The 141,128-nt window shown below is 38.0% G+C and overlaps 6 protein-coding genes across 9 annotated transcripts; 1 reads left to right on the forward strand and 5 right to left on the reverse strand.

Annotated features, from left to right (window-relative positions):
• Nucleotides 1-12,654: 12,654 nt before the first annotated feature.
• Nucleotides 12,655-56,984, forward strand: LOC106067317 (uncharacterized). 3 transcript variants are annotated; one of them, XM_013226486.2, is made up of 14 exons: nt 12,655-12,794; nt 36,332-36,555; nt 40,800-41,050; nt 41,683-41,771; nt 43,046-43,135; nt 43,597-43,687; nt 45,280-45,423; nt 45,802-45,937; nt 46,114-46,220; nt 46,932-47,079; nt 47,646-49,534; nt 49,907-50,029; nt 50,235-50,428; nt 50,760-56,984. In XM_013226486.2, exons 2-14 carry the CDS (start codon nt 36,371-36,373, stop codon nt 51,708-51,710), a joined length of 4,398 nt encoding a protein of 1,465 aa, XP_013081940.2. In that variant the 5' UTR covers nt 12,655-12,794; nt 36,332-36,370; the 3' UTR covers nt 51,711-56,984. The 3 variants fall into 3 exon arrangements, with proteins under 3 accessions (XP_013081940.2, XP_013081941.2, XP_055893845.1); XM_013226487.2 differs by lacking the exon at nt 12,655-12,794 and adding an exon at nt 13,833-14,816; XM_056037870.1 differs by lacking the exon at nt 12,655-12,794 and adding an exon at nt 23,030-23,403.
• Nucleotides 56,985-63,718: 6,734 nt separating this feature from the next.
• Nucleotides 63,719-83,495, reverse strand: LOC106067337 (uncharacterized). Its single transcript, XM_056037232.1, has 7 exons — nt 81,945-83,495; nt 67,713-68,890; nt 66,669-66,824; nt 65,972-66,104; nt 65,426-65,620; nt 64,662-64,777; nt 63,719-64,092 (listed from the first exon to the last, which is right to left on the reverse strand). The coding sequence occupies exons 1-7, from the start codon at nt 83,182-83,184 to the stop codon at nt 63,955-63,957; spliced, it is 3,156 nt and encodes a 1,051-aa protein (XP_055893207.1). The 5' UTR covers nt 83,185-83,495; the 3' UTR covers nt 63,719-63,954.
• An 8,936-nt stretch (nt 83,496-92,431) lies between these two features.
• Nucleotides 92,432-108,458, reverse strand: LOC129927797 (mucin-12-like). Of its 2 annotated transcripts, XM_056039107.1 has the most exons (4): nt 108,243-108,384; nt 103,030-103,121; nt 102,806-102,876; nt 92,432-99,753 (listed from the first exon to the last, which is right to left on the reverse strand). In XM_056039107.1, the coding sequence occupies exons 3-4, from the start codon at nt 102,870-102,872 to the stop codon at nt 95,093-95,095; spliced, it is 4,728 nt and encodes a 1,575-aa protein (XP_055895082.1). In that variant the 5' UTR covers nt 102,873-102,876; nt 103,030-103,121; nt 108,243-108,384; the 3' UTR covers nt 92,432-95,092. The 2 variants fall into 2 exon arrangements, with proteins under 2 accessions (XP_055895082.1, XP_055895081.1); XM_056039106.1 differs by lacking the exon at nt 103,030-103,121 and having other exon boundaries at nt 108,243-108,458.
• A 5,765-nt stretch (nt 108,459-114,223) lies between these two features.
• On the reverse strand, nt 114,224-115,243 carry LOC129927827 (cysteinyl leukotriene receptor 1-like). The gene has a single exon (XM_056039352.1). It carries the CDS (start codon nt 115,241-115,243, stop codon nt 114,224-114,226), a length of 1,020 nt encoding a protein of 339 aa, XP_055895327.1.
• An 8,451-nt stretch (nt 115,244-123,694) lies between these two features.
• On the reverse strand, nt 123,695-127,043 carry LOC106067338 (platelet-activating factor receptor-like). Its single transcript, XM_013226508.2, has 2 exons — nt 126,795-127,043; nt 123,695-125,428 (listed from the first exon to the last, which is right to left on the reverse strand). Exon 2 carries the CDS (start codon nt 125,389-125,391, stop codon nt 124,339-124,341), a length of 1,053 nt encoding a protein of 350 aa, XP_013081962.2. The 5' UTR covers nt 125,392-125,428; nt 126,795-127,043; the 3' UTR covers nt 123,695-124,338.
• A 6,876-nt stretch (nt 127,044-133,919) lies between these two features.
• LOC106067339 (G-protein coupled receptor 15-like) lies at nt 133,920-134,927 on the reverse strand. The gene has a single exon (XM_013226509.2). It carries the CDS (start codon nt 134,925-134,927, stop codon nt 133,920-133,922), a length of 1,008 nt encoding a protein of 335 aa, XP_013081963.2.
• Between the last annotated feature and the right edge of the window lie 6,201 nt (nt 134,928-141,128).

The raw sequence follows: 141,128 nt of genomic DNA on the forward strand, positions 1-141,128 counted from the left end.
CAAAATCACTAAATTTAGAAAGCCTCCAGGATAGAAGAATTAAAAGTAAAAGTAGCAATTATACATAAAACACCATAATCTTCACAACCAAATAAAATACTCAGAAAGACACAAAGATAAAGGCACACTCCTTGTACAAATGCTCCTTCTCCCCTAGTGCTATTAGAGCATGTAATGGGTTGTCTGAGCCAGCCAGAAAAAGCAATAACTTGGCAGAATTTAAATCATTGGTTAACATGCATGACTAGATTGACCTAGGAACACGCGTAGGACGTAATCATCTTCTTTTTTGAAGTAACGTCTGTATTTTGTAAGATAAGATAGAACATCGCCTACCAGTGGGCTTCCACATCACGTTCTAGTGAACAAGCATCAGACTTATACAACTGGTCAGAATGTCTCGATCAATCACGCACTCTCTTCGCCCACCACCTTTATTTCGCCCTTGGTGCTAGATGTATATTAATTTCATACCTGGACGCTCCCTAACGCTCCTCCAAACCACTCCCACCAGTCCACCACTGCCTCACCTTTCCTGACGTGGACAGTGCCGGAGACCCACTGTAAAAAAACAGAACGTGAGACTCCCAGTCTGGTTCTGATCAAAGACCTCGATATCTGGATAATGATTGCCTGGAGAGATAAGACACGCGGGCAGAACGAGACAATCTTATCGCTAACCTGTCGTGTTCCTTTGCCTACTCTCTGAACAGGAGTCTCTACGTACAGCTAAATGAGATGACGGTTTGTGTTCACTGTTCAAACAGGATCTACTCAAAAGCATATATAACAAGACCAGCTGATGTATAGTAGTTATAGTATAAAATAGTCCGATTTTCAACTTATCGTTGACGCTTACAATTTTATTGAACGATATCAGAGAATGCACACATAACAACAATAATATCAATAATAACCAAAACCACTATGTACATAATTTACAACATTAAAAATTAAAATAAAAAATGGACAAAGTATGAACATTTCAGCCTGGGGATCAAGTGACTTAATAAGTTCATTAAATAAAAATATACCTTGTTATTATATCAGCCGACAGGAAAGTGACAATTGCCTCGAAGAAACATTCGAGGCCCTAAACATTTCTAAGAAGATTCTCGTTACTTTTCAGAGGATGGTACTACTGCAGACCTGCCACATCACCAGACATTTCCTCAGTGGACAATAAGGCACTACAATGAATTTTGTTTCTCTCTAATGAAGTACGACCCTGGCAGTGCCAGAAAATGAATATTAGTTTATTTCTTAAATACAAATAATAATAATATTAAACGACAAATTACCTTTTAAAAAATAGGTATAAATATCAAAATACTTTTAAATTATGTAGGCTCTATTTATCATAATCAAAACACCCGATTAAAACAAAATATATATATAGGCCTATAGATAATGAAGATGAAAGACATTATTACTAAAATAGAATCCCACTATTCTGAAGCTGACGTTGCTTATCAGTTATCATTCTATTCATTTCTTGTAGTTCTTCATTATTGCACGGAGTCTTTCTAGTGAGTTTTGCACAATTAAGATCTCTTCCTTAACAGTCCAGCTAATTATTTTACAAGGGAATGTGGACATCTTTCTATAGATTATAGTGGACAATTCTATAGGAAAAGACGTTTTTTGTGTGAGTGTGTGAATGTTGTTATGCAGACTTCATGTCGGAAAGAATACCAGGACAGCAAACAGATGGCAGCTGAAACAGCAACAACCTGTCTGATATGACTAGACTATGTCGATTTTTTTAAGCTATTAAAATATTTTTAATCTAGTAACTAGGTCTACTATTTTATATTTGTATATTTCAAAATATTCTGGGAACCTATATAGGGTGCAGCCAGTATTTTTTTTTCGGGGTGTGGGGTGGGTGTGGGCTCTCCCCCCCCCCTTATCATATATGTCCATGGAAGCGACACTTCATGCTTATCAGCAGTGAAACAAGCGTTGAAACCGAGCTAAACCTTCTAGTCAACATAAGATGGTGCTCACAAGTTTCAAGAACATCTAATTATATATTCACTTCTTATTGGATAGAAAGAAATATTTGAACAGAGAGCGGCGGTAATACCCCATCTCCCCCCCCCCGGTGTTTTAAAGCTGTGTGACGTAATGTGTCAAAAAACAAATTTTTTTTTAACGTCATTCAGAATTTTTTTTTAAAGACGTAAACCAAAGTAAATTTTAAACTGATTTGAACTAATTCTGAACATTTATAGGCGGTCAAACCAGAGATTTCACAGTATGGCCAATTAGCTAGTGATTTTTTTCCTCCTAAAATATAAGTCAACATAAGCTGTTCAATTTCTTGGCAAATCGTAAGAGCCGTTTTCGAAATACAAGATATTTTCCTTCTCAAAGTCCCCAACCCCCCATGGGAAAAGTGCATGCTAATAGTAGGGATGTGAAATGATTTTTTTGTTCAACGAATCTAAAATAGCATCTACAGACCTCTTAATGAGTCTCTGCGGTGGACTCTACCTTTTCCATTCGTGAGGACGTCAGCGATGGAGGATCTCCTTATTTAATATTCTGTTCGCTTTGAAGTAAATCAAATTATATCCAAGCTGTGAAAATGACTTGATCGCCAGCTCGCTTAGAGTTGAGAGTAATGCAACAATTTGACACAAGGTTTGTATTTGGGGATTTTCATGAGAAACTAAACAATGTCAAGGACGCTCAATTGAGCTTCAATGTTGCCAACTAAATGATGAACAAAAGTGATAAACTAACGGAAGACCTTAGAAAATTGGATTATGCAGTGCTAAAAAGTGCAAAAATATTATCATACAGCTTTTAACCAAATAGTTGATCCACACTTCCTTTATTCTCTACACCGGATACACCAACAAGCGAGCTATTTATAGTTTTTTTTTCCGCCATAGATGAAAAACTCAACTTGCAATTAAAATTTCAATTCCTACTTTTAAGTTCAAATAGTACAGTAAACGAAACAATCATTGAAAATTAAAGAGAAAACACAAAATGGCCAGTATTGGTATCGAACCCACGACAAGCCAGGCACGGTATTCGCGCTTTTAGCACGACACAATGTGCAAAATTTTAGCTAGAAATAATAAATTTAGCGTGCCCCCCAACACCCCGGAACCGCCAGTGGTCTACTCAATGTATACTATATATCAAGCCTTTACCCAAGCACCCAATCGTCACTAGTTACTATCACACGGTTAGAAATCTTCATTAGATTCTTTAAGAAAAGATAATTTTTTTCTTCATTTGGCAATCTTTGTGTCAGAAAAGGTTCCAAGTAGACTCAAATTTCGTTACATCTTTATATTTCCAGAAGGCCTCTAATCAAGTCAAAGGCTCAGGGAGACATTATTATTCTTCATCTCTGAACCTGGATCTCTGTCAACTAGTAGACCAAAGGGTCTTGACGATATAGAAATAAGACAAATCTGTTACTAAATAGTTTTTTTTTTTTTTTTAAAGGAATGTTTCCTTTCCAGACTTTGCGATCCGATGTTGTAAAGGTCATCTTTTTCCTGTGACCAACGTTACCGATGATGTCATGTGGCATTCACAACCACTAACTTCAGGTACTTATGAGAGCTGGGAGGACTCAGAAATTAAAAATCCCAGTCTTCACCAGGGTTGAAACCGGAAACTCCGATTTTGGAAGCAAAGCACTTGACCACTCAGCCACCTCGCCTCTACATGATCTGTGTGCACAAAGTGATTCATTAGGAGGTCATCTGTAGGGTGCGTTCTTAATATAAGCGTACGAATACAGCATTGGCTACTTAGGCCTTATTTTAAGCTTACGAATACAGCAATTGCTACTTAGGCCTTATTGTAAGCGTACGAATTCAGCAGTGGCTACTTAGGCCTTAATGTAAGCGTACGAATACAGCAGAGGGTATGTAGGTCTTATTGTAAGCGTCTGTAGCATGCCAATAAAACGCGGCTGCAAATAGAGTGATGATTTTTTAATGTGTTGGGGGGAAAATGCGATAGAATGAGAAGAAAGCGAGAGAGGAGAAAGAAGCTGAAGAGTGGGGGTGGGGGATGGGGGGTGGAGACTTGACAACTGTGTCAGTCCATCCACACAAACTATTTGTTACAGGAAAGATTCTAATAAATAAATAAAAATTTATTTTGTATTAGTAACCATAGCTATAGCATTTAAAAAGGAACTATATTCCATCTACGTTGTTTTTGTTTTTTTTTAGCCTTGTGCCGTTTTTCCAATTAGAGTCATGGAATCCCTTAAGTTTGAGAAGCACTGATTTCATTCTAGCGTCCAAGATATAGATTTAAACTTGTTTGGAAAGTGCAAGCCCAGTGTCAATAAAAGCAAGTGTGTCAGTCTGTCAGAACTTCCCTTTTGACAGTCTGTAGAGCAGGGGTTCTCAACCTGTGGGTCGCGACCCCCTTTTGGGTCGATTGACGATTTGCCAGGGGTCGCCAAAGACCATTGAAAAAATGGATTGTTATTGTCTACACTTTAATTGATGTGTGTGTGCGGGGGGGGGGGTCGTGGCTAAGTGGGGGATTGTAAAAAGGGGTCGCCGAGCATAAAAGGTTGAGAACCGCTGCTGTAGAGCGTAGTTCTAGATCTAGATTCTGTCAGTGGCTCTCGAATTGAACAGAGACACCTTGAACTCGTTCTCAGCTGCGCATTATAGAGTGGGCGAAAAAAAAAGTCATGCCGTCAACAGTCACTACCACTACAAGGGAAGAGTCCACCCCAACAGCAACCCTACGAGCACTCCTGTTACCCCCGCCCTGTTTTCTTAAAGCTTGTAACTTGGATCTCTATGGCCAATGCCCGCATCTGAGGCTCACGCTCGCACTGGCCTATTTTTTTTTTCTCTTTTCGGTTAAGTTCTGGCGGTGTGGTGTCAAAATGTTCCCGGTTTTGTAAAATAGTTACCCATAATCGTCATATGCACTATGAGGCCTTGAAGTACCGTATCAGTTAGAAATATATCTCCCATTAAAATCTATGTTAATAGTAAATCAGGGGCCACTAGCTGCTGTGTTTTAAGAGGCGTTTCTAAAATCATTCGACTTGTTAAATAACATTACAAAGTACCAATTTTCTTTTCATTCAGTATATCTATAGTATGTGTACCATATCTATTTCTTTAGATATGAATGATATATAATGCTTTCTTATTTGATGAATGAATTTGAACCATAATTGCCTAAGTTTAATGGGCGCTTGTACTTGCAACCAGTGGCGTTTCGGGGGCCCCTGAATTTGTTTTACATTCGACATCAAGACATAAGATATTTCAATATTTAATGTAAAAAAAAACAACTTTGAACACGCATTTGCACCCCCCCCCTCAAGTGGGAGCCCGGGTGGGTGATTTTCAAATTCTCCCCCCTCCCACTGCTACCCACTGCTTGCAAAAGGAACTTTTGCTATTTTCCAAAAGCGTGTACTTTTTTTCCTTAATTAAACCAAAGAATACGTTTTGCCTACACATACAAATTAACATTTATTTAACAACATACAATGGGAGTATGTGCATCGGTATGTATATGTCATCGTGCAATGTAATACGTAAATAACATTTAATACAAACTCCGTCTTTAATGTTGAACTTGAATGATTAATTTTGGAAGATCTAAAGGAGTCAGACACAGTCTAGGCACAGTGGAACTACTTTAAAAACCTGTGATTACTTTACAAGATCAAGCAATTTATTCAAATTCAACTATGCAGAATTCCAGAAGAAAACTTTAAAGACTAGATATTGACAAACAGAAATCCGAGAAACCGAAACAAATAGAATAACCCATCATAAAGAGCTTTTTTTAAAAAAAACTTGATCCCTGGTCAAAATCATCATGGACAGACTTCGGCATTACTATGAAAGCAAGTGATTCCAGGCAAGATTAAAACATGTCTTGGCTAGTGGTCTCTGTGCTCATATAGGCTAGTGGTCTCTGTGCTCATATAGGCTAGTGGTCTCTGTGCTCATATAGGCTAGTGGTCTCTGTGCTCATATAGGCTAGTGGTCTCTGTGCTCATATAGGCTAGTGGTCTCTGTGCTCATATAGGCTAGTGGTCTCTGTGCTCATATAGGCTAGTGGTCTCTGTGCTCATATAGGCTAGTGGTCTCTGTGCTCATATAGGCTAGTGGTCTCTGTGCTCATATAGGCTAGTGGTCTCTGTGCTCATATAGGCTAGGGTTGTGAAAGTTGGACACTGAATGTTATAGGCTGAAAGCAAAATTCAAACTTTTGAGAGTAAATGCTACAGACAATTGCTGGGTATTAGATACCAGGAGAAGAAGACAAATAAGGTAGTACTTCACACCCCGACACTCTGCCTGGCAAAAAGGAAGAACTCTTCAATGCTGTCAAGAGACGAATTCTGAGCTGGTTTGGTCCTATTGTAAGACATGACTCACTGTCTAAAGTCCTCCTTAATGCACAGTGGAGGGAGCATGACAACATAAAAGACAGGACTATCTCTCAACATTCTTCTAAAATCAGCTCCTGAAAGGAAAGAGTGGGAGGCTTTTGTTTACACGAACTGTCACAGCACCCCAACGACGAAGGTCAAGGGACAGATGATGATGATGAAGTGCTTCCTAACACGATAAAAACTACAATTCTTTGCCGCGAATGTAGAAAATTATGTGACATTAAATAATTTCGTCAACCAGAAACTTGATAGATATATAGAGAGAAACCGCAAACATAGAGCTGCTAAAATGTGATGTCAATGTTACAAGTGAACCTCGCTCATTCCTTTTGATATTTTTGATTCCTTAATATCTATATATATAATTCTCTTCATGGCTCAACAGTTTGGATATTTTTACAATTTCAGGAGATTTCCAGGAACTCCTGGTAAATCAGGAGGCCGAGGGAAATCTGTTATTAGTTATAAAATGGTTTTATTTAATAATTTATACACCTAGAATTAGCGCGGGTCCTATGAAAGTGCGGGACCCACAGCGGTCGCATAGGTTGCAGTGGCCTAAGGCCGGCCCTGCAAAATAGAGGCGTATGCTACGCCGTGGGTCGACAAGTAGTAATGATCTCAGTTTAGTCACAGTGTTATCTCGTGTTACCATTTTGAACGCTAAAGTTTGGCTGGCGACTGGCTGATCTGCAACCCTACAATCTTATACAGAGGAAAAGTACTATTCGTAGTCTCTGTGCCACAGCTAACCTCTAGAACAGTGTTTCCCAAACTGTGTTCCGCGGAACCCTGAATAGGTGTTTCACGAACTACTGGAATAATTCACTAGTTGGCCAACATGTCCCAAAAAAAAAAAAGCAAAGTGTTCCGCTAAATTCTCAGAATGTGCAAGCGTTCCGTTAAGGAAAAAGGTTGGGAACCACTACTATAGAAAATGAAGCTTCGAAAAAGTCCATTAGGAATCGGAGCGCCAACGGAAAGACTAAGCTCTTGACCTTCTGAAGGTTCCACCATTCAGGTCTACGTTCCACCCTTACCCCGGATGTGATTGAAGCTCGACTGAGGCTGTGTTCGCTTCTCCTTATTGCCTAGAAGCTCTACTTACAGACGTTTCCACCGAGGCGCCACGTAGAGGCCATCGGAACTAGAATCCTTGGAAAAAAAAATGAATAGGAAAGATTGTCAACGCCAAGAGCACTGAAAAGAGGGCTAGTGGAGTTGTCAAGGACTTTTCGAACTCAAACCAGAAAATTTCAAGACAGATTTGGAGTACTTAAGAAAAAGGGAAGAATGAGCGTGACAAAGACAAAGTTGGCAGACGTTGGTCATCCACGTGCTGCAAGATGCAGTTATGTCCTGGTCATATCTAAATGATGTTGCTAAAATTTGAGATAACTGGACACCGTCAATGAAAAAAAAAAGTGAGAAATAGTGAGAATCACGTTCCCTCTCTCACACAAATACAAACATCGAAATATTAAAACGAACATGATACACTATCTAATCATCTTTCTTTTTTTTTTTTTTAGTGATATTAAATTTTTAGCATTTTACATTTTTGTAGAACAATAATTAATATAGAAGAAAGAAATATTTCCTGAATAAGACAACGTTATTTCTTATTTGAATAATTATTGAACATTTTTTTTTTAGATTTTCACACAAAAAAATTGTAAATCTATTATTTATAGCTTTTAATTTTAGTAATTTATCGATTATTTTGTGTTCTTCCTCGTTCTCGCGTGTCCTTGAAAACGGCTCAACGTGCCGCATGGTGAAGGCGCTTCACAAGCTGCCTACCCTTAGTTTAGACTCCACCGGTAGATCGATCCATGCATTGAAAATAAACTGAATGATTTAAGCTTGTTAATAATCGGCCATTTCATCTCATCGATACTGCGTTATAGCATTATTTGTCCAATTCTACTATTAGCTCACACACGTTACTTTTTCCTTATGTGGCCAAAAGAGGATAAAAGAGTGGAACTTTGGCGAAAGCAAAAAATAAATAAATAATAATAATAATAATTTCAAGCTGAAATTGTGTAAATAGTAGGGTGTCTGGAGAGCTAATAACGCGAATGCCGTGGGTTCGATCCCCGTACCTGCCATTCTTTAAAATATCTACATTACTATTCTTACTCATAATGTATACTTTTTATTTATACACTTCTCTACAATACATAGGTTTAGGGATATGAGACATACAATAATAATAATAATAAGTCTTGTCTTCAAATCCGAAGATTAATGAAAAATGTTGTATCTTCTGTGGCTACGCAGACCCAGCTGTGACCTACATATTTTGCCATTTATAGCGCAGGCATAACCATTGACCGCCGGTGGTCGATTTAGATTTTCTTTTCGGCTTCTACGTAGCCATACAATAAGCTTACGTTTAAAAGCTCTTGGTTCTTGGGAGCTCTGGTGGTTGACCGCGAATCCTCAGTTTGAAGATCTAACCTTTGAGAGTTTCAAAGAATAACTTTATAAAGTTAAGGATAGTTAAGGGTGATGGTCGCTGTGTTAAAGAAAGAAGCAAGTCAATCTAACATTGCCTAATCCTTTTAGAATTTGAAGGGGAGACTTTGTTTCTAGCAAGGTCCGGGTGTGCAGAGAGCTACTAGGCTAAACAAGTCTTGCAATGTTTTCACAGTTTTTGCCAAGTAAAACAACTTTGCGCCACGAAACCAATATAAGAAGCCAATTAAAAAAAAATGCTTAGAGATACGGGAGGGAGAGGGCCCAGCGCTATCTGTAAAGACAAAAAAAAAAAAAAGGAAGAGACAATGATTTCATCACAGAAATGGTATAAGTCACAGTCACTGGTTGTACTTGGCCTTCATCACTCGAGTGTGAAGCGTGAAAAAAGCGCAAGTATTAAATTACCCCATCCTTTTTTTTTAAAGTATCTTTTACAGTACAAGACCCCAGCGACTGCATCTTAAAAACAAATGGTTGTTGCTTTGTGTAGGCTCAGAGACAATGCTGCTCTTGTGCCTAAATGATGTATTTTTGAAACTTAGAATGAAGGCCACAGCCTGACGTCCGAAACACTGCTGATGTAATACGCGCTCTGGACTTTTATCCACATGCTACCGGGTGCTAACTTTGCCTGCTGCCTCCTTCGCCGTCCTGCGGGAGGTTTCGGCTAGGATGTTTTCATCTGCAATTCTGAAGGAACATCGGAAACATGTATAACAAAAGGAAAGACCTCGCTGAATGAAGCTCACACCGCTGATAAGACCGTGACCTAGGTGCAGAAAAGAACCGCAAGCTACAACGGCGGAATTTTAACGGAACATCTCAGTAATAATGGGGCCTCTTGTCACTAACCACATAGTAATAGCGGAGATAGCCACAGTGAGCAACTTAATTCACTGGAATGTGTAGAAATCAAACGAAAATATTGAAAGGCGACACATTGAACACTTGAATTTCACTTACTTTGAACACATTCATGTGTGCGACGTAGTCCTATACTATAAACAAAACACAAGTACTAAGATCTAAAAGGATACAATTGTACGTATTGAAGAAAAAAATACTTAATTGACTTATAATTAAACTTTGACAGCCTTAAAAATTCTGATGGCTTTATGTCGCAAACTAACAACCACACGCTTCCGGAAGCGTTATTTCAAGATTGCTATTTTTAGTTCTGGAAATGTCCATTATAAACGAACCAGTGCTTTTTTTTCTTCTGTGACGGTACGGCGTACCGGCAAATTTTTTAATGTGGGAAAAAATTATACATTGTCTTGTATTTTAACGTTTATTATTAATTTAGGCAATCCATCACTGAGTACCGGCAACTATTTTTTTTTTTTTACAAAAAAAAAAATAAAATAAATAAAACACTGAAACGAACAATGGTTGTGTCAATGAAGTCATGTGTGTGACAATATCGTCTAATGGTCACAAAACAGACCGGACGGGAATCAAGGGAGACAATATCAACCTTGTTATTTATTTAAATGAAACGTTTTCTGGATGGGAGCGGGCATGGAAAGTTACACAAGTAGTGGATATTTTCATATATGAATGGATTGCGCTAATAGCTAGTTATTTGGTGTATCCGGTGAAAAGAATATCGGAATCGTAGATTAGCTAGAAAGTAGACAATTTTTTTTACACATTTTAGCTTTGTCAAACATCATATATTATCTGTACCAAAAATTCATTACAAAGCCTCTATTCAACTAGTAACTTCGTGGAAACTTCCTGAAACCTTCACGGTGGAACATGGACACGGATCTCGAAAAAGAATCTAACGACTTTCCAAGAAATTGGACAGTTGCTGTATATTGTTGGCAAAAGATTACTAGCTCCTTGGCCACAATGAGTAAACTCTAGTTTGACCGTTACAAATTTTCAAAGTAAAAAAAAAAAAGAAACAAATTTAAATTAGGCTAGAGAAACAAAAATGTTCCATTGTTTTTTAATGTAGCGTCATTAGTTAGTAAGAGAACAAAAATAACTCTGTAAGGATTAGGATTTATTAAAAGAAATTTTTATAAATCAAATAAGAACATAAAACTAAAATGTTACTTAACCTTGGTTAGGCCAATAATAGAATATGCATCCTCCGTTTGGGACCCCTCAACTCAAGAAAACATTAAGAAACTGGAACAGACACAAAATAGAGCAGTGAGATTCATAACAAACGAATATTCACATTTGACTAGAGTAACACCTTTAGTAAAATCACTAAATTTAGAAAGCCTTCTGGACAGAAGGCTCAAAAGTAAAGTAGCAATCATACATAAAACACTGAACCATAATCTTCAAATACAAAAACAAAATTTAATAAAATACTCTGAAAGACACAAAGATAAAGGCACATTCCTCGTCCCATATGCTAGGACAAATTTGTACAAATACTCCTTCTTCCCTAGTGCTATTAGAGCATGGAATGGGTTGCCTGAGCTAGCCAGGAAAACCAGTGACTTGGCAGAATTTAAGTCATTGGTTAATATGCATGACTAAATGCATGACGCGTAGGACGTAATCATCTTCTTTTTTGAAGTAACGTCTGTATCATATAAGAAGATAAGATATTGGAGGTATTGTCTTTTTAAAAAAAAAGTATTTTAAATGTTTTTCTTGTTTTTAAATTTGAGTTGGCAACATGAAATGTTTAGAATACTCCTGAACGTTGTTTAGACTCGAATGTTTATCGTGAGAGAATCCTTCAACACAAAGTAATTTATGAAACACTAGTTGAATCTAGTTCTATACATATTTTAATTATTTTTTACTAGAAATACAGACTCGTTTTATAACAAAAAGAAATTGCTTAAACTCTAGTGGATCGAACACTGTAACTTTCTTACACAGTATAATGAATTAGATATAGTAGTTGATCGAGATTGGGGGGGGGGGAGTAGAGAAGAGGGCGTGATATCATTCATTGAAAATCGAATGGTTATGTTTGTGGCCGAAAGGTAAGGAAATTGGCTTCCGAACAGAAGGGTGTTGCATACGAAATCATGGAAACCCCTGAAACCACCCAACTCTAATGGGTAGCTGACATATGCTGGGGAACCATTGACGGTTGATCGTTGTGCTGGTCACTCTCGATAACGGTCGGTCGGTCATAGAAACATGATCGCAAGGTCTGAAAGGGTTGTTTATCTTTATGGGAATAGAAGCTGAGCCTGACAGCCCGGTTCTAATTATTATTAGAGCAGCAAGGGAAACTCAAAGAAAATCATCCAATCAGTTTAGCACCGAAACTGGTAAACTCCACAATCTCGGTTTGAGAGAGCCGAGCGCTTCTTCTACTCCACCAATCAACGGGATAGATAAGCCTCTAATGCGCCTACGCTCCTTAATTTAGTACAAATGTCTCATAATATGTTCACCAGATCCATTAGATCTAAATTGGGTCAAATCTTAAATGGTTTTGCCATGGTTTATTAATAGAACAAGTTCTCAGTTTTATAAGCACAGAATTGTATGGTTTCGAATATCTACTTTTTATTACTGAGAATAGATGCAAGAAATAACAAAATAGAATTTAAAAAAAAAACCAAGCTTAACTGTTTATTTCTAGCAGTAATAACGTTTTTATTTAGGTCTACCAACCACTGCTTTATTAAACCATATTAAACTTAGTAGACTGACATTTTCCGAGCAGAAAAATTTACCGGGAGTTAAATTCTAGACAGCACTATTCTTTTGCACCGCCAGCCCATGCGCAATGCAAAAACCTTGACACACATAAGAGGAGCCACGAATGATGGCGGGCCGAAAGACAGCGCTGACCGCACGTCGCGGCATCCAGGTCAGCGAGACGCGGGGTTAGCAATACGTTCACGTTTTCAACTCGGAATTTTTTTTTGTACTAATCTAGCTCACTCAGGTAATAACACTTTGATATTTCTTTGAATACTATTGCTCATTTTACTAACAAGCGAATCAGAAGTCACAAGTCTTATTCATTAATAACTTAAAAGTAGTCAACTATTCGTAGTCTAGACTCTCCTTTCTGTTACACATGTTAGCTAGTCTAGTTTAACCCCTGAACCGAAGCGCGTCTGTTAAGTGTGTTACTTCGATAAATGTATGACGAGAAGTGAATGACGTAGTCATAGGGCATAGCCTTATTTAGCCTATTTATTCCCCGAACTTTTGAAGCGCTTAGGCTTAAGTAAAAATGGGTCTGACTGATCTAGAACATAGAATCTATTATCTAGATCTAGCTAGTCACTACTATGTCTAGATCTAGTAGAGTCTAGAATCTAGATCTAGAATTTATTAGAATAGATCTGAGTACTGATCTAGACTCTAGAGTAGACTAGTTGTAATCTAGAATATCTAGATCTCTAGACTAGATTGACTAGACTTAGACGTCACTAGTCTAGACTCTAGAATCTAGATGTCTAAAAATAGTCTAGATCTAGATCTAGATTTAGATATAAATCTAGTACCCTATAACTATTCTATATATAGAATATAGATCTAGATCTAGATTCTATATATTGTATTATTGTATAGACAGTATAGATTACTAGACTAGAGTAGATCTAGATGTAGATCTATATAATCTAGATCTAGATATCTAATTCTAATCTATTAATAAACTATTATCTAGACTCTAGTCTTAATTATAATAAAGTATAATTATAGATCTAGATCTAGAGTCTAGTATATAATACAACACTCTATTTTATTGTCTAGATCTATAGTCTATAGACTATAGAACTCTAGACTACAGATCTTTATACTGAATTATAGATTAGATCTAAGTCTATATTTATGTCTAGATTTAGTTTAGATATAGATCTAGACTAGATTATTAAACTAGAATTTAGAATCTAGATTAGATTTAGACTTAGACTAGATCAATATTCAAGATCTAGATAGTAGATCTAGATAAGTTCTAGATGTAGAGCTTGATATGTAGATCTAGAATATGCAGTATTTGTAAAAAAAAAGTTTAAACACACATTAATTCTAGTGTGTTATGTGTGAACACATTATCATTATGTAGGCCTACTAGCACTGAATCGTTTCACCCCATTGACCTGACTTGGTCCTTGACCGGGACAGTTTTTTTTCCCCTCGGAGTAGTCTACTATACAAGTTACAGCTGAACGGGGCAAGATATGCTTGACATGGATAAGAAATCAAGGCGTGTGTAGTCATAGTGTTTCGTATACTTCGATGTGAATGTAGATCTACTGTAATAAACCTTTCTGCACTCATATTTGGGTTCGCGGTAATTGCTACTGGACCTAGATTTAGATGTACTTAAAACTCAGTACTACAAGATGTACTACTTCTAGCGGTGGAGTAGCCCATTTATTAACTGGCTGACGCCTGTCTAGAAATGTGTGCCCAGAAAACACCTGCTCCTGTGAAGCTCTGCTTGGCCTTGTCTGGATAGGAACATTTCACGCTGCTGTGTAGGAGTTCACTGTCGAGTTTTTAACCAGTGCTTTAGACTTGGACTAGATCTAGATGTACTTGTCTAGTCTGTTTCAATCTTCTCTGGTTTACACACATTTACTAATCCTCTAATGCTGTGCCGTTTATTAGTTTAAAGAGTAATACATTTAGAAATTCTTCGTTGCTTTTTGTTACTTTTGGAAATCTAATGAGATTTAGATTATAGATCGATGAACGGTGTAAAAAATTCAGGTTGAGAATTGGATTAATCTTCTAGTTACGACATAACTCTAGTCATTGGTGACATGAACTGACAGGATTATTATCCAATTATAATCTAGTAATTATTGTCATAGAATGATACATTTACAAATTAATATTATTCAATAACCAAGTTATTCATAAATTCAAGGAGTGGTTTAAAATTTACACATTTTCTTGGAATTGATTATCTGCAACAATAGAATAAACAATACAATTTTTGATTTACAAGGTAAGCTCTCTTTGCAATCCACCTGTTCATTCATTCATTTTCATTGTTCTCCTGAAATACTTATAAATAATAGATATTCCTTATCCCAATCCTAGCCAGTTGATTTAATGATATGCTAACTTGACAAGCTTTGTATAGTCAAATAATTTTAGCATTGAATTATTGCTTCTTAGAGATTGTTATGTTGAGTCAGTCATCATTATTTGTTTTTAATCTTCTTAACACCGGCAACTTAATATGAAAATGTCCATAATAGAATATATATTTGATAACTAACATGCTTTCACAAACCTCCAACAGTGAGTGTGTGGTATGCCAAAGAATAATGTAAAGTAGTCATAATAAATCTGTATGCCAAAACTAAATTATTTCAGAAGGTTTTAAGTCTGGTATATTTCACAGAGGCTGGTTATGTCAGGGGTTGGTAATGGAGAACACTGTACAATGTTAAACTAGTCAGGATCCCCGACTTTCCCCCCCCCCCCTCCCGTTTGCTTTGATTATTTGGCCTATGGATCTGTTAGTTGTGGGAATAAAACATGTTCCCCAATTAGCTGTCATGATTGATGCAGTAATAACTAAGTTTGTAACCTTTTAGCAATTCATGAGGTTTGATTTGTGAAGTTTTGATCATTACATTATAAGTTTGGCCTATAATTAATTAGTGGTGGGAATAAACTATACTCTTAAATTAGCTGGAATACTGAATGCAGTTATAACTGAAGTCAAAGTTAAACATTAAAAGAAAGTTCATGAGATTTAGATTGTAAAATTTGGTGAATTAAAAGTTTGGCCTATAGTTCAACTAGTGGTGGGGATAAAATACCTCCTAAATTAGCAGGAACACTGAATACAGTAATACCTGAAGTAAAGTTTAACAGTGAGACCTTCTAGCAATTCATGAGTCCAGGCCTTGTAGCTGTTACTGAACATTTTATACTTGGAAGCTAAACAAAAAAAATCAACATAGACAGAATTAGGTTAGGCTAAAGTTAGATTAAGTTAAAAAAATAATAATTTTGAAATTCTTTAATAAATATGATACATGTTTTCCTTGAGGTTTGAACAGACTGAATTTCCATTTGTTTGACAAAAAAAAATCTTGATACAATACTTTTGTATTCTAAGTAAGCTAGAGCACAAAATAGGATTTTTTAAATTTTTTTTTACTATTACTGGTTCAGAATGTCTGCTACAAACAATTAATATCAATTTTTTTTATTCCACTAGAAATATAATTACTTCTTTTATTTATATTTTTAGATAGTAGATTTATTCTTAAAAGTTTTTTTTAATTGTAACATTATTGTTGTTTAGTTTCAAATCTATAAGGTATTTAAACTGCTAGCATAATTTTTTTTTGTCTAAATTCAAATGATTTCAATATTGCAATTTCTAGCCAGTTTGTTTAAAACATTTTATAATGAAGAGGTGTGTCTTTAATTTCATACAATTAGATTGGGTCATAATGGCAGGTCATGACACAGTTGAGCTGGTCTTCCTGTGTTTTTTGACAGATACTTTTGGTGAAGAAATATGTTCTTTCTATGGTATATTTTCAAGTAGAGTTACATAGGTTATGTTCAACATATTAACAATTGAACATTTTTAAGTTATTATTGTAATGAGTATCCAGATAACAACCTTTACAAATAAAAAGCCATTTTAGTTTCCCAGCAGTGTCACCTTGAACATTGCCAAACTCAGTGGCTAGTTAATTTCATTTTCATTTCATGTTATTCATTTCAATGCATAGCAGGTTAGTGTTGTTTCTATTCCCTGATATTCAATCAGGATTGAATTCAAGTTCATTTCACTGTCTTCCTCAAAATGTCTATGTTTGTGTATAAATCAAAATGCGTACCTGACGTCTATGTTTTTTTCCTTGTTCTTATTTCTTTCTTGTTCTCATATCCTTCTTGTATACGTGTAGAAGGTTATAATAAATGACATTCTTATAAATTATATTTAAAAACAATGAGTTAACTAATATGAATAAGATGAAGACATATTTATTATTCCATATGCTAGGATTAATTCGTACAAGAGCTCCTTCTTCCCTAGTGCCATTAGAGCGTGCAATGGGTTGTCAGCCAGAAAAACCAATGACTAGGCAGAGTTTTAAGTCACTGGTTAGCATGCATGACTAGATTGACACAGAAACTATGTAGGACGTATAAAGTCGCCACCATCAAATCTCATCAGTCAAGCTTCGTGTATCTTTTTAAACAATGGTGGTCAAAGCGACCGAAAGAGATCGATACTTTTCCCTACATTTCTATCGATACCATGATGAAAATGTAATTTGGGGTAAATGATAATTAATAAATGTCTTAGAATTTGAATTTTCTTGCCAAAGGAAGGAAGGGGGTTGTTAAGTTTTGGTTACGGGAAAGGGGTAAAAAAAAGATATTTTTGGCGTTGCGTAATATCCGAAAGTTACCTATGTAATGGTATTGGAATATTATGCAGCATGTTGGTATTATTTCTATCACGTGACCACATCCTAGCTTGATGCTCTCTGGGAGAGAAAAAAATTGGAAGAGCCTCGCTGTGATTAGGGGAATTAGGAACCAACATGCAGCTGTGTTATGCTAGGGTGGGGCGTTTAATTAGGTGGGGGAACTGTGAACATGACTGGTGCTTTCTCTCAAATCTCAGCTTTCACAAAGCGTGGACAGTGTCCATATAAAACATGTATTTTGGTTCAATGAGTCATTCCTATATTCTTTTAGATACAAAGTTAAAATAAACACAGAGATGCTCTTTAAAAAAATGGTCTAAAAATCTCAGACGCTGATTCCTGGCGTACATTTCCAAAATCCTGACGTCATCTCCCACTGTGACTTAGGATAAAATTGTGAAACGAGCCCGACCTAACGAGTGCGTCATATAGCCTTGTAGTTATTCTTTTTTTTTTTAAATCAGACAATGTTCTGTTGATATAGCTGAATGACATCCTGGTTCAAAGCAGTGTACTTGGAATTAGCTGGTTGTACAGGGCGTGTGCGCGGGCTGGGGGGGGGGTACAAGCTAGGCAACTCACCTTATTATTCATTTTGGAGCCCCCTTCCCTCCTCCTCCTCACAAATACGTACTAGCTTTACCTAGATCTCAAGTTTGTTTACTATTGATTCGTTCCTGTTTTAAAGTTGTTTCTTTTTTTTTTTTTTTCAAACACATCTTAAGTGTAAATGTTGGTATCCTATGCAAGTTCAGTCGTGCTCTGTGAAATTCCTTTATTTTATTTTATTTGTTTTTCGTTTCCATTCTAATGTTTGTATCCCGTTACAAGATAAATATTGAATTATTGAAAAGACAAACCTCCATTTCCAACCTGCACCAAGCTTCAATGTTTCTTCTCACGTGTTTATCCGATACACAACGACGTGTTAGCGAGCTAAATGTTCAATGTTTGCCTTTTCAAAGCATGCCAATAGTTAATGCTGTACAATGATTGACAGTGTCATTTATCTTTTTACTTTCCTAGAAAGTCAGAAGAAAGCCCTGAATCTATTTTTGCAACTGGTTTCCCCGTAGACAGGGATCAGCACACATTCACTGTTCATTTTATATCTTCATTTAGTATGTAGACCGTACTTTGCAATGATTGCAATGATTTACTCTACGTGTTGCTTTTCGTCCTTAATGTTACGCCTTCTTGAAAACATTCAGACGTGACTAATCGAAGAGGCCACCAAAGAATAACTCTCCAAGCATAGTACTGTCTGCATTGCACGTGGTGCTGGGATGCAAGAGAAGCGGATCTCCAGCCACCCCATCCGCCTCGCTCTTCCTGGACGGGTCCGTATTCCGATTGGAGACTTTTTAAACCGTAGTTGTGATACACGGTGGAATACCAAGAGTATTTAGATGTACCCGACCTCTGTGGGTAGCTCTAGGAGCCTAGTCCTTTGATTCAGTGAGCTTCAAGTTGACAGCTGTGTTTTGGTCGAAGTCTGTTTATTTACTGTTTCTTTCGGGTTTAAGTTACCTAAACACAAAACTATACAATTTCCTATACATGTTGACTAAATGTTTCAAAATAGACCCGAACAGATTTGTTTCCCTGTTCACTCTAATTGCTTTATTCTACATCCACCTTCTATCCCTTTCATCTCTGGACAGTAAAGATTTAGATTTTTAGTGAACTAAAGCCAAACGTATTTTGACATTCACGGGAAATCTTTTGTTGGCCTTACGTTGCTATCTAGTCTTTTGTGGAAGAAAAAGTTTTTTATCGGGCCGTTTTTAACATTTCATTTATTCTATATTTTATGGGTTTTTTTTTTTTTGTTTTTTTTTTACTGTGTACTTGGCTAGCGAAATGGCCCATGTAGTTTATCCCTCTAACAGATTTGAGTATCTTTGCAATGTTTGCACGCGATGTGAAAGTCTTTCTGGTTGCTGTTATCTCCTCAGTCTAGACGTGACATGAACAAGTCACAATGTCATCATGTGATTCACTTCTTGTCGTGTCTCTGCGTATTTCTCTTGAAGGTCTTGTTGTAATCAAAGCAGTGTTCCCTTCTTGTTGCCTGGCTTTCTGCTTGCTACATTGACCACATTTGTTTGACCGAAACACACACAGCTGAAAACGTATAGGGCGGAATGGGGAGAGCCCCCACGAGTTAGCCCCCCCCCCCCCCCATTTTCATTAGGAAGTAATATTGATAAGACTTTGGTTGCTGTGTAGGAATCGTTGGAGAAATCTTTAAACCCGAACTTTTTATTTCCAGAAACCATTTTAACACGTTTTCATTAGTCAATTGTGACTTTTGCTTAAACATATTTTATCATACACGTTTGATATACGCTGGTTGAATAAAACAGCTTTTAAAGGGTAAGAAATTTTCTTTCTGGGGGAAAAAAACCTTTGATTATTATTATGATGATTTCATTTTATTACTATTTAATGCCTTAATTCTATTCTGTTCTTTCCTCCACTCCGTTTAAAAAGACAACGACTTATTTAAATGTTGTAAATCTTTGCAGTATGTAGACTGTGCCTCTCTTTCCATGTCTTTTATCTCATTCAGTTTTTCGTTCCGTCTGTCACTCCTATCCCCCATGAATGGCGACACTTGAATAGGGTCAGAATGACGCTAGCGACTGCGCGCTGGCAGAAGATGAAACGTGACCCCCCTCCTCCCCACTGGCTTTATTCGCCATTTAAAAAAAAAAGAGGAATCTGGTCGGCTGGACCAGGAAAGTCATTTAATATCGAACAGAACTGTATTCGTACTGTTTTATGGTATTTCTTTACAAGTGTGGTCGCTCTGGTGTTTGTGTTTGTATGTCAGTATCATTACCTTACGCCATTGGATATTATTAGATTATATGCAGACTAAGCTGTAGAATAGAGTAAAAAATACTCCCGTTTCGTGTGTCCACTAGTCTTCCCATCGATCAACAGCTATTAGATACACACTCTCTGTTTCTTTATTGCATTGTCTTGTGGGCGGACTCGTTTTGTAATTATCGGACACCCGTCAAGAGTTGAACCATGCCCCCGCATTCTTGTTTTGGCAACTGGTGGAACAGTTCTCAGACTAATTAGAGATCTATATATTTACATGGTTAGTGTGATTATCATATACTTAGAGTGCTAGTTCTTGGACACCGTAGGCATGTTCGTGGCCTCTATGTACGGGCCTTGTGGTTACTTTGACAAAGCTTTAGTATTATCTTTTCTATGTTGATTACATCTGTCATATGTAAGCCTTGTTCTTGTTTAGGACGAGGCATTTGCTCGCTTGATCGCATCTGCTATTTAATTCAAATTACTTGTGTACAGCTCAGCTTTCTTGCTCATACCTCTTCGGTCCAATCTCTTATTCTTGTTTGGTATATTTGCTGATAGACAACTTAACCGCTGTAGGCGTATTATATCTTAAAACTTAAAAATAAAAAACGCGAATTACTTCTTTTGTGGACAATATTAAATATTTCTTTTATTAAAATATAGACAAAATCATCTTGTGATGAAATGCAATAAATATAGTAGACTATTATAATATAAAATGGTATTTTAACACATTCTAACTCACTACAATAATACATCTTTTCAGTCTCACGTTCTTAATCGTCTGTTCTAAGACCGCTGACGACAATGCCACATATCTTGCATCATTCACAACCAATAGCTAAGCTCTTCCCACCGTCACTATAGAAACACGCACACACACACTCCATAACAAGAAAAGAAAAAAGAAAAAGGGGGGGGGTCGTCCTTCTTTTGGGCGTTAAGCAATCACAACTCAGCTAGAGCCGGTATTCAAAGTCGAGCGCCCTTCACAGATAACCAAGCGGAATTAGCCATCCAGCCATATAAACCTCGTCATTACTCACTAGAAGATGTGCTTCAATATTGAGTGGAAGTGTTGTTGGATGTGATAGAGAGATGCCATACTATTGGCCTCGTATTTACTTCAGACCTGCTTATTGCTATCTTGGACTTGTTAATGTGGGTTGCCCCAATCTGGACCTTGCTCTTGCCTAAAACGTGGTATTTTTCTATTCCACTTAGACTTTTTTGTTTGTTCAGCGTTTACCTGCCTGGGCATATTGTTTTCAGTTCTCCATTGAAATAGTTAGCTAATGTCTTGCACCTTCCACGCAGTCCTTGAAGTGCGCTAGGTGTACATATGTCTGCGTGTGTATGTGATAGAGTGGCGTTCAGTTAGCAGGCGGACCTCCAGATGCAGTTTGAAGGGGCATGCGTTGTCTTCTTTTCTCGTTTTTTTTTAACGAGTGCATTCAATATTCCTACAAGTGGTTGGGAGGTTGTTGGGGATGGGGGGATCACTAAGAACACAGTCGACTTTTGTTTTCCATCCATTGCTGGTCGATCAATGCTGCAGAGGAGGGGGGGGGTGGAATGTCTATATTATGATGGTGCTGGCTTACACTGCCTCGCCCCCCCCCCCTCTCCCTCCACACAGACAAGTAGAGCCTTAGAATGAGTGTACCGATGAAACCTTTCGTTAACGATCGAGGTCGCCTATATCAAACTGCAAAGCTTATTTCTAAGTGAACCTTCGGTCTGCGCTGGAAAGTAGATCTGTTCAGAAGTGAACGGTGGTTTGATCAAACTGAACGACGCCATCAGTCTATTGAGAAGTTTGCCAGTTTGGTATTTAGACTGTCAGCAACACTTGGGTAGTCTTGGCCTTCTTAGTTCACGCTCTGTTAACAGTACAGCTTGGCACTAACCTTCGCATGACACAGAGAACGCGGTGTCAGTATTACATTTGAACATAGCAACATGTTTGGGCCACAAGAATTATTGCTAACGAAATCTTTGAAAGCGGTATCTTTTTAAAGTGACGGCCAAGAATTTTCTTACAAATGTTCTGTTGATGTTTAACACGGCGTTCCCGCTTTCCCGATGGTCCATTTAAATACAAGCTTTTACATGAACATCAACAGTTAATGTCTTAACTATTTCCAAGAAGTTGCCTTCTGGTCAACTTTTCTATGAAGACATCGGAACTTTGTCGACTTTCCTTTGCTGAGCTTAAGTCGGCTTAGAGTCAAAGTATCACCTCAATCAGAAACAAGTGACAAAAACGTATCAATAAAAAGGCTTTCTTTTAATACAATATTTTGCACTCTGGGTGGGTCAGCAATAAAAGTTTTTCCTTATTTGTAGCATTGAGATCATTTGTATACTATTCTCTCGTCCCGTTAGGGGCTTTGTATCTTACAGACTCAGTCCATTATGAAAAAACAATCACTTAGATGTTAATTGTCATTCTTTTGGAGTATACATTTAGCCATACTTGTTTGATTCGAATGGCCGCTAAAGTAAAAACGTCTCTGAGCCTGTCTGAGGATACATACACAGCGCTTTATAAAAGTCGCGATACTGTAGAGAACTCCAGAATTATAATAATAAAAAAAAAACACTACTACTTTAGTCAACGTTCTAATAAATGGTTTTAAAACCTGACTTTGTTCAGCGTTCTATTCAATGCTTTTAACGCTCTTTCTGCTGACATAAGTTGGCGCTTTATTTCAAAGTACACTCAGCGCCACTTCACAACTGGACACAAGACTGTTCCATTTGTTAGCACACTGGCCATTGATCGTAACACGCCGGTGTCAGTTTCCGCACACTGTACTGACCAGTCCCTGGGTTTGCCTGTCTGTGTGTGGCAGTGCGGAACTTTTCATACACTCGTTCTGGGGGGGGGGGTGTCTAATGTATGAATGGGGAGAGGAGTGGGGGTGTTCTGTCTGTGTATGAGTGAATGAGGGGATCAGGAAGGGGTGTACGATAGCCAACAACGGTTATCAGATTAAGCTTCTGGCTCTCTCCACCTGCTGCTGTGGTATGTTCGTTTACACAACTTTTTGAAGAGAATGTTGGGGTGGGGGGTACATTAGGATCGTGGTGGCGTACACTCAGTAAGTTGTTACATGCGCCATGGATAGGTTCTGTTTGATCTATTTCGCCTTTGCCACAAAGCTCTCAAGACTTTTGGGGGCACTTTAAATTGTTCGCGTTTTTTGTCTCCTTTAGAGGCTTGAGTCTATGACTACAGCGAGAGCCAACAAAGTTAGTACTTCAAAGATATCTAAGGTTAGTATTACAATATAATGGCTAGTCTAAAGCGTATTGAATGGGTCATAGATATATGATTTGACCCGAAGCTTTAGTTATAGTCTCGATGACTGTTTATGTGACTGTTAGACCTAGTGTCTGCATACTAATTGTACAGCGCCCTATGCTTTAGATCCATGTATGAGAGGTGCTCGTGTAGTTCCTATACTGCGATGGTATGCGTTTAAAATCTTACTTGTCGTCATCCCATGCATGTATATCTTTAATTTAGAACGAAATTCTACAACTTTTCTGGGCTTCTTCATTGTGGATGAGTAGAAGCACGCTTCTCACACGTCAGTCTCTACTTTAATACTAACAGACCATGTTTGTGTAGGTCAGTCTAACCATAAGCAGTTTCAAGATTAGGTAACTAAATATAGATATATATTTTACAGTGATATTTGATACTTATTCCAAGAACGGGTCTGTTATAACATTGCTATCACTTGCGTTTTGAAATAGTGGTCACTGTAAATGCCATCATATGCCGGACTAGTCCTGACATTGGGAAAGTGTCATTGTGCTGGTCATGGTGGTTTCTTCATACGTGTAGCCCATTAGAACCGTAACAAAGGTGCGCCAAAGAACGCTTTAAAGACCAGCTAAGGTGCCAAGTTGCTTTAACTGATATAAAAGAGAGCACCTAGCTGAAGGCGGCTTCGGAACGAGACAGTTGGAGATCACTTAAAAAGTCCGCGGGATACACATTTGAGGCCAAAAGATAATCCACTGCTGACGACAGATGTAGACGGCGAAAAGAAAATCTAAATCAACAACCGGCGGGAAATGGTTATGTCTTTGCTGGATGTGACAAAATTTGTAGGTCGCAGCTGGGGCTCCGTAGCCACGGAAAATACTGCATTCCTCATTAATCTTCGGGCTCGAAGACAAGCCTTATTGCTAGAATAATAAATGATGACTATGCGTCTCTTGACATTGGGGCCTGACCGAATTCAGTAGGGGCCTCGTATTTTAGTTTCTGTTATTATACAGTCGTACAAAAAGAGGCTAATTTCCTTCCTTTTCCCCAATTTACTCAGGTAGTTTTGTTAGTGCTAAGCGCTGCTTTAATTGTATTGCATATAGTATTCTTTCATTCCAACAAGGGAATGCATTACAGCTATATTGTCATTATATATTGGCCTGGGAGCGTTAAACTCTACTCCTATTAACATTGCCGTAAAATGAAACTCATTGGCGCGTGTACAACTGTTTAACAATGCCATACAATGGAATCCATTTCTATAGGGTATAACATTTATGAACATGGGGACTTCTATTCAGTGATCTCGGAGACGGAAAGTATTTCTAAGTGCTTGATTAACGCTTTCTGTTGGATTTATTTTCTTTCGGTGTCAAATCTACCAAACTGAGAAATGAATGAGAAATCTAGTAGATTGTCTCCTATGTGGGAACAGGCCCACTACAACCATGAATCAAATTTGGACAGCCAGGAATCAAATTTGGAAGAAAGCAATATTGATTGGAAGGAGCTGCTGAATCAGGCCTAAGTTATCCATGAAGTGGACCCTTCATCTGAGTCTGAAATGAACTGTTGGCAACAGGACGGATAGGCTTACTACGGACTCTATACTAGGTGATCTTCTTTTTATCCAACGCGATTAAATGCTTTTTTTTTTTTTTTTTAAATACCCATTCCTCTATCAGAAAAATCCAATTGTTGACTGGTCTGAGTCTTAACCCCGGTACATGGGAAACAATTCTTACAAGCTCTTCGGGCATGAACAGCACATAATTTTCTGCCTCCATTTTGGACACTGCAGAATGAGACCTCATATGTTCCGGAAAATCTGAACCAGCGACACAAGTCCCGCTTCTTGAATGTAGGCGCCTGAGAATGGCCATGAACATACCGTCATTTACCCCAAGAAAGTCGCACTGATAGATAAACTCTAGCATGACCTACTCCGTGGCTGACGAAATACAGAAATAAAATAATAATGGCGGCCTCGCAAAGACACCCCTGCGCGCAGTTCATCCCATTTAATTAATGAGTAGTCCTTGTAGACAGTTATAAGAAGACTCCCTCCTTCACCCTTCCCCTGAACAAAAAAAAAAGCGGATCTGGTTAAATTTGAAGAGAAAATAATTAAATTTACTCTAGAAGGCTTCTCAAACTATCAGATGCACCAAATGCTTTTTTCCAGTACTACAAGTCTTTAGGAACGCTTGAGAAGATTGTAAATGTATTCCATCTCCTGGCCAGACATATCCCCAGACTGTCTTGGAGGGGAGGAAGATGCATAGCATGATCAAACCCTAGACTATTGTGTCCAGAATGGTAATTGCAAATCCCATGACCAGTCAGCCTCACGGTTTACAAATGCTCGCCACTTTGGTTTGTGTCATTACACTGAATCTGAATTGGATCAGTGCTCTTTTTTTTCCGCGAATGGGTCGCTTGAAAAAGTAAAGAATTCATCTCACATAAACTTAAGGCAGATGAACTAGTGCTAAGTTTGTTACGTTTCTGGCGCAATTCAAGCAAGGGCGTTGTGTGGTCAGATCAACGTTCAGGCGGTGTTTAACATAATCTTTTCCGTTGTTCTGTGACCTACCCAGATCAGGCTTTGCACCCAAGAATTTATCTCTACAAGCTGTGTCACAACGTAACCACGTGTCTTTCTTTGTAGTTTCGTTTCTACCCTGGAGTTCAATCCCTGGACTGAAATGTCAATTGTAAAAGTAAACCATGAATGAAGCCATTCGCTCGATGGCGGTGAGGTAGACTATAGACGAATCCTGAGGTGAAATCGTTATTACCAGTCGGCTGTTTGTTGACAGACACTAAGCGGCATGTCAACGCACTGGCTAAGGCATTGTGATCGTAGCGGACCCGACGTCTCGGTCAAGGCATACTTCTTTAGCACCACTTTTGTGGGTTGACCTCCACTGATGTCTCATGTCCCCCCCCCCTCCCCAACCCATGTCATGTAGTAAGTAAATCTGATTATACCTCGACAGTCATACATTTCGCCTGGTTTAAAATGTTGTTTTTATCCTATTTAACAAAACATATCTTATGGTATCTCTATCTAAATCGCTGTTTGACTTCTTATAATGTATGTAGCTATAAATGTCTCTGCCTGGAGCTACATGTCATCAAATAGAGGTACTATGTTCTTCGTTGACGTTTGTCTTCTCGGACACAAGTCTTTTTTTTAGATCTAGTGTGTCCACGTTAGTTCTCCCACTTCCCACCCATTCTCGGGCACAGTCTTTTTTAGATCTCGTGTGTCCACGTTAGTTCTCCCACTTCCCATTCTCGGACACAGTCTTTTTTAGATCTAGTGTGTCCACGTTAGTTCTCCCACTTCCCATTCTCGGACAGTCTTTTTTAGATCTAGTGTGTCCACGTTAGTTCTCACACTTCCCATTCTCGGACACAGTCTTTTTTAGATCTAGTGTGTCCACGTTAGTTCTCCCACTTCCCATTCTTGGACACAGTCTTTTTTAGATCTAGTGTGTCCACGTTAGTTCTCCCACTTCCCATTCTTGGGCACAGTCTTTTTTAGATCTAGTGTGTCCACGTTAGTTCTCCCACTTCCCATTCTCGGACAGTCTTTTTTAGATCTAGTGTGTCCACGTTGGTTCTCCCACTTCCCATTCTCGGGCACAGTCTTTTTTAGATCTAGTGTGTCCACGTTGGTTCTCCCACTTTCCATTCTCGGACACAGTCTTTTTTAGATCTAGTGTGTCCACGTTAGTTCTCCCACTTCACATTCTCAGAGCACGTTAAAACTTTGCACACATATTCTTTGTCCCTAACTCAATGTGAATCAAACAAAAAGTTAAACAATTATGTCATTAATTAGGGGAAATCAATCTTTAAATATTGATGGCTGTAAATGTACAGCTCGTTCTCATATATACACTTTTTTTTTAAATTATTTTTTGTATTTAATTTTTTCTTTTTAATGGAGGACCCAGAAAAGGGGGAGGTATATACGTACGCCTTTAAAACTATATTGTCAAGACATAGGTTCATAGTTAATAACTAAGCTAATGTACATGTATATTAATATCGGCATCAAAATTTGATCTGAAGAGGCATTTTTTGTTTTGGTAGAAGTTGAAAATAAGCCATTGAAACTTGTCTAGTACTAGCATAATTAGAAATGAAAGGGAATATTTGCAATTATATTCCTTTTTTTTAGTGCTGTAATTGGTCGATAGTACTCCCGGACACATCATTGTGATTGTTTGCTACAATAAGTTCTGATCCAGATCAAAGTAAATTGCAGCTAAACTTGATATCTGTGAAAACAAATGGGACATGTCTCTCTCTATTCGACGGTGTCTTTTGTCTGATGGAAAATATCGTGGATCATTGTTATTATATGAAGACAAAGAATTTTTCCCCCTGGCGGCTTTGAATTCAACCAACAATAAGCGCATCATCATCTGTCCCGTAACAGATGGAAGGTTTCGACTTGGACTAACACTGTCTTTAAAGACTCCCATATTTCCGTTGGACTGTATCGGATGGACACCTGAACAACGTGTGCTGTTGGGAGGCTCGGGTTAATCCCGAGTGTTTAAAAAGGTACACACACACACATATACATACGTACATACATACGTACGTACAGACGTATATATATAAATATATGAATTTAAACCAAAGTTTATTTAAAATTTACCGCTATTGAATTTAGACTAATAAAAGTACAGCGACAATGCGTCTCCAAGATTATTATTATTGAGTAGTACTGCGTTTGTATCGGTTGATCAAGAGCAACTACAAGACAGACAAGAAGACTTCAATGATGTAATTCTAATTTTGAACGTCATGACGTAATCAGTGTTATTCCAGTTCTCCGATAATATTTGGAAGCTTTTTTTTTTTGTTACCTTTTTTATTTAACCGTTAAAAAATTGTATTGTTTTTTTTTTTATTTTTTTTAACTTTCGGTATCCAGCTGTGTTTAAAAAGTGTAATGTTTATTTTCCTTTTGCTCTCCTATCACTGTTCTTATATCAGTAGAGCTCTAAACTTTGAAATATAAACTAAGGGATTGGGGTTTCTTTTTTCAAACAGCATAGTTATTAAGGGAGCAGGAACCTGACATTAGTTGGGGAAAAGTAAAGGCGGTTGGTCGTTGTGCTGGCCACATGGCACCCTCGTAAACACAAGGCCACATAAACAAATGACCTATCTGTCCTATAGACCACACGGTCTGAAAGGGGAACTTTACTACTTGACTTGGTGTGGAGAGCACACGTTATCTCTATTCGTCCCTTAAGGAAATGAAAACATTGCTTAACTTGTGTTTGGTGAGCAGAAATCTAGTTGGTTTTCACAAGTCGTCACCATGACAGATCTCAGCAGCATGGTGGATAACTCGGCGTGAGTTTTGTTTTTCTTTATTCGTTACATCTGCTCCTTGCTGTAAGTGCTCCGTTTCTCACACAATCCCTCCCCACCCCAGCCAGCGCGTGAATGGTAGGCCTGCTGAGTTTTAACAATTGTTTCACAGGGTCGTGTCTAATCCATCTGAGCATCCACCCCAAATTTTGTTTAATCCGGATGTATTCAATCGGAGGTCAGATCCATCTGAGCATGCTTCCATGTGTGCTGTTGCCTAGCGACTTTCTAATCTAATCCCAGTTCATGAGCCGGTGACAAGACTTGTGACAATGCGTGGTGAACACACAAGGGAAAATTGGAAGAAAATAAACTATTCCGTTGTGTCCACTATCTCTTGTGCAGCAGTCTTATGTTGGGAATGGATGACGCTCAAATGATGTATTTATCCAGCCTGACAGTAATTTGACTACGTCCACTGAAATGGCTGGCTGGACAGTTGAAATTGCTGTTATCGAGTTCCTTATTTACGAGCATTTCACTGATTCTTAACTTTTTCTCCATAGTATATACCTTGACGTTTTCAAGATAGCGGGTTTTGTTGAACTTCACTTTTTGTTAAGTTTATCTTGAGCCAAGTTGTTATCTTAAGCCTTGTTTTTTTTTTTTTTTTTGCTAAGTTTATCTTGAACCTCGGTTTTTGCTAAGGTTAGCTTGAGCCTTGGTTTTTGCTAAGTTTATCTTGAACCTTGTTTTTTTTTTTTGCTAAGTTTATCTTGAACCTCGGTTTTTTTTGCTAAGTTTATCTTAAGCCTTGTTTTTTTTTTTTTGCTACGTTTATCTTAAGCCATTTTTTTTTTTTTTTGCTAAGTTTATCTTGAGCCTCGGTTTTTTACTTAGTTTCTCTTGATTGTTAGATTTGATAGAACCTCAAATTTCGCTTTGTTTGTATAGTTTTGTTTTTCTCCTCTAGCTCTTCCTTAGTTGGTTAGTTTAGAAAGAGCCTGACCAAGTGAAGGGCTACTGCCACGTGCTGAGCTCACTGTACTTGGGACCAGTCTAGTTACATTTGTCTCTTGTATTTCTCTGAGCTTCTGTGTGTCTACTTTGGTCAGTAATGTAGCTCTAGCATCCTCCACGTCTCACAGCTTCATTCTGCTCTCCCCTTTTGTTTGCCATCTACGTTTCTTTATCTGGGTGACACCGTTGGTCTGCTTTAGAATGTCATTAGTATGTTGACCGTACGTCCTTTATTGCTGACAGTTGCTTGTGTGGTCTAGCCAGTGCAGTCAGATAAAAAAACATCAGAGACAGTATTCTTTAACACTTTGAAAGTTGACGTACAATTTGTTTGCTTTTTTGTAGTTTTGTAAAGTGTGTGTGAAAGTTGATTGTATGGTAGCACGAGGCAGTAAGACCTAAGTGATCATTATCTCTGGTCTTCTGTCATAAACTTCCTAGATTTGAAGGAGGAATTAGTGTGGACGTAAAAATGCCAGAAGGGCATGCTGTGTTTTGCAAAGTTTTACTTTCTACATTGAAAATAGAATAGCGCACCACTCGTTTCAGAAATCTGGCACATAGATGTAGATCAGGGTAAAAAAAAAAGGGGGGGGGGCACAGAAAATGTATGATGTAAGGGATATCTCCAGAAAATCTTTACCCACTACGTCATTTCCTCCAAGTTCGAATGTCATTTTCCAGTTCATTGAGATGGTGCTCGCTGGCTGCTGGGCTGTCATTTCCTAGCCACTAATTACATTATTTAAAGGTCTTTTTTTGTGTGTGGGCTGACTTGAATAGCGTCGATAATTAAGGCCGTTAGCACAAAAGCTAGACTCCACTTGGTAGGCAAAAAAACCCTGGTGTGACACAAAGTCTGGGACAGCTGGGGACATAACTTACGATCTCACTGCATGGTCTGAAGTTGAAAGCAGTCTAACAAGGGGATTTCTAACCCATGTCGCGGACAGGATAGTGTGGTGTGGAGGCTTAGATAGTATACAATTATTTCTAAATGACAACTGAGAGAAATACATGTAAAAATAATATATAAGCATTAAATTAAGATATTGTAACAATGTGCCTCATTGAAAAGAAACTATTTTAGAAGTGAACGATCACTTTTTTTCAATCAACAGAATCCAAAATAAAAGTGCTAAGCATTTAATTCGAAGTATTTTCAAGAGAGAACGTGAATAAGAAATATTGCTTTAAGTCATCGAAACCAGTATGAATGTCTTAAGTTAATAGTCATTCCTGCCACTGCCAGGATCTAGCTGCGTTAAAGCGAGTTACGTCATTGTAGTGTCCCCTTGACAGTACCCGGGAATGGTATTCCACTAATTACTGTTATCTGTATATGTCTTTAAAAGCATCTTCAAATTTCGTCGTGCATTTTGTGTTCATGTCTAATTAAGATGAAGTACACGAAGGGCCTACTGTGTCATTTGAAAAGTCCAGACATGAGTAAATAAGACAGTCACAAAGTACTGCTCTTTCACCGTCTGTATCGCCTTTTGATTGCACAGTGTCCGGGTACGTGGAGACCGAGTATAAGCCAATGACTTAATGGAACGCAATGTCTAGTATTGTCTTGACTCGAGGTGCTCATTGCTGTCGCCATGAGTTCATTACGATTGGTCAACTTTGAATTGGTGAGCAATTTGAAAGAAATTTACCTAGATACTTGTAGTTCTTAGTCCCTAGAAGTACATTGGGTCTGCGTAGTAGTAGATGCCTTGAAGTGCCCTTCTCCTAACTGCGCTAAGCATTAAGTGCGTTTGAATGTCGGTCGAGGCGCTTTGGGTGGATAAGCTGACATTTCCTGTGTCTGTCTGTCTGTCGTTCCAGCCTCCTGTTGAATGGATTGACTTCCCCTTGTTTTTGGAATCAGCCCTTCCTTCCTGTGACGCGTTGACTTTGCTAGGCCGCATCACATGCACTACTTCAGGACGAGGGCGTGCTTGGCCTTTTTTAATTACTATAAATGACGCCTTATAAAACCCACATAGAAATACTCAATATGGTTGATTGATCTTAACACGTGACTCATCTTTCCCGTTGATTTTGATTTCCAAGGGAACACGATCTTTTACTTATGCATTAAAAAAAAAAAGTTTCCCTTTCAGACCTTGCGATCTATGGGGCAGATCTGTTTGTATGGCCAATGGTTAACGTTGGGTGTCATGTGGCCAGCATAACGACCATGTGCCTTTACTTTCCCCAACTAAAGTCGGGTATCCATTAGAGTTTGTAGACTCAGTGGCGCCTTAAAAATCTCGAAATTCAAAATCCCAGTCTTCGCGTAGATTCTAACCAAGGACCACTTGTTCGGAAACCAAGCACTTAACCACTCAGTCCCCTATGCATGCATATGACAACTTTTCAGTGCATCAAGCACCATTAGAAAATCATTCAAGTGGTCAATATGCTAATAGTTGTCAAGCTACAAAATTGTGTAGACCCAAGGATTATAAAGTGGCATCACTTTGGTCTCTGTGCATCGCCTCTTTGTTGTTATTGACCCCCTTTGAAAGTGTTTCCTAGTTGACTGTTCACACCTCCACGTAATCTATACATCATACTCTCCGGTATATCGGTCAAGGTTATCCAGGTGCATTAGTTGGCATTCTGGCAAATATTTAACAACGGGCTGCCAAGTTGCTATTTAAATCATGAATGTCCTTCGGGATCACCCTCCCCGCCCAGTGAACGTAGATGTCTGGATATGGTCAGCGATGCTAAAGTGCGTCCAGCTTAAACCGTGATCACATGGTACAAATATTCTTTAATTTTAAATCGGTTGGCACTTCTTGTCCGAGCATGGTGGGGGGCCTGAATGTCGCTGAAATCTGGGATTATGAATTTCTGAATCTTTAGTACGCCCCCGAGTCAACAAACTCCAATATGTACCGAACTCTTAAACTCTATTTGGGTAAAGTAAAGGCGGTTGGACGTAGTGTTGTCTACATGACATTCGGCCATAGAAACAAATGTCCTATACATCACAAGTCTGAAAGGGCTACTCTACTATATATATAGTTGGCATTCTGGCAAATATTTAACAACGGGCTAACATATATATATAGTTTGTTCGTTGGAAATGAAGTGGGGGGGGGGGCCGCCGTTTTTATTATCTCAAAGTAGTACACGCACGCAACGTATGTGTCCCACTCTTGCCCCTCCCCCCTCTTTTTTTGATGTTAAAAAAGGTTACCTAATGACCGCCCCCCTCCCCAATCGTTCTTGTCCTAAATTGTCCACTGAACCCAGAGCCGTAAAGTTAGCCAATTAGTTTGCTATTAATTCGTTATCGTTTACAGCACGGGATGTGAGCATTCAACGGGGTTTAGCCTTGGCTTTTAGGTTGTTGTTTTTTTTTTATTTTTTTTTTTTATTCTAAGTTTCCAGAGTTTAAAGGGCGCTAGACGAACCGCTACATATCGGGGTTATAAATCTAGTTCACCATTGTTGTTAGGTTTTTTTCTTCAATAGGCTTAAAATAAAACTGCTAATCAAGCACTAAGCACATTTAACACGTTTTGCATTATGGCCTTCAACTGTTTGAGAATGGCTGGAAAAGTTTTCCATTTGCCCTACACATCCTAGTCAGGGTGTGCGCCAGACAATTGTGTTCAGTACCTAGATATCTAGAGCCACTGTTATCGCATTATGTCATTTTTTCTACTTTTTTTTTTTTAACTTGCAATGTTTTTTTTTTGTTTTTTTTTCACTATTAATCATAATGACAGACTGCACCTTATTTGACGGCACCGTAGTCACAGACACAGTTTAAACCCAGTGGTATAGTGATGTGCTGGTGTGTAGTTTGAAAATACCGCGTGTAACCACCAGGTGCTTTTACTATGGTGTGGAGAACTTGACCCACATTGTGCACGGTGTGTAAACAGAAGTGTTATTCCTTTTTGTGCTAGTAAACTTGACCTACTAGATCTATGTTTGAAAATGAAAGAAACTACACACTGCAGCGTGGGCCAACAAGACGTGAAACAGCACAACCATTTTTGTGTGGTCAAAGTTGTTACCTGGTCAAGAGTGTACGGTTTAAGTAAAAACGAAAATCTTATGACAGTTGGCTGGCTGCCCGCTCTTGTGCTATGCATTTCGAACTGTCTGTCACGATGGTTCCAAGTTCGATTCCTGCCCGTCGACATTCCACTCCCCCCCACCCCCCAACTGTCATGCAGGAGGTTTGTTCTTGGAGGTAATCTTCATTTCTGAGAGAATGTCTTTATTTATATATGTACAAGTATAATATACAAAAAGTTTTTTTTTAAAAAGGCAATTCCTCTTATACGAAACTGATGACTTTGTGTAAGAGCGATTACTTTGCTCTTAATATGACAACATTAAAAGTCAGATTCTCGTTTGAAAATAGGCCTTTAGATCCAGACTTAGGAGACGATGTGTTCCTGAACGTCTAGTTATTTGGTTCACTCTTTAGTGAAGACATGCGGGCATTAGGACAGTCAAACCAGAGTTTTCCCTTTTGGCAAAATAACTAATAATTATTTCCCCTAAGATATACATAAACTATCAAATTTTAAAGAAAATCGTTTTCGAGATACGTGTCCAGGTTACATGAGTGCCGATGAAATTGCGAACTGAACAGAGGAATTGTTAAAAAAAAAAAAGTCTGTTGTCTCCACGCCCTAAAGCACGCGGTGAAGTATCACATCAGTTTTGGTCCATTAGTGTGTCCAGCCATACATTCACTCCACGCTAGTAGAAACTTGGGTTGTCATGCATGTAGTCTTATGTTTATAGCTCTTTGTAAGGGTATTACAACACTTTGTCTCTCTCTCTCTCTGTGTGCAAACACACTGCCGAGGAGTAAACCTGACCCACCTTGAATGTGTACAGAAAGGCGATTCAGACAGTATTCTAACGCCCTCCCCTCACCAACTTTGGTATACTCGCCAAGCCAGCATTACGTAAGTGACCTATTGGCCAGGCGTGTCTGTACCCCCCCCCCTCCATACAAACACATGTGCATCTTTGTCTTGTCTGTTCATATTGTGCTCTCCCTATCTCCCGCTTGCCTTCACGATTCTAATGATAAGACTCGACCCAAGGTCTGTAAGTTTGTTTATACGGAAACACCTGTTTTGTCCAGGTGACTGCAGTTGAGCTAAAACATTCATTTTCCGTTAACCTAAAAAAAAAAACTTTTTTGATTGTCAATTATTTGAATACATTTTTTTTTGTAGTCAGCACTTTAATCAACGTAGCAGTATTAGTCTGGGTGGTCGGGAAAAAAACAGAAAGCGAACTGTTGAGTAAACAGTTATTGCTGTTTTAGTAAACAAAAGACGTACTGGGAGCAATCAACAGAGCAGGATACACTAATGCTGACCTGACCAGCCTTCAACGATATTTAACTGGATGATTTAATGGCACCACTTTTTGTTTTCTCAACTGATACCATTGTGTGTTAGCGGTAGACATTGGTTCAACCTCTCCCCTCCCCTTACCTCCTTATTGACGTGTTTATGGAGATCTCAAGTCTCCCGAGACAGGTCTGTGGAGTTGGTGGACTGGCCATGCTGGTCAGGCATGTAATACTGCTTGGTCAGCAGGAAATAAATCAGAGAGCTAACGGTTGAACCGTTTTTATTTTGTTCTTGAGTGGAGGAGTTCATATTCTATTGTACAGGACGCTGTACGCCAGCTAGAGCACTGGATCTTAACGTTGTTTGCCTGGCTGTTTGGTATGCCATCTTGTCTGTCATCTCGATGTTCATGGGTTCGAATCCTGTTCTCCGCCACCCCCTTCCGTCCTGTGGGAGGTTTGGGCTAGAATGTAGCAATCAACTCTGAACATACAGGTTTCTGCCAGAAAAGTGGTTGTTCAATTACATATAAATTGTACTGGTCACCGAACCTAGGGTCTCGGCTTAGCACCTGGTGGGTTAAAGTCAGTTTCTAATTTCATATCAGTTCTAGTAAAAGCAGTTAGCTGGTGAGCAACAAGTTCTTTGTCAACATCTATGTGTCAGCTATACTCCTAAGTATTATAGCTGGAATTGGTTGCCTGAGTCAGCCAGGAAAACCAATGACTTGGCAGAATTCAAGTAATTGATTAACATGCGTGATTGGATTGGCCAAGGAACACGCGTAGGACGTAATCATCTTCCTTTTTGAAGTAACGTCTGTATTTGATAAGATAAGCTGCTTGTTCTTCTAATTTACTTTATAGGAACTTCTGGCTTGAGCATGGCGCATACAGAGTAAAGTGAGACTAAACATTTCTAACTAGCTGCCACACTAATGATTTGATTTCTACCATGGTACCAAAAGCTTGTTGACACTCCACTGCATCGGCATTTGCTAGAATCCTACCAGCCTAAAATATTCAGAATGGTGCTATCCTTTATATTGCATAGAAATTTATTATGCATTGAAGAGTTAAGTTCTATCATGAGAAACTTGTTTCAAAGCTAAATGATTAAACATAGCCCAGTTTGTTTTGATTCCTATAGAATCATGAACAAGAAGACTTAGAAACTTACTATAATTCAACATTGATCATCTTTGTTTTATGAATTTCAGAGTCTAGTCTCTAAGCACCATCACCATGGCAACACAAGAATGATGTCACATGACCAGATGTATTCGATAATTGATGATGAGGATGAGGACTCATCAGATGTGAAAGAGGTCTTGCCCTGTCCGCCTTATATGTCCCCAGTGGGTTACAGCAGTGCCACCCCCAGACACATGTCCCCACTGGGCTATGGCGGTTCCACTCCCAGACAAATGCAGCCTGATGGAATGTAAGTAATCACATCACCCTAACACACTCACAAAAAAAAATATAAAAATCAACTCAGGACTCTCAAAGAGGCTTTAACTTGAGGGCAGTTGTGTTCTAGACAAACGGCTAAGAACTTTAAGTGCATCTTTGTGTCACATAAAGAACCACAGCAATCCTGCAGCAGTCCTGTCATCTCTTTGAACTTCTTTACAAAATGTACATTTAAAAAAAAACTTATTGTATAGGGCATATTTCATCCTACAACATGCTCAGTGCACTATGGTCCAATGTCTTGTGTGAACCTGTTGGTTGAGAGGGGGAGGGGTATCTGAGAAAATGTTTCTATGCTGGCTCTTAGCAAACACAACTCGGGTTGTTGGGATTTGAACTTGAGCCCCCTAGTTATGCAGTTCCTGACACTCAACCACCCATCATTGAGTGGCTATTTTCTGGAGATGAAAAAATTTGTTTGGTGCCAAAAATGATTCTGCCTCCACTTTCTCTTGATGAGAAACGTTTTGAAGATTGAGCTTCCAAACTGTGCAGTGCCTTTTCACAAAAGGCAAAAACAAGTTTTAGCAGCTTTGTGGGGCAACCAACTTTTTTTTTCCAATACTGTTTTAGGTCATCACTTCTGCTGTCAAGGTCAAAGACCTTGTTTAAATCTATAAAAACCAAATAGATTGGCTGGCCTCTGTTGTGTGAGGAACAAGAATGCTGTATATACACTTTCTGATAGGATCTCTAGCCTTTGATCTAGTACTCTGAAGTAAACATTTTCAACAATGCCTAGCGTTGAGATGCTACTGTGATACATATAAATATACAATAATATATTTATTATATACAATAGATAAAATGTTTGTTTTCACTTGTAGATAATTTTCTATTAGACCTATATTTATTGCTCAAGGATATTTATTTGGATAGCTAATGTTGCATTCTGCTCTGTTTATCCCTAGATTTCACAAATTATACTTATCTTCAAAACTTTGGGTGCAATCATTAACACTGATGTAAATTGGCTTAATGTGAATGTCTCTGAGCTTTTTACAAAGCTTATATCAACTCACTCTGTCTGTCTGTCTGGTACAAATTTTGAACATAATGTTTCTTCTACTTCCCATTCTGGGAAGTTGAAACATTGCCCACAATTATTCATTGTTACTAACAAAACACGAATCAATCAAAAAATTAACCATTTATTTAATTAAATAGTGGTAATTAATTAATTTGTTGGATATTGAAAAGGGGACATAAATGTTAAGTATTATTAATTGTCAACTGGATATAAGTGAATACACCAATGAAAACTGTAGCTAACAGTGACAGCAGTTTTGTTTGACTATTTGATAAAGTAGAAATAAATTGACTATCAGTGTTGTGAGAAATCAGATTGATAGAAATGTAATGAACAGAAGTAGCACACACTCAATTCTCTTCCAAATTGTCCCGACCACTTGTGGTCATGCAACATCTGGCCACCACCTGTTTCCAGCAAACAACTTGAGCCAATAAAAAAAATGTTGATCTTCCCTAAAGTACAAAGAATCAGTCTAGATTGTTGTTCACTGATTGGATGCAAGAAGGAATCAAAACAGTGAGACAGTATTTCAGTGACTTTTGTTTTTTTAATTGCATTATTACATTTTCCTTGTTTATTTTTTTTCTCCAATTGAATTTTGAAACTTTTAATAATTAGATCTACTTACACATTAGTATATGCATGGTGCTTGTAATGTTATTTACTACTCACATTGTTAGCTTGGTGTAAGGAATTAAACAAAGGTTCAATGTCCAACTTAATAAAGAAAAAACTGACCCTGACACTTGTTTTTTCTTCTTTTGCAAAGCTTAAACAAAAAAAAATGGGGAGATGGGAGGAGAATGACCTTTTCTTAGCAGCTCTAAGTCCATTTGAAAATATTTTTTTTATGTATAAATATTGAAAGATGGTATGCTTATAGTGAGCATTGAAAGATGGTATGCTTAGAGTGAGCATAAGAGGGTTTTAACCTTAATAGAATAAATATTCACACACAAAAATATTTCCTCGCATATCACTTGTTAGTGGACGCCCAACAGATAATAGCTGATGTAAGTTTTTGTGTGGTCTGACTTGTCACGTTTAGATATCAAAAACTAGACATGTTATTTTGATGCTAGCAAAGTTTAGGTTCAATGGCTACTTTTTATCTTCTGAAAGCTAATGATATTTTAGAAATGAAATATATAAGCCATTTCTTTACTAAAATTACTCCATTTTTAAAAATATTTACAATATAAAAAAAAAAACGGAATTCAGAAAAGGATGTGATTATTTTTTATATTTATACATATACATCATACAATTTTGTAATTTGACCAAAAAATGTTTTTAAAAAATACTACATAATGAATTTTCTTTGGTACCAAATACCTTTAACTTTGTTTTAAAAAGAAAGTTTGCATTTTCTATACACATAATTGTATGCATTTTAATAATATGGTTCAATAGGCAATTTTTTATATTTTTTTTTTTTACTGTTTTCTATTACTAATATATCTGAAATTACTGAGACCACAGGCCCATGAGCAAAGGGAAAGATTTCTCCCAGAAAATGAGAGCTTGGCCATTCACCAACCCCTTGTCTGTAGGTCAACCACAACTAACTAGGTGATCAGTCAACAACATCAGTAAGGCCAACCTCACACTGAACCATATCATCATAACAATGGGTTCATTGAATGTTAAATGGCAAGAAAAATACCTGATACTGAAGTCCTTTGAAGAGTGGGCCTGCAAAGCATCCGCAAAATCCTGATGCAGTCCCAGCTGCAATGGGCAGGCTACATCTGCAGAATGGAAGACTCTCGTATCTCTAAACGACTCCTGTATGGCTAATTAAGGGAAGGGAAGCGATCACAAGGTGGACAAAGAAAACATTTCAGGGACACCATCAAAGCTTCTCTGAAAGCCTTCGGCATTGACCCAGCCACTTGGAAGATGGAAGCACATGATAGAGCACAAATTGTAGAGGACAATAGAACAGAACTGGCAGAAGAAAAGTATCAGAGAAAAAAGCAAGGCCAATGTCACTAGCTCTAGCTGGAATAGCCTTCCCAGTGTGCAACTGAACTTTCCGGGCTCATATAGGTCTCACCAGCCACATTTAAAAAAAAAAAAAAATAAAGTTCCTCTTTCAGACCTGGGGCAGATGATGTAAAGGTCATCTGTTTCTGTGGCCCATGGTTAACAAGGGTGTGACCAGCACAACAACCAACCACCTTTACTTTTCCCTAACTAATGTCAGGTACCCATTAGTGCTGGGTTGACTCAGAGGCGCCCTATAGATCCCGAATTAAAAATTACAAGGAATTGAACCTGGGACCCCAGGAAAGCTTAACCACTCAGCCACCACATCTCCACCAGCCACATGATGTGGCACAAAACCTCAGTGCAAAGCCCTCAGCCCCATGGATGACATTAGTGGTTGTCATCAAACCAGGATGGAAAAACGATGAATGTTGTGAAATTTGTGCTGAAAATATTAAAACCTACCTTTTTTATTTGCAGTCCTTACCAAACAGTAGACACATTTGTAATTTTCTACTTTTACTCTTCAATCAATTCAAATAATGCTTAGATATTGCTTTGTGTGTGTCTTTTTACACAATTTTATTTAAATAGTAATAATGACTAAATGAGATTCTATTGTAGAAGATTAAGAATTGAAAGCTAAAACAATTGAGCTTTTTTTCCCCCCAACATTTTTAACTTATTAGCAGTCTTTCTGTAATGGTTTGATCCTAGAAATATAGATCCTACAAATATATTATTGATTATAGTCTATTTCTCTTAATGGTTCTTGGACTAGTTTCTCATGTTAAGCCAAATTTTGAACCATGTTTTGCAACTTGATAACCCCTTCACCCCACCATCATATCATATCTACTTTGTTTTCAAGTTATAATGCTTAAATAATATTTCCAGTCTCTTAGTCGTAGACTACAGGGTTACTACTAGTGTGGAAAGCTGCTTCATCTTAGAAATAACATAATTAGTAGGTCCATACTAGTTTTAAAGCCTATGCTTTACTGACATATTTCATCAAATACATTGTTCGCCTTGTTTTATTTTTAAAGGTTGTCTTTGTCCTCCTTTCTAAGGTTTTTTCCTCCTTGTCTTCCCATGGATGTGCAGGTGTCTGGTAACCCTACTTAGTTAATTTTTTTAAAACATTGTACATGTGTACATTTCTTTCTTATTTTTTGACATTTCAGAGGGGATCAAATCAAAATGGAAAGGGGTGGTATGTTCCTGAACTTTGACACAAGCCAGGCATCTACTAGCATGAGCTTCAACACAGTTACTGCCACTGCCGGCAGCCACACCTCGGTTAAACAACGAGAGGCCAGTGAGTACAACTATGCCCAGGCTCTTCTCAAGCAGGCCCCGAAGTTGACCAACTCTGGGGATCTCGATGGTGGCAGTGTAATAAGATTAGCCCGTGCCTACATCACTTTACAACAAGGTATGTTTCATCTTTATTTTCATTTTTCGCTCACCTACATTATCTTATTGACCTTAACACACTTGACTTCCTACTCCAGCCTTCAGGTGTGCCGCCTATCCCAGAGATAATCTACCTTCTAAGAAAACATTACATAGCAGTAAGTCGGCAAGGACCTGTCATTTAACACAAGTTTTAAAAAAAACAACAACCAAAACATGGTGTCTGAAAAGTTTCACTGAATACTTTACCGCTTAGCCAAAATTTGTCTCTTAAGAAGGAGATCCTTACAGAACAATAAAGAATATACTTGAGGCAATAATAAGCTCTTTCATCCTCTTCCTCAGAAATGCTTTTGCCACTTTAAAAATTATTTTCACCATTTAGGAGAGTTATTTAAAATTTGTTATTCGTTTTTCTATTTTAAGTTTTGTGCTATAATGCAATTACTTGTGAATACGAATTAAATTTGTTGAGTTTTTGTTTAAAGCATTTCTTTATGAGTCCATAGAGAACTTGTTCTTCAATGAATGTTGAGGTTCTCATAATAAGCTAGCTGAAAGAGGCGCTCCTTTATCACACACTAGCATCTTATTATCTAACCCATCTGTTTCCCATACACATGATGTCTGCTGGTTTTTTTTTTTCTTCAGGTTTAAAGTCCTGGGAAAGTTCTGGAAACAAAACCAAGTGGTGGCCAGACTACCTTGATGGGGGCAAGCTGACATTAGCAGCACAAGAGGTGAAGCATTAGCTTGTTAACCATCCTATAGTAACTCTTGTTTAGTGTGATGTGTGTGTCTTTCTGTGTACTTCTCATTCAGAGGAGGGATCTAGTGAACGAAGTTTTAAGATAATAAGTGAACTTTAGACGTGCACTCCTTCACATTGCTCAGTACTTGCTCACGTAGACTGAATATAATATGCATTTGTTTTGCACTTCTTAAGACACTTCTCCACACACATACATATGTGTGTGTGTTTTTTTTTTGTTTGTTTTTTTTTTAAAGTTTTTGGGTGAGGGAAGAGGGAGGACAATAATATGCAAAAGGGGTGGGGAGTTCTTGTGTACCTTTAAAAAAAAGTTGTTTCTTTGATCTGTTTTGTTTTGCTCTCTGATGAGTGATGGGGGTAGAGTCAGACTGGGTGGTTGGGAAATGAGCATAATGATGTTTAGTATACATCTTTTTAGTTTTATCATTTCATCAGTTTTCAGACTAACTATAACTTTGGTCTCATGTGTGGTCTTAAGACTTCCTGCACCTGGTTTTTTACTTATGATCTTTCATTTAGATTGGTCTCTTCAATTCTGTCCCTTGGCTGTTCTCTCCTTGAATTCTTGCCAGTATTGTCTAGCATGGCTTTGTTCCTTGCACCAAATTGTATTTTCCAGTTTATCTCAAGGATATATGTTATTTATGTCTTTAAAAATTTTTTTTATTTATGTTTAATTTGGTCTCTGCTGCCTTTTCTGTTCTATATTATTCTTAAGCTGGTGGTGAACAATTTTAAAGCAGTTAATGCCATTACTGCTCACTGTCAGATGCAGAATGGGTGTGGGTGGTGGGTGGGGGGGGGGGGGGGGGCTGGAGACTGATCACCTTTTTAAAGAATCTGTATAAATGTACCCATAGTTTGTCAATTTCAAGATTAGAAAACAATTAATGAAGTCAATTCCTATGGCTCATCTTATTATTGTCATAATATGCTAATTTATTTATTTTTTGCTAATAATATAATTAATCACTTTAAATACATTGAAAAACCTGGTCTAATTTTAGCATATTTGTTCTAAATTTCTAATAGTTTACATTTCAAGGCTCTTTCTCCCTCTAAATTTTATTTATTTGAATCACTTTTCTCTGTGTACATTTTTTTTCTTTGTAGATTTTAAACAAATTATCTCATTTCAATCTTTGCTGGAAATGAAAATTACCTCCCATGGAGTCAGGTCTTAAGTTGATATTTACGTGCCAGACTGAAATAATATTTATTTTTTCTTCTTCTTTGAAACAGACCATGAACTGTTTTGTACTCATCATGACACATCACGGGCACATTGTTTATGTATCAGACGCTGTGGAGAGCCTCTTAGGTCATGACCAGGTAAACTTCTGCATGACTAAGTGGTTGATTTTTAGTCTATTCATACTTTCTCTTTGAAGAAAATTATAATTGTGTTATGATTTTATGTTAACTTTGAAGAGAAACCTCTTGGATTTTATTTTTCTTAATGTGAAAAATTCATTGATAAATGTCAAGGGTTTAAATTTTAAAGAGAAAAGATATTTCAGTTGCTTTATTATTTGCAGTGACCTTCAGATATAACAAACAGATTTAGAATTGAAGAGTTAAAGATTTTTTTTAATATTTTTTTTTTACCATAGAGCCTACATAATTATGCTATCTTTTAATAATCTATATACATAATCTTGTATATATAGATTTTGAGGCCAAATTCTGCTAATTGATTTATTTTATATTCCGTTGTGACTTACAACATTTAAGAACTGTTTTTGTGTAGTTTGTGGCCTTGTTAATATTTTGTTTCATTTTGTTTCTTACAGATCCATCTTGTTGGACGTTCAATCCAGAATGTGGTACCTCAAGATGAACTCCCTGTGTTGGCAGCACAGTTTTCTCTCAGCATCGGTCCAAGTAAGACTTAACATTAATTACTGCATTCTATTGAAGTACCTTTCTTGCATTTTTGAAGGTACAGACATTTGGGTGCGTTTACATTTGGACAGAGGCTTCCATTTAGGGGTTTGAACCTAAAACTGAGTAACTTGACTCCTCAGCTGCTAGGTCTAATGCAATGTTCTATTTCTTTTCATGGTAGTACAATTTTGTAGAATCTTGTAGTCTTGTTAAGATTACATGTGCCTTAATTAAAAAAAAACAGACATGTTAACATTTAGCTAAAGTGACCATGGGTAGTTAATGCAATGAATTGTTGAAATGTAATCGCGGAATCAAATATGACATTATCTGAATAATTTGAATGAATCTCACCTTACAGTTGCTAACTGTAATATTTGTTCATCTATTGTCCATGATGTAGATACACTTGTGGCTATTGGTTTAGTATTTTATTCAAGCAGGGATGACTAAAGCATTGCCAATAATAATATACAGTGGAATAGCTGCAGCTTAGATTTTCAGATCAACCCCAAAAAATAAGTTACAGCTTAGATTCAGTAGAATACTGTGTTTTTAAATAGTATTCCTTTGTGACCCATTAGATAAAAATCTCACCTGTTTTTGGGACCTATGATGAACAACTGATCTTTTCCCTTTAGTTTTCTCTACTTGTATACCTGTACAAGCTGACTGGGCGCTGTTACTTTGACAAATCCTTAACTTACAAACCTTTTCAACAGGCTTTAAATCATGTATGGGAATCAAGTGACAATAATTAGTGAACATCAATTACATTAATAAAAACTAAAACAGGTCTTGTTAATATGACTTGCAACTAAAAGAAAGTAATAAGAGTATGTTTCCTTCGATGTATTTACTTTCTGTAATGTAACTATTTGTTTAGATGTGGTAACTTGTGCCTTGAATATTATTATGTTATACTTCTTATTAGAACTGCAAGTATGGTACACTCATCAAACATTAAGGTGACTAAGTCCAGGATAAACCTATGTATAACCTATGTAAAGAAGGCAGCCCATCCTCTATCATTGCTATCACTATAAAAAACACCAAGACCCAATAATGCCTGGCACAACTTGTTCTTATTGCTACTAAGTTAAAATATCAACCTTTTTGTCTTATTTTGTCTAAATTATTTCTGTTCCTTATTTAAAATATTTTCTTTTATTTCTGTTCCTTATTTAAAATATTTTCTGTCATTATTTCTGTCACTAACTAAATATAAACCAACAATTTGCACGCCAAATTTATTTTATCTAAATCCTTCACCTTCAGTAACAATGAAATTAAACTGGAAAACTAATCCTATCAAAATGAAAACAATGCAGGAACTAAGTTATCTCATTGGAAAGCTTCTTTGTACTGACTTAAGTTAATAAAAAAGAGATTAAATACCCATACATAAGTTGTAATCAATCCTTATGTTATTCACTGTTTTATGAAGGAAATTGGACTTGATTTTTTAAACATTCCTTTGCTTATAAACATACAATTAATTTTTAAACATTTCTTTGCCTATTATAAACTTAAAGATACTTTAGCAGATAGTGAAATCTTTCTGTATGTTGACTATCTTGTCATTTCAGCTGGCAGGTCCACTATACAGAGGTCATTTTATACTCGCATGCTGAATATTAAATCAGTTTCTCAGCAGCAGAGGTATGAATTGGTCCACATGAGTGGTCATCTACAAGATGTTTCACTGACCACTGGCCAGTCCAGTCCTGGTGGTAAGTATATCCATACATTAACTTATATGTCATATCTTTTCAGTTAGAGTTTCAGTCAGTCAATTTCTAAGATGCATATTTATATAGAATGTAACTAAAGGGAAGTAATACTTAAACACCCGTAAATTAAAAAAGATTTTTTTAACTATAAAAAGATAAAAAGGATTATTCAAGCAATTTTAATTATTATTACTTGTGAAGTCTTATTTCAATATTACAAGTTGACTGCTTCTAAAAGAAATTAACAATTTACATAATGTTGGATTGTATTTAGAAAAAGAAAATCCTAGACTTAAAGGCACTTCATAGTAGGATAGGCTCTGTTAGTTCCTAAAATATCCATTGTCCCTAACATGTTGATATTATATCCTATAATAGTTCAGAGGGAGACTTGGCTGATGTGTGCCTGCAAGGTCATGACACCACAAATAGAAGAGGAAGGCAACCATGCTCCTGTCACTGAATGGATCTCCCACAATGCCTTGGATGGAAAAATATTGTACATGGATTCTAAGTATGTTAGGATGCTTTTTATTGTAATATAACTCGCATGTCTATATGTTATACACTTTCAGATGGGAGGGGTGAAGAATAGGGTTTCAGATATTCTTTCAAGCATATAATAAAAACATATGAATTTTGGTTGATTGGTATGAAAAAAATGAATGATCATGTGATACCCCTTTTCAGGTCTTGTCAGGTGACAGGCTACTTACCCCATGAGATGGTCGGGCGTTCCACATACTGCTTCATTCATCCCGATGATCAAGAGCATGTTGTGTTCAGCCACAATCAAGGTCAGAAGGATTTATGTCTAGATTAGTTAGCCAATGATCAGATTAGTTAGCCAATGAGATCAGATTAGTTAACTGATAAGATCAGATTAGTTAGCCAATGATCAGATTCTATGGATGTTCAAAACAGTTTCTGTTATGACTTATGGCCCATGTTCAAGGTCCTAAAAGATTAATATCCATTGCTCAAGCAATACAATTACTAGTTAAAAAATGTTTTAGATGACAGGAAAATATATTTTATTTACTTTTTTTTTTTTACTAGATATTTATATTGTAAAGAATTTGTTTCCTGGCTTTAAATAAATGCAATATTTCTATATTTATTTTAGCTTTTACATTTTTCTTTCCTATTTTAATCTTTCACTTAAACACTTTGCTTCTCTCATTCAAGCATTTAAATTGCATTTTATTGGATTGCGGATGTTTGTTTGTTTTTTGAGAGAATTATAGAAGACTATAAACTATAAAGTCTTCAGTGACGTTTTTCAAATTTTGTCATAAGTATCATCTAAAAAATAAATACATCATCTACAAATGAGCACCTCCACCCACCCCAACCCCATTTTAATTCAAATATTATTTTGCTTTCAGATAATCTTAAACTTTGTTAAATATTTCTATACCCTCACCATAATTCTAGTTGAAGATGTGGCTGTTCTTGTTGCACTTTAAAACGTTTAGTGTAATCTGTCTTCATGTCCTGTCTCACAGCATTGATCAATGTGGGAGGGTCCAGCTGCACCTACAGAATGTTCCGGAGGAGCAATGACCTGATCTATGTCCACACCACCACTCAGCTGGCCAGGGACAAACAGAGTAATAAGCCATCATTTCTCTTCTGCATCAACCAGATCATGGAGTGAGTATTTAAGTATTTTGTAGTGTCTCTTGGTTATGTCAGGAGAACTTAAAAGTAGTCATCTTCTTTTTTGAAGTAACATTTTGTATTTTATAATGTAAGTACAAACACTAATATGATTATTTTATACAAGTCCTCTACTTTTACTTTGCCAAAAATGTCAAAACTCACACTTGAATATGTTCTAATAATCTAGTATTGGAAAGAGGGTAAGGGCAGCTATCTGAGGTTTATGAGTTGAATCCAGGGGGATTTTAAAAGATGCTGATTGTATACATCACTGGACACACATTGTATATCTTTTGATTTTAAAAATGTATTACCGTTATTGTCCATTATTTTTTGGGGATGGGTCTGTCAAAAAAATATTTGCATCTTATGTTTAGGTGTTAGGGTGGGGATAGCTGTAGACAGCTTTAGTAGTCAATGATTCTCAATCTCCCTTTAAATACCAGTAATTGTTTACTTGTTAAGGTTAAGGTACAAGCTATCTAGATGAAACTAGATCTGTTAGTTTCTTGCCTAAAATAGAAAATGTAATGTGAATTTTGCTGGTTTCTTCACAGTGAGGCAGAAGGCAAACAGCAAGTATCCAGACAACAACAAAATTTGATGAGTGTCAAAGACGATCCGTCCACTAAATACAGTATGAATGATATTGAGAAGACGGTCAAGGCTCTGGAAATTGAAGGAGGCAACTCTCCACCGGTAATGTCGAAAGGGGGAATGAAGCTCAGCAAACTAACAGAAAGCTGTTCAGCAGATGGTGGAGATTTGCTGCGGGTGGACTTGCCCTTGCTACTGCGTTACAGCCCACTTGTTATCAAGACTGAAAAAGACCAGTGGGCCGGCTCAGCTACCTGTCACTCTCAGAGCGGTTTGAAAATGCAGTACACGTCAGGTAGTCGCTACCAGCAGAGTGGTGGGCAGGTGCCTGTGTCTTCTAATGTGCCTGGCTATCTGAGTGGCTTTGACAGTAACTCAGCTGATCCTGGGCAACAGCAGAATGTATACAGCAGACCCTCTCAGCATCACCTGTACAAAAACCAGTATCAACAAATGGATACTTCTACTACATCTATGTCTCACTCTATGATCTCAACTACCAGTCCCGTTGATAGCCCTGTCAGTGGCACTGGATCTTACATGGACTACTTATATGACAATGCTGCATCGCCTTCTGTTCCTTCGGATAGCGTCATGTTCTCCACAGATCCCCTGAACTCCAACATGTTGGCCTCTCCTGGCCGAGCAAGAGGCAGAGGAAGAACTAGGGGCAGGCCTAGAGGAAGTGGACGTGGTGGTAGGGGCACAACAAGAGGTGTTCGAGGGACCAGGGGACCTCGAGGTAGCAGAGGTAGTAGGGGCAGAGGTCGTGGTTCCAACATCGCCCAGCTGTCTCAAATGGGTGAAATAGTTGGTGGCATGAAGAAGTCTGATAGTATCAATATGGTTTCTTGTGGTAGCATGTCCCCAAGGGGAAATATTTCTCCTATGGGCAGCACTACCGATTTGTTTTCTAGTCCAAACTCCACCATGGGTCTTCAGAGGTCTAACTCTACCCTGAGTCATCATTCTCTAGGCCTCAGTCAAGGAGAGTTTCAAAGGATGCCTTCTGATGGGGACATAAGCTCATCTGGTCTGCAGAGGATGAATTCTGATGACAACATTATGTTCCAGAGGATGACTTCCTTGGATGATATTGACTTCACCATGACACAAGCTTCCAGTGATGACATGTCACCCAGATCTTGGGGTCAGCAGGACTGCACATCAAGCGCTCAGATGCCACCTTTTCGCACAGTTCATTCTGGGGAATATGTGGTGCGTGAAAAGAAAGTAGGCCGTCCGAGAGGTAGTAAAAACCAGGCCAAACACAATTTACAGAGAGGAAAATCAGTGGAAGATCATTCAGTCTTGTCCCATGGAAGTTACAGTTCCAATAATCAGCAGACATCTGTTTATAATCAAGATGTCTCTACAGCTGGTCAGAACACACTGTCTCCTTATCATGCACATAGCCCTCGCCAGGGTAGCAGCTCTGGCAATAATCTATATTACCAATGTCCTACTCAGTCAGCTGGTAATGCAAACACTTTGAGAGGACCTGAGAACTTTCAGAAGTCAATGTCTGCACAAAATCACTCTCTCAACCATATGGTGGCAGACATGCAGGACCCGGAACATTCGATCCTGGGGAATTTGCTCAAGGGAAGAGGTGAATCAACTTCTTCCACTGGTAGCAAGTCACCTGCTCATTCTTTGCTGATGAATCTTGGTAGGCAGACAGAGCTTCCAATGGGGCCAGAAAGGGGAGGCAAGTCTCCATCAGGTCATGGCATCACTCTTGACAAAGGTGGAAGGTCCCCTGCCCACTCATTTATTTCTGATGTAGCATCACCTACTTCAGTGTTTTCACCAGAACCAAGTAGAGCAACACCATCTATAATCAAAGGTAATAAGCTGTTAGTCTTTCTTGATTTATATAGAAGTCTAAGTAATGTATATACATGGCCTAGAGAATTTTTGTAAGGCTATGGCTGAGGCTTCACTTAGTTGATTGTCTTACTACTGTTTTTGTGAAATACTTTTTTTTTTCCAATTTTATAGTTGTTATATCTTAAGGATGTATATATTTATGTTGCTAGTTTGTCTTTACAATCTGATGAAGTGAACACTTGTTAAATAACCAAATGATTATCTTTCAAAGAATAGCATAGTGGTAAAAAAAAAAGTCTGGGAAAATTTTGTTTTGCAATTTTGTAAACATTGAACTAATGATTTCTGTGTGTGCATGAGTCTATTTTTGTTCTCTTGTTTTGATTAGATGAACCAGATTTGTTGTCCCCCTATGGTGAGTCTAGCTCAGTGAGTTCCACAACACTGATGATAAGTCCAAACCTGATTCAGAACCAGCAGCAGGCAGATGATTATTTCCTGTTAGATCAAGGTAGAATTTCCTATAACCTGACCTCTTAAGTCTTGTGTTAATTTTTTAGTGTGTGTGTTTTGTTCAATGTGATAGCTACTGATAGTCAGCTTCTATATTGTGGTTTTGTGTTATGAGCACCACTGTTGGTGCTTGTACAGGCACACAGTGTGTCAGTTTGCATGTGTGGTATGATCCCAGACAGTGTATTTCTATCTTGACACAGGTCAGCACAAGACATTATCAGAAATGCAAATGTTCTCCTCTCAGCTTCGACAGAAACATCAATCCCTGGCCCAGAGTTTGGCTAATCAAGAGACCATGCTGCATCAGCTGGAATCTCGCATGCAGCAGGTGGCCAAGGATTTCAGTCCAGAGTCCACCTATTCTCAGTTGAATGCGCGTCTAAATATCATTAAGGTGTGTACATAGTAGTATCATACCTCTCTTTTTGCATTGTTTTTCTTTTTTTTTTTTTTTTAAATAAAAGCTAAAATTGACAAAACACGCTTCTTGATTTTATATAATTTATTTCAGCCAAAAGTTGTGATACATTCACAATTCATTAATTTTATGTAAACTTTTTGTATAATCCTTTCTCTGATTATTCAAAAGTTCTCTTGTTCTGGTTATTAATAAAAATTACCAGTAGTTATTATTTTTAATTTTTATCTTTAGACTGGAAGATCATGCCCTAAATGTATACAACTTTTAATAATGAAACATAATTTTTTTTTTTTTTTTACTGTAGAGTGATAAAGCCAAGCAAGAAAAAGAGCTTCAATTAATTACAGCGCGAATGGAAGAGCAGCTTCGTCAGCAGCAGCCCCGCCAGCAGCAGCAGCAACAGATTCAACAGCAACTGGACTTACAGCGACACCGCCTAGGATCACCCGCACCAACCAACACTAGAAGAATGGCCATAGTGCCCCCTATTCAGCGTCAACCCACGGAGGGAGAAATGATGTCTAATTTTTCCCAGCATAGCATTAGCGATCTCAAGTCTGGTGTGTCACAGCAAGAGAATTCCCTGGATGATAGTGCCAAGCCTATTCTGGGGCTATCTCCCCAGAGCACAGATGGTGGGGTTAAGTCTGGATCTTTTCAGAACCACCTCCATTCTGGCAAATCGAGTGCTGGTGGATCTGCTATCTCTTCAGCACAGAACCTTCTTCACCAGCCTACACAGCCGTCACCCTTTAGTCTACACCATCATCACCACCATCATCATCATTACCACCACCATCCTCTGTTGCAGCCCCCTGCCAGGCTTCAGCAGCATGTGGAATTTTCAGCTACCTTGAAAGGTAGTCCACCACCACCACCACCCTACAATTCATTTGACACCTCTGTGTTCAACTCTGCTGTGGCAGCCCCTGCAGCACTTAGCATATCAGTATCCACCAACAACACTTCCCCTATCATCTGTGACACATCGCCAGTGTCAGTGGATGAGTCTCCAGGCTGTGGCAGCGATGCCTCATCAGGATACCACAGCCTGTCTCTTGGAGGCGATTCTGCTGCTGTCTCTGCCTCTGCTCAGTACAATAAAGGTCATTGCCTAGATATGCCAGCATCAACTCTTCCCCCATACAACTCAAAGTCTGCCCCTTTGTTTGGCCAGTCTCACCAGAGTGTTGGGAAATCCTCAGAATTCATTCCCAGTTCTGGGCAAAGCCATACCAAATCACCACCAACTTGACAAAACATGTTTACATTTACAGGAAACACTGCATTCTTTATTGTTGGAGCTGTTTAAACAACAAAACAGGATAATAAACTAGTTTGTTCCATATTGGAGTCTATATCAGCATATACTTATGGATAAATTTGTGTGTGTATTCATATCTCTCAATTTAAAAAAGGTGCATTTCATAATTAAAACCCCTCTTGCATCATGCACAAGTTAAGTGGGCAGCAACCTTTTAAAACATCTAAACAGTGCATAGATTGCATTTCTTTATAAATCTTCAACAGATTAACCAGACTATCACCGACAACTGTTTACAAATGAAGCTGTACTGTTTGCTGTCCATTCAAGCTGTTTATCTACCACAATGTGTATCTTTAGTGGGACACTATTTATAGCTTTAACAATTTAAGTGTTGTGTTTTTTTTTTTTTTTTTTCTACTTTCTTCTTAAAAGTGTTGACGTATTGGTCAAATGAAAACATTGTCCAAGTGAAGTAGTTGTGATTTCAAGACTAGTTTGAAGCAGATCTCTCCAAGCACAGTCTCTGTGGTCAGAGCTAGTTGACCAACATCAGGATTATTTTCTTGACACATTTTTGTTTAGTATTTCTTAAGAAAAAACATTTGTGAAGACAAAAATACATATTTTGGAGAGCTTTATTTAAATTGAATTTTACCAATTTTCAGAAATGAACATTGTTCAAAAATTATTTTTTTTTCTGAAATTGCTTGTTCATTTAAATTACTGTTCATGTCTGTACATTTCATATAATTCATTCTGGTCTTTGCGATGACTAGGCCACCCGAGTGTTCTACTTGTAACGATGATCTCATTGGATCTATTCCTGCAGATTTCATTTTTCTTTTCTAAGCTGTGACAGAATGCTTAATTTAAGACCTATATAAAACAAAAAGAAATGATACCGGTAGTTAATACTTCTGTGACTTCTATAATAGTGGCACCATTATACCACTCTAAAAATCATTCTTTGAGGGATAACTAATCATTTAAAGCAAATAGAATAATTTCTTTTAACATCTACCACTCTGTTCTGTTTAGCACAATTGTTATTAGAATTAGTTTTTTAGGCTTCATATCTTTGCTTGTCAGTTTTATTTAAAAGTCAAGAAAGTTTGTTTGTTTTTTTTCCCAAAAATTGTCTAAAATTGTGTTAAATGTTATCATTATAGCCAGTCCCTAACTAGACAGTGACTTAAGGAAAGTGCTTGAAATGAGCTTTAGTTCAATTTTTGTTGCTCCTTATTTCAATTTGTACATTATTTATAATTCTTAGTCACGGTCTACATTTTTTGTTTTGGTTCAGTTTGTTCAGAATCAGTGTCACTCTTGGTGTAATGTTTACTTAGTATTTTCCTTCTGGAAACAGAATGCCCCCCCCCCCCCCCCTTCCCCACTTCGTGGAAGTATTAGTTTAGTCAGAAAAGAAAAATGCAGGCATAAAATCTAAAATGTTAGTTGCTTAGCTGTAATGAAAACATTTGACCTGTCTGACTAAAAAGATGGATCACGAGGACTAAGAGTTCTGGGGGTGAAAGTGTGTGCTCTAACAGGTAATACATTTTTATACAATTTTGGTTCTTGAAGAGTTTTACAAAAATTGTTAACTTCAATAGCGTGTTGAATTGTATTAAATGTATACATATCTAATTATAGACTTTTACCCGACTCAGCAACCTGGCAGTTACTTAGATCATCATTATACATTTGTTTTTCTTTCACTTTTGGTGCCCTTCTGTTCTTTTATTAAATTTGTACAAAATTGTAACACTAAATTCAGCTTAGGCTCCCTAAATGAAATGATTCACATACAAACTCATGTGAACTAGAGTGTTAGACCCAGAGGTAATAACATACTACAGTTCATAATAACATATATATAGGACTAGTTATTTGAATGTTTCATAAGTAAAAACAAAAATTTGAAAGTCAGCCTGCTGCAAAAGTTCAATATTTAATGAATGTGCTGATCAGTTGTTGTAAACAGATTAAAAAATCAAAAAAAAAAAATCCTTGACCTGTTACTGTTCTTGACCTTTGAACCAAAACACACACCACAGAGTTCTGTTTGCCTCATGTGATAACACATTTGTTACTGTACATAGTTTGTAAATACTCTCTGTATGCTTCTCTCTCTTTTGTACAAAACATCAAAAATGTGTCTATAATTACATCATTGAGACTTTCTTGGTTATATTTCTTTGTTTTTTTTGGAGGCACAGCTTGTTGTAATTTTTGAATATAAATAATGAAATAACAAATCAATACTCTTTATGATGTTAATTCTAAAAAAAAATAATTTGTTTTGTTCTCTTTGTTATAATGTAATGTTGTATTGGGAAATGAGAAAAAATCACTTTTTTGTTTTCTTGAAATAATGTACACTGGTTCTCCTTCTGTCTTTCCAATTATTTTTTTTTGTTCTATTGACTTGAGTCTTTCATTGAGTGACATACTTTTCTTTGATATTGACCGCTAGACATTGATTGTGTATTTTTTTTTGTCTTTGTCCCTTGACTTAACTTGTTCTTTAACTTGTCAGTAATTAGTACATGTGGTAAAGAACAGGGTAGATAATTTCATTTTTTTAAAAATATTTTACTTGCAGAGTTTTCAGGAAATAGGTTGTGACTGTGAACTGGCAGATATGCCCTCCCCTCCAACACCTATATTTCTTATCACTTGATCCAGCATCCTTTGGCCAAATTACTTAATGTTCACATTCAATATTTTTTTTTACATTTATTTCAGAGGGGAATAGGACTTCCCAGAATGGGATGGGAAAATAATTGCAGTTTATGTGGGGTTCTGTTTGGAAGTTAGCAGAATGATTTTACAAAAAATAAAACCTTATGCTTTTAGCTGACATTGTTACCTGTATATAGACAATGGGTCAGAGCCACCATATAGCAGGTATCACTGAACTAGACTACTGGTCACAACATGTCCGTTTCAACTATGAAATCCATATATATATATATATATACATAAACTATAATATATAAATAAATCATCATCTAGGAGGATTGACATGATCTCCTTTGAAACCTGGCCAGGACCAGACTCATTTGTTCATTCCAAACATTACTGATGCCACATTGGCCGGTTTGGAGATTCCTTCAACTGGGATGTTCACTCCTGCTTTCCCACCCAGTGAGAACACACATCTTTGTTTGTACACACATAGGGCTTGTTGTTTATAATACTTCACTGGTCTACAAGAGTAGAAGTGTAGCTATTACCAAGAAAACCTTTTTTTTAAATCTCTGTTTACCAGTAAGATGAATGCATTGGTTGTACATGTTACTTTATGAAGACCATTGCATTGATTGTTCTCCTCATCCATATCATCTGTATGTGCCCATTGTTGAAGATGTTTGGAGAGAATTGTTTTTAAGCATTATTTACCATAAAGTGATAAAACACTGCTTTCTGTTGGATTGCTGACATCTTCAAGAAATGTTATCAAGTTGAAACTAACTTTCTGGTTGTTGACTGAATGGTTTAGACAAGAGGCTGTGTGTTTGTCAACACATAATATCTCCACCTGTTTGTAACATGGATTGACTCTTAAAACAAAAACACACTTAATTCTTTTTTTTTTCTATCTTAGCTTTTGTTTGTTGACTCTATTTGCTAACAATGAAATAACAAAAAGCATTACAAATGTTCATTACAACATGATGTTATTGGTGTATTTTGGTCGTTGTTTATTTTTTAATGTTGATACTTTTATTTTGTTTGTTTCAGATAGTTAAGGTTGTAGAAATTATTTATGTATTTTATAGTTTATGTATAATTTACTAACTGGCCAGCATTTATCAAGTTTTACTATTAATTAAAGGAGCCAACCCTATTGCCCTCCCCACTCTGTCCCATAGTGATAGTGATTTCTAAAATATCACAGGTAAAGTTAAAAAAAAAGAAATTACCATTGAAGCTAATGAGCACATTTTTTTTCTTCCTGTTTAAAAAGTCATTAGCCAAGTCAAGAAATTGGGTGGTGGTTTGTGTAGTATGAGGACTGCCCTCCCATCCCCTGCTGTCTTTAAGTAAGTTCGGACTAGGATTTAATAATCTCTTTTCCAAAGGAATGTCTGAAACTTTCCTAAGTCACAAAGTTGGTCTCAAACACCTTGCCATAAACCAAATGTCTCAATACAATAATTAAGTATTGTGGTAGAATAACAGACCTCACCAAAGAAAATAATTTTGTTTGTTTTGAAAGATACAATTTAGAATGAAAATGTTCAGGTTTTATAGAATATATTAAGTTGTGATTTATATTTTGTTTATAAAACTATTATGTCTGTAAAGGTTGTTCATTTTATTTGTAGCACTATTTTTGTTATCAAACTAGTTGGTCAATGATGAATAGATGCATTCAGTGTTCACGTTTTGGTCAGTGTTCATCAACACATGAAGTGAAACAAATAAAGTGTGATGTTGTAGACTTGCAGTCATGAACAGCTTTTGTTTGGGTCTCTGTCTCTAGAAGTGAACTAAAACAGGACATTTATAGCTACTACAATTCTGCAGCCAGAAAGTTCATCTGATACCTGCAATAAAGACTGCAATGTCACTATTTAGTTTGAAGTGGTAGTAACGCTAAGCCTTTTTAAAGTTGTAGGTCACTGTGTTAACTAAATAAAATAAAAAAATGTCAACAATTTGATTGATCCCACTGTTAATTGTTACTGACTTTTTCTGTTGGTTGGTGAAATAGTATAAATATAATTTTTCCCTTATTCAACAACCTATAAACCTGTGAGATGCAGGAAGTTTTAAGTAACCAATGATTGGTTCAACAACATTGTTGTAATATTGGCAGAAAATATGGATTCTATTGTTTATTTATTATTTTTTTTTTTAGATTTAATAGATTTTTGATATTCAGTACTAGTAGAGAATGACTTAGCATTGTGATTTATTTGGACATTTGTTTCAACATTTTATTGATTGTTTTCTTTCTGTGAAGACATGATGTTTCTACACCAATGTATTTAGGACTGGCAATGTATTGATGTGGTCGTTGTGGGCAATGTCTCCTCTTCTATTCTAACTCAACCTTGACCCCCACACTGACACCAAGTGGGTTTTTGTTGGAGACATTTTGTTGGTGTGGACTTCCAATGGTTTTTCATTCTCCTTTGGTTGATGAGTTGTGTCTTAGGGCTAAACTTGTTTTCAACTTGTCCATTGGCTGGTTGGGTATAGGCTTGGTGTTTTTTCTCAACCAAAAAAAAAAAAACAAACAAAATACAACACATCTTCAACATAAAAATGTTTTGTGTCTGTTACTTTTAATGTTTACACATGGTTATGGTTTGTATTTGTGGTTGTTGTGTTTTTTTGTTGTGGTGGGTCATAGGATCAAACTCCATAGGTTCTAGACAGTGTCTATACAAAAGCTAAGAAAAGAGCTCAATTCTAGACAGTGTCAGTACAAAACAAAGCCAATACTCATCAAGCTCTAACTTTTTACTTCCACAACAATTACTACATATGCTGTGTGCTGAAAAGATTTGTCTCAAGAGGCAGATTTGTCTGAGCTACATCCAGTAATAGGCATGAGAGAAAAAAGTTATTTTGCTTTAAATTACAATTGTGAACAGGTGGGAGGGATTATTGTCTGTCAAGGATTTCTCTGTTCTAATATGCATCATTTGGGACATAAGAAACACACGTAGGATTCCATTTAGAACATTTTATTTCAATGTTTAAACATAAAGATGTGTAACAATTTAAAAAAAAAAAGGGAGTATCATCACCTGGATCTAAATCTCTTGGGTGCTGATAAAAAAAGCTGTTTCAATGTATCACTAACTTTAGTAACCAGCAAAAGTTAGTGTCATGGCAATGTACGGCTTGGCTTGATAGTTTTCAAGTACCGGTACAGACGTTCCTTGATTAGAGAAGACAAGATGTGATCACAATGAAGGAATGAAGAACGAGTTTTAAAGGGACACTATTGCAACGACGTCACCACGTAAATGCATAGAGAACATAAAAAAAAATGGCAATATTTATTGTTAAATGTGGCGTAAACTACATTTAATCACTTCGTACCCTTGAAATGTGTATTGCTAGTGTTAAATATGTTGCTGCAAGGCCAGTTGGAAGACGATGAAAGGGAGCATACTTGGTGTGTTTATGAAATTATTTAAATTAACTCCCTTCTATCTACATATATGCAGTATATACTGAGAGTTTAATCTCAGTGCCTACCTGCAAAGAATTAATTTTGTAGCCTACTTACAAATGTAGTAATCCATTGCTATTTCGCGGTTTATCTGTCGCTGGTTCCCTACTTCTCGTTTTTTTTTTCTCCAAGGGAACTTATATTGCGAAAATTTTGGGAAAATCCTAAGTAAACTGTAAAAGATGAATAGCCAAAATATTACATTAAATCCATTCAAATTTCATAGAAAACTTCCCAATTGTTTTGCTCATAGACTTATATATTAACCTAGACTGGAAACCGGAAACAGATTCTTATCCGCGATTGATCGATTCACAGATCTATATATACAGATTTTTATGTACGTAACTCTTTTTCAAGCTCTAATGGAAGTCGCCCCAATCAATCTTTTCTGTCTTAGAAAAGTAATGATCTTTAGTTTTCAAAGTTTAGAAAAAATGCAAAATCATTTCACGGATTTTTTTTTTAGAATGGGCTATTAATCCCAGAACTATATTCACGCTAATATATGAAACAAAGCCATTTCCTGTTAGTTTCCATTGAGATGTTTCAACTATGATATTTGATACCACATGATTTGATATGATACCAATTACCATGTAACTCTTAACATGAAATTTTTGGTTTCAAAATACCGTTCAGTTTCGGTAAAGACAGCATTTTATGACCTGAGGACTCTGAGAGGTTATAAACAATAAAAACGCGGGAGTATGTTTGTCATTAACTTTTTTTAAAAAACCTTTCCACGAATGTCGGAGCTGCGAAAGTCAATGAAATGAACTACCGGTACTGTAGCTCCTTAGTTCACTCTTTGTTCTTATACCAAAGACAGAGTATTGTGTTTTCTTGTCAAATGGGCACGAGAGCTACTGGAGGGAAATTAGCAAACAAAGGCAACTGTGACTGGAAGCATCTTGGTAATTAACTTCGGTAGTTAGATGTTTTTGTGATTTACAATCAGTGTGTGCCAGCGTGGTTGGATGTATCTCTGTCCAGCGGTAGCACAACGGATAACAGAATGCTAGAACAAAATTACAAAAGAAAAACTGCATTGGCGCGAAGTATTTACAACACGCATTTCGCGGGAGAACAAATAAACTTTATGCGCCAAACAACGGTCAATTATAGGCTTGGTTGAGATGCTGGCCAAATTCGATTCAACCATCTTCGATTAATTAAGAACTCCGAGGCTCACGACCATATATTCGGGCATAGGATTCAAATCGAGCTTATGGACCTGAAGGCATCAGAAGTAAAAAGGAAAGTTATTAACAAAATCAATCAAGGAGTAGTTGTCCCTTCTATTGTGTTTTCTGGACGTATCAATAAAATTCATCGAATTTGTAGATGTTAAAACCGCAACAGGAAATGGTTTGTCAGAGGCTCCTCTCGCCGTGCTGGAAAATCTTGGTCTGGACATCGCCGACTGTCGTAGCCAGGGATATGACAATGGTGCAAACATGAAGGGAAAGCACTAAGGAGTTAAACACTCTCATTATTCACATTAACAGTCAATCATTTTACACTCCGTGGGGCTGCCATAATCTAAATTTTGTTTTAGGAGACATAGCTAAATGCAACTCTCAAGCTGTGACGTTTTTTAAATCATACAGAGAATATATATATAAGTTTTGCTGCGTCATCTGAAAAAAAATGTGTAAGAAGCCGTGTCTTTCATGACAACAAAATCACTGTCAGAAACACAATTGGAGTGCCGCCTCGAAAGTTATAATTCGCTATGCCATCAAACGAAAGAATTCTGGGAGACGCTATTGACTATCGCTGACACCGCAAAAGATCCACTGGTGAGAAGTAAAGCCAAAAGTCTAGTAAACTGTGAACAAGGAAGCTTAAAGAAGTTTTTTATCAGCTTAATCATATAGTATATTTTATTTGTTATGAATACTATTAGTAAAGCTGTGCAATCTGCTGACCCTAAGGCCATCTTGCACTTGTTAGAAAGTACCGGGACATCGATTTCTCTGGTGCACTGAACACAATAAAGAAAATTGCTTCTGAAATAAACGACGATCTGAAATTCAAGGAACAGAGAGTCAGACAAAAAATCAGACAAAGAATCAGACAAAAGAAATAAAAACAACTTGATTAAGAGAGTATAGACGAATTAACATTTTCGCCAAAAGCGTTAGAAGCGGACGAGCCATTTAGCGTGACGTGGTACGATATGTATAGGGCCCCGCATATGACATTCGCTCAGGGCCCCGCGCACTGCTAAGGCCGCCCCTGATGTTTGTTTGTTTGTTTGTAAAATGTTTTACATATTTCGGATGTTCCTTCAGAGTTGAAGATAGTTTACTTCCTAGTCCAAACCTCCCGCAGGACGACGGGGGATGGTAGCGGGCAGGGTTTGAACCCTCGACCGTCGATAAATCCGAACGACAGTCCAGCGCGCAAACCGCACGACCAGGCAGCCACCCCTGATATGTTGCATAGGTTAGGGTTGAAAAAATAAAAAACTTTACTTTTTATAACTACTTTACTAAACAATGCCTTGTTTCAACTTTTTTTTTAAAATTCGCATTTTCGCATGTCCAGTCTAGATACAATATATATGTCTATGGTTGAAATTCTTTTCCTCTTCTTCCGAGAATTTATTATTCTATTCGTTATTAATTTGAATTATGTAGTAAGTGCTGTACAACTTTTTGATACTGGACTAGATTTAAAGAAATTATTTACGTGTATTAGACTGTAGGTGACAAAATATAGGCCTATCTATCTTCTGCCATTGATAGAATCTCTTTCTATGAGAGGCCTGTCCATGGTTTGATGTTATCTTTGTTTTTCCTGGTACTGTTCACTGAGGGAGGCTTCTAGCGAGCACTGAGGACCTTGGGTTATGGCCATGGAGTTTTGGTTTGCATTTTTTTTAGAGTACAGCAGGTCATCGTGATGTCATCGTGGGGTCCTATCACACTGTGGGGAATGTACTGCCTCTAAAGTAAGCTCTATTAATGAAACTGGTATGATATCAAATGCTAGTTCCAGGTGAAAAACTATTGAATGCAGAGGGTGGGTAATGAACAATACAGGGAGTTTTTTTTTTTATCCAAATACTCGTTTAATACATTTTGAAATATTTCTTCCCTTCTTTGTGGAAATTCGCTTTTCGCGAGTGGTCTTGGAACGTATCTTCCGCGAAAAACCATTGATCAGTTGCATATCATGCATGCTTTTTTTTACACGTTTTTTTTATTATGATTTTCATATAATCGTTCGTTTGAACTAAAGGGACGCTATTAGAAAAATGAGATTTTTATCTTCTTACAAGTGATCTGTAGTTACATAGAAATATTGACAAAGTTGAAAATGTAAACTTCCTCTAACATACCTATAATGCAACAGAGATCCCGACTAAATCTTTCAATACTCAAATCATTTTTACAAAGCACATAGGCCTTATATCAACTCTGATACAATTTTTGTACATGCTATCTCTCGAACGCCCATTCTTAGATCAAGTGAAATATAGTCGAAAAACCAGCATAATTTTAATTACCAGACATTAGGTGTTAAAATGTAATTTTTAGCGGCCCCCAAAAGGGGAAAAGACGCTATTAATTTTGTGTGAAATGTCTATCCGTATGTCCCGTTTAATATGTTTTAATTGAGGATTCGAATAAGAGATTGAGCAAGGTCTATAATAAAAAGTTGGGAAAAGAAATCAAATTGTGATTAAAAAGATTGATCCTTTTTCAAAACAATTACAAACATTATAAGACTTCAGTTAGGCCAGGGTAGGCGCGGTGGCTGAGCGGTAAAGCGCTTGGCGTCCGAACCGGGGTTCCCGGGTTCGAATCCTGGTGAAGACTGGGATTTTCAACTTCGGAATCTTTGGGCGCCTCTGAGTCCACCCAGCACTATTGGGTACCTGACATTAGTTAGGGAAAAGTAAAGGCGGTTGGTCGTTGTGCTGGCTACATGACACCCTCGTTAACCGTAGGCCACAGAAACAGATGAACTTTACATCATCTGCCCTATAGACCACAAGGTCTGAAAGGGGAACTAGTTAGGCCAGGTTCACATCTAACTTAGCATTCACTTGCACCTATCCTTTGATCTGCTGCACCGTTGGGGCACTACACAAGATTTGTCAACCTTCTTTTTCCATTAATATCCCTCAAATGAGATATAATTTCATTCGGATGTTCTTTCTGAAAATATTGAATCCTGCCTGGGTGGACCACTTCGGGGGCCGATTTTGAGTTTGTGAGTCACAAACTGTCTTTGTAACCTTGTTTTAAACTATTTTTATTACGATATTTATTTTAGCTAGATCTAATTCTAATATTAAAATGAGGAGCAAAATCAAAATCGTTCATGTTGCCATTAATTAAAATACACGTATGTATTTTTAATATGTTCTTCACCTGACATCTATGAATTTTAATGATTACCTCCCTCACTTCGATTTTTGCTTCAGTTCGTAAATAATTGAAAGCACTGTCCATTAAGTTCACATTAAGTTTACGTGAAGTTTGCATTAAGTTTACATTAAGTTTACATGACTTTTAAGTTAAGTTTACATTAAGTCTACAATAAGTTTACATTAAGTTTATATTAAGTTTACGTTAAGTTTGCATTAAGTTTACAATAAGTTTAGGTTAAGTTTATATTAAGTTTACGATAAGTTTATATTAAGTTCCCATTAAGTTTACATGAAGTTTACGTTACGTTTACATTAAGTTTACTATTCTGCAAACTTCCCTTATTATCCGTCTCTCAAAACATCGTTTCCTGGATCCGAACTTGACCCCCAGGTCCATGGTTTACAATTGTGTGAATAACTGGCGTAAGAAAACAAAACAAACCAACAAGTCCATATCTTTTCCAATGATTGTATATTTTCACTCAAGCATTTTGAACAAATAATTAGTTTATATAATTAGTGTATTTACAATATCATACATTATTCACAAACTTTTTTAATAATTCATTTACAACCAGTGTTTGTAGAGTCACCGGTTAGCAGAAATAAATAAGACAATACAATAAATGCAAATATTAACAACTTTTACAAAAGCAGTCAATCATTCTCATCTATTGACCAGTTGACATCATTATAACATACATATTTAGTGTTTCTTATGAGTTTAAAAAGTTTCTCCAACGTAACAGCTTGGCAAGACAAGTCCTTATTTTTCTAACAAATTCTTCAACATAAATAAGGGATAACAAAAAAAAAAAAGATTAATATTGATCAGTCGATAAATAACACACAAAAAAAAGATCTATATTGATCAGTCTATACAAAATATAATTGTGTACAAAACTGTACAGTTCAATGTTAAAGGCACATAGCAAGGCGTGTAGTGTCATCTATTGGACATTTGGCATCAAAGTGTTGGAGACAGACCGTACAAACTTACAAATTCACAAATAACTGAATAAATAGGATAGAAATCTTGAGGCAGTTTCAAGAGTACACTGGGAGACGAGGGGGGTGAAGGCACATTGTTGCACATTTATTGTACATAAACATAAGTTCAGCGAGGTTACTTCATAAATCGATATCTTATTTTTTTAAAGAAAAGATAAATGTCAGCACTCCAATGGTGAGCACTTCCTTGAATACAGGAGAAATGAGAGACGCATTTTAGACTATAATTCAGAGAAATATAATCTAGCATCTATACTTTAGATTTCATTCATGTAACACATGTCTAAACAAATATTTCTTAAAACGTGCGATAAAAAATGCATAAGCGACAACTAAATATAAACTTATAAACATAAGAAAACATATCTTAAAATTGGGGGGGGGGGGGGGGGGGAAATCGCATTATACAATTTTACCAGAAGGCCTTTGTATCCTTTTTTTTTGTCTGCTTTAGCTTTTATAACAACATTTTTTGAAAACATGAATACATAATAAAAAAAAAAAGTACAATCATGTTGCCACAAAACAAAACCCAATTTTATAAGATACTATCTCTTGAGCCTTTGGATACCTGCAGCCAGTCAAGTAACATTCACAAAGTCTTGGACCTTTTAAGAACAGAAAAAAGAGGACTACAGGTCGTAGGGCCACTGCTTCCTCTTTTTTCTGTTCCTAAAATCTTCTTGAGAGTGGTGCTGCTCTAAGTGCAGTAGGCACGCCTCTCTCTCGTGTTCTTGAAACAGGCAGCCATCTTGACGGCAAGTAAATGTCTGTATCAGGAATTAAAAAATAATGAAATAATGTCACAGTCATTAGACTTGTCTAACTGACATTTAAGATAAACAAAAAGTTCTGTTATCATCATTCCCCAGTATATATTTTTTTTTTCATGGATTGGTTCTCTTTGCAATATTTCTTTGAATCGTTGGTATGTATATTGATAAATTCAATAGTGTATCTAACTTTTGAAATCAGAGAGCCTGGGTTAATTATTAATTTTCAACGAAATATAAAATATGTTATTGTAGGTTAAATAATCCAAACAATAAGGACAAATAATCAATTAAATCGTTAAATCCAACCTAAAATCTTGAGTAATGCTGGAAGAAAACATTCCCTATCTTCAAAATTATTCATGGATCCGATCCTTCTTGTGTGAATTAAAGTAACCAAAAAACCCAAAAACTCATTACAGAAAAAAACAAACAAACTGTCTCCCCTTTTTTAGTGTTGCATTAGTACAATATGATATATATGGGAGTCCCATTGGACCCATAAGTGGATCCCGAGTCCGAAATCCTGCCCACTGTTGAATGTTTCTAAACTTCCCAGCAAATACCTTTTTTGGATCCATTTTTGTCATGACCAGGTTGTGAACGCTCTTCAGATGGTGACCCAGTGTGATCTTCTGAGCAAAGAATTTGTTGCATTCAATACATCTAAAGGGTTTCAAACCTGAGGAAATAACAACAGTTACAATAGCTTTACATCTGTAACTTACTATCACTGATTAGTAGAGATGGGGAAACTATCACTGATTAGTAGAGATGGGGAAACTATCACTGATTAGTAGAGATGGGGAAACTATCACTGATTAGTAGAGATGGGGAAACTATCACTGATTAGTAGAGATGGGGAAACTATCACTGATTAGTAGAGATGGGGAAACTATCACTACTGGAAAGACTTGTTGGAAGATATATCATCACTGTTGCAAGGTGTATAGTTGTAATATATACCAACGCTGTTGCAAAGTATATAGCTGTTACCATTGACTTGTAGCACCAAATTGCTGGTAAACAACTAACCGCTGTTGGCGTGTTATATTTAGAGTTCTAAAACTTGAAATAACTTTTATTACAATATAGACCAAATCATCTTGTGTTGAAATGAAATAAATGTAGTCGATTTCAGTGTTAAAAAATGAAATAGTAGTTTGAACAAAAACTAACTCACTACAAAAACACTTCTTTTCACTATGACAGCTGACGACAATGCCACTTATCATACATCATTCACACTGCATAGCTAACAACTCCAGAGTGTGTTGGGGGGGGGGGGGATGTCTCTCATTAACGCTAAGTTTAATGTCCGTAGACTTACCTGTGTGTGTGGAGGTGTGTCTCTCCATGTCTGTCATGTCTGGCATCTGAGCCCTACAGAAGCAGCAGACCCACTTCTTTTCTGGGTAGTGGTTCTTGGAGTGCCGCCTCATTTTGCCCAACTCTGTGGCAACGTGGTCACACACCACTCCGTTGTCCACGGTTCGAATCACTAAGCAGTGCATAAGTCCGTCATCTGAGAGAGGATGTCATACAGTTGTAGTTTTGTATACACAAATAATATATATATATATATATATATATATATATATATAATATAATATAAATATAAATAATTTTTACTTTATGTAATAGATCTATGGGGCAGATGATGTAAAGGTCATCTGTTTCTGTGGCCCACGGTTAACAAGCGAGGATGTCATGTGTCCAGCACAACGACCAACTGCCTTTACTGTCCCCAACTAAATGTCAGGTACTCATTAGAGTTGGATGGACTCAGTGGGCGTCCTAAAAATCCAGCATTCACCAAGATTCGAACCCCAAGACTCCCAAAACTGAATAGAGCGAGAGCTTAATGTCTACTCACCCCCAACATAACTCATGCTGTCTAGGATTGTGTTCAACTCGTCATCCGACATGGCTGCAAGATTGAGATTGCCAAACGCCTGGCCGTAAGCACCGAAGTGTAGTACCTCTAAATCAACGCCATCTTGATGAAGCTGAAATAGACACATAATCTGGTTGAAATATTTATAACCAATAATATATATATATATATATATATTATAAAAAATATATTAATTATTCAATTGTTCTTTTAGTTTTTTTTTTATCAAAATGTTCACTTCCATTTATAGGCTATCATAGAAGTCCCTTTTTTTTTAAAAACTTTTACTTAGCAGTGAAATATAGATAACTACGAAGAGGATAAATCAAAGGTTAAACAAATTTCAAGTGCCAAGGAGGAATTCTTACTATCATTTACTCTGACCCCATTACAAACCATGTGGTAGTACAACGATGAGGCCTACAGTCAAGGAATGGATATAAGGAAATAAAAACTGATTAAGCGGACGTCGTGGATTGCAAAATAAAAAACAAACAAAAAATCAGAATATCCTCATTGAAATTTAAACATTGGGCAAAGGAGTGATGCATTTTCAGACCTATCGGGGAAAGACTTGTAGTCTATTTCATCTAAGAACTCTGCCGCGAATTTCTTGATACCTTAATTCAATTTTATTGATTCGTTGCTAACCAACTAACGTATTGACATTACTTACGCTAAACAAATGTTGCATCTTGGGATAGAAACACAGAGCATGGACATTATACTGCAGGGCGCTGGGGACGCCTGGGAGGTTACTGTGCTGAAAGAGTTCCAGTAATTCTGATCTCAGTATGGCTTGATCTTCTCTGTTGTCCGGAACTCTGGGCACCTGTTGGAACATACATTTGCTAGTTACGGGCACATTCTGCAACAATGATTTATGGCTACTAACTATTATTACACCAGGGCAGGCCTTAGGCATACGCAAACTAGACGGCCGCTTAGGGCTTCCGATCTGTAGTGGCGTCGCACAGAAGAAATAGCGTAACGTGGCCAATGTTTTTTTTTAGAGTACAATAGGTTTTTAATAAATTGTTTAATTTTATTTTTCGCTATTTATCCTTACAATTTCAATTTTATTTGGGGCCACCAAATTCACTTCGTCTAGGGCACCCAATTATCTAGGGCTGGCCCTGGTTACAGTCTATTTACCATAATAAAACACTATCAAGTTTAAATCGATCTCAGCAAAACTAGACTATTACTTGAAATATCATTGAATAATAAATTATTACATGTCCAGGTGACATCACGTAATAATACAACACCAAATCGTGCCCCATTCATATATGGATCGTTGACCTATTTTTAGACTTATACAAAAATACTGTGAGGGGATAAAATTTAGAATTTTTTTTAAAAAGGTTTCAATATTATGAGCTACGGGCATGTACAGTAAGAGAGGGGAGGGAGGGGCTTATAAGTTCAAATTTCACGAGATTGGGGCATCTGGAAATGCATTTTAAAATTATTTTGAAATAGAACGGGTACACATAACGGCTATAGCAGAAAGGCTAAAGATTATTATTATTATTATTATGTAGCCTAGTTTGATTTTTTTTTTAAATTATATAAGCTGAAGAAGTATCTTACATTTTAAAATCTATTGTAAGATTGGTGTCATTACATTCCTTCTCCACACCCCTCAGATTTATCACCACTGATCATTCAAGAAAAAAAAAAAGCTGTTTTTGGTTCAACTTTAAGATTCCATTACCTGATATTTATTGTTCTCATCACAGTATTTAGACCTCAGGGGCGAGTCATAGAATTGCACAACAAACTCGTGTAGCTCGTGGTCGCCGTAGGGCTGCGGCCTGTCACGTTTCCTGCTGTTCTCGGAGCATTTTGAGCTCGTGCCCTGATCATCTTCTTTGGTGCACTTGCGTTTGCCTTTCAGAGCGGCTCTTGAAGGGAGTGCGTTCTCCGGAGGCATGGCTAGCATTACCCCGTGTATATTTCGTGTTTGCCTGATAAGTTTTTGTGGAAATTCCGTCAAGGGTGCTCTGGTCGGGCTTTTCGGGGAGGAATTGCAGCGAGCCTGTTTGGCAGAGACTTGCATGCACGTTGTGGAAGAGGGTCTCTTTCCTTTTCCTTTGGTGGAGCAGGTGGTCGTCACCTGAGGCACCTGACATTGATAGTGGGAGGGGAGGCTGGATTGGGAGTTTTCTGTTGCTGGTAATGTGGATGCGAGTTGAATCTGTGGATAATTGAGTGCCAGGGCAGGGTGTTGAAGAGCGTAGGGCATGGGGGAGAGTACATAGGAGTAGTTGTTTGCAGCAATTTGTGTTGGAATGGGCTGGTTGACTCTCAGATCTAATGGTGCTTCTATATTCTTTGAAAGTGTTTGTTGAGAATTGAAATGTAGACCTTGATCTTCACTAGATAGGCTTTGAATAAGTGGGCTTTCCTGGACACCAGTATCTTCGTTCTCGGCTTTTCTAAATTGAGACCAAGGTCTCCACAAAGGAGTGGATGTGAATTGTGGTTTTGTCCAGCACTGCTCACGACAAGGCGAACTGGCGGCAACATCTAACGACCTCGACAGATCCAAGACCACCCCGCTGTCTTCAGCACCGCGGTATTCCACATGCCTGTTGCCGGTGTTTCCATCTACGTACGCTTCCTCCTCATCGGAGCCCAGCCCCACGACATCCACCTGCACCGTGGGCGGTGGGATGTCCAGGTGGGGGTGGTAGTGACTCTCATCGTCCGTACTGCTCCCGACCTCGGACTTGTTTGGAGGCGATAGGGACGCGCGGTTGTGATCAGCGTCATAGCTGTAATAGTCCGAGTTGTCACGCTCTGGTTTGATGGCCGCTTTGCTTTCCGTCGATGACCACCGTTCTGGTAATTTGTTGTCCATCCCGAGGTGACTAGAGTGTTGGAAATGATCTGCAACACAGACGGAAGTACATGTCTACAATGTTAAACACATACTTTTTTTAAAAACACAAACTAGTTTTAAAAGATTTTATTATAATGTGGCCTATGGATTACTCAGACTATAAAATATTATATTTCATTCCATTAATTAAACTTAAAGACGCTGTAGGACTAGTTGCATAAATTAGGAACGGTTGAAAGCAGAAGACTGGGTCGTGTGCTTTGATTAAAAGCAATCCTTGGATACTTAAAAGTTTGTTTTTTTACCCGATTTCAGTTAACGAGCAAGTCCAGTCCTCTGCCCACCATTTCCCACCTCCTATTATTTGAACCAAATCCCCGCTACACTGCCATCCAATCACAATTTGAACATTTATTTTATTTATAAATTGTATTTATTGTAGTGCTCCAAAACCCACACAAACTATATAAAAAATCGTAACGGTAAATTAGCTTGCATTGTGACATTTAAAAAAAAATCATCATTTTAAAAAAAATCATCATTTTTAAACGTGTAACTTGTGTTCGTGCGTTTGTGTGTGTGTGGTGATTGTAGAATATAATTTGTTTTTTATGTGTGGCTTGTTGTCTTTGAAAGAGGTTCTAACTAAGGCAAAAGACAGGAATGGAGAAAGAAGGTCGACATATCTTGCATGGAGCCCCAACAGTCCAACAGACTAAGGTAGGTAAAAGTAATAGGTGGCTACTTAACTAAGGGGGCTCGAGTGCGAATCCCGAATGCTGAGAAGAGATATTTTTAATTTGTCGATTTTGCCCGCGCTTAGTTGTTTGCTGACTGCCCATTGCAGCACATGTCCAGAAGATAGGACCAGAGAGCACTGAGCATCCTGCAGTCCGAGCACGGAGAACGTGCTACATAAAAAGACTAGAAATCAATCGGCTGTATAATGTTAGGGCTTTAATGGGGAGTTTAAGTTAAGTCAAGGCGGTTGGGTTGTTGTACAGGCCACATGACACCCTCGTTAACCATGGGGCTTTACATCACCTGCCGTATAGATCGCAAAGTCTGAAAGGGAAACATTACTTTTTTTTCATAAGGTTAGGATTAGGGTTAATGATATAAAGTATACTACACATAAACAATAAAAGAATTTACATAACCTATAGGACCTAGGTCACCTATAAAGATTTGCAGTTGCTTCTCAGAATTGTATCCAACACAAAATGTAATTCACATGACCGTACACACTTAGCTTCTGTTCTGTCAAACTATTTTAATGAAGTTCTAAAAACGAACAAGTCACGCTATGCTCAGAAAGTTATTTGAAAACAACTGTTTTGAAAGCTCTCACAAAAAAAAAAAATCATCAAGGAACCTCCTCAAACAGATTTCAGGTAGACGTCGCTAAACTCTAGGTTCTGCGTTGTATTATCAGACAAAAAAAAAAATAAAAAAAATTTACGATTCAGAAAAAAAAAATATAATACAAGTTTTTCATTGAACTTGTACTCAAAAAGAGATGTCTATAGTATTTTAAAATATACTTACATCTAGATCTAGAATTAAACTTTCCTCAAGTATGATTGTTAAAAAAAAGAAAAGAATCAATAGATTGCTCAGATGATCAGATCAAATCTAAGTGAAGACTGAAGTCTTAATCGACACGGTCCAAGGCAGACAATAGTATTTACGTAGGTATACTATCTACCGATAGGACCCTCCTCGCGATTTCATTGGTCAATTTTCAAATTACGTCAACATAAGTTGGACTGTCCGTTGCGAGCTAGAGTCAGAGATCAATGGACCGTGTAATAGGCGGTGTCTGAAACAAAAGATTATGGCCCCTTACTTACGCCCCTCCTATTCGCTCCCCCATGTTACGTGGCTAGAGTCGAATCGTACAGTAACTGACCAGTGGAGGTACGAGGTTTGGAAAAAGTGTTGACATGAGGGGAGAGAGAGGGGGATAGGCCAGCACTAACAACATCATGTGGAATATCATTGAATACAAGTCGAAACAAAAGAGATCTGGGTTGTGGGCAAGTTTAAACGATTCAACGTTTATTCGCTAGATAAAAGGTTTTAGTTCAATTCTCAGTTCATTGAATAGAATAGATGTTTGCTACATGTTCTAATAAATGAATTAATTTTACAACAAAACCTAAAATACTAATAATAAACTAAATAAAGCTACGTCAATTTTTTAATTGGAAATTCCATAACTCAACAAAATTATGGAGTATATTGTTCGTTGTTAGCCTTCAAATTAGACTTGATTGAGCCCAGTATTGGATGGAAAGTTATTCAGTATAACTGCCATCTTCTTCACTACCCCGCAGCTGCTGCTAGTTGCTAGTTAACTAAACACGTGGATTTAAACCCAGATCTCCCGAGGAAATAGAAGAGGCTTCAATTCGAACCTAAAACCTTCAGATTTATAGTAGAATTTGATTCTGTCAGTTTGTATTTATTTATTTGTTGAAATAAATAAAAGACTTTGACTCAATAATGTTGAACCTCAGATGTAACTGACTCGACAGGCAAGCCACAGCATACAGGCTTAAGTAATACAAAGTAGGTAGAAACTGTTGTTTTGTTGCTGTTAAAATTTCGACTGAATCGTTTCGTTGAAGCATCGCGCCGACAATTAAAGTTTAATTGACAGCTTTGACACTCAATTAAATCGTTTAGACCAGCACTAGCTCCCCCCGCTGAGAACTGGGATGGGGACTTGGGTATAGGAACGTTCACATGTGGACACCCGTGGAATGGACAGAACTCTTGGACCACTGGTTTAGAAAATAAACTGTTAAGAAATTTGGAATTGGGAAGGGGGGCGGAGAAGGTAGAATAGACAGGGTGAAGGTCATGATTCATTAGACCACCACTTGATGTAGAGATTTACAGAGCCGCCTCTGCGTAGTTTGTAAAACACACCGGGAGGGATAAACAGTCACTTAAATAGATAGTACAGATTTGTAAAGGCGAGCGCCGTCTATTGGCTGCGTGGTATCCAGCGGTGCATAACAGAATCTGTCGAAATGAAGTCTTTTGACAGTGACTTGGGTCTCAGTTTTTATTCCTTATAGTAAGACAAATAGGTCAATGTTGACACTGATATTCAATTTGTTGGATATCTCTTGTGTGTGATATTTTTCTATTTGATCTTTGCTTCAAAAAATATAATTACAAACTTATTTGTTTTATTTTCTAGGTCTTAAGTTTTCACTAATTCCTTTCTTGCTGGCGCCTTTTACCTTCACTAAAATAAAACAAAATATTAGAAGTAGTTGTATTTGTCATTCAAAACAACGACAGCATCTTGATCCAAGGAAACTTGTGAATAGACAAACCAATTAGACCTACTTGTTCTAGAATGTAAGATTGGCCCAACTGTATGATGCCACAGCATCTAATTTTAAAGCATTTAACAACTTGTACTTCACGTTAGTTCTTGTACAAAGGGTATTTTTAATTTGAATATGTTCCTTATAAAAATCGTGCCCAGGCTACGAAAAAAAAATAAAGGCATATAGATCTACAATTCCAAGATGTTATTAAAAAACATCGTTACATCATATCTTATGAAATACGCACGTTATTTAAAAAAAATAAATACGATGTTTACGTCCTTCGCATGTTCCTAGTTCAATTTAGTCATGCATGTTAATCAATGAGTTAAATTCTGCCTAGTCATTGGTTTTCCTGGCTGACTCAGGCAACCCATTTCATGCTCCAATAGCACTGGGAAAAAAAGCGTCTTAGCATATGGAACAAGGAATGTGTTTATCTCTTGTCTAATTTGGGATTTTCTCGTTTTAATCAGAACTATTTTGTAGTTCGTATCTTTTATTGAGGAGATTCGGCTAAAGACTGAAGACTCTTATAGCTGACACTCTTCACAACTGACGAGCAATAAACATTGAGTTGATCCCGCTTGAAAGAAATTCACACCACCTTATCGACCCAATTTGACCATCTTTAGAATTCTATGTCAAAGTTCTGCACTGTTCGAGCATAGTTAATGAATCCTTCTCCAAATCGAGGCTGGCAGACGGTAAGGCGGAGTCATCCGTTTTATTACCCTGTTTTATTTTTTTGTCCTCCTTTGAAGGAACACGTCTTTGCCGCAATGTGTAAGGATGTCAGTCTGTTACTTTCACATCAAGTGGGCCACTCGGGGGGAGTTCAAAGGATCTTAATCCACATTTCACATTGTTATGTAGTTTCGCTGCATGGGATTTTTTTTAATGGGAAAAAAAAAGGGGGGGGGAAGAAAAGGGGGACCAACATGAGCTTTAGTCTACGTCTGAAAATAACTCGTATATAATAAGTTGGCCATCCCCTTTTGCCGCTTTATTTTAAAGCAACATACTATATTTGTTTAAATGCCAACATTGTATATGAAATGGGAGGCGACTGCTCAGTACAAAGTAGATCATTGTTAATACAATACCTACAAAACCAGACATTCATACATATTTCTCAAGAGCGTTCAATTCAGCCTGTCGTTTAGTTGAACTTCATGACTAGATGGTCACTTTTGGTACAATTACTTCCGTTGATCTGATCAGTGGTGACGTACAGGCAGCTAATTCTGTCCAAACAACTTATTTGGTATGGTCAAAGTATTATGAGCACACTTTTTTTTTGAAATAGATACAAATGTATTAAAATAATACATTTATGTCACTGTATTAACCTTTTTAAGTGTCGCTTGCGACAGAAACACAGGCCCATGAGGATCTGTTAGATCAGAAAGACAGGCCTAAGTGAACCTGTCAGATCAGGTCGGGAGGCCTATGAGGACCAGAAAGGCATGTCCAAGAGGACCTGTTAGATCAGAAAGGCAGGCCAGGCCTTAGAGGACCTGTCAAATCACAAATGCAAGCCCAAGAGGACCTGTTACACCAGATAGTCACGTGGAGAAGAACGCAAGCAACATTCGTTCGCGATTAAGTGTGAACTTTTTGGTTGACGTCTTGACGCCAGACTCACAAACTAGAGAGTGGGAGAGGTATTGCTGTATGGATGTCCACTGACCTGGATGTGTTGCTGTATGGATGTCCACTGACCTGGATGTGTTGATGTTAGTTTCAAATAGAATAAGATGAAAGAGTGTTGATAAATCTATTTGTAAATGTGTACTTGAAAGAGAGAGAGAGAGAAAAAAAAAAGTAATTCAATGCAAAAGGACAAGACAAAGTAAAATAGAGATACATGTACAAGAAACATGAAAGTAGTACCACTAAAAGTACTTTCTCAACTGTACTGCGTTGCGCAACATGACCCGTTCAACGGAAGGGGAGAAGTAACCTGTCAAACATGCCACAAGTCTTAGATGTAATCTGGTCGTAAAACAAGAACAGGGCCGGAGTGTGAGTGTAGGAGTTACACACGTACACACAAACGTACATCTAGTGTGTACGCGTTAGTACACGTGACAGAGAAAGAAATTTGGCTGTAATTGTAGTTGGTGTGTTCTTTTTTGTTTTTCAACGCTTATGACGCTACAATGCATTGACAGAGATAACAAATAATAATTATTAAATTAGATGCACATTAAATACAGAGATCTTTTCAACAATTTGTTACGAGAAAGAGGCTTAAACTCTCTCCGTCCAGTAAATGTTGTGGCTTTAATTGGAACTTTAACAGGATCGCCAGATTCTGGATCTGGATCTCAGGTCAACCAGCTCCTACTAATGATTCCAGTAATGGCATTTGTAACATTGCAAGGTTTTAATTTTTTTTCTCCCTCTTTCTATAAACTATAAACAAACCTAAAACAAAAGGTTTTGAACCTACAACCTATCAAATTAGCTCGTTAAGCACGCACTATAAGCAATCTATGAAGTTCCGTAACTTACTGTTTATCTCTCGAGTGTCCAATTTAGACTATTGAAAGAAAACCTAAATCTAGTTAGTAGTTCATCTGAAAAAACTAAATGGTATCTTTGTCTTTCTTTACTTGGGTCTCCACGGTAGTAGACGCTTATGTCTCTGCAGTAATTAAGGGACCTAACTCCCGTGAGAGCTCGTTACGCTTTCACTATCTTCTCGGGGGCTGTTACGCGATATGTTCAAAAGGGGTGGGGGGGGGGGCGGCTTCTGTGTTTCCGCACATTTTAAGATAGTGGGAGTTGCTTTACTGATGCAGGTGCTCCATTTTCCCCTCCCCCTCCCCTTTCAAACGCATCTTACCACTGCCTGCTTCTCCCAAAGGACAAGATTCAAAGGCGCTTCTTTATCGGACCAGACTCACAGAGGTCCGTGAGTGACACTGATGTACAGGCCCATTCCGCTGCTCCTGGTACCGTCATTACGCTAGGCAGTCTTTTTAATTTGTGCGCGTCTGGTAGGGCGCTGGGATTAGAGGCGGGAGGGCGCGTGACCGTAGAGTGATCACGCAACGGTGCCAGAGGGACCAAACAGAACGTGATCCTGGAACACCAGTGGCAGGTGAGAAGCTCAGTTATGGACCCGGCTAGTGGACAGTGGCGGATCAAACGAACTATGATCAAGTCAATTAATGTTCTGTGTGTTATTCCCCTATGCAAATGTTTTAGGTCTCAAATATATTGTGCCCATAAAGTGTCCTCACAACAAGAAAGCAAGTTAATGTTCTAGTTTTTGAACTGCAAGAGAGTAAATGTATGTTTGGATTCTTAGCTTTAGTTTGCTGGAGCTATAATGTTTGGTTTGGTGTACTGCACACATTGTATGACAAATTTTCTTAAGAATTATAAATATTATTATTATTATTATCTTATAAATTTATGGACACCAAAGGAGAAGATAATTACGTCCTATGCCTACCCATATGTCAGTCTACTCGTGCTTGTTAATTATAGACTTACACTCTGCTAATTCATTGGTTTTCTTGGCTGATTCAGTCAACCCGCTCCATGCTCTAATAGTATTATGGGAGAAGGAGCACTTGTAAGAATTAGTCTTAGCATGGGGGATAAGTAAATCGCCTTTATCTTTACTGCAAGAAAGGAAATCTATGCTCTGTTTTGTTTTTACTACAAGGGTTACTTGTAATACCAATCAACAAAAAAAAGTGAAACATTTTTTGTTTTGTTTTCGGATTCAATCTCAGACTTTAGTTTCTCCTATCACGAGCTTCATTTCTTTAATTGCACATGACAGCTCGTTGGTCAAATAAATGAATCGGCCAGTGGCGAGATAACAGCTAAATAAACTTGAGACCAAACTTTGTCCAGTTACACAACAAATACAGTTAAACTGACCAGTACACGCCCCTGCTCCGCACATTTATACTCAGACCTGCAGCACAGTGGTCCACGGTCCAGCCTCACACTGATAATGTCCAGTCAAGCAAAGCAGCAAATCTCAAGGTTTTATCAGCAGAAATGTGCGTGTGTGTGTGCGCGCGGAGTGATAAAAACAGAAAGAGCGGGGGAGAGTTAAGGCGTTGACGATAACCCCAGAGGTCACTCAAATAGTTAGCAAATAAAACTGCAGTGGAATGGGACATTGGTATTTGTTTCTCTGGATTACAGGACTTTTATCTAATCAGGCGTGGAAACAAGTCGACTTCACCTGCTCCCGTTACATCATTTCTTCAACCGTGACCAGTGGCCGGCCAACACTGGTCTCGATCATATCCAACATAGTTTGACGATTGGCTTTAATTGTTTTTTGTTTTTTTTTTTCATTATTTTTTCTGCCACCCCCAACTTCTAGTTCTAATGTGTGTGTGTGTGTGTGTGTGTCTGTCTCTGTTGGGGAGGGGCAGGAGAGAAACCGTTCTTTCTCTAGTTTATTTCCGATGAGATCATTAAGAATGACATCTTCTGTCACATCTCTATTCAGTGGTATCCTCTCTGTTGTATCTTCTGTCACATCTCTATTCAATGGTATCCTCTCTGTTGTATCTTCTGTCACATCTCTATTCAGTGGTATCCTCTCTGTTGTATCTTCTGTCACATCTCTATTCAATGGTATCCTCTCTATGGTATCTTCTGTCACATCTCTATTCAATGTTATCCTCTCTATTGTATCTTCTGTCACATCTCTATTCAACAGTATCCTCTCTGTTGTATCTTCTCTACTATATTAGTACTTGTCTCTAGTTCACTGTAGCAATCTTTGAACTTGATGGACTTTAAATTGACATCTCCAGACAGCGACACTTGTATTCAAACGTCTGCCCAATGTGAGTGACATAAAGATTATGGGCTACTTACCAAACTAACATACTGCATCAAATCTATTGATATATTGTTTAATATGTTTACCTTATTTTAACCTTTACTAAAAAAAAAAGAATGTCTACTCGAGGATATGAACACATACATCTTAGATTTAAGCTAATCGCTCTAAGCACTCACCACCCACGTTCCATAGCCTATATATTCTGAATGAATGTTTTTTTGTTCTCTTAAAATAACGCACATGCTTGATAACAGCGAAGCTTTGGTCGATACCGAAACATCAGCCACGTCTTTGTTATGTAATGTATCTTGTATTGAGGTATATATCTCTAGAGCGTTTGTAAGTTTCGGAGGCGATCTTGTATTAGATTCTACATATCATAGAAACAGAAAAAAGTTTACTGTCGTATAATAATAATAATAATCTTTATTATCCATAAGGAAATTTGCCACACAATTTGTGTATCGCACCAAACAAAACATTATAACATTATAACTATAGACAACCGAAATATACATTCACACAAGACTTACTCGTAATGTACATGTGAAATCTTTTTTATTAGATTGTCGAATATAATTAATTTATTGCCAAGGAGTGGGGGGGGGGGGAGAGAAAAGAGTGTCGTGCGCGTGGTCGTATAAGTATTGAGTCAGCTGACACGTCTGACAAAGTCTTCTGACAAGCTTCTTCAAGCAGTCATATACTTGTCAGGGTGAGGTCATTGGTTGCGCCACGTGTTCGGTAGCGGACCCCTAATGTGTATCCATATCTGTTAGGTAACGGGCGCCGCTGATCTATGCCCCACGCCTCAGCGGGCCGGAGAATACGTTAATGATAAATTACCAACATTGAAACCAAGACTCACTGGGAACAAAAGTTCATCTTGAATATATTACGTTTTGAGAGTCTGGGGGTCAAAACGTTGTTCTTCTTTCACTTCATTTCATTCTAGAAACTGGTGGCGTGATGGCGGAGTCCTGGGTTCGAATCTAGGGATTTTGAGCTTCGTGATTTTTTAGGGCGCCCCTGAGTCCACCCAACTCTAATGGGAACCTGAATTTAGTTGAGGAAAGTAAATGCGGTTGGTCTTTGTGCTGGCCACATGACACCCTGCTCGTAAACCGTTGACCAAAGAAACATGATCTTAACATCATCTGCCCTAGGAACATATATTGGCACGAACTCGAGCCAGGCGCTTGGGAAGTGGCGGGAAGTGAACAGGGACACTTGCTAACGGCCTGCGCCAAATGTAGCTCCAGCGATAATGGAATGTCTCTGTATTCATGTTATCAGGTCAAGTACATACGTTCCTTTTCAACAGAAGCTAATTACGTTCTATGCGTATCTATGTCTGGTCGTGCATGCTAATTAGAGACTAAAACTCTGCCAAGTCATTAATTTTCAATCCTGATTCAGGCAACCCATTTCATTATCTAAAACGGCAATAGACACTTATTTCAAAGTCCCTGTTATTCAACCCCCGCCACCAAGAGTACACTAGATGTTAGAAAAAAAAGGCCATTTTATTAGCCAACCTTTCCAGCTCAGCCATAGTTTGTTCTCAAATATTGTTTTATTAATGCAAGGCTGTACGTCCATAGTTTTGAAAAGTTGTCTGGACGCACACCTTCACACTTAGGAAAGTCCGCACCCCCCCCCACCCCCCAACGTATCAATACTTAGATGCTATATTTAGAGATTTTTAAACAAAACCTGGTCTTGCAGTGTTTAAAAAAATAAACTATGACGCTCGCCTAGATAACGAGAGCATGTACATTTGAATGATTTGTGAATCTTATTGGTGATAGCATTCCATCTTTTAGAATTCATTTGTATTTTGTTAATATTACTAAACTGATACTGACAATCTGCAGACATTTGTGAACATAAGAAAAGAAGATCTCCTTGATTTGGAAACCACTGCGCAGACTGGCAGTTCATCTCGTCTGTTGGTCTAGTCAGTTATCTGAACCCTCCGACATTGTAAGAGAGTGAAGAAGAAGATGATGAGAATATTTTGTTTTAAAGTTTTGTTTTGAATTATGATATCAAGTAGTTTTGTTTTGAATTATGATAACAAGTAGTTTTTTTTTAATTCGTCTGCCCAGTGAATACGTACGCCTACATGGTAGACTAGATTGAACTGTTTGGAGGTACAACATAACACACAACTATACGACTAAGACTAGGACTAAGACTAAGACTAAAACTAAGACTAAGACTAAGACTAAGACTAAGACTAAGACTGCTTTATTGATCTTTATGGAACTTTGTTATGATTACAAGGACTCTTTTCTCATGTAAAGACAACATAACAGAAACATACACATAAATAGAACTGGGTTTAAAGAACATACACAGAACAGACTATCTGAACCTGGACAAGTGACAGACTGATGTGAGTCTCTAACACCTGTCTGTCTCAACATATCTGTCCCCGATATCTGCATACCCACTCTTCCCCGCCCCTGAACAGCTACTGCAAGCTTTAGATCTCTGCATTAAGTTATTTAAACCTTCCTCTCTGATTGTGTTAAAACCAGCCAATTATAGTCTGACCCCCCTCCCCTTCCCCTCCCAGACCTGTTATATTTTGTTCCTTATACAAGATTTTTTTTTGTATAAAAATAAAACTTGGGGACACCTCACCCCCCCCTCCCCCATCCACCTGACCGCCCCTCTCCAGGAACGTTCCTTATTCACCCAACTATCTAACAGACGCGAGAGACGAGTGTCTTTGTTCGCGTGCCGCTACAGAGGGTAACGGCGCGCGCCGACACCACATGTCACCAAGAACTTTGACCCCGTCTGTGATGTCAACTTTGATAGGCCCTAGCTGAATTTCTCTCTCTTTCTTTTCTCTCTTGCAATTTCTCTTCTTTTTTTTTTTTGTCCACTTCATCAAAACTTTTTCTTAAGTATTACTTATCTTTATCTTATATAATACAGACATTACTTCAAAAAAGAAGATGATTACTATCAATAGTTAGTCCGTTAAAATGTCGACTTATCCATCCATAGAGTTGTTTGTAATATAAAAATCAACCACGCAATACATGTAGACACAAATTTACGATGCAAACTGCGACATCATGCCATGGATTTATTGACTCCCCCAAATGAATAAGGCTGTAACATCATTTAAAGTGTCCTTAAGTCGTTGATTAAGTATGGGATAACGTATTTATTGTATTAATGCCGAGTCTGTTGTATTTCTACATAACTTTGAATGGGACTATACATTGAGACCAATTTTCTCAAGGAAACATAAAACAATGATACGTAGTCTGACTATTATATGTTCACCCATTAAGTAGTTTTTCCTATTGTCTCACATATCTAAACAATTCCTTCGTTCCTGTTTAGTATTTTGTAAATTGTATCAAACATTTGTTTCAACTTCTAGCCCAAGATCCATTTATTATTTTAGTATTATTATTTTGTATATAGATATTACAAATACAACTAATTGTGTTTTCCATAATGATCGCCCCTCAAATCCTTCAACTTTGATAGACATGGCGCCTTAAGGCCCATAAGAAAAAGAAAAATCAAAAAAAAAAATGACTCCCCCTCCTCCCCATCCTTTTGCTGAAATATTCGTATGAAAATAATATATTCAAAGCTACGTCACGTTGTCGCTTAACAAACTCCTCCAGCCCCTGCTCCTGTTCATGTCCATACCACCTCCACCCGCCCCACAGATACAGCTTGTCAGTCTTTGCAATATTCAATAAAAAACAAACTGTGCATGTCAACTGCGTCTTTGAAATTGAGCGGCAAATTTAAAACTGCATCTCACACAGGCACAGGTTAAACTGGAGGTAGTCAAATGAAGTAATTTTCGTTGATTATCAAAAATACTTGTAGATTCATTGTATACCCTTGGAGTAGATCTATGAAATAATGACTAACAGTAGGCTACCAATGAGAGAGAAAGAGAGAGTAGAGCTATGAAGTAATGACTAGTAGATCTAACACATCAGAGATAGATAGATAGATAGATAGATAGATAGATAGATAGATAGATAGAGAGAGAGAGAGAGAGAGAGAGAGAGAGAGTAGCTCTATGAAATAATGAATAACAGTATAAACTCAGAGAGAATTGATCTAAAAACAGGGCCGTATTGTGACTTGCTAAGTTCCTAAGCTCTTGGAGATCTGGGGCCCCTTACTTAGCTCTTTTTTCAAAATGATGGAAAATTTCTCCGTAACCATTTCAGGTAGCCTCCCGGCAAGAGGGGGCCCTATGCTACAGCTTATGTTGTAAATCCAGCACTGTCTATTAAGTAAAAACTAACACACCAGATAGAGTAGACCAATATAATGAAGTCCAAGGGATTAATGACTAACAATACCAACACATCAGAACATTCACTGGTGGGGAAAAAAAAAAGCATTTTGTTCTTTAACAATAATATAAACGCCATTTTGTTATAATTTGTTTTGCTTGTCAAGTGTAAAGACGACAATTCTATTGTGTGTACAACTTGTTTGAAATACAATTGCATTCGTGTATAAATAACAGAAACAAATGTACTCCAATAATACTAACAGTGTTGATGGTCTCTGGATACTTTGATCTACTGACAGATTCTTTAATCCACTGACAGAATACTTTGATCTACTGACAGAATACTTTGATCCACTGACAGAATACTTTGATCTACTGACAGATACTTTGATCTACTGACAGATTCTTTAATCTACTGACAGATACTTTGAACTACTGACAGATACTTTGATCTACTGATAATACTTTGATCTAGTGACAGATACTTTGATTATACTAACAGATACTTTGATCCACCGACAGAATACTTTGATCTACTGACAGAATACTTTGATCTACTGACAGATTCTTTAATCTACTGACAGATACTATGTACTACAGTAAATAGTATTGTGACTTACCTCCTCCATCGGGCATAACATGAACGTCTGGACGTAGGGCATCAAAAGGCAGGTGGCTGTCTGGAGCTGTGAAGTGTGATGTAGACATTGTCAGAGATGAAATCTTTGGCTCTTCAAGGTCCTTTATTGTACACTTACGAGGTTGGTTTTCAACTGGAGCCTTGTAGCTCCTACCAAAAGAGGAAGGTTTGAGTCCAAGCTCAGCATTGGGCCCCAAATCGCATGCAGGGCTTGAATACGGAGAGAATAACACTTTTTTAATCCTGGGATACTCTTCCTGGAGTCCACCATGAAATTCAGTTTTGACGTTTGTTTGTCTTATCAAAACTCCACTGCCCAATTTCTTTTTCGGTGTCATACGCCGCTGAGACGCACATCTAAACTGAGCTGGAATATTTTCCTTATTATCTGAAGAATCGTCCACGAACCACGGGTCAAGTTTATGTGTCGTTGAGTGACCTATATGAACAGGCTCACTTTTGGTGTTCTGGACCGTGAGTACATTCCGATTTCTCGGACTGGTTGCCAAAGGTGGAACTTGTTTGTAAGCATTACGACTGTACATGTCGGAGTTGTTTATCTTGACCGTTCCAGCTGAGAAAGTAATTACTTGCGTCACGGTAGATGTACACGATGGTTTGTCTTTGACCAGCTCCAGGGGCGCATCCTGTTCCTGTCGTAAACATGGGGCGCCTCGCTCTAATTGCCCCGCAGATCGGGTCAGTGGGTCGTTCGAGGAAAAAAAAGTACAGTGGCCACCTGGTGAGATCATTTTACGCCCTTTAATACTTGCGCTAATTACGTCTTTCTTGTCTACATCCACTAATGAAAAGAAGTCCTGGCGTCCGGATTCTAAAACTGACCCGTTCAAATTCTTGACAAAATCCGAGTTCATTTGTGATAGACTGTCTGAACGTATTGGTTTTGGAATATTGTCTCTGTGCCGTAGAACTGATTTCGGAGAGTTATCCAAGTCCGTTGTATCATTTGTCTTGAGGGTGGTGTGGTCGAGCGCTAGGGGCGCGTTAGTCTCACCAAGAACGAAACGAACAGATTTGATGCATGAAACAGCATTGGCTACATCGTCTGTCCTCCTGATGGCCTCTAGGGATCCAATCCCGTCTGAACTGTACAGTTTGACCACATTGGCAGCCGCCGTGCACCTCTGGGCATCACCAGGCGCCATTTGTCTTGAGTCCGTCGCTCCTCTGTCTCTTTTGATCATCAAAGTTTTAGGCATATTGAAAGTTGCTTAACGCACTCACTTAAATAACTTGAATCTATAAACTCACTTGCACACTAAGGCATTGAAAATCCACTTTTGTATAGAAATAAATATCAAAGTATTATTACAAAGAACAGAACTTCTGTTTCAGAAGCAATTTAGGTTTTAACTTTTAACTTTTAACTTTTAACTTTTAACACACTAGTTTAAAAAAAAAAAGAACATTTTTTGTTCATTACTTCCATATTATCTGTGTAGAAGAATTTGTCCCATAATTCCAGTTACCGAATTCGAATCCTAACTGTTTCCCCCTAACACACTCCGACGCCATCTGCTACTCCCTTACTCAGCCCCTCATCACCCCTTTCCTCTGCTCCCCCCCCCCCCCCTTTAAAGTTCGTTCTGCTAGTAAAGGCGTCCCTAAGAACTTCCAAATACGGACCTTTTGTATTCGGCGCCCTGCGCGATCAGGGAACGTACCGGGCACGCGCTGTCGTTGTGGGTCGACCAATCGGCACGTGCATGTCCCCTTTCTCTGGCAGGTGGTGCTTGGTTTTAATGTGGGTCGACCTGAGTGAGGGGCGAGTAAGGAGGGCTTGAATTCACTGAGTGGCAGAACGGAAAGAATCATTGTATTAGACTATCGTTAAGGAGGTCAAAGTCACTGCGTCCCTGGATAAGTTAGTAAACATGGAATTGGGAAAACAAAACAAAAACAAAAATTAGGCAAGCGTGTGTAAGTGACACAATATGATAGAGTGTGTATGTATATGTGTGTGTGTGTGTGAGAGAGAGAGAGAGAGAGAGAGAGAGAGCACTAACAATGTGGGAGAGTGGGATGCTCAGACAAGTGTGATGTCAAATGATTTAGTAAGTCCATTTACTCACAACATAATGGAATGACTACATGCTAGTTATGGATTAACCTTTACATTCTGCCTGCCCCTTCCCCCCTCCACCCCAACGTATTTTACAAGTTTTGTTGTTGTTACAATATTTGATTCAATCGGTACGATATAAACTATAGAATAGACACTTTAGAGAAGTTGAAGTCTGAAGGAGGAAAAAACGGAAAGGAAAATAGTAAGAGAGGGAGAGAGAGAGAGAGGGAGAGAGAAAAGAGAGAGAGAGAGAGAGAGAGGGAGAGAAAGAGAAGAGATAAATAGATAGAGAAACAGGTATATATATAAAGAGAAACAGAAAGAGAGAGAAAAAAAAACCGAGAGAGAGAAAAACAGAGACAGACAGAGAGTGAGAGAGAGAGAGGACAAAAGAGGAAACAACAACAACAACAAAACAAAACAAAAAACAGGAAACAGCGGACTATCTCCTAGTTCTAGATTGATTTGAGACACAGACAATAATACACGTGAAACATCTATATATAGTCCGTTCTGGTCCAATAACCAAACGTCTTGACACGTGACTTAAAAAACAACAACCGGCTTTTGGCACAAGTCTCTAAATAATTAAAAGGAAAAGAAATGTGGACAAAATGGGAGAAGGGGGGGAACTGCTGATCAGATAGAGAGGTGATATAAAGGTTTGTGCAGTCTGGGGCGGAGGGGGGGGGGGGCAGTAATTATGCAGTGGCGGAAGATTCAAAGATGAGTACTAAAAGCAGGTCAGGCAGTTGGGGAAAAGTGGGCGGGGCAGAACTGGAGCATTAGGGGATGGTGGGGGGTAAAGAACGTAGTTTGATTGGCCAGGACCATCGCGGCAGATCTTCAATGACGCGCGAAATCTTTGTCACTTGACGTCAGATGTTTCTAGTGATTCCAGATTCAGTGCAGTATCTGTTGAATCAAAGAATGTTTTTTTTTCAAAAGTGACTGGATGACTAACTGGTTAACGTTTGGGTTGCTTACAATACCCCGTCTTCGTTCCCGCCAAAAATAAAAAATATATATATAAAATATTTGCAAATAGGATGAGTAAAGGGAAAAAAAACGATTTGTATAATCATGTGTGTGTGTGATGGTTGACAAAATTTGAATTGAAACACAACCTCCCCCCCCCCCCCGATTTTATAAAAAAGACTAGACGAAATTGTTACCGGTGTGATATTATCGTGCTGAAGATGTTATTATTATTATTATTTGTTTTATTATTATTATTACAGGGCCGGTCTTAGATAATTGGAAACCCTAGGGAAGTGAATTTGGCGGCGATATATTAAATAGAAAAAAAATAGGCAGCAAAAACAGTAAAACTACGCCATTCCTTTAAAAGCTAGTCTACATTGGGCCTAACTTTTGCTATTTCTTCTTTTATTGTGCGAGGCCCCACCAATCGGACGCCCTAGGCGGCTGCCTAGCTTGCCTTTGACTAAGGTCGGCACTAATTAGAGCAGTGAGATTCATAACAAACGAATAATCACATTTGACTAGAGTAACATCTTTAGTAAAATCACTAAATTTAGAAAGCCTTCAGGACAGAAGACTCAAAAGTAAAGTAGCAATTATACATAAAACACTGAACCATAATCTTCAAATACAAGAACAAAATTTAATAAAATACTCTGAAAGACACAAAGATAAAGACATATTCCTCGTCCCATATGCTAGGACAAATTTGTACAAATACTCCTTCTTACCTAGTGATATTAGAGCATGGAATGGGTTGCCTGAGCCAGCCAGGAAAACCAGTGACTTGGCAGAATTTAAGTCATTGGTTAATATGCATGACTGAATGCATGACGCGTAGGACGTAATCATCTTCTTTTTTGAAGTAAAGTCTGCATTATATAAGATAAGAAGAAGATAAGATTATTATTATTATTATTATTATTATGCTATTTTAGACGTATTCCATAACTGCCTACACCGTAAGGCTGTGTTCCAATATTTCCTTTTTATTAAATTTCAGTTTTACTTAGATTATGAAATAGCGGTATTATTATTATTATGTTAGAAATGAACGAGTAGTCATTCTCTGGCGCTGCCAGGGTCGAGTTTCGCTAAAGAGAAACAAAATTCATTGTAGTCCCTTTAACAGTTTCCACTGAGGAATTTTCTGGTGATGTGGCAGGTCTGCAGCAGTACCGCCCTCTGACAGGCAACGAAGATGTTCCTAGGAATGTTAAGGGCCTTGAGGGTGTCTGTGAGGTCAGTTGTTATTATCCCCTCGGTTGATATAACAATGGGGTATATTGTTATTTTGGACAATTTCCATAGACGCTTAATCTCCAAGCCTAGGTTCCCATATTTTCTTTGTTTTTCTATCTCAGTTTTTCTTAAATTATGAGACAGTGGTACGGCGATATCGATAATGGTAGCGGTTTTTTCTTTTTTATCGATGAGCAGCAGATCAGGGCGATTGAAATCTACCGTTTTGTCGGTCAGAATAGGCCTATCCCAGTACAGCAGATGTTCAGTAGACTCGAGAACCTCTTGCGGAGAGTATTTATAATAAGGGGGAGTGTCCTTACCGATCAATTTGTACGTCAAAGCCAGGTGTTGGTGTATTAACTTTGCAACTTGGTTATGGCGACCTAGGTAGGCTGATTCTGATAGGGCTGGACATCCTGCCATAATGTGTTCAATCGACTCGCCCACATTTCCACATTTTCGGCATTTGTCGACAACATTGAGTTTCAGGATATGCTTCTCGTAATTTTTTGTCCTGATTACTCTGTCCTGTATTGCTGTAACAAAGCCTTCTGTTTCAGGGTAGAGATTACCTGCTTTGAGCCATGTTAAGGAAGCAGCCTTGTCGATGTTGTCCCCATGTAATGAAGCCGGAAATTTTCCGTGGAGTGTTTTTTCTTCCCATTGGCGAATCTCATGCCCTACGTCGTCCAAACCGATATTGACATCAGCATTGTGTAGGTTCAGAGGGGTTGCATCGGAGTCGTATTTCCGTAGGAAGGAAACTAATTTGTTGCTGGAGGCGAGCAGTTTTGATCGTATTTTTAAAACTTGCATCTTACACAATTTGAAGATGTTCTGCAATCCACGACCCCCATCCTTCCTGGGCAGGTATAACCTTATGGTGGAGGACTTGGGGTGTAGACATCGAAACTTGGTTAGTAATTTTCTAGTGAGTCTGTCAATGTCATGTAGGTCGGTGTCAGTCCATTTGATCACACCGAACGTGTAAAGGAGCACAGGAACGGCCCAGCTGTTAATTGCAGTGATGAGATTACTGCCAGACAGTTTGGTGTTGAGGATTTTATTAACTCTTTGCCTATATTTGCCAAGAAAGTCCTCTTTTAATTTCTTATGGTTTATCTTGGCATTCTGGTTTATTCCAAGATATTTATAAATAGAGGCGGAGTTCAATTCCTCGATGCCTTCAAATTCAATGTTGGTGTTCGTTGCCTTGCCCTTTTTAATGCTTATGATGCCACACTTATCCAGGCCAAAAGACATACAGATATCGTCACTAAAGCATTTTACCGTTTTGATTAAGGTGTGTAATTTTTGCTCGGTTTCTGCATATAGCTTTAGATCATCCATGTATAATAAGTGGGACACACATTTTGTACATTTAGTGTCAACCCTAAAACCGTTTGTAGAGTCTTGGAGTAATGTAGATAGAGGATTAATCGCTAGGCAGAACCAGAGTGGAGATAGTGAGTCACCCTGGTATATACCTCTTCTTATGTGCACAGAACCTAGTTTATCACGATTTAGGTGCAGGTTATCTTCCAATTATCCATACAGACTTTCAATAGTTGTTTTATTCTTGGGTTGATTCTATGGATGTCCAGGGTTTTTAAAAGCCAATCATGCGGAACTGAATCGAAAGCTTTTTTGTAGTCGATGTAACACATGTGTAAATTTCTCTTTCTTCTATTAGCTTGATGCAATATAATACCATCTATAGTTAGCTGTACTTTACAGCCCATCGACTCTTCAATGCAACCTTGTTGTTCATCTGCTAGTAGCTTATGGGCAGAACAAAATTTATACATTTTACTTTTTAAAAGTGAAGTTATTATTATTATTATTATTATTATTATTATGTTTGAAACGAACGAGTATTCATTATCTTGCGCTGCCAGGGTCGAGTTTCGCTAAAGAGAAACAAAATTCATCGTAGACCCTTTAACAGTTTCCACTGAGAAATTTAATATAATTGCTATTATTATTATTATTATTATTATTATTATTACTATAAACTATAAACAAAAATAAACGAGTTCGGTAAATTATTGGCAGCTTGTACAGCGTAATGTGGCTCAGTGGAATTATATCGAAATATGTTTAAAACTTTATTTGGGGAAATAACAAAACTATGCATAGATGTTATGATCATACATGAGATAATTTCTTGCATTTCCTAGTAAAGCTTCTTCTCTTTATGCCCCAAACCACCATCAACGCACAGACATTATACATTTGATGATATTTTTTTTTTCATATGTTAAAAGGTACCAGTTGCACCTAAACTATGCAACCTGTAAACAATAAGATCTATATCGTTTCAAGTTTTTTAGATTTAAACATGAAAAAGCTGGCCATACATAACTAATAACGGGTTTATTCCCCTTTTTTTTGTGGGGGGTGGGGTGGGGGGTGGGGCGCTAAATATGAAATAGTAACCTTCAATAAACAACAAGATAATATACAAATAACAAATAAATAAGAACACACAATTAACTAACTTATCGTGAGCTTTATAGAGCGATTTATTTTCATTATCGCTTATTTACAATAATTAAAGTGTCATTTTATACTCATAACAAGCAAAATAAAAATAGAAGAAATTACTGGCATTCACTTCAATACTATCTTTTTTTCTATTTAAACAAAATTACTTCATTGCAAATAATTAATGAATTTAATTGGTTTATTTGTTTATTGATTCATGTTTTGTCAGGGACGGATGTAAGTGTGGGAAGGCCCCGAGGCAGGAAAGCTTTAATAAAGATCCACTTTTAAATAAAATACTTATATCTAAAGGTATGCTAAAATTTAACCCATCTTTCTATTTTTTAAAAATACTTTTTGAGTTTGTGGAGGGTAAGGCTCTTCTTAGACGCACTGCGTAAATCCTCATTTACATATTCCGAGCATGCTAGAAGCGGAAATGTCTTTATCACGACAGTGTTGCCGGCAGACGTAAGATTTAAAGTATTGGCGGAATAAAAAACGTGTCTTCCTGGTCGAAATTCCTATATCTTTTGTGGAGGTCCCTTTCTTGTAGAGGCCTCGGGGCTGTAGCGTGGCCTGTCCTCCCTTAAATCCGGCACTGTGTTTTGTCAAGAACAACACATAATTTTGTAATGTGTCAACTTGATACGAGAATGGGGGTGGAAGAAATAATGTGCGCATAAATTGTACCAGACAGACAGACAGAGTTGATAAAAGCTTTGTAATAAAAATATGCCTTTAAACCAGTGATGCCCAACCTTACTCATCCTGCGGGCCATTTTAATTTCCAACTCTCGTGTTGCGGGCCACATCAACAAAATGATACAGAAATGAAAAGTAACCTTCGACTATTAAAAAGAAGAAACCTGCGGATCTAGTAGTACCCGTAACAATCTTTTATTCTCGACTCAAATCAAAACAGCCACACTTTTTTTTTATGGAGCAAACTGCATGGCTTTTTATAATGTTCCGCAAACAAGTAAGGATCCGTTCACTTTTCCTTGTAGATTCTACATTCAGAGTTCCATCTATTAAACGAAATAATGTTAAAGGCAATAGTCAATCCATTAGAGAACAAATTAGAGCCCTAACGTAGATAAAGATACATTTTTCAACTACTTCATTTTATACGACGTTTTGGCGGGCCGGATAGAACCATGTTGCGGGCCGGATCTGGCCCGCGGGCCGTATATTGGGCATCACTGCTTTAAACCATTGAACAAGACACTAGGAATGCATTGATTGCACGTCTTTAAGCAAACTACTACATCTTTTCAAATCCTGTTGCTTCCCTCTGCCACCACTTTGTGGTTACTGGTACTTCTTGAGCTCAATTGTATTTCTGCCTTCCATTAAACAAAATACTAGAGCGTTTAGAGATAGTGTTCTCTAAGACGTTATGTGTTTTCCATTATTCAGTAGGCTAATTGATACTCTGAACGCGTATTTCAAATCAATAGTGAAAAATCAACAACAAAAACAAAATATTAATTTAAAAACAAGACCCTCCTACTGCTATCAATATTATAATTCCATATCTTTTATATCTTTTATGTACCTTTTATGTGTACCTTTTATGTACCTATTATGTGTACCTTTTATGTACCTATTATGTGTACCTTTTATGTACCTATTATGTGTACCTTTTATGTACCTTTTATGTACCTATTATGTGTACCTTTTATGTACCTATTATGTGTACCTTGTATGTACCTTTTATGTACCTATTATGTGTACCTTTTATGTACCTATTATGTGTACCTTATATGTACCTATTATGTGTACCTTGTATGTACCTATTATGTACAAGATGGAAGAATAAATAAACGAAACATTTCAGCCGCTCTGCACATTTTTATTGTCGGTTTGGGGCTGCGTATTTAAAAAAAATCTCTTATTGTATTAAATTTGTATAATTATATGAACAGAAATTTATAATAGAATCAGCAAGAACTACAGTACAATATAGATCTATAGCAAATATGCCTTTAGCAAACAAATACATTTTCAAGTGTAGCGGAATGTCAAAAAACAAAGCAAGAAAAACAAAACAAATAATTGTGCAATATTACCAGACAGACAGACAGACAGACAGAGTGAGTTGATATAAGTTTTGTAAAAAAAAAAAAAAAACAACTTAGATTCGGATGTATGCGAATTGGAATAAAGTCATGAGCTTCCCATTCCACTTCCATGTACAATGGTAAAGGATAGATCTAGGTGGTTGAGACGGTGACTCATATGAACATATGACAGTAACATAACAGTCCGATGTTAGGGCACCCTGTACACATCACGCCAGCAAAACCAAACACTAGTTCAAAAATCATGCTATTAATGGAACTAGAAAGTAATGTTTTTTTTTTTTGTTTTTTTTTTCACTTTCCAAAAGATAGATTGCAAAAAAAAAAAAAAAAGAATTTTATGGTATCACAACAACAAATGTAAAAACTTTGTTCAAAAATTGTTCATAGTTCTTGCTTTCATTTGCTTGTCCTTTTTCCCGCCCTAGACACGTGAAACCTACATGGGCTTACATCTCACACGAAATGCATGATCTTCGGAGTTTTGAAGGTCAATGTCTTTATTTACTAGTAAAGTCCAACATTTCTGGGACACATACACACTCAGAAGTTTTTATGGATGGTGTGTAGTCAGTACTCAGTAATTCTCAAACTGTGGAGGAGGCTTGTGTATACGGGCTCTGTTATCTTGTAATCGCAGATATAGGAGCATTAGCGAATGGTCAAAACAAGATCAGTTTTTTATGTTCATTACAAGGTCGAACCAAAATTATTCCTAGTTAATGATGTTGTTGGATCGTTTACCAGCTGACAGATCAGCCTGAAGTCCTATTGATCTGATGTTTTTATGTCCAACACCCAAAGATGGGCTAATCAACAATGTTCCTGGACATCACGTTGCGGAACTCCACAATTGGACAGAGCGGTACGATTTCCTGATGTTAACTTATCGTCAACCCAAAACTGAGGCCAAGTAGCATTACAGTGAGCTCATAAGGAGTTCTCTTGTAGCTTTGTCATCATAGGAATCCTAAGGCCTCTTTTCTTTGCCTCTTTTTGGGGCTTTATCTGCCTCTTTTTGGGCCTTCCTGCATCTTTTGAAGGTTTTTTTAAAACTATTATTTTATTTTTATATATAAGTTCTCACTTTTCGCAAATATTAAATAATATGGAATTAAAATGAAAATTTGAAATATAATTACCCTATACTTAATTACAGTGAGCTTATAAGAGGTTTAGAGGACTATATATAATCATTTTTTTAAAATATATAATCAGTTGTTTTTGTTAGGAAACCTCAGAATTTGCGCTATTCCATTTTAGCTTTGTCATCATAGGAATCATTGGGCCTCTTTTATTTGCCTCCTTTGTGGGCTTTTTTACTTATTTATTTTTTTAATTTAATTTTTACGTTTAGATGTAAACAGTTTTTTTTTTCTTATTTTTTTTTTTTTTTTTAAAGGAAACCTCAGAATTTGCGCTATTCAGTTTTAGCTTTATCATCATAGGAATCCTTGGGCCTTATGCTTCTTTTCTTTGCCTCTTTTGTGGGCTTTTTTTTTTAAATATGTTTTTATTTGTAAGTTATCATAATTCACAAGTATTAAGTCATAAACAATTGAAAAGTGATTAACCTAAAAATGTGCTAAAATTGCCATCACCGAGTGTCAATAAGAGTAAATGTTTCCGATATTATATGTGATAGTTACATTTCTCTAACTTGGTCTATATAATTTTGAATATTGAATAGTTTTAATGGAGTTTACTAAAGTTTGTTTAACATTTGAGCAGGTGTAATAAAACGAAAGTTGCTATATAGACACCTTCCCTTTGTCATTGTCCACTTATATCAAGCTCATCTTCACTGTCACATGACCTGACCAATTTATTTGGTACATTCTTTCCTTAAACAATGCATTTTAAAAGTTAATCTAAGTTATCAGAACATTTTTATTTAAACAACAATAGAAACTTGAGAACAAATACTTTCACATTTGCTAGTCTATACAAACGTCACAAGTTCGACAACTATTGAATTCAAAACACACAACGGTCTAATTTGGTTTAATAACGAAGCTCAAGTTTTCCGATCTAGAAATGACGAAATGCTTCTCCTGAAACTCGCAATGATTGATAAATCACGAACGTGCGACAATATAATGTAGGCGAGTCAATGGAGCATATTATGGCAGGATGTTGAAACTGTCGAAATCCGCTAATCTTGGTCGCCCATAACTAGACAGGGAAAGTAATCTACCAGCAACTGCAGGGTCGGAGTGAAGTAAGTGGAGCCCTCTTGGGCAAGATTTTTGTGAAAACCACTACTTTTTTGTTTTCGAAAGTTTCAATACAAAATGACGTAGATCTCGAGCTGTATTTCTATAAGAGCAAGACAGTGTTTCCAACTGTAAGATTAGAGTAGTAGTGCGAAAAATGCGAAAATAAAAGTTTTGATGCATCAACATTTAGATTCTCTATTTTTATTCTGGTTACCCCTCTCTTGTGGAGTCCCCGGGACAGTCACCTCGCCTTCCCTCCCTTAAATTCGGCCCTGAGAGTCTGGCCTAGACATTGAAAAATGATGCCTCAGCTTGAGCCGTGTTACGAAGTCGAGCTCAACATCTCTTTACAGGCTTCAGAATGTCCTCAAACCCATTAATTACCCACTTGCGTACGACTATAAAAGCATTTAAGACCAAAAATACTTTCTATTGATAGAAATGATAAATCTGCTATAAATTTTGACATTTGCCACTATCCAAAACCGAAACCGAAAAAAATTAATTAAAACCTTCGCTTCGAGATAAAGCAAATACGAATGTTTGGAAGTTGATTAAATTACAATACGTCCAATCGTGTTGTCAGCCAAAGGGGTGCTGACGACAGATCTTGCGGGCATCTTGAGGACTTGTCATCTCTAAGAAGATTCGCTACGTCTCAGAGGGAGGTACTCCTGCAGACAACTTCTTGGCGCTCTCAGTTAAGGAGTCGATGAAAACATTCTTCTTTTGTGACTTTCAATCCAGACTTTGCCAGAGAAGAACAATTCGCTTTCATTGTCAATCCTTATCGCAATAAAAAGGTAACGCCTGATTGCGTTAGGCAGCCAGTCTCCCCATATACAAGACAGTCAAATATCTCTGTTACTTAATGGTGTTAATAGTGTAGGTTTTTTTTTCCTTTAGGTATAATCCATGAAGACAAAGTTTACTTTAATAACATGTGTACTGGTCAATGCTACCTAATCTTAGTACAGCCTCATAAGAATGCACGACGTTTTTTTCACTATTAATAATTCTAATAACTGTTAACATTAAAAGAAAAGGGACACAGGTGAGTCTCTGGCGCCTAAACTAGAAGGCTTCGGAAGGAGGGCCTCTTAAACCTTGGCGGGCTACCAAACTAAGACATGGAAAACCTTGACTCCAAACCTCCACTGCCTTGCAGCTAAACCCAAACATAGAAAGGTTTCGGAAGTCAACCCTCAGGAAAAAAAAATCAAGAGGTAGTGACTCTTAGAAATCTTGGATGCCCCTGATCCCAAACTACATGTCCATTTACCATTTCTTGTTCCTACCCAAGTGCCATTAGAGAATGGAATGGATTGCCTGAACAGCCAGGGAAACCAACGACCTAGCAGAGTGTAAGTCACTGATTAACATGCATGACTAGATTGAAACAAGAAATGCTAAGGAAGTAATTATCTTCTTTTTTTGAAGTAACGTCTGTAATATATAAGTAAGATAGTCACTGCTCAGTCTTTCGTCTCTGTTTATAGTTCTTTTGCTACATGAGATGAATCCTACACGTTTTGACTGAACGAGGTCGATGAATTCGTTTTAAAAACTATAATCAAACTTATAGAATATATATATATATATATATAAGGTTTTACAATATGCTGTAAAGTTAAAAATTGAGAAGTTATCAAGTCATATCCAGAGACTGTTCTTGTCTAACATCTTGACACTCTCACTTTTGAGAGACAAACGTTTATAACATAACAATATTTTGTAATAACATATACACACCGCTCATACGACGTAATCATCTTCTTGTTAGAAGTAACGTCTGTATTATATAAGATAAGATACGACGTTAAAAGATCAATTGATTTAAAAATTGCACAATGCTGAAGGTATTGAATTTAAAAAGTTCTAATAAGAAGTAATAACAAAATTAATTCAAACTGTTAGGAAGAAAATGCATTCATGTTTGCGCAAGAGAGAAGTTGAACAGTCGCAATACCAGCCAAGCAAACAATCAGCACAAAAAAGGTCAATGCTTTAATGAATACGACTAGAAATGAACACTTTCAAAGGATGACGACTCCACGGGATCTTGCTCTGAGAGAAAGGCAGCATTGTAAACACAGTTCTTATAGACGTGCTTGTCCTGGACCTCATTCAACAGTTTGTCTTTGGAGCCACCTTTGGTCTGCGGGAAGCTAGTTATGTGTGAATGTCCAGAAGCTTGCAAGGAAGACTTATTGACCTCTTCAGTTTGATAAGACGGTGTTGAGTTCACATATTGCGGCCTATCAGAATCTTCAAGCGGAGAACCGGGTTCAATTTTTTCGGGAACAGCGTAATGGTGGTAATGTTCAGGGTCGGATCTCACCAGTTGTTTCTTGTAACCAAGCACGCCGATGACTAGACCGTATTTTTCTGATTTTTTAGAGTCTTTAATTTTTTTCTTTGGCTTTTGGAAGGGATTTCTCGATCGCCTTATAGCTTTAGTTTCTTCATTCGACTTGTCAGTGTCGAGGGAATAGTGTCTGGCGATGCCTTCTCCGCAGCTAGCCGAAGTAGTAAAAGAAGTGAACTCACCGTTTCCGATGGAAGAATATTCAGCGTCATACGGGGAACAGTAAGAATCTTCCACCGAATGCTCTTCCTGCATTTCAACTGTGGTATATTTTTCGTTGGGGTCGACCCCGGCGGTCTTTTTAGTTGTCAGAGGCGAAGCGGTCGAGTAACTGATGTTTCTCCGTGTCTTCTTCAGATATATTTCTTTGATGAAGACGGCCACCCCAGCCAATACTAGGGTGACACATATGCAGATGGCCAAGACGATGACAGCGATGTCTCCCACGTTGACGCTCTTCTCTGGAGCGACAACAACTTCCCGAAAGTCCGTGATGTTGAACGAGACTTTGTTTTGAGTCGGGCCGAGGGTGAAGGAAGTGTTGCCGCTTTCACTCAGAGACTTCAGCAAAGTTGACTTCACCACGTTACGAAAGGCGATGACAATCTGCTGGGGATTACATTGAGGGTTACCGATGCTGATGTCTTTGATATTGATGTTCACCAGCTCGTTGAAATGTTTATACAGCTTAATCACCAGCTCCTCTTTGTAAGGAGATGTCTGGACCAGCTCGCAATCACTTTTAAAGAACAGGGAAACTGTGATATTTTTCCGTAAGGGCGCTGGTGTAATAACTATGTGGGTAGGCGCCACTGTACTGCTACTGCTGACCAGACCAGAGCTTGAAGAGATTATTGTACGGCTAGGGGATATTAAGACAGAACTCATAAGCAAGTCATGCATCAATGTATCTTGCATCAAGAGAGTTGAAACTTGCATTGAAACTGAAGGTCTTAGACTTAGCCAAACGTTGTGCGACATGGTAGCTCTTTCTGATGAGTCCAAGATCAACGTTGGCACAATATTCAACGCTGTCGTTAATCCGAGGCGATAAGTAGCTTCTATCGGTTTCAGTGGTGCAGACTTGGAGTCTGGTACATCCGTTATGATAAACTCCGAGGTAGATAAATAAGAAGAGATATAGCTACTCTTAGAGCTGGACAATCGTGTTTCTAGAGTAGACATTTCTTTAGAACTAGTAGAAAGTTGAGCTAAACTTAATCCTTCGCTAAGGGCAGCTGTTTCAGGAGCTGAAAATTGTTCTGTGTAACGAGTCTGCGAAGGATAAATTGAATCATTTAGTGAATTTGGAAAAATAAGTATTGGAGGCCTCTGTGATATACCCAAGTCGTTTAGATATGTAGACATAGTAGACTGAGTTGTGTGACTAACTAAGGGGGACAGAACTGGCGTTTGTTCAAAATGAACGGAACTGCTGGGAATCGAAACTATTGCTATTGGAGTATAAAGGTCTGAAGCAGATTTGCGAGAACTCACTGAATGTTCAATGGATTCAGCCTTTAAAGAAACTAAACTTGTTTGTTTAAATGTTTCATTATTAAACTGAAGAGAAGTGGACGATGTGTCTAATGTTTCTGTAGTTAAGTTTGACTTCCACCCTAACTCAGCTAGACTTGGAAATATTGTAGCGTATTCTCTGTTAGTAATGTTCCTCGTTGTATTTGCCAACGAATGAAAATCTATTGATTCAATCGTGTGCTCTGTAGGTACACTTTGATATGACATTGAAGTAGCTAATACTGGAAAGGAAGATGAATGCATCATAAAATGATCATTTGTAGCAAGTGTTCTTGAATCAGCCACAAATAATGATGGAGTTGTGAGTACTACTCTGTCTGTATCAACACCAGTCATTATCACTGATCCACCAACATTCAATGACGGTGTTGATACCCTATCAACAGAGCCTGTCGGCAATATTAAGGATCTTAATATATTTGAAGTTAAAACTCTGTGCGCGTTGCCATGCGTCATAGTATCTACTGTTACAGTTTCTAACAGATCTACTCTTGAAGAATACTCATTCTTATGGTCAGAGGCAACAAAATGTTCTGTGGCAGCTATTGGCCCATTTAAACTTGAACTTGTTATTTCTGCTGTAACCGTGTGCGGGGGCTTAGATGTCTTCAGTAGCATTCCAATAATGTCAGGGTAAAAAGTTGATGCGATCGTTTCTTGACCTAAATCTGAGATTGTTAATGAGCCTATAGCGGGAGGAGATGTAGCCCTATGTTCTATAGAAAGTGTGTACGAAGCAACGCCTGTATTAGCTGGAGATTCAATGGTATATGAAGACATGTGTGGTATTAAGCTTGTATTTGTCAAAGGTCCAACTACTCCGGAAGACACTGTTGTTTGTAAGATAACAACCTCACTAGATGTCATTCCTGAAGAGCTTCCCCGAGAGAGCAACGTGGTTGTTTCGTTTCCCATGCCCATGAAACCCGATAAGGTCCTTCCCGAAGTCTCAGTATTAAGTGTTGATGCAGTATGCTCTACTGATGCCCTTTCTAATGGAAAATGTGTGTTTTCCTGGATTGCAGTTGCAGCTGTGTTAGCCAAAGACTCATCTACGCTTCGTGGTACAGTGGTCTGATCTAAGATGTATGCATCGGAAGCTCCTAATGTGGCAGTTTCTGTAACAACGGGTTCTGGGGTGTGCTCCAATGATGCAGCCGCGGCTTGGGTTGTTGTTCTCAGTTCTGTAATCTGTCTACTCTGCGGAATGGTTGTTCTCTCGACGACTACTAGCTCCATGTGGGAAGAATTTGCAGGTTGTGGAACTACTGTGTGTGCAGACAGAGTTGTAGATTGCTCTAATCCTTCAAATCTCAAAGACGACGTTGTATGTCCTTGATCGGTTCTGTCAGTGGGCATCGAAAAGGAAGTTATCGACACTGTAATCTCTTCATTCTGGTTCAAGGTGGTCTTCCATGGATCTACCACACTACCAGATGAAGTCCTTTGTTCAGGAGTATTGGTAACCTCAACTGGACCCAGTGTGATGTTCGCTAGAGTTGATGTTGTGTTTGTTGGCGATAGAGCTGGTTCCGCTGGAAGTAGTGAAAAGTTCTCTGAAAATAACGTTGCGTCCGCAGGAATTAATGTTGTGTCTACTGTAGCTAGCATTATGCCCGTTAAAGGTAGTGTTGTGTCCATAGGTACTAGTGTTGTGTTTGTTGGAACTAGTGTTGTGACTGCTGGAGCTAGCGTTGTTTCCAGTGGTGCTAACGTTGTGTCTCCTGGAGCTAGCGTTGTTTCCAGTGGTGCTAACGTTGTGTCTCCTGGAGCTAGCGTTGTTTCCAGTGGTGCTAACGTTGTGTCTCCTGGAGCTAGCGTTATGTTCGTTTGAGCTTTTATGTCTGCTGGAACTAGCGTTGTGCCCTCCGTCGCTAGCGTTGTGTCTGCTGAAGTGATTGCTGTGTCCGCTGTGTCTAATGTTGTGTCGAGTGAAGGTGTTGTTGTGCCCACTGAGTCTACACCAGTAACTAGATGTTTTAAGTTAACTTCATCAGAGGTGACATTGGTGCTCACTGTTACTTCGTCGTTTAACGCCGATGTATATTCTAATCCAACCGCATGCTCAGTTGTAGGACTTTGAGAAACAGTTGAGTTCATCAAAGTATTTCTATCTGATGCAGTGGTGGCTAGTACTGGACTTATAGCTCCTGAAGACACATTTGAGTTTTTATTTGACATCTCAGTTGGGTCACTGATAACTAATGTATTACTTTCTGAACTAGCACGAACTGTTGTATGTACTAAAAGAGCATCATTTGTTGTGTGTTCTGGAGTAAACGTTGTATGTTCTTGAGTAACAACATTTGTTGTATGTTCTGGATTGAGATTAATTGTTGTATCTTCTGGAAGAACCCCAAATGTTGTAAGTTCTGGTATTGTGTTAAATGTTGTAGCTCCCGGAAGAACGCTTATTGTTGTATGTTCTGGAAGAATACCCGATGTTGTTAGTTCTGAAATTGCGCTTAATGTATGTTCTGTAAGATCACCTAATGTTGTAGGCCAGTGATTGGGAGGAACACCACTTGTATTTTCCCGAAGAACATCAAGTGTTGTATGTTCTTGAAGTGCACGAACACTTGTATGTTCTGGCTGATCACCAACTGATGTCGAAACGGAGTTCCCAGAATTGGTCTCACTTGTTGTCAGACTTGTGTGCTGACTGGCCAGCGTGGACGAGACATGTGAACTCATCGTCAAGCCATCAGATGTAGAGTCGAACTGTTGACACCTGACTGTACAAGTCAAGGTGATGATGACCCAGTATATAGTAACTGAAGAAGAAAAAAGTAAAAATAAGCGTAGTTGTATCAATTAGTTTGGATCAGTCACAATGAAAAATTATTTTTTATGTTTTTTTGTTTTTTTTTGCTTTACCAGTTTGTTTGTTTTAGCACAGTTTCATGCTTTTAGTTTTTTTTCAATACCCTTTTATCAATTGATTTTTATAAAATTAGCATTTTTGCTCAAATAAAAAGAAGTCACAACCTCTTCCGGAAAAACATGTGGTAGCTTGTCGTACCGAACGAGGTCACTGTGACAGAAGGGAGAGAACTGTAATAAGTATGCGCTACAATGTTATGAATAAAAAGAATGTTAACGCCCTTGCATGTACTCTAAAAATATTTATGGACAATCAAAATTATATATATATATATATATATATATATATATATATATATATATATATATATATATATATATATATATAGAGAGAGAGAGAGAGAGAAACATTAATGTATCAGTAATTGAAGCATAGATTACAATTTTATGGTTGTGTCAGATAAAAAGATTTCAGGGTATTCGATCTTTTAGAATTGTTACACAATTTTAATTTTAACAAATTAAAACAAAAGATAAATCATATATATAAATAAGTTAACAGATTAAAAATTTAACATGCCTAGATCTAGGTGATACAACATGTACAATAATTAGAAAATACTCATATCGACGAAATAATTAGAAAAAAATAAAATCAAACGAAGCATCAGAATTTATGAAAAGATTTCTTCAAATCAAACTGGAATATTAAATTAAAATTCAGCGTAGCCAAAGTTAGACCAAAATTGGAATATGCGTCCTCTGTTTGGGACACCTGAACTCAAGTGGATAAATGACAACTATATATACACTAGAAATCCACAAAATAAAGCTCTAAGATTTTACTAGAGCATACTGTTCATGCGAATCACTAAAGTTGGAGACACTTCAAGACAGAAAGCAAAAAAGGTACAGCAATAATACATAGAGAGCTGAAGCATACATTACAAATACATAAACACAAGCTGTTGGTGTGGTTTGTTTTACAAGATTATTACTTCCTAGCCCAGATCTCCTGCAGGGTGGAAGGTGAGGCAACATGGAGGTTTCGAACTTAGGACCATCATGATGGCCTTCTAGGATGGTTCACAGTAAAAAAATAATGTTTTATTCCAGCCACTAAGCAAGCACTGACTTGCCAGATATCTGCGTATTCATGGGCGAAAGGAATTTTATCACGGTCTGTAGTTAATTGTGAAAGTACCACGGTCTACTAGCGGAATGCCCTCGTTTTTGTTCTACAATATAAGATAACAATGTTTTAAATCCGTTATCAATAATTACAACAACAGCTAAATACCTCTCCCCCATTATTAATATAATTATTAGTATAAATACACGATATTATTGTTCTTGGCACGGTCTGCAAGCTTCTAGTCTACAAAGGTAGATAACCAATTTTTATGCAGTTTATTCATTAATGCTACAAATAGTGTCCCCTTTTTTTTTTCGGTTATAAATATACGATACGTTTTTGAAGAATGTAGGAACAAAGATTAATTACTAGAGGAACCGCCATTAAAAAAAATAATACGCTTTCAAAAGTGTTTATGACTATTACTTTTACATCATTTCACCAAAGTTATGGCATGATGCTATACCACAATAGGAGGAAAGCTGAAATTGAAAAATGTAAGGAACAAGATAACCTAAAATAACAATACACCCAGTTGTTATAACAACCGAGGGGATAATGACAACTGACCTCGCTGACGTATTCAAATCACTAAGCAGTTTGTTGCCTGTCAAATGGCAGTGCTGCTGCAGACCTGCCACATCCTGTCAAAGGGCAGTGCTGCTGCAGACCTGCCACATCCTGTCAAAGGGCAGTGCTGCTGCAGACCTGCCACATCCTGTCAAAGGGCAGTGCTGCTGCAGACCTGCCACATCCTGTCAAATGGCAGTGCTGCTGCAGACTTGCCACATCCTGTCAAAGGGCAGTACTGCTGCAGACCTGCCACATCCTCAGAAAATTTCTCAATGGTCACAGTAAAGGGGACTACAACGAATTTTGTTTTCCTTTAGCGAAGTTCGACCCCTGGCTGTTCCTGAATATTTTTTGATAATTTACTTATATATTTTCAATAAGATTTATGCTATTTAGTTTATTTAATCAAATCACTTGGCATTTACTTATATTATTTGATTTATCTATTTTATAAAGGGTATACTTGTTCTCTTAAAACGAAACATATATAGATTTTTATATTTATTTGGTACATGAGTGATAGACCTTGCCCTTGTAGTTGTGGATTGCTGTCAGACGTCGACACATTACTCTGGAGATGTCTGGGTTTCTTGTACGGGTGTATTCGATGTACTTAACTAACAAGTAATAGGACCTACACATGGAACAAGTAGAAAAGACTAAGTGCAAACCGTTATATAAACTCAGATAATGTTTAATACTGAAAAGGCCCCCAGTCGAGTCTCTGTCTGTAATACGAAGTTATCCCCCTGAAGTCCTATATTGACATACATAATTTCTAACCCAACTAAGTCGTGACGTCACTAAATGTCTCGTTCAAAGTCTGTCAACTATGCTGCGACTCTATATCAACTAATAATACTAAGTGTCTCACACATGGTCGTGCGCTATGCGCGCTGGACTGTCGTTCGGTCGTCTCGATGCTCCCGTGATCACACCCTGCCTGCTGCCACCCCGCGTCGTCCTGCGGGAGGTTTAGACTAGGAAGTAAATTATGTTCAGTCTCTTAAGAAACATCCAAAATATATAAAACACTTTACAAACAAAACAATTTTAAAAATTCAAGATTCCGAAATAAATGACATCATCGAATTCTTGTCAAGGCTACAAATGCATAGGTCTAAGGTCTACATCGTAGTCCTTCTCACGCAGCTGTAATGGGCCTCTGACAATCTTTTCGCTGTTCACTCTACAACTATCGTCCACAGAAAGTACACCACGAGTCACGTGATCCCCTGCTTGATAAGAAGACACTTGGATGGTTAGAAATTAAAAGAAACGAAGCGAATACTTACACATTTCTATTCTCCTGAATACAATTATTTTGTGGCTCTTGTTCTGGCCTTCACAAACAGCAACCATCTTACTGCAACACAAAAGAAAAGGAATTACAAAATGTGTATTTATTAATGCTTCAGGATTCTGTACATCGGATACACCCACCAAAAGTTTGTCATTTAAGGATTTGTCTCCATTTTATCAAAACATTGAATAGATAAAAAAAAAAAGAAGTAAATACCGTGAAAATGAAGGTGAAACTCAGGCACAACAAATTCAATTCTTATCTTCCTATTTGTTGGGAACATTTATGCTTCAGTCGTCGTGCTCTATCTTCGAAAAAAGTGAGTGTATTAATATTGCTGTACTTTAAAAAAAAACACATCACAAGCCATGTTACTGGCCAAGGGAAAAATTCAATCTTGGTCTTTATCCCATTTCCTTATCCCTTTTTATCTCGCCTTCCAACACACACACACACACACACACACACTCATGCATGCATGCATGGTCACCCACACTGACTCTCACAGTCCAAACTTTATCACTATCATCTCCAAGTGTTGAAAACAAACGACTCTATCTTTTTTTTTTTCACACCTCCTGTCGCTTGGTCAACTTGCCAGGTCAGAGGTCACAGGAAGTCAAAGGAAATATAAAGTAATTCAATACAGATCTTCTTGATTTCGAAAGAGACATGAACCTTTCATCCTTTCTTGACATAAAAAATAAAATAAACGAATACAAAATTCTAAAGAAGATATCCTAGTGAACTCTTCACTATTTCTTGAAGTTTAACATCACATTTAATGTGGATGGAATATTGAAAACATACTTTTAAAAAAAGTTTATCAGAGAGAAGAACCGCAAAAAAAACAAACTGCCGCAAATATGAATATTGCAAGAATTAACTCCCATTGCTCTACATAAAACAAAATTAAATCACTAGTTTAATAAATGATTTTCTTATTTTTTTTGATTGACTCACGTATTGTCATCGAATATGAATAATTTGTGCAGAATTTAAATTTGATTTAAGAATAGGAAGTGTGGGGAAAACAAACAGGTTAAAGAATCCTCCCAGATAGACAGAGTCTGACAGACGGCGTGAGTTAATAACTTTGTAATAATAATATAAATGTTCTTAACTCCCATTACATTCACACCAACTCTTTCTTTGATAGTCATAAAGAGACACTTTTTAAAATCTGATTTCAGCTATCCCATGCAAGGGAAAGTCTAGGAAATACAGACACTTATCACTCAAACTGAAATGCTCGCCCGTGTTGTTTCACGTGTAAGGACTACAGAGGACATTCTTCTGATCTGCCAAATCAACTCTTTAGATTTTCTGCACGTGAAGCTGTGTAGTACTAGAGATAGAGATTGGGACTAATAGCTGATAGACTCTATGGCCATATAACAAGGTTCTCAGGTCTCGCAAAAACCTTCCTTCAGGGAACAGTACCAGGAAAAAAAGAGGTAGACAGAGAAAGTGATGGAAAGATTGTCTTTAAAAGAAATTCTATGCTGGGCAAAAGACAGAGAGGAACGGAGAAAGATGGTCATCAGATCTTGTGTGATGCCCCAAAGGGCAAAGACTAAGGGATAGATGAAGGTGGTGAAGGTGAAGACAAAGGTGATCATCGCCAAGGATACACTGAACATGAGCAGGCACTGGTGAGAGTGGGAGGGGGAAAGTAAAGGAGAAAGAGGTAGAGAGAGAGAGAGAAGGGAGTGAGAGATTTCGAGAGAGTGGGAGAAATTGCATGATGTGTGGTTCGACACCCAGTTCTGTTTGCTGAGCGCCTAAACGCACCACGGAAACCTTCTCCCAGATACCCCCCCCCCTCCTACCACTGGTCCACATAAGAGATTTGACCATAGCGCATTTAGCATCTTGTAAGCGTGAGAGAAAGAGAGTTAAAGAGAAAGAGTTATAATGTTTTGTTGTTTTGTTTTAAATGTTTCAGATGTTCCTTCAGAGTTGAAGATGATTACTTCCTAGACCATACCTCACGCAGGACGACGGGGGATGGAAGCGGGCAGGGTTTGAATCCGGGACCATCGATAAGTCCGAACGACCAGGCAGAAATGCAATGAGAGAGATAGAGTGGGAAAACTAGAACGAGACACAGAGAGAGAGAGAGAGAGTGAAAGATAGAGAGAGAGTCATTGCTAAGAAAAAAACAACACATTTTAACCTCAAAACATCAAAGCTACTAATCTACACATTTTGTATACGATCCAATCAAATGGCAGCTTTTAAATCATCTCATTATGGAGAAGTCTGGCTGCACCTGTTCATTACAGGTCTAACTGGTCTAACTGGTCTAACACAACATCTAGAGTCAGGAACTCCATCACAAGTGACAAGATCCAGAGAAACAATAAATTAAAATATAATGTGTCTGTCTGTATAGTGGAATCAGGACAGACTCCCGTTCATTTCATTTCAGAGAAGTTTATCGTTTTCTTGTGTAGCTTAAAATATATATATATATAAAAGACATGCATATGTATGATATGTATTATATGTAAATAGAATTGTACACCAAGAGTGATGATAGCGTCCATTTTGTTTTTCTATTTTAAAACAAGGAAACTAAACTCTGCATGGTACAAGTCTTTTAATGATCATGCCATTTTGACAGTGGTGTGCCCTCCTTTGTTAGCTCCCCTAACAACCAAACTGTCTAGGGGACACAATCTACGCATCTCTCTTGTCTGTCCTGTTTACTTAACCAGGCTTTTTTTTTTTGTTTCACGATGGAAGAGCTTGAATCTGAAAGTTTCCCGTAGTTAGAAAAATATTAGTTGGCATCGCGGAGGTCTTCTGGATTAGCTGACTGACTGCATCACAAATATTGACAGCGCACACACTCACACATAAAGACAACACACAAATGCGCAAACACACACACACACTATCTCTCTCTCTCTCTCTGGAACACACACACAAAGGCAGCCACTCAGACATATGAGTAACATTTCTATTGTACACGACCTTATCAATAACTTCAATTCTCCACCACCATTGTCAATATTGCGCATGCTTGTGCAGTCTACAGAGAAATAATATATTAAAGAGGGGAAGAGGAAAAAAAAAAGTGGGGGGGGGGCGAAACATATTCAAGAAAAAAAAGTATATTTATTTAAATAGATAGATAGATACATATAAAATAACCTTCTGTACGACTCTAATTGGCCGCTGTGACAAAAAAAAAAAAAAAAAAGCCACAGAGAAATTGTCTCAGAACAGAAACTCCCTATGTACTGACTCTAGTAGACATGATTTCCACCTTGATGATGAGGAAGTAGTTTTCCGAATCTTAAGGGAGGAAATAAAAAATTGTCATATGAAGGGAGACAATAAAAGAAACAATATAAATGTTTAAAAGCCTATGTTCGCATAGGTGTGTACACATATAGATGTGCATGCACGTTTGATATACGTCAATATAAAGAACTGGGGTAAAGTAGCAAAAGCACAAGGGAAACAACTATAAGCAATGGAGACAGGGGAAAAAATGTGACTAAGATGTTTAAAATGTTTAAATATCATTTAATTTTCTACTTTCACTTTTTGATTGTTTCTATTTAATTACCTATTGTTGACATTCTCACTATATATATTCCAAGTACCTTATATTTAAAAGATATTAATTATATGCTATTAGAAATAAAAAAAACGTGAGGTACAAAGCAATTTAAAACGTTAAAATATAATGACAACCTCAATCTAATTATTATTGTCATATTTCACACTACTGTATTTTAAAATGTAACTATTTTATTTGTACGCTTACTAATAAAATATGTATCTATTTGTTTAAAAAAAAAGCCCAATAAAGAGGCCAATAGCCCAAAAAAGAGGCAATGCCCAAAAAAGAGGCAAAGAAAAGAGGCAAAAGCCCAAGGATTCCTAGGAGGTAAACAGCTCGACAACTGAAGTCAAAAGCTAAAAAAAAAAAAAAAAAAAAAAAAAAAAGAAATTTTTTTTTTTTTAGGAAATGTCCTTTTTCTTACGAATTTGAATAAGAGATTTACCCTTTACAAAACTATTAGATGAATTAGATATTCATTATAAGACTTCAGTTAGGCCAGGTTCACATCGAGCTTCACATTCACTTTCACCTTTCCTTTGGTCTGATGCACCGCTGGGGCACCACACAAGATCTGTCAACCTTCTTTCTCCATTTTTCTCTGTCATTTGTATTTGATAGAATTTCATTCTGATGTTCTTTCTGAAAATATTGAAACCTGCCTTTTTACCTGCCTGGGTGGACCACTTCGGGGGCCGATTTTGAGTTTGTGTTTCCACACAAACTGTCTTTGTAACCTTGTTAAGGAAATTGCGCATGTTATATTTGAGATCCATGTCGTATCATCCTAACTGTATCAATTTTAGAAGTAATGGATTTTAGGTTGGAATGGAAGACCATAGCTATTGATTGATGTCAGAGGTGTATAATGCGAGATTAAATACATTGGTTATTTGTAGTTATGAAAGTATAAAAAAGAGTTATGCCCCTTTGTTTAGTTTAAATATTCCCATGTCTTGATTGTGACCAGATGTACGTGGGGGCGAGGTGGCTGAGTGGGTTGATGTTTGACTTCCGAACCTCGAGTCCAGGATTCGAATTTCGGTGAAAATTGGGGTTTTGAATTTCGGGACTTTTGGGACGTCTATGAGTCTACCCAGCTCTACTGGGTGCCTGCCTTTAGTTGGGGAAAGCAAAGTTGGTTGGTCCTTATGTTGGCCACACGAAACCCTGTTTGTTAAAAGTTGAAATTAACATCATCTGTTCTATAACAGATTGCAAGGTCTGAAAGGGGAGTGGTATGCAGGTGATGTGTGTTTGATGCATGACGGGAGGATATTATTGAGAAGGTGGATCTAGTCGAGAGAAGAATTGCATAATTGTGTTATATGGTCACTGTGATATTTGATAATAAAGTTTTTCTTATTCCTCTAGAGGAGAAGTGCAACGTGTTGAGATTATTCATTGATTATTTAATAGTAATAAAATTGGCAAATGTTCAATCTGCAGAGGTCTAATTAATAGAAATTATAAGTACCCCTATAAGAAGCTGAAATTAGACACTCAAGCTTTGATAGGTCTAAGTAGAAGGGAGGTGTGGAAAGAGGTTATTGAAGTGACAGTGTTAACACTAGGAGGGAATGAAAGCTCGGCACTTGAACGACACAGAGAGATAGCAGAGCTAAAGATGGAGGTCGAGGAAGAAACGAGTATTTCAATTTGAAAACTCTTTTCGTGTAGCAGTGTAGCAGTGTAGCAGTGTAGCCTGATTCTTGACAATTTAAAGTCTATTGATGGTTTTTAAAATCATTAATAAGATAATTAATGTTTATTGATACACACAATTAGAGCAAATAAAAGACTGGGAAATCATTTTGTCTCAAATACGAAAATGTTTTTTAAACTATACCTTATGATGAATCCAATAAATGCAACAGGAGGGGGCAGACCCTGTGTACATGTTAGTCCGCTAAACAACACAACACTTAACCTCAAACACAGCTTAGTTTTAGTCTTTGAAAAGTAATATAAATAATATTGAGATGCTGGACTGTCGGAGATTGTCAGGACTATGGTCATTAGTAGAGAAAGTCAAAAAGATAAGTCGCCTCACTGGGCGGCATCTCCAGCCCCTTTTAAGCACCCTCCCCCTCTCTTCAAACACACCAAGGGTCATGTCTTGTTGTCTCTCCTTGTCAGTGAAATGTGACACCGCCAGGGCTTGATATGCTCGGAGCTCGGACAGATGCCTGTAGGACAATACAACATACACAAATATAGTCCAGTGCAGTGCAAAGACAAAAAGAAAGGGGTGTGGGGGGGGGGAGGGACACTTTATTTTTATTTTAACTCTCTCTGACGTCTCCTCCTTACCAAAGTGAAAGATGGAAGCTTGGTACGAGACAAGGAGGGTGACTTAACAGAAATAAAAAAGAAAAACGATTAAAGAAAACAATTGTATGATCATTGAAGTTGAACATTGAAGTTGAACATTGAAGTTGAACTTGAAGTTGAACATTGAAGTTGAACATGTCATTTCAAACTGTGCTAATTATTGCTAAAAGTGGAGAGGTTAATCAAATTAATTTGTTTTTCTTTATATATATATATATATATATATATATATATATATATATATATATATATATATATATATAGAGAGAGAGAGAGAGAGAGAGAGAGAGAGAGAGAGAGAGAAAGAACGAAAGAAAAAAGAAAAGGAACGTAGTAAAGAGAATGTGTTTAAGAGAGAGATAGGACTAAAGAGGAGGAGGAAAAGAGGGTTTGATATATATATATATATATAGTGATTGAGTGAGAGAGAGCGAGAGAGAAAGAGGGTCGAAGAGAGAAAGAGATAGCTAACGAAGTTATTAATAACGCGAATGACGTGGGTGTGATGCATGGGCGTAGCCAGGATTTTTTTTCGGAGGGGGGTGGGTGGGGGGAATTATATATATATATATGAGTCTGTCTGTGTGTGCGTGTATTGACCCTTCATTCTTTCGGCTTTCGGAAGAAGTTTATTGTACCCTAGAGTAGATTCTTCCTGGCAATACTGGAAAAAATTGTAGATTCCCCGCCACTACCAGCAAGGGGGTCTGGGGGAGCGCTGTGAGCTTTCCCAGCGCGGGGCGTAGCCCCGCCGCCAAGCACTATTTCTGGCATTGAAAGCCAACAAAATGCATATTCTGAGGTATCTACAGTGCATTATCCTGGTATTAAAAAGTTTTATACCAAAAACCTTATGCACTATTCTTACTGACTTTAATTCTCCCGCGTCGTTCGGCTCATTGGGCGGCAAACTGCTTCCACAAAAATCTGTCACTGGCAATGTCTGAAGCCTCTTCGCACCTGCCCTGAGGACCTGCATGAAAGTGTGGCGCCAAATTGTACTAGGATGTCCCTGTTTGCGCTTTCCTCGTAATGGCCTCCATGTCATTGCATCTCTTATTATGCGTTATTCATTTTCTAGGAGAAAATGTCCCGCATACCTCATGCGACGCTCTGTCACAACCTCACTAGGTGGTCGACTCCCAAGTCGGCATAGGATTTCCTTGATTGAGACCTGATCTCTATAATTAACTCCAAAAATCCGTGTTAGCCATCTTTGTTGAGCCACATTTAGTTTTTTTCAATTTCGTCAGATGACTATTCACTGCACTTTATGAATGGAGCCCACCCAGTGGTAGAAATTTTTAACCTCTCTTGGCTACGCTCTTGGAATTAGGTGACTGCAGTTTGCTTTAGATTTTATATCGAAAAGGGAAGTTTTATCGTCAAAATCATTTTGGGGGGGGGGGGGGGGGATTTAAACTAAAAAATCTGTGTGTTTTTTTTTCTTAAAATTCAAAACCCCTTTAGCTACGCTCATAGACCTTTGGTGACTGTCATTTGCTTTAGAATAAAATTGAATAGAGAGGTTTTCAACCTCAAAACTCTTTGTATGGGGTTCATTTAAATTCAAAACTATCAGGAGGGGGTTTTAAACTTAAAAAAAAAAAGCCCATGGAGGAGGGGGGGGTTTAAACTCAAACCCTTTGCTTGGCTACGATCATAGCATTTTTAGTGTGTAATTTCCTTTTCTTTTATATTGAAGAGGTATTTTTTAGCTTCAAACCCCGCTGGAGGGGGGTTTAAACTCAAAACCCTTTTTGCTACGATCATAGCATTTTGATTTTGTAATTTGCATTTTTTTTTGTATTGAAGAGGTGGTTTTTAGCTCTAAACCCCTCTTGGCTACGCTCATTGAATCTGATGAATGGATAGTCTTATATTGAAGAGGTTGCTTTTATCGTAAATCTCGGAGGGGTTTTAAAATCAAAATCTTCCTTAGATATGCTCTTGGAATTTGGGGATTGTCGTTTGCACTATTTTTTTTTGTTTTTGTTTTATAGAAATTGGGAGTTTAACTGCAAAACCCATGGTAGGGGGTAGCTGGTGCAAGTGATAGTTTACTATTAAAATCTCACCTAAATAAACAGAATCAAAGCAAAAAATTTTACTAAATTCCATCACGCCCCCCGTAAGGGGGGATTTCATTTCCGGGATGGGGGGGAACCCCAAACCCCCCTGGCTACGCCCAAGGTGTGATGTCCTTCCTAGCCAATTATTTTATTTTCTATTTTTCCTGTATTTAATGGCAAAATAAATCATTAATGTTTACCTTATTATTGATTTGTAAAAAGGAAGAGTTGCTCTGAACTATAGTATTTAGATATCACTAGTTAGCTCTTTAAAGGACTCTTTAACTCACTGGCGGATCCAGGGGGGGGGGGGTGGTAGGGGCGATCGCCCCCCCCCCCCACTCGGCCGACCCGGGCGGACGAATTTTAGTATAGAATTTACACAATTTGTATACGAATTTATTACTTATGTTAATAATATATACTAATTATTTATATTTCAACCTATTTTTAGATTATTTCGCCCCCCCCCCTCTAGTATGTTGTCCGATTTGGTGGGGTCGGAAGGGAGCGATGGTATCAATCCCTCCCCCCCCCCCCCCCATACACTTTCGAGTGGGGGGGGGGCGGTTCAATTTATTTCTAGAAATCACAGCTTGCTAATAGAATCAATTAAATATCTGTATGATTAAAACTTGTTATTGATATTTTAACCGATCTCTATATTATGTCGTTCCCTGTTTGCCGATTGGAGGGGGGGGGGGGGCGAATACCTCTACTGCCCTTCCCACCTAAACCCTTTGAGTGGGGGGGGGGCGGTCCTACTTTTATGGAGAAATCATAATTTGTGAACAACATTAATTCAATTAATATATAAATTTTATATTATGTCAATCCCTTTCTGGTATCTTGCCAATTCGGTAGGGTTGGGAGGAGGGCGATTGCATGTACTGCACTCCCCACTCTAGCCCTCTGAGTGGTGGGGGGGCGGTCCTATTTTTATAGAGAATCATAGTTTGTGAACAAAATTAGTCGCCCCACTTTTATTCTTTAATGCCAAATGCTTTCTTTAGCAGAAATTATTAAAGGAGCGAGGATTAATCGTTTTAACTCTACCGCCCCTCCCATTTCCCGACAGAGTTTATGTAATTTCACATTAATTAATAATAATTATTTTAAGAAAGTTAGAATTCAAACGAAATTTTTCAGTATAAGAGTCACGGTTGAGATGAGTTCTAAACACGAATGATGCTGTCATAGTCCCTTTTCCCAACCTTTACTTAATTTGATATTTTGCTAGTTAAATACATTTGGGACTATAACTCACAATTTATACTTGAATTTTATTGAATATTATTTTTCGGCGTCGATCCTCAAAGCCAAAATCGAAATATGTGGGTTATCTTATCTTTTCAAGGAAAAAATCGGTTTTATTTGCAATGTATTTAGGGCCTATAAATTCATATTAGAATACTTTTCAAGTACAACATTATTTGAAAAGTCCTTTTTTAGTAGTATGAATAATGAGCGTTTGGTCAGGAGAATGCGTTTCTTCTGTGAAGAATGCAAGGAATTCTTTTTTGGCGTCGGAACCCCACTGATGAATAATGAGCTGTAGATGTCAGGAGAATACGTTTTTGCAGTAAAGAATGCAAAAAAACGCTTTTGGCGTCGGGGCTTTGCCCCGAACTCCATTGATGAATAATGAGCAGTAGATGCCAGGAGAATACGTTTTTGCAGTGAAGAATGCAAGAAAACGCTTTTGGCGTCGGGGCTTCGCCCCGAACTCCATTAATGAATAATGAGCAGTAGATGCCAGGAGAATGCGTTTCTACATTGAAAAATGCAAGAAAACGCTTTTGGCGTCGGGGCTTCGCCCCGACCCCACTAGGAAACCTTATAGCGCTGCCCCAGTTGTTTTGTTTTCGCCGGAGGTTGAGAAATCCTGCTTTTTTTATTCTCATATATATATATATATGATATATATGTGTGTGTGCTGTACGCACGTTTATGCATAGGGTTAGGGTTTACTGGGTGTTAGGGTTAGGGTTTGGAAAATAAATCGCCCCCCCCCCCACTCCAAAGTTCTGGATCCGCCAGTGCTTTAACTAGGTCACAACACCCTGTCTTTGTATTCACTCTGAAAACAATCATATTCAAAGAATAAACAACCAAATAAAAATAAACAAACCAATTGTTATAACCCTGCCCTGTACACTCCAATCCAAATGACCCCGACAGGTACGTAGGGTGTAAGTTAATGCAAAAGGTGCGCTGTGGCTTGTGCACTGTTCGAGACTAGACTTTGAATGAATGTTGACATTAGAGAGACAATGAAGTTCAGCTCCAAGTCTAGAAGCTCGAGTAGAAGCTACGCTAAAGGCAGACTGTTATTTTGTCTTCGTTATGCGTCCCTTAGATTTATTACAATATTATCAAACCATCATCTATTCGTACATCATTTCTTAATATAATCACCTGACCTTTGTCTTCCTTCATTTTTGTTCAAAGTTCCAATCACATTTCAACTCTCAGACGGAAACAATTTCAACCCAAATACTCCTCCCTCTTAACTTTTTATTACAAAGCTTATATCAACTCCAGTGGCGTAGTAAGAATTGGGGGGCCGGGAGGAGGGGGGCTTGACCTCTTTAGGGGCCCCTGTATTTTGACATTCGACATCATGACATGTGATAATGGAGTAATATTTTATGTAAAAACAAATTTCGGACACTCATTTGGGCGACCCTCAAGTGGGTAACTCCCCTCTCCGACTCTGTGTCTGTCTGGTAAAAGCTTGTACATTTTATTTCTCCCACCTCATTCTCGGATAAAGTTAAGACTTTGCGCAAATATCCAATGGCATAGACAACATAAAAAGCAACATCAACCAATTAGTTAAATAACTGGTAATTAATTATTTTGTTTCAATCCGATAAAGGAAATTAATCCTTCAGTTTTCACAGGTATGGCTGAATATGTAGGATTTGGTCCTCTTATATAATTATCACATTGTTTTTCACCCATTCTAGAAGAAGTTGAAATTTTTAAACAATAAACAAAACATAAAGCAATAAAAAATTTAAGAAATTAGACTATTAATTATTGATGATTAATCATTTTGCTTGATATCGATTAAGGGAAATAACTTGAACATTATTGATTGATACATTCGAGAGTGCTGAGTTGTTTCCCTTAGATAAGCTTTGTTTTTTTTTTTTAAAGGATTTTTCTTTATTTCGCTTGTTATTTAGATATTGACTAGACGTTGAAGTCACTAAGCCTGGTGCTCTTCTCGCATGGATGGTTTCCTACAACTTCAAGCTTTCTGACTGTATGCAATTCCGTTTTTTTTTTAATTTACTAGAAACTGCTTATCTCATTAGACATGCAAGGACATAGAAATGGTAGAATTGTAGAATGGTTGTAGAAATGTCAGAACCATTGTTTTAGAAACGATTTAGAACTGTTGTAGCAATGTCCTTTAATTAACAAGCCTAGAACAATACGTTGAAAATGTTTTCTGAAAGTTTCCACTCATTGACATATAAACAAAAAAGTTTACGGACGATGCTAAAGCCAGCAACGGTTCACCGATTCCATTGAGCAAAAGAAATAAGTCAAAGTACTGACCATAGATGGATACTCTCTGGTCGAAGGTCATCGTGAGGAGAGTCACCACGTCTGGCGTGAAAGTTATAATGAAGATCACGGCAATCAGTATGACCATCTTGATGACCTTCATGTCCCTCTTTGAAATTTTGTCTAAGCGTTCTATACTCCCAGCAGTTTCCCGCCATTTTAATTTCTTATAAAGGCTGACCACCAGGAGCGAGGTGCAGGCAATCACCCACACAAAGGTCGCGTTGGTCATTACCAAAGATATGCCAATGGAAATCGTGTCTATCTGTGCGCTGTTGTTAAAGGAAACTAGCTTTAGTAGCGTCCTGTTCCGGACGTCGTCGTAGCTTTGTTGGTAGACGGCAGCGAAGTAGGCGGGGGACACGGTCAGCACCATGGCCGCCACGATCACCACCATGGTGATCACCGTCCTTCGGGGCGTGATGATGGCCTTGACCTTGAGTGGGCTGGCGATGCAGATGCATCTCTCGAACGTCACGAATGACGTAATCCAGTTGCTGACGCGACGGAAGCAAAACTGTGGCCAGGCGAAGACCAGTACGTCAATGTCCTGAATGGCGACGCCTAGATTGGACGCATCCCATATAGGATAATACGAGATGCTGACCAACAGGAGAAAATATAAGCTCAGCATGTCCGAGATGGATAAAGACAGAAGGCTAATATTGACAGCGTCTCTGGATTTCATCTTAGCGTAGACATAGATGTTGATGCTGTTGGTCACAATCCCAAACACACAGACACAAGTATAGACAATGACAAAATTAACCAAAATTAAATCTTCAACACTTTTTCGGGTGAATAGACCAGTATAGATGTCACTCAAGTCATTCTTTATAAATGACACATTATCGCCTGTCATTTCTGACTCTCTCTCACATGAGCAAAGGTTATAAAATAGAATTTTTAAGTCCTTACCGAGTTAAAATAAAATATCCAAAGAACTTTTTTTGCAGCTCCATTATTATAGTATCGTAGTCCTTTTATGTTTAAACTACAATAATTAAATAAACAAAAAGATCAAAAACTTATTCTTGGTGATTAAATTTAAAATAGAAAATAACAAGGTTTGATGCTAAATGCAATTGTTACATATGGATGAACCATAAAACTTTTAAATTATTGTTAAATCATAGATAATCTTTAATACTTAATTCATAGAATGCTCAGAGGTGCGGTGGCTGAGCGCTTGGCTTTCAAACCGATGTCCCGGGTTCAAATCCTGGTGAAGACTGAGTCGACCCAGCTCTAATGGCTACCTGACCTTAGTTGGGGAAAAGGTAAAAGCGGTTAATCGTTGTGCTGGCCACATGACACCCTCGGTAACCACGGGACACAGAAACAGTGTGACCAGCGCTATAGATCGCAAAGTCTTTTACATATAATGATCATAGACAGGAATTTTTATAATTGATGCTAATACCAACAGACTGTGTTAGTAGCTTATTATCAGGTTAGTTGTAAGATGATTACATATCAATACGTCTTTATACAAAGGATGTTTGTATAATTAAACAAACATCTTAGCTATTACTCGAGTTAGTTTTAGTTGGCAGATAACAAGGCTGCCCCTTAGAGACAGTTTGCTAACTTCAAAAGTGAAAATTATAAAATTATTTTGTAAACACACATTAAATGCCAATCCTACAAGCCGATAGATGGATACAATGAATGGATTGCATGCATACAATGAGTCAAGGTTTGGGTTATTTCGAACTAATTAACACAAGATAGTCGATCAAAGTATTAGCAGGAAAAAGAAAAAGAAAATCAAATGATAGGAGCATGAGAGGGTGTGGAGCGGTTGGGCTAGATGAAAATGTAGAGCTAACAATAAAATAAAAGACTCACAGGTGAAAATTCTGCATCAAGCTGAACTTTGAACTGTCTCTAGGTCATGTGAATCTTAAATGTGCATAATAGAAAGAAGTATAATCCGTAAATGGTTGTAAACTGAATGGAGCTAAATGAAACTGTTGTAGTGAAACTTCCTTTTCTTTTGCTTGTTGGATGATCGAAATGTGTTTTCGAAGATGGGCGGTGGAGTTATTGGATATATTTATGTGTTCTATAGTTCACAGGCTATAATGAATGTAGTGTGGAAGCAGGGGGGGGGTGCATTCCATCTTGAGTGATTGCTATTTGTTTCTTCTATGTCTGAAACTCTGAAACTGACCCGCTAAAGCTGGGGTGGGCCAAATACGTATTGATATGTAATACGGCCCGCGGACCACATGCGGCCCACCGGAGCGTTTTATTCGCCCGCGAACACCAACAGAAATTATGTTTGCCCACAGAGTATACATATAAAAATGCATTTATAGTAAAAATAAGTAATTTAAAATATCTATATAAATTATTGAAACTTCTGATTTCTTATGAAGAAGAGATTAAAAACGTTGTCTGTACATGTCATTCTAAGAAAAATTAAGTACACAAAGATTATTCTAATAGGCAATATGACGAGACATTCAGTCAAAGGCTCAAACTCAGGCCAGCATTTATTCAATGCTATGAAGATCATCAGAGTGATCAAACTAATGGTAGGTAGGGGCATTAACCACTGGGAGTTCCGAGAAGTACTTAAAGATTTGGAAACAAAACATTCCTATGTTTGCTACCACAACAATACCCGCTGGCTTAGCTGGGGCAAGGTGTCGAGTAGATTATGGGATGTTAAGGAAGAAATTCTGATGTTCGTTGAAGGATATTGACTGTGACTTTGTTATTAATATTTCTAATGAGTATTGGAAGACAGACTTTTTGTTTGCCATTAACAGTATCGCAATGGGTTGTTTGCATCTGAAATGTATATGTATGTCAAATCTTTTCAAACAATGCTTCCTCATTTCTCTAGGCAAGCCAGTGAAAACTGGTTTTGTCATTTTCCTTTACTGAAATATACAAGACGTATTTGGATTCTTTGATTGTGGAACCTCAAAGCAAATTTTGAGAGTCAAGGAATTTATAACAAATTTGTAAATACACTTAAGTTCACCATACAGTGCAGAAGCTGGGAGGACTTATCTCCAAGCAAATTATAACCTGATAGAGAAATTCAAGTCACTTCTTACGGATAGTTTTCATGGGTGCCAGAAGCTGCATTTCTACATTATTTTTTTTTGTTTGAAAAGTAAATAATTGTAAGAACAGGTTGATGCTGACTGACAGTAATTGGAAAGCAGTCAATAGGATAACAACTAGTCAGCTTGTTCCAAAGCATAATGCACAAGTGTAAACATTTAAATATTTCACATTAAGTAGGCTACATCTGTACATTTGTGGTGAAATGTGATATAAAAGGCAATAATCTATCTATCTATCTATCTATCTATCTATCTATCTATCTATCTATCTATCTATTTATCTATCTATCTATCTATCTATCTATCTATCTATCTATCTATCTATCTATCTATCTATATCTATATCTATATCTATATCTATATCTATCTATCTATCTATCTATCTATCTATCTATCTATCTATCTATCTATCTATCTATCTATATCTATATCTATATCTATATCTATATCTATATCTATATCTATATCTATCTATCTATCTATCTATCTATCTATCTATCTATCTATCTATCTATCTATCTATCTATATCTCTATCTATCTATCTATCTATCTATCTATCTATCTATCTATCTATCTATCTATCTATCTATCTCTCTCTCTCTATATATATATGCTGCCCCCATTCCCAAAATTATTTTAATGCGGCCCTTGATAGAAAAAAAGTTGCCCACCCCTGCTCTAATGAAACGTGTGCGCTGTTAAATACTCTTACACCTTATGATTGAAGGATGAAAAACAAAAAAAAAACGTAAAATTAACCAATGAAACTCTGTCTAGAATTCAAGAGCTGAAAAGTGTGTGCAAAGGAGTGGATCCATTGGAGGATTCTTGAAAAACAAAAATAGGGATAGTCATTGTAATAAAAAGGGGTGATAAGTGTGAAAGTGAGAGTGGGTTCCAGCCAGAAAGCTACGTAAATTATATTATTTGTTATTGGTACCATAAATCATGGGTCAAGTATGTGTGATAAGGCCATTAGTTCCAGGGATAGAGAGGGATGGAGAGAGAGAGAAAGAGAGAGAGAGTGAAGGGAAAGAAAGATCGAGCCGTTCCAATTCAATGTAACTGATACTAGAATTCAAGTGCATGTAAGATTTACCTTCCTTTCTCTATAAAACAAAATTAGTTAGTTATTTAGTTGAATTAAATTTTGTTTGTTAGGGTTAGGGACAACTGTGCAGTTTCAACTTGATCCCACAATGGGAAGTGGGAGAAATAACGTGTACGAAATAAAGTGCCAGACAGGCAGATAGACAGAGTGGATATAAGCTTTGTAACACAAGGACACAATGTCTAAGTCTGCACATAAGTCTCTGCTCTTCAACACTACATGTGAAATGTACATCCGTAAGTTTGATTACATTCAATGATTTTATTGCCAAGGATATAAAAGAGTTCTTGTGTCTGTTTGTACGGTCAGTGACTTATGTCTCCTTTGCGATGGTAAAATACTAGAATCCTAGCCCAAAGGGATGTGTTTACATTGACTCGCTCCATTGGTTTGTTGGATGTTGTTTTTATTTGTGCAAATCGAGGTTTAGACACAAGCCCATAATCGATGTTATACATGAATCAATAATAAAATATTAATGAGTCAAGTCGTCGTAATTAATTGATCAATACTAGGAGAGATTGAATATATAGGAAAAACGCAGTAAGATAAAGGGAGACAAACCTTCATGTAGAGAACAGGGGTTCTCAACCTATGGAGTCGATTAATAATTTGTCAAGGGTCGCTAAGAACGATCGAAAATATGGATTTATTATGGGTCAGTTCTAACATGTAAAACTTGGCACACAAAGTTTGTCTTTTTCATTGGAATTTACAGTTGCAGACAGCTGTATCAGATTTTATTGCAAACATTTTAATTGTCGCAGCAGAAATATTTTCAACGTTGTCAGAAAGTGCGCATCACTGCGTAACGTATCGTTAACCTGGTCGTGTTTTTGAAAGCTCTGGACTGTCTTCTGTAAGGTCAAGAGTCAGTGTTAATATTAAGGTCCTTTTTTTTTTTCTTTAGGAGACCTTCAGTTGTCGCTCATCAGTGGTCAAGATTTCTATATCTACATGGGCGAAATCACAGTTACTTATACTCATGAATGAAAATAATTTACTTTTGAGGGGTCGCGGCGTAGTGAATAATGTTTAAAAGGGGTCGACGAGCAAAAGAAGGTTGAGAACCGCTGGAATAGAAAGATAGCTATAAGAAGACAAAAATGTTAATATGAAAACATGGGTAGCATGCCATGTTCCGATAAAATGCCGTGTAATTAAGCAAGAATTGAAAGATAGCTAAAGTCTTATACAATCATTCAATTGAAATGGAAAGATTATATTAATGACTGCGTATTGATGAGGTCATAAAGCAAAAACTGCATTCATATTAATCCATTATAAATAAAAGCTTGTAATAGCTTTCATATATTGTATATACGTTGGCTTACAGTTTTATGTATAACAATGGTCAAGATTTTTCTGGGTTCAAACCCTGCTCCCCCCATATTTTAGCATTTCTGCTGATATCATGTCTAGTCCTGGTGCTTTGTTATTCTTTAGCACTGCTATGGCCATGGTAACCTCCTCAGCAGTTATTGGGTCTGTCTTGACCTTGAGATCATTGTCTGGAGAGGGGTCCTTGAATATGTAAGTTAGGTCTGGCGACAGTTGGTTAAGGGTCTCTTTAAAGTGCTCTACCCATCTTGCATCCTGTTCTTCTTTGGTTAGCAAAGTTTTGCCTTGCTTGTCTTTTATTGGTGCCCCATGTCCACTCTTTGCTCCAGTGAGATCTCGGACAATACGATGGAGGGTTTTTGTGTCATTTCTGCTTGCAGCTGCTTGTGCCTCTTGTCCCTTCTGCTCAATCCAGTCCCGTTTATCTTGCCGACAGCTTCTCTTTACTTTCAGATCTGCTTCCCTATAAGCTTCTTCCGCTAGGCTACGATCCTGTGTTTCATTTTTCTGATCTCGTCTACGTTTGGCCTCTTTCCTCTCATCTAACAATTTCCATGTTCTGTCTTGTATCCACCGTTCCTTGTATGAACCTCGCCTCCTTCCGATAACTTCTTCCGCGCACCCAATAGTGGTATCTTTGAAGTTGGCCCACTCTTCTTCAAGGGTCAATATATCTGCAAGAGCCTCAAAGCGGTTCGTTAGTTTCAATTGGAACTGTGCTGCAGTATTGCCGTCTTTAAGCTTCTCTACATTAAATGGGCGGGGTCGTGTGGTTTGTTTTGGTTGGCGTTTCAATCGGAGCTTACATTTGCCACTGACAAGGTAGTGGTCTGAGCCGATATCAGCTCCTCTGCGGGTCCGCACGTCTAACAGAGATGACCTCCATCGTTTGGAGATGCAAATGTAATCTATCTCGTTGAAGGTTTCTCCATTTGGTGATCGCCATGTTTTTTTGTGTATTTGTTTGTGCTTAAAATATGTGTTTCCAATTGAAAGGCTGTTGGATGCGCAGAGAGAAATCAAGCGCTCGCCATTATCACTGATGTTTTCTGCAGAGCCATATGGTCCCATTACATATTCAAAGCCAGTTCGGTTGGGATTGATTTTGGCGTTAAAGTCTCCCATCAGTAGAATTAGGTCGTGAGTAGGTGTTTCATCAAGAGTGGTTTGTAGTTGATTATAGAAATGATCTTTGATGGTATCTTCTGCATCCTCTGTAGGGGCATAAGCTTGGATGGTAGTGACTTTAATTTGCTTTGTTTGGAGTCGAGCTGTAATGATGCGGTCACTGACCGGCTTCCAAGCAATTAGCGCTGAAGCTGCTATTTTAGACATGATGATTCCTACACCGCCAATGTGCTCCTTGTCATGTCCTGAATATATTATTGTCTTGCCATCATTGATTATTTGTCCACTTGATGTCCACCGCATCTCGCAGATCCCAAGGATGTCCAGCCGGTAAGAGTCAAACTCTCTTAAAAGTTGGGCCAGTTTACCGCATTGATTCAGGGTTCTTACATTCCACGTGCCTATAAGAGTCGGTTTCCTTGCGTTGAAAGGCTTGCCATGTATCGGGTATTGGACTTCCAGTTGGCTTTGATCCAACACCGTCATCAGGGTTTGGCCGCCCTCGCCGCATGTATAGTTTTCATTATGTGTCGAGTTTGCCGTTTCTGTAGCAATAGTGGTTTTACAGGGTGGGGTCGCTAGCCCCACGCCAAACCCTCCTCCTTTCTCACCCGGGCTTGGGACCGGCATATGGCGGAGTTTGGGGGACAGTGCATTGTTAACAGAATGACTGATCTCTTAAATCTCTGTTGGCGAACTTCAAAAGTCCCAGAGGACTGGCAAAAGGGAGTGATTGTAAAGCTTCCAAAAAAGGGCAACTTGGCAGATTGCAACAACTGGAGGGGCATTACTCTCCTCTCTGTCCCAGGCAAAGTTTTCAGCACTGTTTTGTTGAGACGGCTTCAACAGTCTGTAGATGAAAGGCTCAGAGAAGAACAAGCAGGTTTCCGAAGAGGCAGATCATGTACAGAGCAGATTTTCGTTTTACGAAATATCATAGAACAAAGTCTTGAGTACCAACAACGGCTAATGATCAGTTTTGTGGACTTCAAAAAAGCGTTTGATAGTGTCCACCGAGAATCACTATGGAAAATAGTTAGAGAATACGGTATCCCAGAAAAATTCGTCCAGATCCTACGACGCCTTTACAGTCAGTCTAGTTGCTGCATTAAAACAGAAGAGGGAACAACAGAGTTTTTTACAATCGAGACAGGTGTGAGACAGGGGTGCATCTTATCTCCCTTCCTTTTCCTCCTAGCCATCGACTACATAATGAGGAGAGCAATGAACCAGACTGCCTTTGGTATTCCATGGCATGAACAACTCCGATTGATGGACTTGGACTTTGCTGATGATGTTGCACTACTCGGGGCTACAAATAAATGCATTCAAGAAATGACGGAGAGCCTAGACAGAGAGGCACCCAAAATTGGCCTCCGCATAAACTTGGATAAGACTAAAATTATGCGAGTGGGATATAAGGCAAAGGGTGTCCCCATCAGACTTGGCGAGTCAAAGCTTGAAGAGCTGGACAAGTTCACGTACCTTGGCAGCATCATAACAAATGATGGAGATGCTTACCATGATGTAGCATGTCGAATAGGAAAGGCAGGGAGCATTTTCCAAAGGCTGCAGCCTATTTGGACTAGCCAAGCCATTGGACTCGAGACAAAAATACACCTTCTCAACACAATCGTCATTCCAACTGCTACATATGCATGTGAGACGTGGAAGTCATCTGTCAAAATTGAGAAAAGACTAAATGTGGCTCAACAGAGATGGCTGAGACGGATTTTGGGAGTCAGTTACACAGACCGGATCTCAAACAAGGAAATCCTATGCCGAACTGGGAGTCGAACACTTAGTGAGGTTGTGACTGAGCGTCGCATGAGGTTTGCGGGACATGTTCTACGTCAAAATGAATTACGCACACCAAGAGTTGCGATAACCTGGAAGCCAAAACGAGGAAAGCGCAAACAGGGACGTCCTCGTATTACCTGGCGACACACCTTCATGGAGGACCTCAGAACAGTGGACACCAGATGGGAGGAGGCTTCAGACATTGCCAGTGACAGATCATTATGGAGACAGCTTGCCGCCCAATGCGCCGAACGGCGCGGGAGGACCTAAGTCTAAGTCTAAGTCAAACCCTGCTCATCTCATTCCTGTCGTAAAACGCAATACTCTTCATTTCTGAAGAGCCGACTGAAAAGTCACGTGTTCTGTAGATCAAGGGAGAAGAAAGTCATCGATTTGTCACTGTGCCTGGGTCACGTGTTCTAATGGTCATCAATAAGGCTGGCTAACTTACCACTTCAAGTAGTACTATGTAGATTCTCAAGTTTTACACATCTCAAAATTACAAGGAAATCAGCAAACAGTGAAGACAACTTAAGCACACCGCCAGCGGACAACGGCTTTGTCTGATGTGAAATACTGTACTCATCCTGAATCTTTGGAATCGAAGACATTGCCTTTATTATTATATATATATAGTTCGTCCATCGTGGTTCGATGATGACCACTTTGTCATTCGGGGGGTTGAGGGCTTTGCACTGGCGTTAGGCCATTGTTATTATTATTATTAGTGATAACAGATTTTCAACAATCCAATGAAAACATTATTTATTATGTATGTAATTCATTATTTTTAAATAAACAATGCAATAATTTAAATCAAAACAAAAACAAATCAAATTCTACGATCGTCGCTCTTTAATAGTGTTGAAACTAAATTAGACAAATAACTCTTTAAGCTCAGAAGCAATTAGTAAATTTCCCCTTTCCGACCTTGCAATCTATAGGGCAGATGTTGTTAAGGTCATCTGTTTCTGTGGCCTACGGTTAACAAGCAGGATGTCATGTGGCCAGCACAACAACTAACCGCCAATACTTTACCCAATTAAAGGCAGATACCCATTACAATTGGGTGGACCTAGGGTCGCCCTACAAATCCCGAAATTCATAATCCCAGACCCAGTCTTCACCGAGAACCCAGGGGCCCAAGTTCAGAAGCCGAGCGCTTAACCTATCAGCTACCGTGCCCCCAATTGCATACTGGTCACATTCATAACCTGGGAATACCTTGCTCGTTGACCGTTGGCCAAAGAAACAGATGACCTTAACATCATCTGCACTATAGATCGCAAGGTCAGAAAGGGAAACTTTACTAGAAGCAAGTAATATTTAACAAAATTGTGTTTTATCAGAAATTATATAAAGATACAAAGATATATTTTTTATTCTGTACTCATTGTTTTTATATAAAAAGTCATTAGTACAATAAGCAAATGCATCCACATTTTACCCATGTTTAGCCTTTCACCTGTTTAAACAGAGACTTTGACTTGTTATACTTTCTGACATTTCCTGTGTATATAGAAATATCTCATATAAATCTCGCGATATTTGGAGCTCATGGTCAGGTACACAAAGATGTTGACTGTGGCGCTGATGGCAAGGAAGGGCTCGCTAATGCCGTTCAGGGCCAAGAAGAGGTCAAAGTAATCGCCGTAGATGGACACGCGGTAATCGAAGGTCATAAAGAGGAGGACAATGACGTCAGGGGTGAAGGAGATAATGAAAATTATAGAGAGGAGAGTGACCATCTTGATGACCTTCTGATCTCTAGACGTGACATTCCTGGACTTCTCGTGTCCGGTCATCTCTTTGCGCCATTTCCCTTTTATCTTTAAGTTGATGACCAGGATGAAAGTGCAGATGACCACCCACACAAAGGTGATGAGGGTCAAGGCGAAAGAGATGGCCGTGGAAATGGCGTCAATCTGCGCGGTGTTTTCGTGAAAGACGAACACGATCATGGTTCGATTCTTTTTGCTGTCCCAGCGAGGCTGGTAGCTGGCCGACACGTAGGCCGGAGAGATAGCCAGCGCCATCATCAAGTAGATCAACACCAAGATGGCGATGGTGCGCTTCGGCGTGATGATGTCCTTCACCTTGAGGGGCAACGCGATGCAGATGCATCTCTCCAGCATGATGAAGGCTGTGATCCAGTTGCCGACTCTCTTGAAGTAGAACTGAGGCCAACCCAAGGTCAACATCTTCATGTCGACGATATTGAAGTTCAGGTCGGCGTGCTGCCAGAAGGGATAGTAGCAGATACTTAAGAAGAGAGTCAGCAGAAGGAACAGGAAGTCAGAGATGGACAGACCCAGGAGGCTGATGTTGACTGAATCCTGCGGACCCATTTTGACGAAAACAACGATGTTAATGAAGTTGGCGATGATGCCAAGCACAGAGATGATGGTGTAGATAATGATAAAATCTACAAGTGTGAGAATCTCAAGAGATCCAGGCGGGAAGTAACTTGTATAGGCAGAAACATTGACAGCTGTAAACTCTGCTACTGACGATTCAGTCGTCAACGCCAATTCGTTGATCATTCTCGCTGTTCCAGATGTAGTGTTTCAATAAATGTATCTAGAAGTAAAATTACAGACATTTTTTTAAAAAGTTTAAACTCAGAAAAAAGAAAACAATAAGAACAAACAACAAACAACATCAAACAAAACAAAACAAACAAACAAATAAAGAAAACCCAACAACACATCTTTAGATTATAATACAAAGAAATATAAACAATCCAAACCACCATTAAATTAGAACTTGAACGTGTCTCCATGTGTCCTGATTAACTAAAGGAGAGATGAAGAACAAGCAATACTTTGTGTCAAATATTGAAACAATGTTTTGCATGGCCGCTAGCTTAACCAACACTGTTATAACATTATTCCTACAGGCACCTATTGAACCTCCGTGGGCTCAGACGTGTTTTCTATCCCGACTCAAATGTCCATGTCCATAAGCATGCGTATCGTGAACGTAAGAGTTAGCAGCCAAGCGCTCTGGCCTCACAATCGCCAAGTACTTTGTGTAAAAACACTAACTGGACACAATGTTTACCCTAAATAGACTACCGCAATCATCCACGACTTTGTCCTCAGAGACACGGCTCTAATGCAATACACAATTGTGTGTGTGAGAGATTTTTTGTGGGTGTGTTGTTTTTTTTCGGAGAAACGTGGCGTTTCACTACCGAACCAAAGGTCTAGAGCTCGAATCCCAGTGAAGACTAGGTTTTAGAATATCGGGATTTTTAGGCTGCCCCTGATTCCACTTAACAAACTGGCAGCTGACCTACGTTGTGGAAGTAAAGTCGGTTGGTAGTTGTGCTGACCTTAGGACACCCTCGTTAACAGTCGGACACAGAAACAAACAGAGATTTACATCATCTGTTCCCACAGATCGCAAGTTCTGAAACAAGAACTCTTTTATGGATAAGGGACAACATGTGAGTGACTAAGTAATTTTAGTGATGCACTGTAGCTAAGCCTGGTACCTTAGCTTGCCTCTTACTAGCGTTTTCTTTGGCGCTGTTAGCTGTTACATGTGATGGTTCCAAGTACGGCTATGTTTAGTGAACGCTATAGGTCACAGTTTAGTGAACGCTAGAGGTCAAAGTTTAGTGAACGCTAGGGGTCAAAGTTTATTGAACGCTAGAGGTCAAAGTTTAGTGAATGTCAGAGGTCAAAGTTTAGTGAACGCTAAAGGTCGAATAATCTTTGTCGTATTAGATCCAGTACATGCTCCAACTAGAGTAAACTAACATTTAAAATCTGAATATTTACGTGACTAAGTAGATCTATATCGAATATTACAGAGTTGTATCAGTGCAGGTACCACATCAATGACAGGCTGTTCAAGTTACATATTTTATAGTTATTTAACAAGCACTAAATGTTGGTTATACGCAGTGATCTCTAACATATCTTTATATTGTGTCTACCTTGACTTGCAATCGGGACAGTTCAGGTAACCTCCCGTTGTTAAAACTTATCTTTGCCAGCAAGTCATGTAGCCCGCAGTTAGATATTTACACTTTCTATTATAACATCAGCTTTGGGGCGTTGCCATTGAATCAATTCTCTCCCTTCATCCAACCGTGAAACAGTCAGGTGTCAACATTTTTGTATCAACTTCAGCAAAGCATAAAACGTGTGCAGAGAATCGACTTTTCAATGAACCGAGAAGAACCTTTCACTCCAATTCTTGTACTTCTCTGGAAACCAGAAGAAACACGTTCATTGATTTTCTGGGACTAATTACCCCCTGCTGACAAAACGATGGTGCTAATGGTCTTTGTTTCACACATAGTTAAAAAATGTTAAACAAGAAAGGTCTGAAGATCATTAACTTTATAATGAATCAAATCTCAACATACGGGAAGCCAGAAGTCTATAATTTTATATTAAAAAAGACACGTTTAGCAGACACTTATTACGCCTTAAACTGGTAACATCATTTCAGGTGAACCTTATTGCGCGTGAAAAATAATCGAACCCATAAATTTGGAAATTTCACACTTTTTTGTTTTGGATGCATTAATTCATGGGCTACAACTCTAAACGTATAATTAACATTTGTGTCAGTGGAAAAAAAGACGATTCCAGGGTGTATCCGGTGTAATGCTCTGTCATACCAGTTAATTAGGTAAAATTATTAAATTTTTTGATTCAAAACTTGTGACACCCGATAATTATATTTTACAGTCACTTGATGCTGATGTAAATTGCCGTGAATAGCGCATGATGTGCACAGAAAGGATGATTAGGTTTATATTTAGCATAATTAATTGAGACTTAAGTCAGACTTTCAATCCTAGGGCTGAAAGAAATTATTTTAGATGGCTGTTGTAAAAGTAACCCATAACACTAATTGTGATGTCAAAGCCGCGCTAAATGTTTTAAATTTGAAACTTTAGTACGCTGTTAATTTTCTTTTACATTACGAATTGCTAATAATGGTAGTCCCAATGAGTTTATGCTAAATATAATAGGTCGCTGTTAAGCTATGGCAGTGTGGAGAAGATAGTTTGATTCGAATAGTGTCGCCTCTAAGTCCTGTGTTGAGGCCGTAACACATCTTTAGTTGTCTTTCTTTCCTCTAAGGACTTTGCTAAACACAATTAATAATGCATTTCAACTGTAGGTACAGCTATAACTATTTAAAATAACATGTCAGTCGGACAGATAGTCCGTACTTAACAAATAGCTCTTTGTACACATACCCTAAATAAGTGAATCTTAAAAGTAACTAAATCTAGCCGCCAATTGACATACGATTTTACCCCTAAGCCCCAAGGGAACTTTTAACTGTTATTATATTTACTTTTGCGAATCATAATCAGATCTTGTTTTGTTGGAGCTAATATATAAAATAAAATATTTTGTGTGTGTGTGTGTGGACAGGATTCAGCTTATCTGCTCTGGATTTCTTTAAATCAATACAAACTAAAGCTATTATTAATATCGAAAATGTTGTTAACTGTGCATATTTTGTATATCTTCATCGTCTGCATTGATTCTCAGATTGAGATGAACACAGGCGTTCAAGTGATATTTAGATACTTTAGGCCATATCCACTCTGTCATCTCTTTGTTTTCAAACATTTTCAGGCCAACTGTGGTGGAAGATTCAAAGGGCTGTATGTGGCCCGCAGGTTGAAACTTGCGATACTCTCGGAGAATATTTCTCGTTGTTATTGGAAAGAAAAATGGAAATGTACAGTGATGCGTCACTTGGAATTCACTGGGATATCACATCGTCTTTATCGAGTGTTCTTATTGAAGTTATATCCCTTGATCTTGCCTCGTTTAACAAAACCACAAATGTAATAGACCCACTAAAACAACATGAGCTTCAAGAAACACAATGATCCTATCAGTCTCTATTTATGTTCTTTACTCCAGCCACTTGTTCTCTAAACTGACCTCCTTTTACACACAGTCCTGACACACTGCTGTTCACTCAAGCATGTACACTCAAGGTCCACTGGTCATTTCATACCCAGGCACACACACTGCACTACCAGCCACTCAAAACACATACAATACTGTCACAGGTAACTGCAACAGTGGCGTAGCAAGATACCCGTGGGCCCGGGCTCAAGAATATATTGGTGGGCCCCTCCCCCAATAAGACAAATTCAATGTATGACAAAACAATTGAGCAATCTGAATGTATCGGTACATTGACTAAAAAACATTCCAATGCAAGTAGAGTAGCTTTTTAATCATCAAATATATAAAGAAGAGTTCTAGTTCCCATTCTACACACTGACATTCCTAAAACACTTCTAGGTGTCAAACTTTGAAGCATTGATACAAACTAGTATCGAGTTCTACGTCCACTATTTAACAGTAAATAGATCGAATATTTATTTACTAACATTTTTCTGCCCGTTTAAGTAGCAAAGTAAGAAACCAGTGCATCCATTTCTAAATGCGCAAGCGGCTTCTTCTGATGAAACAATGCCCAAATGCCATTGTAGTATCCAGTCATGTTGGAAGCACCATCATAGCTTAAGCCTTGCAGTTTAGTAAAGGATAATTGGGGATTTTTCAAAATTACTTGGAGCATTTGTTCAGCAAATTCTGCTGACGTCTGATTCTAACAAATAGGAAAACCTAGAAATGACTATCTAATTTCTTGTTCTTTGGATGTTCCGTCATCGGAGATCAGTAGCAGTATAAAAAAAAATTTTAAAACGAAATTGGTATCAACTTTTATTTATCTTGAGACAAATGGTACAGAATGGATGTCCTAAAGTACCAGTATTTTAGCAAGACACTGAGAGGTCCTGAAATTCTGATAGAATCACTATAGACTGAAAAGATATCAGTATTTTTTATTTTTTTAGGAAAGCTCAGAATTTGCGCTATTCAATTTTAGCTTTATCATCATAGGAATCCTTGGGCCTTAGGCCTCTTTTCTTTGCCTTTTTTTTGGGGGGCTTTATATGCCTCTTTTATGGGCCCCCCTCTTGCCTCTTTTGTGGGCTTTTTAATTTTTTTTTTATTAAATAGTTTTTTATTTGCAAGTTCTCATAATTCACAAGTATTATATAATAAACAATGAAGAGTGATTAACCTGAAAATATAATAGTAGTAATAGTCAGGCAATTTGGAAGTCTAATGAACATGTTACTATAAAAAGGCGATATAACATACTTTAAATACAAAACTAATTTAAAACATATTAAGCTTTGAAAAAATTGAATAATTTGCAGATGTATCGAAATTTTAATTAGTGACAGTTGGGACTATCCCTACTTCTTAACCAAACTCTCTCCATCCCGCACCCTTCCTGTACTACCCATAAGTGTAGAACTATAAACAGACAAGAAAAAAAAAAAAAAAGGGACGATTGTCACCTCAACCGCACGATTAGAGTTAGCCACTATTACAATTCACAAAATCTGATGGAAAGCAAATCCTTACATTAACGCTTAAAACACTGCTTTTTAAGTGTATGTAAATTCTGGGACAAAGCTCAGGATATTTTGAGGGAGCTTTTTAAATTCTATTTTTTATCGGTTTTTACAAAAGTGCATTTATTTTTTCACTTTGGTGTCACCCCAAAGCTCTCAACTAGTCAAGAGTCATGGGCCCAGGCGCTCATGGGCCCAGAGCTCCTAATAGTCGTGGGCCCGAGCTCATTGAACCCCTTCGCGCCATGGATGCTACCTCACTGCACTGCAAGCCAAACTTTTCATTGTAGAGATGAACAGTTCCAATATCTTTTTAAAAATGTTGTCGCTATGAAAATATAAGGCACGCCTCTCTTTCCTCTGCACTCTATTTATACAAATATATGGCGCCCCCATTTCCCAGATCTCTGTTCTTCAATGGATTTGTTTAGACGTAAAGTTTCGAGATGTGTTCTTCTTTTATTTCATAGGTTAAAGTCAAAAGTCAAACCCCCCCTTGGCTACACTCATGGAAGTTGGTGTCTGTCGATTGTTTTATTTTTTGTTTCATTGAAGAAGGGTTTTTAACCTTAGCGGGGGATTTTTAACTCAAAAGTGATGGTTTAATATTAAAATATCACTCCCCTCCTCTGCGGGGGAGAGGGATTTCATTCCGCTCGGGGGGGGGGTTGAGCCCCGACCCTCTTGCGCTAGCTGTCTTGTCGAGAGTCACTGAGCTCTAGTGGGTGTTTACGCATCTCATTTCAAAGGGGAACATCCATTTCTTACATTCTTAAGTTTGTTGACTAGTGGGGATTTTTAACTCAAAAGTGATGGATTAATATTAAAATATCACTCCCCTCCTCTGCGGGGGAGAGGGATTTCATTCCGCTCGGGGGGGGGGGGTTGAGCCCTGACCCTCTTGCGCTAGCTGTCTTGTCGAGAGTCACTGAGCTCTAGTGGGTGTTTACGCATCTCATTTCAAAGGGGAACATCCATTTCTTACATTCTTAAGTTTGTTGAGTATCACAGCTCATGTTGAACGATGAAACCAACTGTGTTTGAACAAGTTAGAGCTCTTATCGAGAACCACTTCCACCCGCCAAGGTTTCTGAGCCCATGAATGTGCAAACTGAATGGAGGTAAAAATATATATATTGTTTTTCTTTCGAGACCCAAGATTAAATAGTAGTTTGGTAGTTCAAGTGGCTACGCAGATGTAGCTGTGATCTACATTTACAAATAGCTAGACAATACTATTTTGCTTTCTATACCTTATATTACATTTTATTTTCGTCATCTACTTCTGTCTCAGAAAACTGTTTCTGTTCTGGTTTCCAATGTGTTTCCCGCGCACTTTGTAAGAGATATCCAGCTGTCTCTAAGGCAAGGTGGCGCTTGAACTAGACATCAAGGGGTTTCTGAAAAAAAAAAAGGGGGGGGGGGTGGCGAGCACCTCTGTTGCGCCTTGGGCCAGGGGTCGGCAACCTTTTGAGTCGGAAGAGCCAAAATTACAATTTACTAAATTTCAAAGTTTTTAAAGAGCCGCAAAGTTTTTTCTTGCCAACTATAAATATTACTCGGATAAAGTTCTTTGATGAATAAAAACGAATCTATTTATTCATAAGAAAACAAAATCTACTTTTTTATATATGACTAGTGTTTTTCACAACAAATTAGATAATTTATATATGGGATTATTAAATAATAACTTATTATGAATGTAAATAAATTAAAAGAATTAAACATTTACATACAACACTAACTTGTACTTCAATAACAAAACAATTGAGCAAACAAATTCAATGGGAGCGATGGCTTTGGTTCTAGAAAGGTTGGATACATTTGGCTCATAACTTGTTGTTTTTAGTTTCAAACACGAATCTAAATTTTCCATTGTTAGTTGGCTATTCATGCAAGAGAACGCGTGCTTGCATGAATATATCGATCCGAATATAGTTAGTACTGCAAATTGCAAACCTTTTCACTTCACTGTAGCAATCTGGAAGACAATTCCATATGTCGAATAAAAGTGCCTGATCTCGCGGCATTTCTTTGAAAGCTGTCCACTTTTGTTGCGTTACGTACAAACATTTCTTGACCTCCAACTCTTCCAACCTGCTTTTCAAATCTGTAAATTATCCACTCCAGAAAGCTTTACTTTTTAAAGTCTAGTAACAATTCCAAATTGCTCAATATGGTTTTCGTTACTATTTGTGTTGAGGGTATATACTATGAATGCTAGAATAATTTTGATTGTTTTGAAATGCTCAAATCTCTCAGCAAATTCATCTGTAATTTTTTAAAATAACTGTGATGAAGTAATTCCTGTCAACAGTTGCACTGGTTTTATCGCGATATTGCTTTAGAAAGTGAAAATGAAGTCATTTATCGCTCTGATTAAGTAAAGTTACCCTTTCAGACCTTGCGATCTTTAGGGCAGATGATGTAGAGTTCATCTCTTTCTGTGAACCACTGTTAACGAGGGTGTCAGCACAACGACCAACCACATTTACTTTCCCCAACAGCTGGGTGGATTTAGAAGAGCTAAAAATATCCAGAAATTAAAAATCCTAGTCTTCACCACGATTCTAACTCGGGACCCCGGTTCGGAAGCCAAGCTCTTTACTGCTCAGCCAACGCTCTTATCTTCTACAAAACCATCGGCTGGGTTTTCATTTTCTTGTAGTTTTAGACTCATCTTAGCATTTTTGCACCATTTGTCGTTCTCTAATTCAGGGTGATTAATACCATCCTCATTTAGAAATGTATTTATTTCATTCAAACAAAAAGCTGGAAGTTTAAACACCATACCTGTAGAAAGCCATCGCACTTTACTGGGAAGAAGAAGATCGGAATACTGAGTCTCCATTTCGTTTAAGAATTCTTTAAACTGACGATGGTAGAGTGCTATTGACCAGCACTTCTTGCTGGAGTAGGCAGTGAAACGTAAGACATACGTGGAGACTCACATATTCTCTTTTATTTTTTCCTGTCATACTTCTGGCTCCATCAGTTTCTATTGAAACGAGTTTATTTAAATCGATCTTATTGTCTTCAAGGCATTTATGCACGGCATTCGCTAAATTTTCTCCTTAGTTTGTCACGAGAGCGCTAGCAATCCTTGGAAAGACATAAACCTGACGGAAAGCCAACTTGTGCCGTGTCTTTTATGTCGCAAGACTCATCTATATCAAGTGATAAGGCAGAAGAAAGTTGAGTTCTTCCACCTGAAAATATGTTACATTTGAAGACACGGGGAGGGGTGCGTTGAAAAACAAGTACAAGTGGCTTAGAGATAGAATCGGTGCATAATCGTAGTTAATCGATTAATTTTTTTTCGATAAAACAAATATGATATGTGTATGGAACTAAAGAGCCGCAGCTTAACATCCAAAGTGCCGCATGTGGCTCGCGAGTCGCAGGTTGCCGACCCCTGCCTTGGGCATAGGGTTTTTCCCCCATACGGGATAAGTACACCGCACAGCGAAGCCATCGTACAGCCAGCTATGTCCACGCCGACAAACACAACTCTATAGTAAAATGAGTTGGTGAAAATGGTGTTAGTATAATGTAAAAAATTAATAAACTTTAGAGAAAGACAAGACTAGTTCTAGAGAAACAAGAACATTTCATTATAGATTACATAAAATAATTTAATTACTATATACAACACAATTTGCGTATTTTGAAATATCTCTTGTAGACCTCCCGATACTTTGAACTCATAGAATAATACACAAAGATATTGACTGAAGCTGTGATGGCAATCATTGGCTCACTGACTCCATTCAGAACTAAGAAAAGGTCAAAGTACTGACCAAAGGGGGACACACGAGAATCTACAGTCATGAAAAGCAGAATAACGACGTCAGGGGTAAACGAAACGATAAAAATGATGGACATTAGGGTGACCATCTTGATTATCTTCCGGTCTCTCGTGGACACGTGGTCCAGTTTGATATACCCAGTCATTTCTTTGCGCAGCCTACCTTTAGTTCTCAAGCTGACCACAAGGATGCAGGTACAGACGGCTGCCCAGATAAACGTGACGATCGTGAAAACGACAGAAATGGCCGAGGAAATGGCTTCCATCGCTGAGCTGTTGTCTCGATACACAAGAGCTATCGTCGTCCTGTTGGTCTTGCTGCTCCAGCAAGTCTGGTAACTGGCGGAGAAATACGGCGGTGACACGGTCAGCGCCATGATACCAAAGATTAAAACCAATATTGATTTGGCAAGCCTCGGAGTTATAATGTCCTTTACCTTGAGAGGAAGCGCTATACAGATACATCTGTCCAGCATAATGAAGGCCGTGATCCAGTTGCTAACTCTTCTGAAATAAAACTGAGGCCAGGCAACTGTTAGAACTTTTAAATCATAGACGCTGAAATTCAGGTCAGCGTCTTCCCAGAAAGGGTAATACGAAATACTTAAGAGAAACGTCAGAAGTAGGAAGCACAAGTCAGAGATGGACAGACCCAGGAGGCTGATGTTGACTGAATCCCGCGGCCCCATTTTGACGAAAACGATGATGTTGATGAAGTTGGCGATGACTCCGAAGACAGAGATGATGGTGTAGAGAACGACAAAATCTACCAGTGTGAGAACCTCAAGAGATCCAGGTGGGAAGTAACTTGTAAAGGCAGAAACATTGACAATTGTAGACATGGTTTAAGTTTTAAGATAATGATAACTATTTTATTTTGAGGTCTCTATAGTGAGAAGAAAATGGACTTAACTGTGATCTATCAGTAACTTTAACCTAAATTGAAAAACACACGTTCTTTGCCAACTCCAAAAGACTTTATAGAAAAACGAATCTAGTTCTAGAAATGATGACAGAATTCATTGTCTCACTGACTCCTATATACAAGCTCTGTTGTTTTTTTGTATTCTCTTCTTTGTAATGTATAATTTGAACTTTTATTTTGTTATATCATTGAACTAAGAGCAATCCTGTACAACTAAAAGTACTTATTTACCATTGTATACCCTCTTCAATGTTATTGTTCTGAAAGCGTTGGGCTCTAAAGAACTGAATCAAAATTTAACTTATTGACCATTCAACATTCCCATTGCAATTATTAATTAGCCTACATTTCTTAAGAAGTAATCTAAAATAATTGTTGCCATAACTGGTCATGACCTATTCATTTGAATTTTAACGAAGATCAAACAATGCACACCTCACAATGTTGCTTCCATCTTGAATTAATTATCTCATCTAATTATAATTTTTTTTTCATGCAGGTCATGCTTCACTTTAATTTTCTATTTGCGTTATTTGGTGTTGATTTAGGTAAGGTAAACATAAAAAATAATACCAATCGTCTGCTCAGACTGTTCAAATACTTCAGAAATACAAATTGCTATGTAGAGAAAAAAACACGACATACTCCCAATAGCTCTCTTAGGTAAACAAGACCAAATTCAGAGGGAACTGCACTGTAAGAGAGAGAGAGAGAGAGAGAGAAAGAGAGAGAGAGAGAAAGAGAGAGGTCTTGGGGGGGGGGGTAACATTTTCTCAAAACAAATAAAATGGTCAAAATTGATATTGATTATAGTTTCCCTTTTGATTCAAAAGGCAGCTCGTGAAATGTTGAAAGAAGACAATACACATTTCAAATAATGTTTAGGTCTCTAGTCTCTTGTTTGAGATCATTGGAAAAGATTGTTTAACTATCTGTGCTAGCTGGATTATTTTTTGTATGCTACTAGTCTACTAATATGCTAATTGGTACTTCGCTAATTGGTACTTCGCTAATTGGTCTAGATACATTAGGAGCTGCTGAATGATACGAAGGGCTCAAACTCGGGACCATCGTAAGGAAAGTTCCGTATTATTTCCGGACTTTCGGGATATGTATGAACTTCTGTTTGGGTAAAGCAGCAAGACAGCTCAGATTGGGAACCAGTTTTCCTTCTTATGTTACTAGTAACCAGCTAATAAGACCAGTCATAGTACTGTGGTCTATGAAACCATAAATGTCTGAAATCGCTATCTTCCGATGTCCCTCCACTTTTATTACGCACGGAAAGGATGAAGTTATCTAAAAGAAAATCTCTATTACAAATTATTGGACTTTGGGCAAAGTTGCTTCCCATCGTATCGGGTACGCTATTCTGCCTTAACGTGGCATCCGGGTGGAAACGATTACTTGAGGAAGTCGTTAGGCTAAATGAATAGCAAAACAAAACTCCTGTGGGAGTGTCCAATGGAAGGCGAGAGCTTTCCCATTTCACGGTGCGGAGTTGAAAGAGAGCTCCCACGTCCCTGTCGATAATCCATGCGCGGTTCCTCAAGGGACCGTTACACTAATGGCGAGTCCTGCACAGTTAGTTTGGAACAACATAGGAATATGGCGGAGGTTCCCGGTGTACTCGGCCTTCGGCCATACATTCTAGCCCATGCGCCCGGAGTGCCGGATATGTCGGAAATAGCAATGCTTTACATAGGCATTGATTTGGATCTCTTCCAGACAGAACGGTTGTTCAAGCAGGCTTACACGCCTAGAACTCGAATAGTCTTCGGCTCAGCTCTTTTGACAATCACACGCTTACCATTGTAAAGACTCACAATTGTGCTGGAAAATTTGGTGAGGTTTTAATATATCGTTCATGGTTGTTAAAAATAGCATATCTGGCAGATATTATTATGTGCAAATAATATGTGCAATGACGTTAAATAATCATTACAAGAACACAAAAGTATTATGGTTTGTTTTTCCCTGCTTTGCCAGAATGTTGGAATGAATGAAGTGCTCAAGTAGATGAACAACTTTTTGAAATAATTTTAGAACTACTTCCCCTTCATCCATCCCTTAGTCTGTTGAACCGTTGGGGCACCGTACAAGATCTGTTGACTGAGTTTCTTCATTCATCTCTGTCTTTTGCCTTAAATAGAATTTCATTCAAAGGCAGACCTATCCATTCTTTTATGCGGTCTTCCCATCGCTTTCTATGTCTGCCACTTCCTTTTTCCCCCCTGGTACTGTTGCCTGACAGAATTTCTTTGCGAGCCCCGAAAAACCTTGAGATGTGGCCAAAGAGTTTGCCTTTTTTTTTGACAGTGGTTAGCAGGTCATCCAATAAGTTACTGTATCAATTCTGTTTCCAATCTCTTCATTTGTGATTCGGTCTTTGTGAGTGATACTTTGGATCTTTCTGTAGCATCTTAGAACTACTACATAACTTAAAATTCAACTCTGTAGGAGTATTGTCCTTAAAACAACTGAGGTCGTTCATAGCTTCACTATCCATATTCCTTGACGGCTTAACCAGTATGTTTAGGGATCAGTCACTATAAAAAAAACTATATTATTCTATACAGAGGCGTAGTGAGGGGGGCAAGATGCTCCAGGCGCCACTCTCATGGGGGGGGGGGTGTCGAAAAAAAAAAGATAATAGGTAATGCATTCTAAAGTTATTTTTATTATTATATTAATATTATGGAAAATGGAGGGAGGGGCGTCAATAAAAGTTTCTTACTCCGGGCGCTCGTTTTGCTCACTACGCCTCTGATTCTATAAGTAGATCCGGTTAGAAAAAAAAATGCAAAGATCAGCATGCAAGTTTGTCAGGGAAGTACCACAATACCTAAATACAAAGTCTATTGTTAGTTCAGCTTTCTAAAGTGTTTTGTCTAAGTCAGGATCTGCTTTTGCTTTAACAAAGTCACAGAGTAGAACCAGGTTTGAAGTCACGCAAATAATTGTCATTCAGCTTAACAATACTGTGTGTGAAACATGGATGTGTGTAATTTATAGACGCATAGCCAATGCTTTAAAGATTTGTTCTTGTATCTTTATGTTACTATCTTATTGAAGTTTCATTCTTAAAATTTATACTCAATAAAAAAAAAGTTTTTTTTTTATTACAAACCTTATATTGACACACTCAAATCTTATAGTGACACACTCAAACCTTATATTGACACAATCAAACTTTATATTGACACACTCAAACCTTATATTGATAGACTCAAACCTTCTATTGACACACTCAAACTTTATATTGACACACTCAAACCTTCTATTGACACACTCAAACCTTCTATTGACACACTCAAACCTTCTATTGACACACTCAAACCTTCTATTGACACACTCAAACCTTCTATTGACACACTCAAACCTTCTATTGACACACTCAAACCTTCTATTGACACACTCAAACCTTCTATTGACACACTCAAACCTTCTATTGACACACTCAAACCTTCTATTGACACACTCAAACCTTCTATTGACACACTCAAACCTTCTATTGACACACTGTGGTCAGACTGGTACACATTTTGAACACCTTATATTTCTCCCACTTTCCAGTCTCGGATCAAGTTCAAACTTTGCACAATTTTTATTGTTCCTGACAAAATATGAATCAATTATAAAAAAAAATTAATTAATATATTGAGAGATTTGCCTGTAAATATGGAGTTTTTCTCATTAGATAAGCTTTTTTTTTTGTTGTTTCATTTTTTTTCTTGTTTTTACAATCACGATGTTTTGCAAAAAAAAAAAAAAAAAAAAAATGTGTGGAATTTTAGAAAATGTTTGAAGTTTCAGAAAATGTTTGAAGTTTCAGAAAATGTAAGGGAAACTCGAATATTTAACTGAGTTTTCATTTCGTCAAGAAAGGATTTGTTTATTTATTATTATTTTTGTTTACCACCACGGTGTTAACACGTGGTACACATGAAACCACAGGCTGCATTTTAGTTTTAAATATTAACAGTAGGCCAGACTCACGGTTTCTTAACTTTTGAAATAACGAAAAACCTCAAGGTGCGGACCAGTCAACTAAAGTAACACTGCTGATTGATCATTAACTTTCGCCCTGTTTTTTGTAAAAGACAAATTCACTGTAATCACTCAAATGAAGACCAAGTGATATATTACAATAATAAAACTATGTATAATATCATTGCTCTATGTCAGATTTTCTCTCATAAGAAGAATATTAATAGAGAAGCATTGGATATTAAATGGGTGGAGGGGGTATTCAATATTCTTTGCTGTAAGGCTAAATGAAATGAGGCGACGCTTGCATGAGGGCATTACATCAAATTCCGTACTGATGGCAGTATGTATAACATACGACGCTTGCATGAGGGCGTTACATCAAGTTCCGTACCGTACAAAAGCTAAAAAGATGATAACCCTTCTTGCACACACTGAGCAGGAGCTTCAATTTGCCTTTCAGGAGTTTCCTGAGGCTGCTGCCTCATTGGGTCAGTCCTTCAGCCTAAAAAACAAACAAACAAACAAACAAAAAAAAAACGGAGGTCATGCTTCAGAAGTTCCCAATCAGCCTCAAACTGAGAGTATGGCGGAATAGGTCTCTCCAAGAAGCAACAGAAGGCTGCGGAACACTAATTTTGATACCCCCCCCCCCAACCAAAAAAAAAGCTCTTATTGAAGACAGTCGCAGAAGACAAAAAGAAAATAGATTGTTGGAGGGCAAATGGCTTTGTCTGCCAAAGATACGACAAAATATGTAGGTCGCAACATGGTTTGCGTAGTCATGTGAAGCAATGTCCTTAATCTTCGGATTGATGACATTGCCAAACATTCGGAAAAAAATGCGGGCCTAGAACATTCTCTCCGATTCGCTACAATCTCCCGAGATTCACCAGCATCTCCAAATTGTCTATTTCGGGCCTAAGAGCTAGTGACGTACCAGGGTACCCTCGGGCCAGGGCTCAGAAATACGTCATCGAGCCCCCTCTGGTAGGTTGAATGATGGATTCAAAACCCATATTGTTTCTAACGTGACAGTACATTGCCAAGAAAACAGCACATAAGACAGACATACGACAGACAATACACGTTTCTCATAGACTAAAGATAAAAAAGTCCTCAAATTTCAGGTCATTTGAAAAGTCAATGTCATTGGTCAATCATTAACTTAGGATTTCCATTCAAATGCTCTATTTTCCAATATTCTGAATGTGCATTGTTCGTCACTAGTATGGGAACCTAATGAAAATTGTCCTTACGGGCTCAGGACAATAAAAAAAAAAAAAGGTCCAGATTAAATGTTTTACAATTTTACAATATCAGCTTCACAGGAGACAAAAAAAATAAATAAATTTGAAGCCCGTTTGTATAAGTTCACCAGGTACGTTCTCAACTCCTGATTTTCCCTTTTTCAAGAATTTGACCGCTGATACAACCTCCGAACGAAGAATGTCTCGAATAGTCATTGTTTAATATGGAAGTAGCCTAGGTTAGGCCAGATTAACGGAAAGGACGATTGTTACTTTCCACAATGAAGTAACATGTGTTGTTGTTTAAAATTCAGTCGAAGAGATCATCATCATCAAACTCCATTTGAGTGAGGGCTTCAGAGGCTCAAATCCTCTCTTGCTAAAGCTTTGGACAGAAACCCTGCTGTCTTGCGTAGTGCATAAATGTCGCCATACAGGTCGAGTTTTTGGTTTCCCAGACCTATCGAGACGGAGATCAGCAAGTCTGGGGCAGTCAAACAGAATACGAGGCACGGTTTCCTCTTCCTCCCCGCAGCGGGGGCACCGTGAATCGAAATTTGGAAATAGCCGTGAGAAATATGAGCCAACAGGACAATGGCCTGTCCTGCTCTGTGCTATAATAGCTTGCTCAGGCCTGGACAGCCTCCACCACGGGGAAGTGTGGTTAGGGCGCCTCATGCGCTCCCAGACTCCACGGGCTTTTTGGGAATTGTCCCAGCAGTCGAAGAGATAGCATTGCCAAAACACATAAGACAAAAACGTCAGCTCCATGTTCTCACAACAATCAAGGTTAACATCGTTCAGCAATTGTTCCAACTTGACGATCATTCGGTTGTCTATTGTCCTCTGTTGTAGACACATGTTGACACGAAAGAAGT

The sequence above is a fragment of the Biomphalaria glabrata genome, chromosome 8, assembly GCF_947242115.1.
Source record: "Biomphalaria glabrata chromosome 8, xgBioGlab47.1, whole genome shotgun sequence".
Lineage (NCBI taxonomy): Eukaryota > Metazoa > Mollusca > Gastropoda > Planorbidae > Biomphalaria > Biomphalaria glabrata.

Coding starts and splice junctions, on each gene's coding strand:
- LOC106067317 (XM_056037870.1), top strand. CDS start 23,356: ATGACTACAGCGAGAGCCAACAAAGTTAGTACTTCAAAGATATCTAAG. Junction 43,688..45,279: donor TTCTCTCAGCATCGGTCCAA/GTAAGACTTAAC, acceptor TTGTCATTTCAG/CTGGCAGGTCCACTATACAG. Junction 49,535..49,906: donor AACACCATCTATAATCAAAG/GTAATAAGCTGT, acceptor TGTTTTGATTAG/ATGAACCAGATTTGTTGTCC.
- LOC106067337 (XM_056037232.1), bottom strand. CDS start 83,184: ATGCCTAAAACTTTGATGATCAAAAGAGACAGAGGAGCGACGGACTCA. Junction 65,621..65,971: donor CAGCATGAGTTATGTTGGGG/GTGAGTAGACAT, acceptor ATCCTCTCTCAG/ATGACGGACTTATGCACTGC. Junction 64,778..65,425: donor ACACACCTCCACACACACAG/GTAAGTCTACGG, acceptor TTATTTCCTCAG/GTTTGAAACCCTTTAGATGT.
- LOC129927797 (XM_056039106.1), bottom strand. CDS start 108,412: ATGACCATAGTCCTGACAATCTCCGACAGTCCAGCATCTCAATATTAT. Junction 102,877..108,242: donor TTTATTGGATTCATCATAAG/GTATAGTTTAAA, acceptor TTTGTGTTGCAG/TAAGATGGTTGCTGTTTGTG. Junction 99,754..102,805: donor ATTCAGGAGAATAGAAATGT/GTAAGTATTCGC, acceptor TTTCTTCTTCAG/TTACTATATACTGGGTCATC.
- LOC129927827 (XM_056039352.1), bottom strand. CDS start 115,243: ATGACAGGCGATAATGTGTCATTTATAAAGAATGACTTGAGTGACATC.
- LOC106067338 (XM_013226508.2), bottom strand. CDS start 125,391: ATGATCAACGAATTGGCGTTGACGACTGAATCGTCAGTAGCAGAGTTT.
- LOC106067339 (XM_013226509.2), bottom strand. CDS start 134,927: ATGTCTACAATTGTCAATGTTTCTGCCTTTACAAGTTACTTCCCACCT.